Below are 121,896 nucleotides of genomic sequence, written 5' to 3'. Positions count from 1 at the left end.
TGGCTGTCTCCGGATCGAATAACCACCAACCAGATCGATCATGTTGTGATAGACGGAAGACACGTCTCCAGTGTTTTAGATGTGCGTGCGCTCCGAGGTCCTAACATCGACTCGGACCACTATATTGTTGCAGCCAAAATTCGCACCCGCCTCTGTGCAGAAAAAAAACGAACGCCAACAAACACAAGGAAGGTGCGACGTCGAGAAGCTGCAATCACAACAGACAGCCGAAAGATTTTCCACTCGGCTTGCACTCCTGCTCTCTGAGAGCACTCGCCAACAACTCGGTATAAGGGAACTGTGGGACGGCATTTCAAACTCCTTACGTACAGCTGCAACCGAAACCATTGGTTTTCGGAAAGTGCAAAACAGCTGGTACGACGAGAAGTGCTGTGTCGCAGCGGAGAGAAAACAGGCTGCCTACCTCGCAACGTTACGATCGACCACAACACGTGCGGGACGGGATAGATACCGAGAGTTGAAGAGGGAAGCGAGACGCATTTGCAGACAGAAGAAGAAAGAGGCCGAAATGCGTGAGTACGAACAGCTTGATAAGCTGGCCGGCAGAGGTAATGCTCGAAAATTCTACGAAAAAATGCGGCGGCTTACAGAAGGTTTCAAGACCGGAGCATACTCCTGTAGAACCCCCAAAGGTGATCTTGCCACCGATGCCCAGAGCATACTTAGATTATGGAGGGAACACTTCTCCAGCCTGCTGAATGACAGTGAACACATAACATCAGGAAAAGGCGAATCCGATTCCCCAATCGATGACGATGGAGCAGACGTTCCATTACCTGGCCATGAAGAAGTTCGAATAGCAGTTTCCCGCCTGAAGAACAACAAAGCGGCAGGGGCCGACGGATTGCCGGCCGAGCTATTCAAACACGGCGGCGAAGAACTGATAAGGTGCATGCATCAGCTTCTTTGCAAAATATGGTTAGATGAAAGCATGCCCAACGATTGGAATTTAAGTGTACTCTGCCCAATCCATAAAAAAGGAGACTCCACAATCTGCGCCTACTACCGTGGGATAAGCCTCCTCAACATCGCGTACAAGGTTCTATCGAGCGTATTGTGTGAAAGATTAAATCCCACCGTCAACAAACTGATTGGACCTTATCAGTGTGGCTTCAGACCTGGTAAATCAACAACCGACCAGATATTCACCATGCGCCAAATCTTGGAAAAGACCCGTGAAAGGAGAATCGACACTCACCACCTATTCGTCGATTTCAAAGCTGCTTTCGACAGCACGAAAAGGAGCTGCCTTTATGCCGCGATGTCTGAATTTGGTATCCCCGCAAAACTAATACGGCTGTGTAAACTGACGTTGAGCAACACGAAAAGCTCCATCAGGATCGGGAAGGACCTCTCCGAGCCGTTCGATACCAAACGAGGTTTCAGAAAAGGCGACTCCCTATCGTGCAACTTTTTCAATCTGCTGCTGGAGAAAATTATTAGAGCTGCAGAACTGAATCGAGCAGGTACAATCTTTTATAAGAGCGTACAGCTGCTGGCGTATGCCGATGATATTGATATCATCGGTCTCAACACCCGCGCCGTTAGTTTTGCTTTCTCCAGACTGAACAAGGAAGCAACGCAAATGGGTCTGGCAGTGAACGAGGGCAAGACGAAATATCTCCTGTCATCCAACAAACAGTCGTCGCACTCGCGACTTGGCTCTCACGTCACTGTTGACAGTCATAACTTTGAAGTTGTAGATAATTTCGTTTATCTTGGAACCAGCGTAAACACCACCAACAATGTCAGCCAGGAAATCCAACGCAGGATTACTCTTGCCAATAGGTGCTACTTCGGACTGAGTAGGCAATTGAAAAGTAAAGTCCTCTCTCGACGAACAAAAACCAAACTCTATAATTCGCTCATAATTCCCGTCCTGCTATATGGTGCAGAGGCTTGGACGATGACAACAACCGATGAGTCGACGTTGCGAGTTTTCGAGAGAAAAGTTCTGCGAAAGATTTATGGTCCTTTGCGCGTTGGCCACGGCGAATATCGCATTCGATGGAACGATGAGCTGTACGAGATATACGATGACATTGACATAGTTCAGCGAATTAAAAGACAGCGGCTACGCTGGCTAGGTCATGTTGTCCGGATGGATGAAAACACTCCAGCTCTGAAAGTATTCGACGCAGTACCCGCCGCGGGAAGCAGAGGAAGAGGAAGACCTCCACTCCGGTGGAAGGATCAAGAAGAGAAGGACCTGGCCTCGCTTGGAATATCCAATTGGCGCCACGTAGCGAAGAGAAGAAACGCGCTGTTGTTGACTCGGCTATAATCGCGTAAGCGGTGTCTACGCCAGTAAAGAAGAAGAAGAACATGGCATTGGGATTTTGCTTTCGTAATCTGTGGAATATATCGTCCGTCACATCTTTTTTGTATTTATCCCACAATTGTTGAGGATTTGAAAGACCAGATGTCGCTACTAACACAGCAAATAGCTCTCTCATCTTGCCTGTTGGTCTACATTGAGCAGCTTCTTTCTGTGTCACATCCCAATGGTTGTCATTCTCCAGTAATCTTCTTGCCTCACATGCCTTTCGAAATATAGAATAATCTTGTATGTTGTATTCTTTTAGATCATTGAAAAAGGTAGGTCCGCGCAAATGGTGTAAAATCATGCGTAGACAAAAACATTCCATGTTACTAACATGAACTGTATAAACTCGTCCTAAAGCATCTCCAGATTTGACTTCAGGCCAATCCTGAACAGAGGTATCTTGAATGCGGCGTTTCCAAGTTTTCCTACTTGCATCCCAAGTATAATACCTCGGCACCTCGACATAAAGAAGCGTTTTTGCAAACCCATCTCTGATACAAAGATCAAAAAAAGCGGTAAGAGTGGTTTTTGGCGGAGTAGTTATTCGTTCGTGGGAATTGTGTTCATTAAAATAAACGCGTTCACCATTTTCTAAATGCACGCTGAGATGTGTCACGCTGGGATGCTATCTATTATCTATTTGATCGGGTCGTAACTTACCTTTTAACCACAATAATATATGGACATGTGGCAGTCCACGTTTCTGCCATTCGACAGAGTACATAAATCAGCGCGTTTCTCCGAACTCTCGGCCTTTATTAATCACATCCATTAACTTTTAGTCTAAAAACTCTTGCGACTACATCATGTCTATCTATTGCGATTTGCCCCGGCATCAACTCAGTAAACGTGACGAATAAGTTAGGGTGACCATGTGTACGCACATAAACAAACGCGTCCTGAGTATATTCGTGTAAGTACCGCAGGCTATTTACAAATGAAGACCGTAAAATGACCATGCGACCTAAGTTATTTGGATTTAAATTAGCGTCATTTGCCACAGCGTCTCGAAGATGGATGTAATTCTCTGCTCTTAGTTTAGTTTGATTTAATGATATATACCGTAACCTCTCGCTTTCAACTTTAACGTACATGCCAACGTAAAACTAATTGGCCAGTTGCTTGCATCTTTGTAAAATGTTAAAGTTGTTTTCTCGTATCATCATGTTGTAGGCGTAAAAATTCATGAATGAAACCTTTTTGTTATGCAAAGGAAGACCTGTTACATAATCAATTTGAGGAACTTGAAAGTGGTACCCCTCTTGTCCCTTACTAAATATGATCGTATATTGCAACGCATCATAAAGTTTATGAGTATCAGGCACCCTGGTTAATGTGTCCTCTTCGGCCTGTAAAACTATATCACGGGAAGCAAACTGTTCGCCCGTAACCATGACTTCATTTATTAACAGTAACAGTAAAACAGTATCTCTTACGATTCCAGCTTCGTTTTCTTCATCGCACATGAAATAAAGTTGCAAAAACTTTGGTTGTTCATTATTTGCGGGAAGTAAGGAACCAATCCTGTTATACACCTGTCCTTGGATAGTAAAAGTAGATGAAAATTTAGGCATTACGACCTCCTTATCTACACCAAATTACGTCATCTGAAAGAATTATACTTTGTAATCCTGCTTAAAAACCGGCACCATTCGTTACTGTCGTATAAAAGTACAGATTTAAGAGGTTTCTCTGGCTCGCCAAGTAATGGAATTTTAACCTTTCCACCAGAATAGCACATACCTGGAGTTTCTTCTTTCCATTTCAGTGCTTCACAATATCTGCATTTTTTATCCATTCTCTCAATTATACCGAATCGGTAATTAACATAGTCGATCAAAGCGGCGCCATTAAATGCCTCCCACGTACTCATTGAAAACGTACGTCTTCTTTCTGCCTGCCGTTCAGCACTTAAAAGACGTCGTCTTTGTGATTCTTCGTCAGTCTCTGCCGCAATCAATTGCGCGTGACGTTCGGCATCTAAAACTCGACGTGTCTGAGTCTGTTCCACTGTCTCAGAAGCTCTTTGAGATGCGTGGCGTTCAGCATCCAGGGTCTGACGGGCCTGAGTCTGCGTAAACGTCTCAGGAGCCCTTTGAGATGCGTGGCGCTCAGCATCTAAGGTCCTATAGGTTTGAGTCTGCGTATAGGTCTCAGAGGCCGTTTGAGATGCGTGGCGTTCAGCATTCAGGGTCTGACGGGCCTGAGTCTGTGTAAAACTCTCGAAAGCCCTTAGAGATGCGTGGCGTGCAGCATCCAAGGCCCGACGGGCCCGGCTCTGCTCTGAGGTCTCAGAAGCTCTTTGAGTCGCATGACGCTGAAAATCTAACATCTGACGCGTTTGAGTCTGCTCTTTAGATTCTTGGCTTCTAGCAACTTTTCCAGTTTGAGCTCTGCTAGAACTACGACTTAGATTGGATTTACGTTTGCGTGGCATATCGAAAACAATAATTAAAGGTTTTTTAAATCGGTAGTTTTAAAAACTACAACGTAAAACAATGTTTTATAAAAACTTCGATAAAGCAAGCCTTTTTACTTAAAACCTAAATATCTAAATCAATCAATAACGTATTGAACCTAAACAACTATGCACCTGACACACCTTTTATACCTAAAACCACATCCTGATGTGAGCTAAATAACACTTAACCCACACATGAATTGAGAATTAACAAATGAAAGCGACTGCAAAAATAAAGAATAATACATATCTGAGTAAACCTAGAGATATAAATGATTGGTTAAGAAAATACCTACATCTAACAGCTACCTTAACTACCTAATTATAAAAATCTATCTCCTAACTAAATTTCATCAAAATTCGTTCAGCCGTTTCGGCATGATAGAGCAAAACTCCCACCAAAAATTATAAAAAAAATCACTAACCTAGGCCTACTTCCTACCCCGTAAGAACGATGACGTGATTATTTATAGCCTATGACCATTTCTAGGTTATCATCTATATCACCACACCAAACTTCATCAAAATCCGTTCAGCCGTTTAGGCGTGAAAGAGTAACAGACAGACAGAGTTACTTTCGCATTTATTATATTAATATGGAGTATTTTTTTATTTTTATTTATTTATTTACAAGAATTATAATTATAAATAATTATTCCACTTAATAACTAAAGCACTGGCTGCCAAGGCCTTCGGCTTGTAATATGGAGTAATTTTGACAGCTGGTTACGCATTGTCAATGATCCACATTAGAAGAGTAAGAGAGAGAGAATAAACAAAGAAAATAAACTTTGTGTGTAATATGTATGTATGCACATATGTATGTGTATGGTAACATAAATATTTTCATTGAGATTTAAGGAATGTTGTTGATGATTGGTATGTTTTATACAACATTTCAAAATGGAATATACTTCATAATACTGATTTCAACTATATTAGGATGAATTTCACGATTACTTCGAATTTCCTTCAAGAAACAATTGTTGATTTGATGTTTCTTCGCAAAACCAGGTTTGCCATATTCACATTTTATTGAAAATGTATTAATAATTAGTACTAGATTTCTTCAGAGCTGCATACTAGCACAAGTAAATTTATCGCAGGAAAGTTTCTTGACCGTTTCTTAAGCATTTTTTTATATGAAGTTTTTACGTTTCTTGAGAGCTGGATACTAAGCTTTAACAAAGAAAGGAATTACGTGAAAGTACAAACAAAGAAAACGTTGTCGTTGAAAAATCCTTCATATTTGGTTTTTAGGATGTGACCGCGCTCGTTTTCCTCATAATTGTAAACAATTCAACAACTTGTTTAACTATGAATGTGCAAGTGATTTTTAAATTAATAAATTTAGCTAAAAGAAAACAAAATAAAATGTGAAATTTGAAATTTGAATTTATATTAATGTTTAAAGTGGATAATTCGGCACAATTCCGATTTCTTTGGCGCCGCGATTTGAAGGTACCGTTAGAAAGAGGAAGTCCTCCTGATTAAAAAACATGTTATAGGGTCCGCTAACGCTTAGTTTACGAGATATTGGACCTTAAAATTCAAAAATCCGCAAAATTCGAACATTTCAAGAAGCTATTTCAACACGATAAACACACTTTATTCACATTTCCTTCTTTAAATTAATTAAATTACACTATAATCTTTTAAATAAATCCACATTTTACACTTTTAGCAGGTTTTTTACCTAAAAAATCTTTATTTTAAAAATTACATTGTTTACGAGTGTAAACTCGTTTGAACCTCATTTGTTTACTAAAAATGACGATGAAATGAAGGGCTGCCATGTAATGATAAGGCATTTCGCTGAAATTCCTCTTTTTCGTAAAAATTCTTCTATTCATGCATATGGATATTTTCTTTTTTAAATTTATTAAGCAAATAAGTAATATTATATACATGTATTAATATATAGTTGTTAGTATTATTGTATAATAATATTATATATACATATGTATAAGTAATATTATATAATAATATTACGTAATAAAGTGTAAAGTGTACAGTACAGTACGAAAACTCAATTTTTGTTTCAATATGAGTGCATGATAGCCGAAAAACGTAACCACTTTGTAACCAAAACTCATATTTTAAATATAATAATATATTATCGTCGCCTAAAATAAAAAACAATGTATCATCAAAAATAAATGGAAATCGCTGAATGATATAATAACCAAAATGCATCCATTTTATAACGAAAACTTAAATTTTGTTTCAATGTTGGATATAAAGTAGTTATATTTTTTGGTTATCAAGCACTCACATTGAAACAAAATTTCAGTTTTGGATATAAAATAGTTATATTTTTTGGGTATTATGCCCTCAAATTCATATTTTAAAAACAATAATATATATATCGTCACCTAAAATACAAACCAACGTACACTGAAAATAATGGACAGACTAGAATTTAGGAAAGTGCGCCCTTGTTTTAAAAAGCTCAAAATATACTTAAATATAGTAAAATTTACTCAAAGTATGTAAAGTTCCTTTAATATGAGTAAGTCGTACCCTTCAATTTTAGGACGATCGTACTTAAAATAAGAAAATCGATGTCTTATTTTAAGTTCATGGCATTTTTCTATATTTTAGTAAAATTGTACAGAAAACAAGTCATTTTTAGACTTTATAAGTGAAAGAAGTTCAATTTTACTTGGTTTAAGGAAAATATTTACTTAAACTTTCAACAAGTAAAAATTTATTCAATTTAAGGATGACTCAACCTTATGCGAACCGACTATTTACTTAACTCAAACTTTGATATAAGGTCATGCTTCCTTATTTTAAGTTCAACCATACATACATACATGGATTGTTTCTCTTTACTCTAATGCAAGCAGACATGAATTCTCTCAAAATAAAGCAGCGATAATCATATTTGGGTCGGCTTTAGTATACCATCCCAGGATTTCTGGAATAAAATGGGTATGGTCGGATAGAGGAGATTCTCCAGATCACGAATATATAGCCGCAGGAAGCTTATAGTTTTCGAGTTATTCGCGTTTTAAGTTGAAAATTTGCAATATTTTAATTACATATTTTCGATATATAAAAAAATATATAAATAATATAGTACAAAAATAGCTTTTAATAAACATTTAAATTATTGTTAAATTAGATTATTTAAGAATAACAAATGAATTACAAACTGTTATATAATCAGTGTTACCTTATCGACATCATTTGTAAAAATAAATGTGTCAAATAATCAGTGTTACTATAGTAAAATATTTTACAAACTAAAATAAAAAAAAATTTATAAAAAAATATTATACCCTAAATACAGGAAACATAATCGTTGATAAACATTAAAAAATATATAAAAAATTTAAGTGGCTGCCAATGTAAAAATGAGTTCTACGGGAGAAAAAAAATGTACATATATACCCGGTGTTGGACCGACCACGGTTAGTTCTACGCGAAAAAAAATGGTACACCCCGGTGTTGGACCGACCAGGGTTATTTTTTTGAAGCGCGGCCGAAGGTCGCCCACGCAAAAAGGAGTACTACGCGAAAAAAATTTGATACACCCCGGTGTTGGACCGACCAGGGTTATTTTTTTGAAGCACGGCCTAAGGCCGCCCACGCAAAAAGGAGTTCTACGCGAAAAAAATTTGATACACCCCGGTGTTGGACCGACCAGGGTTACTGTTTTTTATAGGTTGTTGATTTTCGTATTTGGGGTATAATCTGTTCCCTTTATTTCATTTAGTTATTTTAAAAATGATGTTGATAAGGTAACACTGATTATATGACAGTTTGTAATTCATTTGTTATTCTTAAATAATCAAATACAACAATAATTTAAATGTGTATTAAAAGCTACTTTTTCACTATATTATATAAAATAAATGTGTGCAAATGAATAAGTGATGTGTTAGTGTATATAAAAGTGAAAAATATAAGTGCAAAATTAATTTTATATATCGAAAATATGTAATTAAAATATTGCAAATTTTCAACTTAAAACGCGAATAACTCGAAAACTATAAGCTTCCTGCGGCTATAGCCATATATATTCGTGATCTGGAGAATCTCCTCTATCCGACCATACTCATTTTATTCCCGAAATCCTGGGATGGTGTACTAAATTCTTCCTCATATTTTATTGAACAGTGACAAGCAGAGATAAAGAGATCCACAACTCTCCTGTCACTGGAAATGTGAGAGCCGCTCACCTACCGATCTTTGACAGTTGACTAGATTGGGTAGGTGTTGACGTTTTGCAATTGGAATGACTGGAACGGCCAGATTGAAATTATACCAAAAATATGTGTGAACGGAGGAATTTGTTGCCGCCGTTCAAGATCGCTAATAAAAATTTAAAACAATGAAAATCAAAGAAAATGCGAAATTTATTTCATGAAATGTTTTGTAATTTGATGCATAATAGAATTAATTTTCTTTTACAATTGGTTAAAAACATTTATTAATTGAGAACTAACAGGCTTAATTCACCTTATTAAGTATTGAAAGAGCGAAAGTCAGTTGTTTTAATATACCATAAAATCATAAAAAAGGAATTAAGTAGTTTCGCCATATATTAAAAGTCCAATATGTAATAATTAGCAATCGTAATAAATGTTGGGTATTTTAATTTAAAATGCCCAAAAATTCTTATTTTGTTCGATCTGGCCATAATAGAAAATGTTATAAAAAACGCTTATTTTGAGGCGCTCTCACACTGGTATAAGTTGGGTTGGGAATGAGCGAAGTCTTGAATTTAATAAACTTATACAAGCATAAATCAGCAGCCCTATTCTCATGCCCTCACAAAAGTCACCAACCTCACCACAGTGATGTTTCTCACTATAGTGAGGGTTACCTTATTCTGGCGAAAATTCAAAAGCTCAAATGCTCACTATTATCACAAATATCTGTGACGTGTGAAAGCAGCCATCATAATACAAAACATCTGTGTTTGTTTTGTTTTGTTTTAAAAAAAAAATTGAGAATTGAGTGTTATAATTAGCATGGAGGAGCTATTCTTTGTATATGCGGCAATTGTTGAGGAGGAGGAATCGGGGGGTAGGAGGAAAATGTTGAAGGATTTGCGAGAAAAAGCGATCCTTTTGCTATGCAGGAAACAACATTTATTAATACATTTCGATTCCCAAAATCGCTATGTAAATTACTTATAAGTGAATTGGTGCCGCATGATGTGCAGAAGTCAAATATACCTTTTGATCTGCGTTTCCTGGCGTGTTTATATTTTTACGGGCATGGCTCTTACCAAAAATGCGTTGGTAATAGTTATATGCTCTCTATGAGCCAGCCCCCTGTGTCTAGAGCTCTGCACTTTATTTCGAAATTAATTGTGGATGTTAAGGGCAGTGAAATTTGTTTCCCTTCAAGCGCGCAGGATGTTTCGGATACAAAGAAGGGGTAAGATAAATAAATAAAAATAAATATAAATAAATAAATAAATTTTTTCGTAAAGATTTTACACGAAATTTGGGATCAAGGGCACAATCGGCGCAATCGATTATACCCATATTGGGATTGTTTCACCCTCAAGCACAGACGCTACTACTCCTCTCTCGCTTTTCATGAACCGGAAAGGATTTTACAGCCTTAATGTAGAAGCAGTACGTAATGTTCTATATTATACAAACTATTTACCAATCTTTCTATTAACACATATATATTAGGGTGTGTCATTCTGAGGCAACCTTTTTTTGTCAACTGAAAAAAAGGCTCAAAACTTTCGAAAATGCGTAAAAAAAAGTCACTCAAAAGATGAGCTCTTAATATTAATATTAAGAGGTGCCTATTTCAAATTTTCTGTTTTCCATATAAATTACATGGAAAAAAAATCATTTTTTTTTGTGGTGGTTATTGTGCGGAGGTTTTATATGTGCCCCCAATAGCTGCCAGTAGGGATGGTAAACTCGACTCCGATTCTACTCGAAAATCGAGTTTTCTCGTAAAATAGTCGATTTTTAAAAATCGATTTTCAGTAGTCGAAGTGGATTAAGAATCGGTTCTTGACATTCGAAAAATCGATTATTTTACGAGAAAACTCGATTCTCGAGTAGAATCGGGATCGAGTTTACCATCCCTACTGGCAGCCATCGGGGCACATATAAGACCTCCGCACAATAACCACCACAAAAAAAATGATTTTTTTTCCATGTAATTTATATGGAAAACAGAAAATTTGAAATAGGCACCTCTTAATATTAATATTAAGAGCTCATCTTTTGAGTGACTTTTTTTTACACATTTTCGAAAGTTTTGAGCCTGTTTTTCAGTTGAAAAAAAAGGTTGCCTCAGAATGGCACACTCTAATATATATATATTTGCATTTTTGGCAGGTTTGTGATCATCGACTTCTGTTCACCGCTGTCAACGCGAGATATCCCGGGTCTTGCCATGATTCTGGTATTTGGACCACGTCACCAGCACGTATGCACCTCACAAATACCTATAACACGCAAAGTGATTCGTGGTTGTTAGGTGACCAAGGATATCCATTGGAGCCATGGCTGTTAACGCCAGTCGCTGAACCTTCAAATTCAAGGGAAGTGCGTTACAATTAGTTGCACGCCAAAGCACGTAATACCTTTGGTGTTTTGAAGTCACGATTTCGGTGCCTCTCAAAACACAGCATTCTTCATTACAGCCCTGAAAAAGCGTCTTTGATTATTTACGCGTGTACAATTCTTCACAACATTTTACTGAAGCATGGTGTGGCTGCAGACCTTGGCTTCGAAGAAGTTTTAGAAGAATCACAAGACACCGAAATTGTTTTCGAAAACCCCAATTTTACGGAAGGTGCTAGAGTAAGAGAACGTTACATCATGTCTTTATAATATACATACATATGTATGTATATATTTCCAGTGGCGTTATGTACTATAAATATATATAAATACTAGCTGACCCGGCGAACTTCGCCCCCCTCAATTTTAATTTTTTTTGGAAGTCATAAACTCGTATAACTTTACCACAAATAATATAAACTTCAAACAACGCATTTTCATTTAATGTTTTTAATGTTTGTAGCGCCATCTACTGTAACATACCGCACTTACTCAATACCGCTGTTAGCGCCACCAATTGGTGGATAGCTCTTTGCTAATAATAAACAAATAATTTGCAATAAATAAATAATGCGACTATAAGGAGAGTTATAAACTATCCTATCTTTCAAGTTGGACCAAACTGCACACAGTGTTAAAAATTTCATTAAAATCGGTTTAGTAGTTTAGGAGTCCATCGCAAACAAACAAGGTGACACGTGATTTTTATATATTAAGATATATGTACATTAGAGTGGGTAAATTTGTATGGAGCAAAAAAAATGCACCAAGCGGTTATCAAAATCGTAAACTACGATGAATTCTAAGAAAATTTGCCCAAGAAACCATGGCTCTAAAATCAAAACGGAGCCTCCGGTTTTTAACGAGAAACTTTTCATTTGTTTTTTTTTTTTCAATAAATGAAATGGAAAATAGTAACAACTACTGGGGCCGAAAACATCAAGCAGTGACCGTAGAGCTGCTGCTACACCTTCTCATCAGCGTTCTTTTTGTGATGCATATCAAATTGATCTTAAGATCTCCATATACTTGCAATTTTGAGAAAGTGCTCTACACAAATTTAAAACATTCAAAAATGTTATTGAATCTTTTAAGAAAACTAACAAAAGTGGTTATGTCTGGATTTGATCGAAAGGAAATTCCAAGAGCTTTAGAAGCTGTATAGATAATGGTCTAATTTTGATGTTTAGGTTAACGTTAAAAAAGTTTTTTATGAAATTGGCATCAATACACAAGATATGTAAAAGCTCATAGGTTTTATAATTTTAAGAAATAAAACGTTGTGACCCTTAAAGATAAAGTATATGTTTCCTCTCAATTAAATGTAACAAGCAAACAAACCAGTGCAATGGTCTGTCTAACAGCACTTCAAACCGTCGTCATATGCCGTTTTCCGTGCCAGTATTGCTGACTTCACCGTCGCAGCAAATACCAACCAGATCGAAAAGAGCTAAGTTCTTTTTAACAAAGAAGTCATATAGCAGCTTTTTTTTGTTTTTGGAATGATTTGATTTTTTTTTTTACTAAATGAAACAGTATACGTAACAACTACTAGAGTCGAAAACATAAAGCAGTGACCGTACAGAAAAATACTGTTATATGGGAGGTGGCCGTAGTTTTTGCCCAATTTTAATCATTTTCATAATCTCACCTAACTAGGTACAATCTAAAATGTGTACCAAATTTAGTCGAAATCGATAAAGAAGTTCCAGAGATTTACATATCGCTCATTTGCTGCAAGACCGGCATAAGTCAAAAAAATCGATTCGCCAGAAAACGCGTTTAAAGTTTTCAACTTACTACAACCTTACACGGTGACTCCAACCTTACACCTCTTCTCAAGCGGAGCATATAAGAGGTATTCATATGAATTTTTCACTCAACATGAAGTATGATATAACGAACAATTCTGCAGCATTAACTCCAAAATCACGTTTTTTGAATTATGCCGGTCTTGCAGCAAATGAGCGATATGCACTCAAAAGTGGGCGGTGACATGCCAAAATTTTCATATTGTCGAATTTCTGGCTGCAATACAACACCGAATACCAAACTCAAGATGTTTCCCTTCAACAGTTATTAAAATTTCGATCTTTAGTGTTTTCAAAAATTACCGTTATATGGTAGGTGGGTGTGGTTATTATCCGATTTCGATCATTTTCCAGATATCTCTTAAGTAGGCATTGTGTAATATGTATACCAAATTTGAACGTAATCGGTGGGGTGGTTCCAGAGATATGCATATGAACTCATAAGTGGGCAGTGCCACGCCCCCTATAAAAAATTTCTGTACTGTCGAATTTTCTGCTTAAATACAACATCACATACCAAATTTGAGCAAATTAGCTTCGATAGCTACAAAACAAGCAAACAATCGACAGTGGAATAGGAATTGGATTTTTTTTTACAAAATACAATATACGAAATTTTCTCGCTAAAAACCGGAGGCTCGATTTTCATTTTAGACCCATGGTTTCTTGGGCAAATTTTCTTAGAATTCATCGTAGTTTACGATTTTGATAACCGCTTTGTCAAGAAAAAAATTGACCCACTCTAATGTACATATATGTATGTAAGCTACTTACTGTCTCTGTACATTTTACTTCCTCTAAGAATGAATAAAAAGACATCTACATATGTTTAAATAATTCATTTTATTTTATTTTATTTATTAAATAATTCATTTTATTTCATTTAATTTTTTTTTATTTTTTTACATTTTTATTGTTACTTATCTAATTTCTCTGACAATTTAGCCATAATCTCTGACAGCGAGGTTAGTGCTTTTGTCATTTCGGTCAGCACCCCTGTCATCTGCACATTTTGCGCTACAGTTGTCCTTTGTCGAGCAATGGCCTCCTCCTCTCGCTTTTCCCGAGCCTCCATTTTCTTTAGCACTGTCCCAAGCATCTTCGCTGCAGTCAATTTTTCAGGAGGGATGTAAGAAGGAGATGGCATAGGAGAAGATAAGATGGGAGGAGGTAAGGAAGAAGATGGAGGTGATGGTGACGAAGAAAAATGAGGTGATGGCGAGGAAGAAAAATTTAAAGTTAGAGCAGGAAAAGCTGGAACAGGCGATGTGACTGCTGGCGAGGATGCTGGAGCAGGCGATGCGACTGTTGTGTTGGCGCTGGAGCAGGCGATGTGACTGTTGGTGTATTTAAATACAACGGCAAAACCTGTAAGTATAAAACGGACCAATTATTGCCTCATATATAGTCCGACAAATATTAAATTAAAATATTACCTGGTGACCCAAAGTCACAACAGCCGGCAATCCATCCACCGCTGCTGCTCCAAAAGTTGAAACTGCTTGCTCTTCGAATTCGCTCATTCCATTTATCGGAGGGCCTCCACCAGTCGCTTGCGCATGTGCCTTCAGTTTGCGCGCTCGCGATCGCAACTGATGTTTCCAATGCATCAATGACTATAGAAACATACATATTTTATTAATGTGAAACATACACAAGCATTTAAGAACTTACCTCCCTCCACTTGGCTGCCGACCGAGTAGGACCTCTTAAGGCATTTAAATTATCTGCTAACTCCGACCAAAGTATTTGCAGCCCTTGAGGGTTGGTCGGAGTTAGCTTCCCCCGTTGCAACTCAGGATGCGGCTTGCAAAACATTATGTAATGTTGCAGCTGCTCCTGAGTTGTGCTTTCCGTTTTTGTACGCCTAGAAATATATGAAATTATTGTATATATGCTGATTATCCATTGTTGTGTACTTTTTTGTTTGCTTTTTTTTTTTTAAACAGCTGTTTGACAGCTAAAAGCTTTTTATCTCACGTGGTGACTTTTTTAAGCTATTTTCTTATGAGGTTTGCGCAAGAATAGCCTCACAAGAAATCTCTCAAATATTTCCTCTCAACTCAGTTGAGAGGTTTCTTCAGAATAGGGCTGCAAAATATTATTGCACATTACATTTGTAAAAAAAAGGATCTTTATCCTTGGTATTATTTTCTTTTTCCCAGAAATACATTTGTAAACAAAAGGATCTTAATCCTTTTTTTATTTTCCACATAAAAGATTTCAAACGTGCGCTACCATCAGCTACCTACCCGACGGCATTTCGCAAATGATAAAATAAATTTTTCAAGAGCTCAAAGCATGCGCTACATCAGCTCGAACCTACCTACCCTACGCCTTTGCGCTAATGATTCTATCATGATAGCAAATGCCCACATACAGATTTGGCAATGGTAATAGCAATTCGTTTGACAGCTAGTATTCTATAAATTCTATCGTGTCGAGATGCCCCGTTATGTGCTATAAAATATGTTAAATACAAATGTGGAAATTGTTTTCGAAGTGGACAAAGTGTACAAAATATTGGAATTATTTGATTTAATAGATTTGTACGATTTACTGAAAGGTAAGTGTGAAAATAATATTGTGAAATAGATACAAGTGCAAACATGTGCCTTTTGAAAATGCATATGTAAGTATGTACATACATTAAATTTTTGTGCAGCATTACCAAAGTTAACTGTTAACTATACATATGCATGCAAGAAAAAAGGCGTCGCGAACGTTTTTGCTTTGTATTAATTTTTGTTGTTTTAAGAACACAACATTACGGAGGAAAGTTTAAAGTTTATGCAGAGCAGCCACATTAATGATTTATTGCCCAAAGAACTTTTGGGACGCAAAATTATTTTTGAACAGAGATTGAAGGAGTGCCAAATAGAACAAGGAGTGGTAATTATGAAATGAAAATCTAAATAATGAAATAACTAATCAAAACAAATTGCAGCGCGTTGAAATTTTATCTTTTTCATCAGGAAGCACAACGCCCGGATCAGGATCAACAGAATCCATTTCTTCTAGTTTTCTTTGTGCGGTTAATGATTTAAATGAAGTAAGTTATATTTTGCGTTTCTGAGTAACTTACAAAAAAATTTAGTAGATTTCGTTATTAGGAATTTTAAAATCTAACGTGAATGGAATTGCTGTTTTAAATTACTTTGAAAATAATCAAAGTTTATCAACCAAGCCTCCGAAACTTTTATGTTCCTCGATCACGGAATACTTAATTTATAACAAAATTAAGCCAACAAGATTTAATTATTCGAATTTAGCGAACAAAATTAATAAACACCTTTTCCCAAAGGAATCTAAGGTAATGCAATAGATTTAAAAAAAAATGGATTTGATTTTAGGTTTGCTTATTAATTTACTGTTTACAGGATACTTACTACTTATACAAAAAGTGTAAAAAGCCAAGTGGCAATTTATACGCGCACTATCACAACAGCATTTACAAACTACGAAAAGCCTAAGTTTCTGTTAATCCTGAACCAGCGAAACTGCATTCGTCTGTTTCGTTATTCTTCTTCTTCTTTACTGGCGTAGACACCGCTTACGCGATTATAGCCGAGTCAACAACAGCGCGCCAGTCGTTTTTTCTCTTCGTTACGTGGCGCCAATTGGATATTCCAAGCGAGGCCAGGTCCTTCTCCACTTGGTCCTTCCACCGGAGTGGAGGTCTTCCTCTTCCTCTGCTTCCCGCGGCGAGTACTGCGTCGAATACTTTCAGAGCTGGAGTGTTTTCATCCATCCTGACAACATGACCTAGCCAGCGTAGCCGCTGTCTTTTAATTCGCTGAACTATGTCAATGTCGTCGTATATCTCGTACAGCTCATCGTTCCATCGAATGCGATATTCGCCGTGGCCAACGCGCAAAGGACCTTAAATCTTTCGCAGAACTTTTCTCTCGAAAACTCGTAACGTCGACTCATCGGTTGTTGTCATCGTCCAAGCCTCTGCACCATATAGCAGGGCGGGGATTATGAGCGACTTATAGAGTTTGGTTTTTGTTCGTCGAGAGAGGACTTTACTTTTCAATTGCCTACTCAGTCCGAAGCAGCACCTGTTGGCAAGAGTTATCCTGCGTTGGATTTCTAGGCTGACATTATTGGTGGTGTTTACGCTGGTTCCAAGATAGACGAAATTATCTACAACTTCAAAGTTATGACTGTCAACAGTGACGTGAGTGCCAAGTCGCGAGTGCGACGACTGTTTGTTTGATGACAGGAGATATTTCGTCTTGCCCTCGTTCACTGCCAGACCCATTTGCGTTGCTTCCTTGTTCAGTCTGGAGAAAGCAGAACTAACGGCGCGGGTGTTGAGACCGATGATATCAATATCATCGGCATACGCCAGCAGCTGTACACTCTTATAAAAGATTGTACCTGCTCGATTCAGTTCTGCAGCTGTAATAATTTTCTCCAGCAGCAGATTGAAAAAGTTGCACGATAGGGAGTCGCCTTGTCTGAAACCTCGTTTGGTATCGAATGGCTCGGAGAGGTCCTTCCCGATCCTGACGGAGCTTTTCGTGTCGCTCAACGTTAGTTTACACAGCCGTATTAGTTTTGCGGGGATACCAAATTCAGACATCGCGGCATAAAGGCAGCTCCTTTTCGTGCTGTCGAAAGCAGCTTTGAAATCGACGAATAGGTGGTGAGTGTCGATTCTCTTTTCACGGGTCTTTTCCAAGATTTGGCGCATGGTGAATATCTGGTCGGTTGTTGATTTACCAGGTCTGAAGCCACACTGATATGGTCCAATCAGTTTGTTGACGGTGGGCGCAGATTGTGGGGTCTCCTTTTTTATGGATTGGGCATAGCACACTTAAATTCCAATCTTTGGGCATGCTTTCATCCAACCATATTTTGCAAAGAAGCTGATGCATGCTCCTTATCAGTTCTTCGCCGCCGTGTTTGAATAGCTCGGCCGGCAGTCCGTCGGCACCTGCCGCTTTGTTGTTCTTCAGGCGGGCAACTGCTATTCGAACTTCTTCATGGCCAGGTAATGGAACGTCTGCTCCATCGTCATCGATTGGGGAATCGGGTTCGTCTTCTCCTGGTGTTATGTGTTCACTGCCATTCAGTGTTCGCTCCATAATCTAAGTATGCTCTGGGCATCGGTGGCTAGATCACCTTGGGGGATTCTACAAGAGTATGCTCCGGTCTTGAAACCTTCTGTAAGCTGCCGCATTTTTTCGTAGAATTATCGAGCATTACCCCTGTCGGCCAGCTTATCAAGCTGTTCGTACTCACGCGTTTCGGCCTCTTTCTTCTTCTGTCTGCAAATGCGTCTCGCTTCCCTCTTCAACTCTCGGTATCTATCCCATCCCGCACGTGTTGTGGTCGATCGAAACGTTGCGAGGTAGGCAGCCTGTTTTCTCTTCGCTGCGACACGGCACTCCTCGTCGTACCAGCTGTTCTTTTGCACTTTCCGAAAACCAATGGTTTCGGTTGCAGCTGTACGTAAGGAGTTTGAAATGCCGTCCCACAGCTCCCTTATACCGAGTTGTTGACGAGTGCTCTCAGAGAGCAGGAGTGCAAGCCGAGTAGAAAATCTTTCGGCTGTCTGTTGTGATTGCAGCTTCTCGACGTCGAACCTTCTTTGTGTTTGTTGGCGTGCGTTTTTTTTCTGCACAGAGGCGAGTGCGAATTTTGGCTGCAACAATATGGTGGTCCGAGTCGATGTTAGGACCTCGGAGCGCACGCACATCTAAAACACTGGAGACGTGTCTTCCGTCTATCACAACATGATCGATCTGGTTGGTGGTTATTCGATCCGGAGACAGCCAGGTAGCTTGATGTATCTTCTTATGCTGGAATCTAGTAGGTCCCCAAACCCAGCGCACAACCCTAAGTAGGGGATATTTCGCCTTCTCACTTTAGCTCGCCTTCAAACGGATGTTCTTAGGCTACCCAGAGGATACTTGGTCAAAGACCGGAAGTCGTGAGCTGCTTGAGTCATGTGTAAAAGAATCGTTTCTGGCCACTCCCAAGTGAATGGCGATCAGAGAACTTTCCTCACTTGCGTGAACTTCTGCACATGACTCCATCCTCCGTTGAATTTAGATAAAAAGCTTAATGCAGATTTATATTCAAACGAAAACGAAGCGAAATATTGGCTTAAAAACAACATTGAAACATACGATAAAGTGGTAAAATACTGGAATATTACATACGAGACAAGACAAATGTTTTTTAATTCAACAATTACAACAAACGATATTTTAACAGAGTGGCCAATTCTAAAGCAACAGTTTGGATATTTTTTGGTAAAACGTTGTTTCGTCTGTGTGATTATTTAATTACAAGAGATTTGTTTGTTTCATGGATCGAATTGGACTTTGAAAAAAATATCCTCTAAAATCAAACTGCTTGTTGGAAGAATTGGAAAATCTCAAAACCAAATTTATACCGCGTTTTAACAATTACGTCAAAGACAAATATGGTCTTCAATTATTGGAAAAATTAACAACTAATATTGATAAAGGTTAGCTTCAATTGCTTTACATTATGAAATGTATCAAGGAGTAATAATAATACTCTTATATTTGCTTTGTAGACACACGTATGTTAAAACCGACTCATCGCAAAAAAAAAAAAAACAAGAAAACAACTTTATTTGAGTCCAAAGGAGCATTTCTTATACATGCTGCTACCAGGCAAGAGCTTCAACATAAGATACTTGAAGGTATCAATAAGTGAAAAGCTGGAGAAACAGTTCAACCACAGTTGTGCGGAATCGGTGAAGATGATATAAATTTGACGGAAGTTTATGTATGTATTCTTCGCTAACAGCTATTACAAAGTAGGAAATTTTGTGTAAAGCATAGATGTTTGCTTAAAATTATTCGCAACGTTAGATTTAGAATACCCAGCAGAGTGCAAACAAGTGTGGGAGTTCTTGGCGAAATATTTCTTTAATTTGACACACGAAAAGTTGAGCTGTGTTTCATCGCTTATTAACGATCTCTCTTAATTTAAGAAATGGTAATCTGTTTTGTCTGTGGTGAAATATTTTTTCAATGTGAAAAGTTATTCACACATCTGCAGTATGTTCATCATAAAGGTGCTGTAGATTATTTCCAATGCTGTTTTCTAGAGTGTAAACATAAATTTGATAATTTTAAGTCATTTCGTCGCCATATGAGCAATGAGGAAAAAAGCATGGACATACAGATAGTGAAACTGCATTTAATATTTCTATTGATTCTGAAATCAATTCAAGTTCAAAAAAAAAGAAAATAAAAACAGTACTGAAAAACTAACATCAAATGTAAACTTAAATTTGTTAAAAGAAAACTGTTTAAAATTTACATTAGAAAAATATTCCAACACCTACTTGCACCGAATAGAAGTAACGTGACAAAAAAAAAATATAACAAGTCTTATAACTTGTCCAATTAGTGAGGAATTGGAAAAAATTGTAAAAAAATTAGAGCCAGATCATAGCGAAGTTCGTGAGAATTTAAATGAGCTAATATCGTTTTGTAAGGCACCATTCGCCAGTTTTTCTTCAGAGTATTCATTTGTTAAAACGTTATTAGATTCAGATACATACGTACGAAAAACCTTCTGTAATCCAAATTGATAATTCACTTTCTAACTTGGTTTCATGTAATTTCAAAGCAATAGACGAATCAATAGCAGCAGGTATTTTGTGTCCAATAAAATTCCAACTTAAAAAATATTTTGAATTACCGGAAGTGTATGAAAAATTTCAAAATAATAAAGCTATTTTATCAAGAAGTGTCTCACTTAAAAATTTTATATATTGATCGCTTTGGAAGCGAAAATGCCAAAATTCTGAACGTATTATGTTTCCTATTTTCTTGTATTTCGACGATATAGAATTAAACAATCCCTTAAGTTCTCACATAGAGCCTATTTTAGCAGCTTATTATTCTTTGCCTTCAGCACCTACTTGTTTAAATCATAAATTAAAATTAATTTTTCCAGCAGCTTTATTTAAATCAAAACACGTAAAAAAAATTCGGTAATGATCGATGTTTATACAAATTAATTGAAATATTTAACGATTTAGAACAAAATGGATTGCAAATAAAAGTAAATAACCAAGTTAAAACTATTTATTTTGCACTAAGTCTTGTTTTTGGTGACAACTTGGCTATGAATTATACATTAGGGTTTTCACGATCTTTTTCTTCTAACTATTTTTGTAGATTCTGTAAAACAAGCTAAACAGAATGCCAAAATGATTGTGACGAATTCAAATTAGTAACGTACAACTAACAGGTGTCAGAGAAAATTCGATTTTCAATAAATTGCATAGTTTTCATTTTATTGAAAATTTCGCCGTCGACCTTCTGCATGATCTTTTTGAAGGCGTTCTCAATTATGATTTATGTCACATAATAATGTATTTTATTGAAAATAAGTTTTTTGATCTAGTCTTTTTAAACTGTCAAAAAGCTAATTTCGATTATGATTTAACTGAAAAAGGTAATAAGTCACCGCCACTCAAAACAGAACACCTAAAGAACTTTAAACTTAAAATGACCGGGAGAGAAATGATGTGCTTTGTATACATTTTCCCATTACTCGTTGGTGAAAAAATACCTAAAAATAATAAAGTATGGTTATTTTTATTAAATTTGAGCGAACTGGTTGATTTAGTGCTTTTTTCAGAATTTTTTGAAATAGACATTCAAAGCCTCCAAGAGCACATCATACTTCATAATGAACAATATGTTCATTTATTTAAAGATACGTTGAAATCTAAACACCATTTTTTAATTCACTATTGTAAAATAATAAGAGAATCTGGACCATTGATAAATCTTTGGACGATTTTGTTTGAGGGCAAACATAGACAATTAAAAACGTACGCAAAAAACATCGAGAAAAAACATATTATTATCTTTGGCAAGGAAACTTACATTTTGTTTTTCTGAATTTATATAAAATTTTGAAATTTTAGAATATAACTGCAGCAACCGACAATACACCGCGAAAACTTCAACATATAACAATGAATTTAAAAAGCACTTCACAACTGATATTACGGATGAAATAATTTGTTATTCATTTGTAAAGCGATATGGCACAATATTTAAAAAAGATTTTATAATATTTTTTTATAAACCCCAATTTACAGCGTACAAAATTTGTGAAGTCTTTAAACTAGAAAATAATATAAATTTGCTATGCAATGAAATCAAAATTAATAAATTTGAGAGCCATTTTCAGTCCTATTTAACAGGAGGAGAATTGCAAAACTTTTATATATTTAATTTAAAAGATATTATTTTCCCTATTATTAAGTATTATAATGTAAATAATAATAAGTATTTAAAACCTAAGTTTATTTTTTAAGAACAATGAACTGAAATCAATGAAAAAAATAAGTTTTAAAAACATAAGTTTAATTTTAAGAACAATGAAATGAAATAAATGAAAAAAAATAAGTTTTTGCATTTTTATTTAAGGCAATTCCATTAGTATTAAATGAGACAGGGATACTTAATTCTAGAGTCAAAGACCTTTTAATCTAAGGAAGTGGTTTCTATTTGATGGTCTTATATTAAGAACGTCTTTACTTTAAATTAAAGACAACAATGTTCTTCGTTTAAGAGAATTTCCTTTAATTTAAGGCAATATTTTCCTCTTTTTAAGGAAACCATATCGCTCATTTGCTGCAAGACCGACATAATTCAAAAAACGTGATTTTTGAGTTAATGCTGCAGAATTGTTCGTTATATCATACTTCATGTTGAGTGAAAAATTCATATGAATACCTCTTATATGCTCCGCTTGAGAAGAGGTGTAAGGTTGGAGTCACCGTGTAAGGTTGTAGTAAGTTGAAAACTTTAAACGCGTTTTCTGGCGAATCGATTTTTTTGACTTATGCTTAAATCGTCTGGCACAGCAAATGACGCAAATAGCTGCAAATACATCACAGTTAGAGTCTCGCCTTACACAACAAATGACTGAAAATAATACGCAGTTAGAAAAGCGTTTGGTACAACAGATTACAGAAAATAATACACAAGTGCAAGAGAAATTTTCAAAATTTGAAGACGAATTAAGCACGTTAAAAAATGACGAAGAAAATTTGAAATCAGAAGTTCTTCAATTGAGTAATCGTATACGAGAACTGCAACTGCATGGCCCTGCACCATCAACAAATAATCCAAGATTGAAGGCACCCACATTCTATGGAATTATTCCATTTCAAATTTTCAAACTTCAGTTTGAAAAGACAGCAATGACCAATAACTGGAATGCAGCGGACAAAGTAGTGTCCTTGTTTGGCAGAAATCCTTCAGACTATTCCAGATTGTGAACGAGACAACTATGAGGCATTGATGAGTGCGATAGAAAGACGATATGGTAGTGAGCACCGGAAACAAATATACCAGATCGAACTGCAAAATAGGGGTCAGAAGATGAACGAGTCATTGCAAGAGTTCGCAACTGAAATAGAACGACTGGCTCATTTGGCAAATGCAGATGCACCTTTGGATTACATTGAGAGGGTAAAAATTCAAAGTTTCCTAAATGGAATTCGTGATGTGGACACCAAACGCGCCACATATGCATTGCCAAAAAGAACGTTTGCTGAAACGATTTCGCACGCCCTCACACAGGAAACAGTTTCTCTACTAAGTAAACCAGCACACAAAGTACAAAGTGTTGAAATGGAACAACCGGCGTTGATGGAAGAAATATTGAAGACAATTGCTGCACCGCGAGTAAATACAACAGGCAAAAGTGCTCATTATGGAAGAAGCAGGTCACATATCTCGTACATAAAGTGTCAACTGAGGGGTTTCACACCGAGGAGGGAAAAATAAAAGCAGTTAAAGATTGGCCTCGACCCACCAACATACATGAACTCCGCAGCTTTCTCGGCTTATGCACGTATTACCGCCGTTTTGTACCTGGATTTGCGAACGTGGCTAGAAGTTTACATGATTTAACAAAGAAGAATCGCCCGTTTGTATGGCAGTGGGAACAAGAAAAAGCGTTTGAGCAGCTTAAAGAACTACTTTGTACGGCGCCGATGTTAGCTTATCCAATACCTGGAAAGAAATTCATCCTGGATACAGATGCAAGCGCTTATGGAATTGGAGGTGTCCTGTCTCAGCTCATCGACGGGCAAGAAAGAGTAATTGGGTATTACAGCAGAGTGCTCGGGAAACCAGAGAAAAACTACTGTGTGACGCGAAAAGAACTACTAGCCGTGGTGGAATGTGTAAAACATTTCCACAAGTATTTGTATGGGCAACGATTCTTGCTGAGGACTGATCATGCAGCATTAAAATGGTTATTACAGTTTAAGAATCCGGAAGGCCAAATTGCACGATGCATTGAAAGATTACAGAATTACGACTTCGAAACAGAACACCGAAAGGGGATTCACCACAAAAATGCGGATGCATTATCACGTCGCCCTTGTCCACTGGAATGTAAACATTGCTCTAAATCAGAAGGAAAAGAAGGTATAATCGACGTGCGATTACTGAATATAGAACCTGAAGATGATTGGACTCCTCACCACATCAGAATCAATCAGCTGGAGGACCCTGATCTTGCAAAGCTGATAATAGCCAAAGAAAATGGGGTGCGACCACCAAAGGAAAAAATAAGTAGCGAGAGTCCAACTGCAAAAGCATATTGGGACCAATGGAACAGCATAAACCTCGTTAATGGATACCTTCATCGTACCTGGGAAAGCAAAGAGGGCAAACAGTCTCGTCTGCTGATCCATGATCCCGAAAGTATTGAAAGAATATCACAATGGACTTAGTGGGGGACACCTTGGAATTACAAAAACTATAGAGAAGATTAAATAACGGTTCTACTGGATCGGTTGTCGAGATTCCATAGCAGAATGGATAAGTAATGGTGTAAAGTGCATGGCAGCTAAAGGTCCTAAAGTCAAAAGTCGCGGTAGGCTGCAAGAGTACAACGTGGGATCACCATTTGAACGAGTCGCAATGGATGTTGCAGGTCCGTTCCCAACCAGTACAGCCGGAAACAAATATCTACGGGTTGTCATGGACTATTTCAGTAAATGGACAGAAGTGTATCCCTTACCAAACCAAGAAGCGAAGACAGTAGCCGAAGCGTTTATAGAAAATTGGATAACGAGTTTCGAAGTGCCTGTCGAATTACACTCAGATCAAGGCAGGAATTTCGAATCTTCCATTTTCCAAGAAGTCTGTACATTGTTGGGCATCCAAAAGACACGGACGACAGCGTTACATCCACAATCAGATGGGATGGTAGAGAGATTCAACCGAACGCTCGAAGAACATCTGCGGAAAATCGTTGATAAAGATCAACGGAATTGGGACAAGTGCATCCAGATGTTCCTGCTGGCGTATCGTTCAGCGAAGTACGAGACAACTGGTTACACGCCAGCAAAGATTATTTTCGGATCTGATCTGCGACTCCCTGCTGATCTTAAGTTTGGAAGGAGTCCTGCAGCTGTAAGAAATGATGGAGATTATTACTCTGCCTTAAAGGAAAAAATGAATGTATTGTATCTAATGGTAAGGCAGCACACGCATCTGATGATCAATAAGATGAAGGACCGGTTCGATCAAGCGGCAAATTCAAAAGGTTTTGAAGAAGGTGATCTGGTCCTGTTGTACAATCCACTTCGAAAGAAAGGCTTGTCCCCGAAATTGGAGACGCATACAAGGAAATGGAAAAGCACGATGTAAAATGAAAGTAGTACATTTGGAGAGACCCGCCCTATTTGGTTCAAGAGGATTTGTGCCTAATCGGGACGATTAGGCTTTAGTGGAGGGCAGTGTTACAAAAGTAGTTTAAGTTTGGTATTTGTATTGCTGTATGCATCCCTTATTATAAACATTGGGCGCCTCGTTTGTCTACTTAAACAATAGCTGCATTTGGCGCCGTATAGCATTATGTTCTTATAATTGCCAGACGCAATATTCTAGAAGGACACTTCGGCATCAGCGAGAAGTGCGTGGCTATATAGGCCATGGCAGCGCCAACGTAACCATCCAGTGCTAAGAGTATACTGTTATAGTGAAGACAAATTGCGAAATAAAGAGTTGTTGAATTGACTTAAACAGTTTTTGGTTTTATTTGTCAATCCAGAGATACGAACCTAGCAAAGTAAACTAGCAAGCAGTAAATTCGCAACAATATGTATATGGAAATGTGTTCACATATTCAATTTTAGCTAGAAAAATCTTCTTTATAGTTTTTTTATAGTTAATAAAGAAAAAAAGAATCACTCGAAAGTACAAACAAAGAAAACGCTGTGAACCCTGAAAAATCCTTCACTTTTTGTTTTTAAGATGTGGCAATGCTGGTTACTAAATTTAGTTGAAAAATTACAAAATAAATGTGAAATGTGAGCGTATTTCAATGCTTAGAGTGTATATTTGAATATGCATAGTAAAAAACGTGAAAAAATAAGTGAAACATGGAGAAATAACATGTGTTCCTGGTGCAAATTTTTGAATTTTTAAACGTGAATATTTTAAAAAATATTAGTTATTTTTATTTTATTTTTGAATATTCCTCCTCTGGAGAAGCTTTCCTATCCGTACATACCCCATTTATACGGAAATTCGTTTTTTTACCCCTGCGCCAAAGTAATCGGAATCGTGCCGATAATTCAATATACAAAGTGAAAAATGTGGAAAAATTGAATTGAAAGTCCTGGGTTGTATATGTTTGAAGAATTTGTCGATTGTCATGAGAAATATATTTTTGTCTGTAACAAAAATATCTATATGAGTAATTAGTCCGGCAGATTTAGTATAGGAGTTTTCTGAATAATGAACTTATTTGGATAACGGTCATATACATATGCTGACTTCATAGATTTTATGAGGTAATTCGTTTAATTTAATCGTTCTTGTGTGTCCTAAAATGTGTTTTATTATCTCATTTTCATGATCACTTTCCTGAGGAAAATCGACTGCTTCTTTTCTAGTGTAACGAACTCTGGAACAGTTAAAATATACGAAATATGTATATTTTATAAATTTCCCTAGAATTTCGTCATTTATCGTAATGCACTGAAATATTTTTTCCACATTAAATTCTTTTATAACTGTATGTTTATGAGATTATTATTGTTATGATTATTATTTATTAGACATATTACATAATATTATTTGTAACATCGTACGGCGTACTAGCTGCAGGGGCCTTTGACCCCTAACTTATGAGTAAATTTAATTGAATTCGCTGTTTTATCTGCAAGTTTTTTCCACTAATTCCTATAGATTCAAGTTTACAGATTTGATTTGTGGTAGACACGGCGGAAAACACGGTTTTCTTCTTATTATTGCTGCACAGCGACGAATAGTAGTTGAAACTTTATAAGTGCGCTTCGATCTGATTGCATTTGTGAAACATTTATATAAACGTAAGTAAGTATGTTCACGGTGGTGTGGAGTTTTGGAATTAAATTTACAGTTGTTTCAAACAATATCCTCTATCCTCTATTTATGGTAATTCTGCTTCTGCGAAAATACATCTTGTCGGTGAATTGGGAAACGCGTTTAAGTTAGCATTGGCACTCCATTCCTAAATGGGGAGATCGTGTTCCAACTTCAAGAGGATTAAAGCTCTGGTTGTATTAATTAGAGTATTTACATATATGGATTTCTAAGAATTTTGAACTCAGATATTTAACGAGATTTTAAGTTAGTCCTTAAGGTAATATAATGTTGATTAAAGTGAAATTTATTGTCAAATATTACTCCAAGAAATCTTAAACTATCTACGAGTTTTATGTTAATGTTATTTATTAGTGTGCTATTAACCGTGCAATGGTGCTTACGGCAGATATGTAATACTATGCATTTATTAATATGTAGATAATAAAACCCGAGTTTTCCCAGTTTTGTATGTCCTGAAGGACGTTGAGAAAGATATTCTTTATGTAAGTATCTTTTATTTTGGAATACATTATTGCATCGTCTGCATACATAGATACATACATATATGCAAGTTTTTATGATACAGTACAATTAAGTTAAGTTTGTCAAATGCGATAATAAATAGGATCACTGATAGATAGGAACCTTGTGGGATAACGTTAGAAAGTGAATATGGTTTTGACAGACTGTTGTTGGTTGATACTCTGCACAATCGGTAAGGTTCAACCCGTCCAGAGATGAAAGAGCATCCGTCACGAAGCTAAGTATGTATTTGTAAATTGATTGCTCATGCATAAAATGCGTGGGTGAGCTTATGTGTTTATTTCTCGTGTTGCATTATAAATTCAATGAGCTTGTGTTTGGTGTCGGTCCTCAGATTATTATCATAGGGTAGGAGATTCGATCGGAACATGGGACTTGACCCTTTGTTTGAATGATTGCGGCTTCAAATTTTGAGGAAGTAATATCGACTTCAAGATGTTTGGCCGAATGTGCAATATTCTCTGGATGATAACTTAGTGATAATATGTTAGTTTTATTAGAAATGTATTTCGAGGAAAAAATTAGTAAGTAATTTGAGAAATTATACTATTCCTTAGAAAATCCTTCGATATATCTTTAGATGATGTGATAAGTGTTTGGTGGACTTTTAAAAATTTAAATGGAGTTTGGGTGTGACTTTAGAGTGCGCTACTCTACCAGGCTACGTTTCTTTCATGGAGTATGCCTTTTGTTTGTGATATTGATGTTTTTTGCTGATTTGGGGATTGCTTTGGTTAATATGACAACGCTTTGGAGCAGTGTCGACCAAACTACCACACGCACAAAATACTACAAATGTTAGTTAAGAAGAACAAGAAGCGAAGCAAGCAGCGAAACAAAAAGTAAACAAAGCAGCTACACCGAAAATAAAGAGCAACTATAAACGACGCCTTTTTCTTTTGTTTACCCTTTTCTTCAGTATCAACTGCTTTGTAAATGTTCATTTTTTTTAAATTCGCTAGTTTGTTTTCTCTTTCGGAAATTTCAAGATTAGAAATATCTTTATGAGAATTTAAAAAATGCTTTTCTAAATTGAAAAGACGCTTACTCTTAAAAGTACTCTTGCACAACATACATTGCGCAAGATTATTTTCATTTTCATACATTGTTGAGCTACCAAGCTTTTTTGATAGCTTCGAATCGCGATGTAAAACAACGACGATATATATTTACAAAATATTTATTAATATAAATATATATAATACAACGAGTAGAAAGTTACGTGGCTGGTGGTTTATTAGGTGAAATGCCCCTGCATCTGCCGGTAGCGAATATAAGAACCGAACAAGAAAATAATGCGTGTGCAGGTATTGAATGTAAAAAGCGAACTATAACTAAGATGCTAGGCTTAGGCAAAGCTAAGCTTAATTGTTCTAACATGTATGTATGTATGTATAAACTTATTAAAGGATAAAGGGAAATGAGGAGTTAGAATAACGAGTATTGCTGTGGTGGATTTGCAATATTAGAGTGACCAGATAACAATTAATATAAAATATTTAATATTTACAATGGTTTCTCACCACAGTTGGTGGAATATTTGTGTGCGTATTAATTTAGTTAACTTAAGTATAAATAATAACTTAAGATTAATGCTACTCATTATTGGTAGTTCCATAGTGAAAGGAGCTGCTCCGAACATACATAAAAAATTGATCCATTTTTTTGCTCAGTGCAAGAACAAATTTTGCCGTAGCGAGTGTCTAATTTGCTGCGAAGCTTCGGGCATGTTGGTGTGAAAAAACGATCGCTCAACTGTAGGTGTGAAAAAACGAAGACTAAAAATAGTAGAAGCTGGTCGAGGCTGCTTTGGAGGATATTGGAATAATTGTAATTAATCGAATTGCTCAGTAGTTCGTGTTTAAATTTCAGTTAGCAGTATTTTTTTATATTTCGGTGTAAGTGTTAGTTTTTTGGTTTTTTGTGTAGTAAAGTAAACGACAATTGGATAGTGATTACTGCCATGTAGAAATGTATCAATTAATTAAAGGTAAATTAAAGATGAGACCATGGCTAGGTCAACATTTGTAGACGTCTTATGAGTTGAAAAGTGAGCAGCCGAACCATTGTTAAGAAGAGTGCGGTTGGCTTTCCCTAAAAGGGTTTCAATGCTTTTACCCCAAGAGTTGGTTGAGGAAGATCCCCATTATATTTATTATTATTTAATCGCATACTTAAAAGTTTTGACAGAGAGGAATGTATTTATTTATTATTGTTATTTTTATGCGTAAGTCTAGTGAAATACAATGCTCGATTTTTGCGGAATATGTTTGTGTGGAATTTGCGCTTTACTAAGAATTCAATTTCTTATTTGTATGTTGAATTATAATTTAGATTTTTAAAATAACCTATATATGGTTTTGTAAAGATAATGTTGTTAGTGTTAAATATTATGTGGGTTTCCTCAATACTGATACTATCTGGCTTTTTTCTTTAAATAGTTAAATAAGATTTTGATAATTGTTAATGAATCCCTTCAGGAGTTGCACGACGGGAAGATCAGGTAATTCAATTGGAGTTTTTTGATATTGTCTCTTCTTCTTGATTTGATTACCTGATTTTTAAAAACTTTACTGGAGCATCGACAAATTGTATTGAATTTTGTGATGAACTTTCGGCATTATGTTGGCACAGAAAGTACAAATTTTCAAAGCATCAGCAACCTTATTAGTGGTACCTGGTTTGAATTTTAATTCATAGTTATACTTTTCTAACATTGCCTTCCACTTTTTCAGCTTGCTTTTTATGTTTTTGTATTTTCGGAACGGTATAAAAACTATCCTTATGTTTCAAGAGCCCATAACACATTTCGTTCCCACAATTCCACAAGCATTTCGTTCTTATTTGATGCGTAATGCTTTTCGCTCTTACTAAGCGTTCGGGGAAAAATATGATGGGTTTATCATCTTATGACAGGATTGCACTTATGATATGATTTGACGCGTCTGTTGTCAGTTGAAATTCTTCGGATAAATCAGGATTGGTTAGCAGAACATCTTGTAACGTCACAAAACGTTTCAGTTTATTAAAAGCTTTGATTGTTTAAATATCCAGATGAATATAGTTTTTAGTGAACATACTTTTGGACATGCATCCCTCTTACCCTCTGAGAAGCGGTGTTTAGCATAATCTTTTATGAAGCGCCTATAAAGGCCACTCATGCCAAGAAACGGCCGATGATTCTTAAGGTTTATGGGGTAGGAAACTGATTTATTGCACACGAGGTTATATTATTAAGATTGTGTACCCAATGGGTTTTATTAAACAAGAAAAGGTGGCAATTTACAATTTTATGAACGCTGATGTCGTGTCGTAATATAGTCGCGAAGACGCGCACCTATCACTGCTGAAGTTGAAAGATGAGTGTCCGGGATCTCCTCCTGGGTTCTCTTTTTCGCCCTTGTGTGGAGTCAGATGGAGTGATTGTGGTTAGTGTACTTATGTGTGGGTGTCGTTGTGTGCTGCTCTCATGAGTAGTGTAGAATATGAATTTTAAGCGATGATATGGTGAGATTGGTAAAAGTTGCGTACCAGTGTTGTAAGTCTAAGCCGATGTCGTGTGCTATGTTTCTTGATGTCGGGAGAGGATGCTCATTTATACATCCCAACCTCTCGAGGCGAGTATTTAGCCTAGTAGCCTCTGAAGCCATTTTAGAGTTGCTGCCACGTTGTAAAGGCCTTTTGGACGGCGGGATTGCGTCCTAGATTCGATGTGGGATTGTGATGTCACCAGAAACGGGAGTCCTCCGTAGGGAACGCCGGTCGTCGTCATGATGACATTACGGCTGCGAGGGACATGTTGGCGACCGGCGTCGAGTTCGGCGGTGCGGTGTAGCAGCGTATGGAGGTGACGCATGTATATTTGCACTGATAGCCTGTTGTGCACTCCTGCGTAAGATGGATAGGAGCAAGGTAATTTAGGCAATGACCATGTGCCTGGGCGAGCTGTTGTCGTTGCTGAGGTGCCATCTGCTTGAAGATGCCACAGTGTGGCAGTCGATTTCGGCGGCGACATAAAGCGCATTGGAGTTGTATAGGTTCAGGAGCCAGTGATTACGTGTCACTAGGCGAAGCCGTTGAAACTGCTCGGGAAGCTGTGGTAGCGATGGTTGTTCGCGGCGTCGCTACTGGTTTAGAGCTCGGAACATTAAAGGTCGAACATACGGTGGGCGTAGGTGCAGTTGGCATATCGGCATCCATATTTATCTGTTAAAAATTTTTATTTTAATTGTCATATATATATTCATATGGGCGTTGGTTGCACGTAATGTGGCACGAGTGAATCGTCATAAGGATCGACGCCATTCGGTACGAAAGAGACAATCGTCATTGATTAGGACACATCGGACACATTTTCCATCGGTATCTTCTCTGGAGATCCTTTAAATAATCTTATTTCCAGCTAGCTTTTTGAAATAAAATTTAAAGTTTTTACAGCTGATTTCCATAAACCACTCATACGAGGAGCGCTTGGAGGTATAAAATGCCAATTGATACTTTGGGGAGCGCATTTTTGGACAATGTCAGGTGAGACTTGTTTTATGAAATTCACAAACTGTCGCTCAGTAGCTCTTTGAGCTTCTATAAATGTTTTGCCATTATCGCTCATGATTTTTGATGGAAAGCCTCGTCGTCCGACGAAGCGAGTAAATGCCGCGAAAAGAGCCTTCGTAGTCAGATTTGTACATAGCTCATGGTGTACTGCTTCTGTCGTGAAACAAACAAAAACAGCTACATAGTCTTTCATGAGGGCAAGAGACCTTATCTTGGACACCTTTACCAGAAAAGGCCCAGCAAAATCGATACCTGTATGGTAAAAGGCAGAGCAAAATTGGAGCGTTCAGGTGGAAGTGCTGCTATAATCTGCGTTTGCATTTTCTGCTTATGCACAGTGCAGATCTTGCACATAAAAATTCGCTTATTTATTTGCGGCTTAAGTCGGGGTATGTATAACTCTTTGCCGACCATATGTTGAATGAGGCGATTTTCGGCGTGGAGCATTAGTATGTCGGGAGAGCAATAAAAATCGTTCAAGGATGGCAGTGTCTTCTAGTGTAGTATGATAAGTGTCGATTTTTCGGCTTACTTATATTGCGCATGGGCGATTATGGCCAAGAATCGGGAGTTTCTGTTAACCGTAGTGGGACATTGCACCAGATTTTGGTTGTGGCGAGATACAGGTGTTTCATACATCTTGAACCTAGATCAGCAGGATTATCAGCACTGGCTTCGTATCACCAAGTGTCTGATCTTACTAGGACAAGTATTTGAGACGGTCGTTTAGACCATCGTGGAATTTGTATCTGCGAAATGTCGGTCAAATTTTTAGCGAACTAAGACCATTTTTCTAAGTGAAGAGTTTTTACTTGTTCGTCCTAGTCGGTTCCGTCTTACCATAATTTTTTAATCAGGATTTTCACTTGTATCATAATTGGCGAAAGCCATCCTGCGTGGTCGAAAAGTTTTGCCACTCTCTGGCGGATATAGACTCAGTTGTTTTCGTTGTACTTCCCTTTTGAAATATAAAAAAATTAGTATCCAACAAATTTTCTTTTGGTATTTTAAGATATTTATATACATATTTATATTATATTATATATTTATATAAGACTTTGGACTTTCAATATATACATATGTACAGGTAAGTGCTGTATGTGTTTTCACAAAGTTTGGTATGTACATATGTGAAATATTTAATTTTTACTATAAATGTGGTTTTTATTTCCGAACCGTCTATTTATTATCTTAATTTGTATTATTTAATTGTATTATATGTCTATAGGTATACCAGCATTTGGAAATATGCGTGAAAAGGGATATTGAAAGTATGCAATATTGATGGGTATTCTGTTTTGAGGATATGTTTATATAGTACGCATGTTTGTATAAGTTCTTTTTTATTCTTTGTTCTTGTTTCTGCCTTTTGCTTATTTTTTTTTTGTCTTTGTGAATTGTGTGTATTTGTATACACGAAGGTAAGCTTAAAAGGCAAAGATTAAAAATTTATTAGTTAAATGTATAAGTATATATACGTATTTTGGGGATTTGTTTATTTCGTTACTTGAATTTACCGCCGATATAGAGCCTTTGCAATCCGTTTACAAACCTTCAAAACTAGTGAAAAAAGCGGTTCGCTAACTTTTCTGTTTGCACGTACGTATACGTGTGATCTTTATCGCTCTCATTTAGTAGTGTCATATAAAAAAAGTATATTTGAGCTGCACTAATAGCCCCAATCCACAGCTGATGCAGGGTTGCATTTTCTGATTCCTAATTTAAAACATTTTTAGAATTCTAAGCAAACATTTAAATTTAATTTTTTTTTATTTCTTCTTTATTAATATACAATTTTTACTGAATTAATTTTTATTGTACTATTACTACTAATTCTTATTAACAAATTCACAGTTTTATATAAATATTTAATATATGTACTATATATACAAATATATTTAATAAAAAATTATTAATAAAAATTAAATAGAATCCGTAATATCTAAAAGAAAAAGAAAAATTAATTCTATAAAAATTATAATAGTATCTGAAAGAAATGTTAATATAATCTTGTTATTTAAAATAAAAAACAAACATTGGTTTTCACATGTTATATTGGATTGGGCAGGCCCCCTTAAATGCATAAAACTGCGCAGGCCAATTTTAAACGACATACACATATTTTCACATACTTACTTTACAATTTAGATTTGCTGCTGCTGCTATTTCCAATTCTGTTCTGATTTCTAATGCTATAAAAACAAATGAAATAATCATTTGCAAAATATTGTTAAAAAATCAGACAAAATTCATCCACTTACTTTTTTTTATATTAAGTCGTTTTATATTTATTGAGTTTCGGGCTCATTATATTTTGTTAGTAAAGTTAGAATTGATTTGTTGTTTTATACATGTTTGTATTAATTTTTCACTGCATGTATGTCTTTATCTCACATGAATAGTGTAGAATGTGGATTGTAAGCGGTGATATGGTGAGTGTGGTGAAGGTTGCGTGTCTAAGTCGGTATTGTGTGCTAGTATGGTATGTTTCTTGATGTCGGGGGAGGATTGCTCATTTATACACAGATAAAGCAGTTTTTTCGAGATTAGATTCCTTGAATGGTATTTGGTGGAATTCACTTTTTAGGCCTATTACCGAAAAATGTTTCCCTACAAGACGGAGGTAACCAATTCTTTACTATAAATGCAAAGTTTCAAATCTTACACCACTACATATTCAACACTTCCTTTTTGTTTTTAGATGAAAAATTCTGTTTTATAGTACATAACGTTGCATGAATGCATAGAAAGAGACTCTCATACAAAATAAAATATTTCGTGTTTTTAGAATATAAAGTGTTTATAAAAAACATAAGTCCTCGATTATATGTTGTTTTTAAATATTGATGTGTTTCTAACTGTAGATAGAAATTCTGATATGCTGGTTGTACAAATACAATGTTTTACTTTTAATTGTTCAAAAACAAAGGAATTTACAGACTTTGGTGTTTAGTTTATTTGGTAAGTTTTACTTTTACCGTTACCAATGTAACTTTTGATTGCAGCTTCATTGACTTGTGTATTACAAAGCTTTTTTTTTGTTTTTCTTTTTCATCTTTTTAGATTCGACAAAAGTGAATTGCATTAACTTGGTTTACCTCACAAAAAGTTCCCAGATACTATCAACTAATACTGGTTAAATGACCACCTGACCCCCCCTCTTAATATAATATAACTACACCCCACACATACACACCATACTCACCACATCATCTTTTCATCCCACACTACACACAACAACTCAACGCATCATCATCTACACCACACCTTTCGCACCACACACGAGAACACCAAACACAACCGGTCCGTGCGCATACACGCTAGCAGTCAACCACTTCAACAACTTTTTATTTCAATTTCGTGAGTGTCGGAAGGTTTGTTTTCTTAAATAATTATTTATGGTCCTTCTAGCCGTTCTGGACGGCACAAGTGTAGATAAGAACACAAAAAAACAAACATTAATCACGGTGACGCGGTGACGCGATAAAAATAAAATGTATTATAATAATAATAATAACCGGTAACGCGGAGACGGATTATCAATAATAATAAGTAAAATCAAAAAAAGTGAAAAAGTGTGGAAAACGGTTGGTGACCAACAAAAAGTCCCGGTAGAACAAAACCGGTAGTGTAAAACAAAAAAAAAAAAACAAAAAAAGAACAAAACTATACATGGTTAAAAGTGTGGAAAAGTGTGGTAGTAAAACCTGACCGTTGGTAACCAAAAAACAAAGAAAAAAAAGGAAACAGTCCCGGTAGAACAAAACTGGTAGTGTAAAACTAACTAAAAAAAAAAAACTCAAAAGTGGAAAACTGTGAAAAATTAGGTGAAACCACGTGAAAAAAAAAGAAAAAAAGGAGGAAAGCTGTGGTGATGTATGGTAGAATCTAAAATTTAAACTTACGGTTCAGACCAAAATTCAGGTCGAAGAATAAGTGAAAACCGTTACCAAACTGTTTTCGGAGTTCGGTTTATTTTCCTGTAAAACCCGAAAACCGCTAACAAAGCAGTTTGGTACTGTATATGACAGATTAGTGATTGACGGTAAATGCTTACCGTTGTGTTATAACACAAAAGTACCCCGAGAAAAGACATATAAAAATTCAAGTATTTACTTGCGAAATTTCCATCAAGACCCCTTATACTTAACCAAGTATAAGCAGGATTGCTTAAAGTAAGCTACGGTAATCAAAAAGAAAAAAAAAGAACAAACAAAAGCGTATTTGCGAATTAAATTTTATACCATACATACATATGTACATATATTTCACGTATATTTCTAAAAACAAATAAAGAGCGTAACTGGCTCATTTACTACTATAATCATATGCATGTTTCAAAATATATACATTTACATACATATGTATATTCTAAAGTCAGAATATCATTCTATTCTTTTTCGCGGCCTCTTCTCTCTGCGTACATATATACATACTTATGTATATGCGGCGCAGTTATACAATTATATACTTACTAACAAGCGAATTTGCGAAAATTACCTACGGTCGCTTAATTCTTTTTTCGTGGTTTATTCGTACCGCGAACATATATACATACATATATACGCATATACATACGGGCGCATATAAATATATTCAATATATACTGGAAGAAATACCCAATCGACATTGGGTATAAATTATATAACAATAAATACATATAACAAAAAAGGATTTTTTGTAACATATAAAATTTTTACAAAAGTGTATTGTCATGTATGTATGTAGATACGTTAATTACTTCAAAGTCCACGTTGGCATATGTTCCGCGATACCCCTTGGATTTTGGCTAACAAAACCAAACCAAAACAAGCAGGATTGCGTAGAAAATATATTCAAAGTCCACATTGGCATATTCCCGCAATTTAACTGCGCCGCAATACCCCTTGATTTTTGAGCAACAAAAATAAGCTGGATTGTGTAAAAAACCAAAGCGTAATGCATATGTACAAAGTGCAGTGATCATTAGCACATAACAAATAAAATATCCACCTATGGGTATACCCTATAGGACATTTGGACATAAAGCATATATAAAAGAAATATGTATACACAGAAAAATAAAATACTTAAAATAATTTTCGGTCATTAAAAAGAATTAAATCTAATTTAAGCGATTAATTATTTACTTCACTTTAAAACTCTTATTAACTTAAGAGTTCGCGATTGCGCATATTATTAAATAGGTAAAGCGTTATCTTTATTTAAATTTCGTTCAAAACTCTTATTTGCCTAAAAGAGTTCTCGTCTAATTATATACATAAATACATACATATACTATATATACGACAATATTTTGAAATCTCAGCTTATTAAAAAGCCATTGCTTTTATTGATTTTTTTGAAACTCTTACATACAAAAGAGTCTTCTATTCAACATTTAACATACGAAATATTTTCAAAGCATCTACAAGTCTAGTTTTCACTAAGACGTTTTGATTTATTATATATTGGGTTGTCAAAAAAGTCTTGCGGTATTTTTATTGAATCAATTCGTGTGGCACCCATACATCGAGCTTCTTAGTGACTCCAAGCTTCTTCAAATGGTTTATAACGGTTTGATGACTACTATGCCGGTCTCTTTCGACCAATTCAGCGATTTTATCGCAATTTTCGACGACAGGCCTTACGGAGCGTGGCACATCTTCGACCACCTCTACACCAGAACGAAAACGTTGAAACCATCGTGGTGCGGTGGAAATAGAAATTGTATCGGGTCCATAAACTGCACAAATTTTATTGGCGGCTTGAGATGCATTTTTGCTTTTATCGTAGTAGTACTGTAAAATATGCCGTATTTTCTTTTTATTTTGCTCCATGTTTGCGACGCTATAACTCACGATCGACTTAACGAAAATAAATCAAACACGTGTTAGCGCGTGAAATGATCGTTCCAAAAAGGTATAGCATGACCATTATGCGACGAACTATGCGAAACTAAAAGTACGCGCTTTCAGCGCCAATTACCGAAAATACCGCAAGACTTTTTTGACAACCAATATAAATGATCTGAAGGGAATATAATTATACTTTCAAATTCGTGAATCGGGGGTGATTGTTCACTCAAACTTGTTCTCACTAAAAACATTATCTTTTCAAAATCAGATGAGTTGAGTGGCTCATAGTTTTTTCATGAATACATGCAAAAATTGTTATACATATCTTGGAGTAGATTTAATGTTTTAGTATTTTTAGTTTTTAAAAAAATGGAAAGTGTGTAATTTAATTTTTGTTTAAAATTCACTTAATTTATTGAACCAACGAGATTTTTTTTTATACTTATGCAACTTGTTGGTGCAGAGTATAATAGTTTTGTTCACCTAACGGTTGTACGAATAACCTAAAACTAAGCGAGATAGATATAGGGTTATGTACATAAGTAATCAAGATTATGAAAAAGGTTGAAATCTGGTTGACTGTCTGTTCACTCGTCCATCCGTGCAAGTGATACCTTGAGTAAAAATTGAGACAAAACAAGTTACGTAGATGGCCGTAATCGGAACCCAAGACGTTTTGGGGGAAGCTCTGTTACCGGCTTATACTATGTTCGGACCGACATTGAAAACATGTTTTCGTGGGAAAAACTGGTGTAAAATCTGTCAAACGAAAACACAGTTTTTGCTGAAAACTACTTGAAAACTTACATTCTACTCATTATAATCGGTGCCTGCTCTAGTTTAATCGATTTTTTTAGGAGACATATTTTGCCGACCCTAAATTGTCACTTGATATTTGTTTACTTTCCATATACAAATACAGCTGTCACTTGATATTGTCATATTAGGGGGATTCTCTAGCTCTTGCAAAACCCTTGCACGGTGCACCAATTGCAGAATTTTCTTCTTGGTGCAACGGCACAACAAACACGCAAAAATTTATTTGCAATGGCTGTAAAATATGTCAGACCAAAACCCATGTTTATTTTCGTGCCGTCATAGATTCTGCAATGGGTGCTCTCTTGGCCTCGCATATTTCGGTATAGGATTTTTGCATTTTGTGTCATCTTGCAAGAGCAGCAGAATCCCCGTATTGATAGTTGTCAGTGAAAACACACTTTGTCGGTTCGAACGACTAACATTCCACAACATACAAATGTGTTTTCAAAATGTTTTCAATGTCGGTCCGAACATAATATTGTTACAAAAGTAGTATTAAGTTGTATTTGTATTGCTATATGCATCCCTTATTATGAACAATAGCTGTAGGTATATGGAATAGCATTTGTCTTGTTGTAGACATCTGGCGCCGCGGCTGTCTGCTTGTCGAAACAATAGACATCTGGCGCCGCAGCCGTCTGCTTGTCTACCTAAACAATTGCTGAGTCTGGCGCCACGGCTGTCTGCATTTGGAGCCGTATATCATTATGTTCTTGTAATTTCCAGACGCAATATTCTAGAAGGACACGTCGGCATCAGCGAGAAGTGCGTGGCTATATAAGCCGTGGCAGCGCCAACGTAATCAATCAGTGCTAACAGTTTAGTTATAGTGTAGACGAGTTGTAAAATAAAGAGTTGTTGAATTGAATTAAACAGTTTTTGGTTTTATTCGTCAATCCAGAGATACGAACCTAGCAAAGTAAACTAGCAAGCAGTAAAATCGTAACAATTGGTGTCAGAAGTGGGATTGTCAAATAATCCAAATTCAAGATGGTTAAATTCGGAGAATTGAGAATTCAGGAATTAAAAAAGGAACTGGAGGAGCGTAATTTGCCAATAAGCGGGCAAACGGCGGATCTGCAGGCACGATTACGTGAAGCAATGGAAGCGGATGGAATTAATGTGGACGAGTTCGAATTTGATGGGCCAGAAACTTCTACAAAGGTGGAAGAAAAAGTAGAAGAACAACGAACATCATCAAGCGTAGACATGAACATGCTATTAGTGGCTATACAGCAAATAGCTGAAAATACAGAAAATGCAGTGCAAACAGGAAATCGTCTGGCACAGTAAATGACGCAAATGGCTGAAAATACATCACAGTTAGAGTCTCGCCTTACACAACAAATGACTGTAAATAATACACAGTTAGAAAAGCGTTTGGTACAACAGATTACAGAAAATACTACACAAGTATAAAAACAAGTGCAAGAGAAATTTTCAAAATTTGAAGAGGAATTAAGCACGTTAAAAAATGAAGAAGAAAATTTAAAATCAGAATTTCTTCAACTGAGTAATCGTATGCGAGAACTGCAACTGCATGGCCCTGCACCATCAACAAATAATCCAAGATTGAAGGCACCCACATTCGATGGAAGTATTCCATTTCAAACTTCAGTTTGAAAAGACAACTATGGCCAATAACTGGAATGCAGCGGACACAGTGGCGTCCTTGTTTGTATCATTGAAAGGACCTGCGACAGAAATCCTTCAGACTATTCCAGACTGTGAACGGGACAACTATGAGGCATTGATGAGTGCGATAGAAAGACGATATGGTAGTGAGCACCGGAAACAAATATACCAGATCGAACTGCAAAATAGGGGTCAGAAAATGAACGAGTCATTGCAAGAGTTCGCAACTGAAATAGAACGACTGGCTCATTTGGCAAATGCAGATGCACCTGTGGATTACATTGAGAGGGTAAAAATTCAATGTTTCATAAATGGAATTCGTGATGTGGACACCAAACGCGCCACATATGCATTGCCAAAAAGAACGTTTGCTGAAACGGTTTCGCACGCCCTCACACAGGAAACAGCTTCCCTACTAAGTAAACCAGCACACAAAGGACAAAGGGTTGAAATGGAACAACCGGCGCTGATGGAAGAAATATTGAAGACTCTGAAGACAATTGCTGCACCGCGAGTAAATACAACAGGAAGATGTTTCAACTGTGGAAAAACGGGTCACTTTGCCGAAATTGCAATATAAAAGTAAACCCATCAAAACGGAAACAACCAACAGATAACGATGACGGAGCATCCACATCTCACAAGTCGTTAAACTAAAACGGAACAGTTCAAAGGGCGTGAGCTGGTTCCCACAACTATTTGCCCCGCCATCTCGATATCACAAATAGGTCGCCATGACAACAATCTTACTATCAACGGCATCGTAAATGGACGACTGTCAACGCTTACTTTGGATACTGGTGCCGCACATTCAATTATCCGACCGGATGTGGTAAGAGGAACGGTTGAACCATTAGTCGGTTGCAAGCTTCGAACGGCCACCGGGGAGGAAGCAGCTGTCGCGGGAAAAGTGTTTTGCGAAGTGATGATTGGTACCCTGGAAGTTAATCACACCTTCATCGTAGCAGAAATCACGGATGAAATTATAATGGGAGTAGATTTCATGATTGGGGTTACTTTGGATTTAAACAAGCAAATGCTGTTTTGCCAGAACATGGAGATGCCTATAAACACCGGATATGTGACCAACGTTGAAAGTAAGAGGGTGATTGTTGATGATAATCAGAGTATTCCACCAAAATCTGAGGCGATTGTATGGGCTAAAGTGAATGGAGGAGGTGGGACTGAAGAGTTGTGGATTGTGGAACCAACAAAAATAGATACACCCATATTGGTAGGAAGAACGCTTGTGAAAACTAGAGAAGACGCCACCATTCCAGTCAGAGTAGTGAATGAATTCAACACGCCTATAAGTCCGAAGAAAGGAGCAGTAATTGGACAGTGCCAGCCGGTCACAACAGAAGCCTACTATTGAGCCACAGCAGATAAGTCCTACACTCCTAAATAATTTGCTGAACGAACTGCATGGAAATGAAAAATTAAAAGCAGAAAAATTTGCAAACGAAACACAGGAAGAACCGGCATTATCAAACATCGCATAAATACCGGAGACGCTAAACCAATCCGACAAGCTCCGCGTAGGGTTCCACTAGCAAAACGTGAGGATGCTAACAAAATTATTGAGGACATGCACAAAAACGGTGTAATCGAACCTTCAATAAGTCCATGGAGCTCACCTATCGTCTTAGTTAAAAAGAAAGATGGTAGCACCCGTTTCTGCGTAGATTATAGGAAGTTGAATGATGTCACAAAGAAAGACAGTTATCCTCTACCAAAAATCGACGATACATTAGACACCTTGCCTGGAGCGAAATGGTTTTCTACATTAGATCTACAAAGTGGATATTGGCAAGTCGAGATTGATGAATGTGACCGTGAAAAGACCGCTTTCAGTATGGGCGACGGGTTATGGGAATTCTCTGTGATGCCATTTGGGTTATGATGGAACATGTGTTAAAAGGACTCAACTGGAAGACATGTTTGGTGTATCTTGATGACATTATCATCATGGGAAAAAGTTTTGATGATCATCTGAAAAATCTAGAGGATCAGCCGGATTACGCTTGAATCCCAAAAAATGTTCATTATAGAAGAAGCAGGTCACATATCTCGGACATAAAGTGTCAACTGAGGGGATTCACACCGAGAAGGGAAAAATAAAAGCAGTTAAAGATTGGCCTCAACCCACCAACATACATGAACTCCGCAGCTTCCTCGGCTTATGCACGTATTACCGCCGTTTTGTACCTAGATTTGCGAACGTGGCTAGAAGTTTACATGATTTAACAAAGAAGAATCGCCCGTTTGTATGGCAGTTGGAACAAGAAAAAGCGTTTGAGCAGCTTAACCCTTTCAGCCCCGAAGTTGCTTATAAGCAACTTCTATATATATTTGACATCGTTTAAAAAGTTAAATACACAAAAACTTCTTTAAAATACACATCCTATAGATCAACTAAATGATCATGATTAACCCTTTTAGCCCCAAGGTTGCTTATAAGCAACTTCTATATATGTTTGACATCGTTTAAAAAGTCCTTTGGGGCTGAAAGGGTTAAAGAACTACTTTGTACGGCGCCGATGTTAGCTTATCCAATACCTGGAAAGAAATTCATCCTGGATACAGATGCGAGCGCTTATGGAATTGGAGGTGTCCTGTCTCAGCTCATCGACGGACAAGAAAGAGTAATTGGGTATTACAGCAGAGTGCTCGGGAAACCAGAGAAAAACTACTGTGTGACGCTAAAAGAACTACTAGCCGTGGTGGAATGTGTAAAACATTTCCACAAGTATTTGTATGGGCAACGATTCTTGCTGAGGACTGATCATGCAGCATTAAAATGGTTATTACAGTTTAAGAATCCGGAAGGCCAAATTGCACGATGCATTGAAAGATTACAGAATTACGACTTCGAAACAGAACACCGAAAGGGGATTCACCACAAAAATGCGGATGCCTTATCACGTCGCCCTTGTCCACTGGAATGTAAACATTGCTCCAAATCAGAAGGAAAAGAAGGTATAATCGACGTGCGATTACTGAATATAGAACCTGAAGAAGTACAACGTGGGATACCATTTGAACGAGTCACGATGGATGTTGCAGGTCCGTTCCCAACCAGTACGGCCGGAAACAAATATCTACGGGTTGTCATGGACTATTTCAGTAAATGGCCAAAAGTATACGCCTTACCAAACCAAGAAGCGAAGACAGTAGCCGAAGCGTTTGTAGAAAAGTGGATAACAAGGTTCGGAGTGCCCGTCGAATTACACTCAGATCAAGGCAGGAATTTCGAATCTTCCATTTTCCAAGAAGTCTGTACATTATTGGGCATCCACAAGACACGGACAACAGCGATACACCGCCGTATAGCATTATGTTCTTGTAATTTCCAGACGCAATATTCTAGAAGGACACGTCTGCATCAGCGAGAAGTGCGCCAACGTAATCAATCAGTGCTAAAAGTAAACTGTTATAGTGTAGACGAGTTGTTGAATTGAATTAAACAGTTTTTGGTTTTATTCGTCAATCCAGAGATGCGAACATAGCAAAGTTAACTAGCAAGCAGTAAAATCGTAACAATATTATATTTCAATATTTCTTCATGGAAAAATTACCTTACAAGATGCGTTCCAAAGTAAACATAAACAGAACAAATGGTTTTTTCGGCAAAATCAATTTATTTTATTCAAAATAGTCTCCTTCTGCTTCAATATACAAGTTAACATAAGCTGCCCTTTGTCAACAATAAGGTCCGCGCAACGAAACGTTGAAACCATCGTTGTGCGGTGGAACTGGAAACTGTATCGGGTCCATAAACTTCAAAAATTTTATTTGCCTTTATCGTAGTAGTACTGTAAAATATGCCGTATTTTCTTTTTATTTTGCTCCATGCTTGCGACGCTATAACTCACGAACGACTTAAAAGAAACGACAATCAATGACCTTTCCAAAAAGGTATAGCATGACCCGATGCGACGAATAAAACTAGAACTACGCACTTTCAGCGGCAACTAGCGAAAATACCGCAAGACTTTTTTGACAAACCAATACATCTTTTAAATGAGCTCAGACTCAAAGGAAAGGACGAAAAAAGTCCGTGTACACCGGCAGAAGCTACACGCTCAAAGCAAGGTGCTACAAAACTAAAGAGGGGTAAAGATATTTCTTATACCAAAATTCATTGCCGAGAGTGACAGTTTGATAAGATACTGCACTCGATTTTCATCTTCACCGATTCAAGACAATTCGGAATCGGTCTTAGAAATCAAGAAAGACAATTTAGACAATTTTTGGACGCGTCTCCAATCGGCATATGACGCAATCGTAGAAACTGACGACTCAGATCTACCAGAAAATTTTAAATCCTTGGCTTACTCCAAGTATGAACACTGCCTAGACCAGTTCGAAGACACAAAAGCAATGATTTCTGATCAACTAAAGCTATTAAGAGCAATTGCAGCTACTCCACAATCGAGAGTAGAGCTGCCACAAAGACAAGCCCAAGAGGCAAGTTCAGGCATTCACCTTAAAGTGCCAGTATGCGACACAGATATATTTCATGGTGGTTATGAACAGTGGCCGTCCTTCCGGGACATGTTTACAGCTGTGTACATAAACCATCCTAAATTGTCACAAGCGCAGAAATTGTATCACCTCAGATACAAAACCAAAGGTAAGGCAGGCGTAATAGTGAAACAGTTCGCTCTCAATGACGAAAATTTTAATTTTGCTTGGGAAGCTCTAAAAGCACGTTATGAAAACGAGAGAATATTGGTCGACAAACAGGTGACGTTATTAATGAATTTACCAAAAATTCAGAACAAATGAAGAGTTCATAAAGCTTCAATCCACTGTTTCAAATTGTTTGTCGACTTTATCGACACAGAATATTCCCACAGATAATTGAGAGCCCATTCTGGTCAATATAGCTGCATTACCAGAAAAATCGTTACTTTTGTGGGAGCAATCGCTCTCATCGCGAATAAAGTGCCCAACGTGGCAGCAAATGAAAGAATTTCTTACTACCCAATATGAAATTGCAGAAAGGGTAGATAAAAAACTAGTCAGAACGAAAAACGTTCAAAACGACCTCAATAGAAGCTTCAATAGACCCCAAGCAAGTAGCCACATTAATTTAAATAGAAGCTTTTTTAAAAATCAATCGTTCACATCCGTACAATGTAAGCAAAATCATACGAACTTTGTAGAGGAAGTCACAAACTAAAATCATGTGAAAAATTCAAAAAAATGAATGTTAGCGATAGAAACAATTTCGTAAGAACGAAAAAGTTATGTACCAACTGTTTGTCACATGCGCATACGCTTAAAGATTTCGAAAGCAAATTTAATTGCGTTTACTGCCACAAAAGACATCATTCTATGTTACATATAACAAATTATTCCAGCTCACCGCCAAACAATGCAAACGTAAAACGAGCAACAGGATTAGTTGTCACAACAAATTCTGAAAACTGCCAAGAAGCACCATGCTGCTCAAAGGCGTTGAAAACCCAAACGCTACATAGTGAAAATCACAGTAGGGTACTATTACCCACAGCAGTTGTCTCCATCGAACACCGAGGAGAACTGTTTAAACTCAGAGCCTTAATAGACCAAGGATCACAACGATCATTTATAGCATCTAGGGCACAAAACAGGCTACAGTTGTCAACAAAACTGGCCAATTTTGAAATCACGGGAATGGGCGGAAGAGTTGTTCAAAACTCAAATAAAATCTGCCCCATTACCCTCGGGTAGCTGGAAATTATAAATTCAATTACGAAGAGTTCACGACGTTATTAAATCGAATTGAAGCCGTTCTCAATTCAAAGCCACTCACAATACTATCGCAAGACCACTCAGATTTCACCGACTTAACTCCAGGTCATTTTTTAAAAGAAGCAACCCATCCTGGCCATTTCTGAGCCAGGCGTGGAGTCGCTATCCCTATTAAATCGACGGGAACGAATTAAAATTCTCCATCATGATTTCAGCCGCCGATGGAAGGACGAGTACATAAAGGATCTCCACAAAAGATACAGTTGGAATACTCCTGAACAAGCGCCTAAGCTTGGAGACTGTGTACTCATTCACGATGATTGTCTACCCCCTACCGAGTGGAGGCTTGGCCGCATAGAAAAGCTACATTATGGCACCGACGGTCACATCCGAGTCGTGGACCTCCGTACGCAAAACGGAACACTAACCAGACCGCTCGTGAAGCTGTGCTTTTTACCAACTACCGACGACCGCGAATCCGAAAACCGAAAAAACCAAACCGATAGTATCGCGATATAACAAAATTACAAAATTTAACAATAATACGAGAAATACGCCAATATCGACAGTCAAAAATAACAAACCGTCAAAAACAACAAAGAAAACTAACGAAAAATGGTCGATCAATACGACGACACATTCATGCCACTTATCGTGGCACGATTGCCCATATCAATTTGTTCATAAAGATATGAGCATGAAAGTTTTGTAACCTTAAGATAGAATTATATATACAAAATTATATTTTTGACACAACTACATTAATACATAAAAATATACATGTAAACAATAAATTAAATAAAAAGTATATACAGTCCACTAAATGTCAAGTGCAATGGTAAGCAACAAAATTGTAATATGAGACTTGCTCAGAAAAATGTGAAAATCATTGCACATAAAAGAAAACTCATAAATTAGAGTATACATAATACTAATATTAAAATACAAAATATACATACTCGAAATATTAATGCACACAAGCAACAGATAGGAAAGTATCAAGCGTGTGTACGTATGTGTATAAGTGCGTTAGATGCACTAATCTAAAAAACTATAAAATATCAATGCGTTGGTATCTGAAAAATGCAATAAAAATATAATACATATTTACACATGTGTATGAACACTAAGCATACACACATATACATATGTACATAGTTAAGAAATTAGAATTAAGAAATGTATTGAGGGAAGAAATTTTAATAAAGAAAATCAGAGTCAAAAGTGAACTCTCACAGTACAGACTTAAGCAAAGACTGTTTTTTCTGTACATTTGGTCCTTCGATCCTCTTTTTGAAAAAGAATCGAGCAAGTGCAAGTACTAGAAGCCTTTTAAAAGAAAAAGAGCATTACTTAGCCAAGTAAAAATAAATGTAAGCCGGAATAGCAAAGACTACCCGCATTTATAAAAATTACTTTTAGTAAAAGTTAAAAAAAAAATTTTAAAGCGTCCTTGTGGCTATAACAACAAGAACAGTGCAAAAAAAAAATATATACATATACAAAACCATCTATAAAGAAGCAAATATGAAGAATTTGCTAACACGACAGAAGGAGTTGGGAGATCTAGCTGAATTTAAGAATTCAAAGTACTGCCGAAGGTGTTTCAGCAGTGACCAGCATGTGGCAAATAGAATCTACGCCACAAACTATTCAGGTCGCACCACCTGAAGCCGCGTCTGGCGTTGAAAGAAAATATCAACGTCGAGCAAAATTGCTCAAAAGCACGATGGATGAAATACGAAGAAATGCATTGGATTCTCTCGAGCAAATGAGAGAATTCAAAACCAAGCTTCAAATACAATTTGAAAATGTTGAAGAATCATATTTTGAAACTCAAAATATCAAATTAGTTGAAACAACTGAAGAATCTATTGAGGAACAAATAGATGTATTTCGTCAAGAATTCAAAATCATCATCGAAAGGATAACGGAGAAATTAAATAATTATAATTCACCACAAACAATGTATTCCAATATAAAACTGCAGGAAATTAAAAGTCTGATGTTTTACGGTGAAATGAAAAAATGGTCGTCATTCCACGATCTTTTTAAAAGTTTGGTGCATGATTCGAAGCACTTTACAGAAGTGGAAAAGATGTTTCTATTGAAGACATCATTAGGTGGAGAAGCTGGTAGATTAATTCAACATCTACCAGTAACAGCAACAAATTATGAAGCTGCTTGGCAAATTCTCAAGGAAAGGTATGAGAATAGAAGGCTACAATTTACAGCACAAGTAGACAGACTACTTGATCAACCGACAGCAAATGGAGAAAGTGTCATGCTTTGTGCACTGTTAGATACCACCAAAGAATGCATTTATGCTTTAAAAGGGCAAAATCTAAATTTAAATGACGAACAAACCATCATAGCTCGGATAGTGGTTCGAAAACTAGACAAAGAAAGTCTACGTTTAAACGAGCAAAACGTAAAAAAAAGTAGGGATATACAAAGCCTAGATGACGTCTTCAGTTTTCTGGAACAGCAATATCAAGCTCTAGAAGCAATACGCGACAGAAAACCAACTAAATGGAACAATCAAAAGCAGCCACAGCGAACACCTACATTTTATACAGCGGCACAAAATAATTGTGTATACTGCAAGGTTCCTGGGCATCAAATTGGTGAATGCAGAAAGTTTCAGACATTGACTACGATGAATCGAAGAAGATTCATAACAAACAACAAGTTATGCTACATTTGCCTTGATCACGTATATGAAGGAAAATGTAATAATAAATAGAAGTGCAATAAGTGTGAAAGAAATCATCATAATTTATTGCACTTCAATGAATTCCAAAAAGGAAAAGGAGGAAGTGAAGAAAATGTCACAAAAACATCTTCAACAATGATGACGAAACATTCGGAAATGACGATACTCCTAGCAACAGCACAGATAAGGGTGAAGGCAGCAAATGGAGAGTATGTGACATTGCGAGCTCTAATCGATCAAGGATCCCAAAAAACTACTATTTCCGAAGAAGCATCTCAAATACTTTATTTACCAAGAAGAAGAGAAGTAACTGAACTACAAGGTTTAGGAAATACCACAGTGGGAGTGTCCAAATTTAAAATCAACATTAAATACAAGCCGAGAATCCTAAGCAACGAGGCGTACAATGTCGAAGCACTAATTTTGCCGAAATTAGCGAGTGCTCAACCAGACAAAACGTTTAAATGGGATGTAACTACATTAAAATCTTATTAGAAAGTTAGAATAGGTCAATAGTCAGATTCATCAGATTCATCGGTCACAAAACACTCATTGCAAATATTTCTTTCGCAGATTTTGCATTGGGTTTTTGTCTGCCTTCTTTTTTTTGCTGGACATATTTTGCAGCTTCCTCTACTGGCTTCGGATGTAATTACCTCACTATTGGGCTCACCATCTATTTTCAAATTTCTTGGTAAGTTTTTATCAGCTCTTCTTTTCATATGTTCTTTCGTCATTTCTATTCCCAATTCGCGTATAAATGTACGTCTTTTTTTGATAACTACATCATGTTCTCCCAAAATTACCATTGAGTTTACTCCAGCAATATTTAGCAAGCGAAAAAAGAGTGTCAATGGCCACCTATTGCACTTCCTTGATACGGAATACAGTTTTACCTTTTTATCTAATTCATCAACTCCACCTTTTGTTTTGTTGTAAAAAGTTATAATAGCTGGTTTTCGTTTCTCGTTAGTGCTGGTGTCAATTTTAGCTGTACGATGAAGTGATGAAATCAGAACAACAGATCGGTTCTTTTTAGGTACATACGATACCAGGGTAGAAATATTTGAAAACGCAAATTGACTAGAATACTCTGGCTTTCCCTTCGCAATGAAACACGGGGGAATTTATTTTTTATTTTTACGCAAAGTGCCAACAACAGACATTTTATCATTTGTCATCATCAGAATAAGGAGAAAGGCAGTTTTCTGTGAACATATTTAGCACCTCTCGTATGAGCGCAGCTTTATCTTGGGCTCGGCGAAAACTTCTTGTGGATGCATCATCAAACCGGAGAGAGTTTAGAAGAAATTTCATCCTTTTCAAAGGCATAGTATTTGGAAAATGGCAATACCAGTAGCATCACTATACACATCCTCGAAGTTTCCATGAGACATTCGTAAGGTTCCAGCAATATATAATAATCCGAACAGGGCCCGAATCTCAACAGAATCGGTAGTTTTACAATCTTGAACTCTGGAGTATGCGCTTTCTTTTTTCTGTATAAATTCGTTAGTATATTTTACTACTGTCGTTATAATCTTACTTTCTTCGTTTGAATGTTCCATTTCTTCATCAGATTCCACATCTGGTGTACATTCAGATACCTATTTCAGATTCCTCATTACATTCCACATAAAATAAGTGGTCAGAGACTTCTGATCCTTCATCACTTAAAGTTTCATCACTTTCATCATCTTCCTCTAGGAGAAATTTCATTATTTCACTTTCACTTATTCTTGTTTTAGCCATTTTTACCAATAACTGCAACACTTTATTATATCAGGAAATGTGCACAGAGAGTCGCGCGTAAACTAAAAGACGTCAGGCGCGCGTAGTCTTTTCGACGACGAGAGGCATCTGAAGTAAATGCTCGCTATAAACAGTCGACAAGCGTTAAAAAGAGACGAAAATAGTGCATTCGATTGGAAATGAACTAACCTCAAGCTACTAGAGCTACCAAATATCTGGGATTATATAGACAAAAATTATAATACTTTATTCACCATGGGCGGTCGAAAAGACTACGCGCGACTTCTTGAAGGTTAAATTCATTAGTTATGATGCAACTAAAATTTATAAATTGTTTAAATTATACACATTTTCTTTAGATTACACGCTATGTTTCAGTTAAAAAGAACTTATTGGTTTTTTTTCATAACAATTTTATTTAAAACGATATTTTAGTCACGAAATATTTGACAAAGTCATTAAACTAAATATCGGCGAGACTCCAATGACGAAGATGGTTTGTGGGGGTTTGCAATCGCGTTGAACGGGATCGTATATGGGGCTTAACTCATTTAAAATTAAATAAAAATAAATATTTTTCTAGACATACATATAAAGAATATGCTAATATTATTAAATTTATGTGCATGTGTACAGGGGCGCGTGTTACCTATTATTTTAACATACATACATATGTTGTGTAACCTTGGGTTTGTTTTCATATGCGTACATTTACAAACATTGTTTTGTATGACAATGCATTTCATGTTCAATATACAAGTTAAGTATTCTCTCGTTGAAAAAGCTAAAAAAAATCAAAATTGTTTTCGCGTTTGCGTTTAACAACGGTGCTGCATGGATGGCAGCGCGACCGCGTTACATAGATATTATATATATTTAAACATAAATATTAGTGGACATGCAGTCCACAGTTTTTATATACAATTTCTTATCTTTAAAATTATATTTAAATTTTAATTAATTTTATATATATACGTACATATTGCAATTTATTTAAATTTTTTTTATGTACATAAATAGGATATGACGAACCCCCTAAGCATTTGTGGACGGCTCCATTGCCGATTCGAAGATGCTGCATTTCTAATTGCGTTAACAAGCAGAAAACGCTGTACAAATTTCCGAAAGAGAAAGATGTTCGAGAAAGTTGGGCAAAGGCTTGCAACTTAGTTGTGTCACCTTCCGATAGTCTTTTTATTTGTCGAAGCCATTTCGATTCGCAGTACGTTACCAAATTCAAACTATTGCCTGGGGCTTTTCCCTGTTTCAGATTAGGTTCAGCACTAAGTCGTAGCTCATCTAGTGCTGACTCTAGTTGGGTGTGCCCGCCCGTGTCTAATACTTATGGTCGTCATGAGGTAGCTGTAGGAAGTAAAGAAGAGAAGGACGACATAACTTTGAGGGAATTCGAAGAATATTCAATTTTAGAAGAAAGGAGATTAGAATTAGAACCCCAAAATAACGACGTAGGCTATGCATTAGATAGTCGTGAACGATTTGCTCGATCGGCACGTTACTATCAAAGTAATGCGCTTAAATTGAATAATAAGATCAAAGAGTTAGAGGGTATAATTAAAGACTTGGAAAAAAGGTATCAAGACCTTAGTAAATGTGCAATAGTTGCGGATGTAAATTCAAGCAAAGATGCTGTAACATTCGCTAGGATGATCGTCACGAAGCGCACTACTTTCAGTGACGAAGAAAGGGCATTGGCACAAAATATTAATTACATGTCCAATAAATCCTATAATTTTATGCGTGACGATTTAGGTTTCGCTTTGCCTTCTTTTTTTTGCTGGACATATTTTGCAGCTTCCTCTACTGGCTTCGGATGTAATTACCTCACTATTGGGCTCACCATCTATTTTCAAATTTCTTGGTAAGTTTTTATCAGCTCTTCTTTTCATATGTTCTTTCGTCATTTCTATTCCCAATTCGCGTATAAATGTACGTCTTTTTTTGATAACTACATCATGTTCTCCCAAAATTACCATTGAGTTTACTCCAGCAATATTTAGCAAGCGAAAAAAGAGTGTCAATGGCCACCTATTGCACTTCCTTGATACGGAATACAGTTTTACCTTTTTATCTAATTCATCAACTCCACCTTTTGTTTTGTTGTAAAAAGTTATAATAGCTGGTTTTCGTTTCTCGTTAGTGCTGGTGTCAATTTTAGCTGTACGATGAAGTGATGAAATCAGAACAACAGATCGGTTCTTTTTAGGTACATACGATACCAGGGTAGAAATATTTGAAAACGCAAATTGACTAGAATACTCTGGCTTTCCCTTCGCAATGAAACACGGGGGAATTTATTTTTTATTTTTACGCAAAGTGCCAACAACAGACATTTTATCATTTGTCATCATCAGAATAAGGAGAAAGGCAGTTTTCTGTGAACATATTTAGCACCTCTCGTATGAGCGCAGCTTTATCTTGGGCTCGGCGAAAACTTCTTGTGGATGCATCATCAAACCGGAGAGAGTTTAGAAGAAATTTCATCCTTTTCAAAGGCATAGTATTTGGAAAATGGCAATACCAGTAGCATCACTATACACATCCTCGAAGTTTCCATGAGACATTCGTAAGGTTCCAGCAATATATAATAATCCGAACAGGGCCCGAATCTCAACAGAATCGGTAGTTTTACAATCTTGAACTCTGGAGTATGCGCTTTCTTTTTTCTGTATAAATTCGTTAGTATATTTTACTACTGTCGTTATAATCTTACTTTCTTCGTTTGAATGTTCCATTTCTTCATCAGATTCCACATCTGGTGTACATTCAGATACCTATTTCAGATTCCTCATTACATTCCACATAAAATAAGTGGTCAGAGACTTCTGATCCTTCATCACTTAAAGTTTCATCACTTTCATCATCTTCCTCTAGGAGAAATTTCATTATTTCACTTTCACTTATTCTTGTTTTAGCCATTTTTACCAATAACTGCAACACTTTATTATATCAGGAAATGTGCACAGAGAGTCGCGCGTAAACTAAAAGACGTCAGGCGCGCGTAGTCTTTTCGACGACGAGAGGCATCTGAAGTAAATGCTCGCTATAAACAGTCGACAAGCGTTAAAAAGAGACGAAAATAGTGCATTCGATTGGAAATGAACTAACCTCAAGCTACTAGAGCTACCAAATATCTGGGATTATATAGACAAAAATTATAATACTTTATTCACCATGGGCGGTCGAAAAGACTACGCGCGACTTCTTGAAGGTTAAATTCATTAGTTATGATGCAACTAAAATTTATAAATTGTTTAAATTATACACATTTTCTTTAGATTACACGCTATGTTTCAGTTAAAAAGAACTTATTGGTTTTTTTTCATAACAATTTTATTTAAAACGATATTTTAGTCACGAAATATTTGACAAAGTCATTAAACTAAATATCGGCGAGACTCCAATGACGAAGATGGTTTGTGGGGGTTTGCAATCGCGTTGAACGGGATCGTATATGGGGCTTAACTCATTTAAAATTAAATAAAAATAAATATTTTTCTAGACATACATATAAAGAATATGCTAATATTATTAAATTTATGTGCATGTGTACAGGGGCGCGTGTTACCTATTATTTTAACATACATACATATGTTGTGTAACCTTGGGTTTGTTTTCATATGCGTACATTTACAAACATTGTTTTGTATGACAATGCATTTCATGTTCAATATACAAGTTAAGTATTCTCTCGTTGAAAAAGCTAAAAAAAATCAAAATTGTTTTCGCGTTTGCGTTTAACAACGGTGCTGCATGGATGGCAGCGCGACCGCGTTACATAGATATTATATATATTTAAACATAAATATTAGTGGACATGCAGTCCACAGTTTTTATATACAATTTCTTATCTTTAAAATTATATTTAAATTTTAATTAATTTTATATATATACGTACATATTGCAATTTATTTAAATTTTTTTTATGTACATAAATAGGATATGACGAACCCCCTAAGCATTTGTGGACGGCTCCATTGCCGATTCGAAGATGCTGCATTTCTAATTGCGTTAACAAGCAGAAAACGCTGTACAAATTTCCGAAAGAGAAAGATGTTCGAGAAAGTTGGGCAAAGGCTTGCAACTTAGTTGTGTCACCTTCCGATAGTCTTTTTATTTGTCGAAGCCATTTCGATTCGCAGTACGTTACCAAATTCAAACTATTGCCTGGGGCTTTTCCCTGTTTCAGATTAGGTTCAGCACTAAGTCGTAGCTCATCTAGTGCTGACTCTAGTTGGGTGTGCCCGCCCGTGTCTAATACTTATGGTCGTCATGAGGTAGCTGTAGGAAGTAAAGAAGAGAAGGACGACATAACTTTGAGGGAATTCGAAGAATATTCAATTTTAGAAGAAAGGAGATTAGAATTAGAACCCCAAAATAACGACGTAGGCTATGCATTAGATAGTCGTGAACGATTTGCTCGATCGGCACGTTACTATCAAAGTAATGCGCTTAAATTGAATAATAAGATCAAAGAGTTAGAGGGTATAATTAAAGACTTGGAAAAAAGGTATCAAGACCTTAGTAAATGTGCAATAGTTGCGGATGTAAATTCAAGCAAAGATGCTGTAACATTCGCTAGGATGATCGTCACGAAGCGCACTACTTTCAGTGACGAAGAAAGGGCATTGGCACAAAATATTAATTACATGTCCAATAAATCCTATAATTTTATGCGTGACGATTTAGGTTTCGCTTTACCAAGCAAGAGCTCTCTTTTGCGATGGCGCCCCATAAAGTATGTTGTCCCTGGGTTCGATGCCAATGTCTTAGGAAATTTAGAAAAAATTACAAAAAAAATGTCCGTTTTAGAACGAAATTGCGTTCTATTATTTGATGAAATATCAATTAAGACCGACCTAACATACAATAGAGTTAGGGATGTTATTGACGGGTTTGTGGATTATGGGGAAGGCCATCGTGAAATGAAATTAGGTAGTAAGTGTTGTTTTTTCATGATAAAAAGGGTTGAGTTCCAGTTGGAAATATGTGTTTTCTTATTATATTTCCAAAAATGGACTTTCTACATACAAATTAGAAGAAATTTTAAATAAGAACATCACAGCACTAAAGTCAATTGGTCTAAACGTAAAAGCTTTAGTCTGTGATCAAGGGCCCGCTAATATTTCAGTTATGAATTATTTAAATATTTCTGAAGAAAAGCCCTTTTATTTGCACGAAGGTTCCAAGATATATTGTTTATATGACTATTGCCATCTTTTTAAGTCCATCCGAAACACATTTATGAAACATGATCTCTCAACTCCAGATGGAATAGCCAGCTTTAAAGTTATAAAAAAACTTTACTCCATAGATCAGGACAATACATGTTTTAAGATATGTCCAAAACTCACAGAGGCCCGCGTATATCCTAGCGTTTTTGAAAAAATGTCCGTAAAACGTGCAACCCAAGTTCTGAGCAATTCGGTTGCATAGAAATGGCCGATAGACAAAATTTATTCGGCTCCGACGAATATATATTAAAATGTGCAAAGCCTACGCAGTTATTTGTTAAAAAAATGAATGATCTGTTCGATGATCTAGACTGCAAAAATTTTGTTTCAAAAAATCCCCTAAAATGTCCGCTATTGAAAAACGACTCCGGGAAGGTCCAACGCCTGCTTGATTACCTTCAGTATTTGAAATCAATAAAACTTCCGAACATGGCTCACAGTAGGTGTATAGGTGGGTTCTGTATCACAATTGTTGGAATGATTCAGTTGAGCCAAGAATTATTCAGGGAACAAAAGGAATTAAGTTATTTATTCCTTGGGAAACTAAATCAAGACGCGTTGGAAAATTTTTTTTATAGGGTCCGGGCTAGCCAGGGTATCAATACCCATCCGTCTGCCAATGAGATACAGTATATAGTAGCTCGATTAATTTCGATGAAAATTTTGAGGCAAAATTTTCAAAATAAGGGGGCTAACTGTGAGGATGATGACGATATAAATTTAGATTGGAACTTAGGCCCCGAAGATCGTCATCTAGAAGTACAGTTTTGGGTGAGTAATGAATTCATTGAAAATACATATTTACTTTTTTTAATATTTAGCAATTTATTCTATTTACAGGTTTTTTTATTTTCAGCTTTTTCTTCTATTTTCAAGATACACCTGTTGTATTTTCAGGTACTTTTTTCTTCTTATTTTTCTCCTTTTTTAGCTTTGCAACTGAGCTTAGCTTTTTTAAACACAAATGTTGTTTCCATCTTGTTTAAGTGCAACATTTGTTTTTAAAAAAGCAAGTGAAATTCAATGACTTTTTTTATATATTAAGTCGTGTGAGAAATTTCCATTTCAAATGGATAATTTCGTAATTCTGCATTATAATTTTTTTAACATTTTAAACTTGCTTATACATTTTATAAAAAATCTTTAAACTGTTAATTTTAAATAACAATAAATCAATAAAATTTGCATATAAGTATATTCTGAAAACAATAACCTTGACTTTGATTTGTTTAAACTTATATAGATACATGCAGACATCGCATATGGGCAAGTGCGAAATCAACCCTTATTCATATAAGTTAACAAAATAAATATTTTGTTATATAGTGTACTGTACCATGCAAGCCTAAGAATGCTCAGGAATGCAGGTACACAATTTGGCAAACGCATCACGCCACTTTACCGCTACTCACTAAAAGAGCGCCAAACTAATATTACGGATATTAATGACGCTACTAGCACGCCACTAACAATATGCGTCGCTGCCGACGTCTCGCTCTGCCGGCGCTTAGAATGTTAAGTTGGTGATAGCATAAGCTTAGATTTAAACTTTACTTTTAATTCGGCTGTCCTTTAAGTTGGTTGGACATCGCTCCAGCAACTTAGAAATTAAAGTTTAAACAAGTATTTTTGTACGGTTGTAACAAAATGTTTAAATAAAAAAATAAAATAAAACTTAAAAGTTTTTAACTGGCGCCCAACGTGGGGCCCCTAAAAGGGGCAATAACTGGCCCCTAAGAGGGGTATTTAAAAGTTAACTGGCTCTTAGAGGTGTACTTAAAAGTATTTAACTGGAGGCCTTTCACCAGGAGCCCAGCACCAGGAGCCCCCACATCAGGGGAAATAACTCCTTCAACCAGGAGCCCCCACCATAAGGGGAAATAACTGGCCCCACCATCAGGGATATGGCCCTTAAGAGGTGTACGTAAAAGTATTTAACTGGAGGCCTTTCACCAGGAGCCCAGCACCAGGAGCCCCTTTCACCAGGAATCCCTGATAAAAGAAGTCTGCAGCGGAATTTTTTTTGTTCAATCAACTTAGCCGAATTAATCGTCCATCTGATCTCTTACCCACTCATGAGGAAGAGAAGCGTGCGAGAAAGTGGCCATCGGGGGAACCTTAGTAATGACGAAAAGGATTAAACGGGATACTTCTTCCAGTCATGCACGTTTGTAAGATGTTAGTTTTAAGAATTATAATTATGATTTCTAATTATTTATATCAATTAACTAAACAAGTGAAAAGTGTAAAAAAGAATATTATATTTTATCAATAACGAAAAATTTAAAAAAAAGGTGTTCATTTCAAAAAAAAGTGTATTTAAAGGTGTATCCCTAGTCAAACACAAAAAATTAATATTATAAAAATTAAAAAATGAGTAAAACTCAGTTATCACTAAAAATTCAAAAAATAAAAAGGAGGAAAAAGTTCCTATTCCTATATACGGTTTTCTAAATAAAAAAGAATATTACATATTATCAATAACAAAAATTTTAAAAAGTTGTTCATATCACAAAAAGTGTATTTAAAGGTGTATCCCTAGTCAAACACAAAAATTTAATATTATAAAAATTAAAAAATGAGTAAAACTCAGTTATCACTAAAAATTCAAAAAATAAAAAGGAGGAAAAAGTTCCTATTCCTATATACGGTTTTCTAAATAAAAAAGAATATTATATTTTATCAATAACGAAAAATTTAAAAAAAAGGTGTTCATTTCAAAAAAAAAGTGTATTTAAAGGTGTATCCCTAGTCAAACACAAAAAATTAATATTATAAAAATTAAAAATGAGTAAAACTCAGTTATCACTAAAAATTCAAAAAATAAAAAGGAGGAAAAAGTTCCTATTCCTATATACGGTTTTCTAAATAAAAAAGAATATTATATTTTATCAATAACGAAAAATTAAAAAAAAAGGTGTTCATTTCAAAAAAAAAAGTGTATTTAAAGGTGTATCCCTAGTCAAACACAAAAAATTAATATTATAAAAATTAAAAATGAGGAAAAACTCAATTATCGCTAAAAAAAGTCGAACACAAAAAATTAATAAAATAAAAATTAAAATGAGGAGAAACTTAATTATGACTTAAAATAGTCGAACACAAAAAATTAATAAAATAAAAATTAAAAATGAGGAAAAACTCAATTATCGCTAAAAAAAAGTCGAACACCAAAAATTAATAAAATAAAAATTAAAATGAAGAAAAACTTAAGTATGACTTAAAATAGTCGAACACAAAAAATTAATAAAATAAAAATTAAAAATGAGGAAAAACTCAATTATCGCTAAAAAAAAGTCGAACACAAAAAATTAATAAAATAAAAATCAAAAATCAGAAAAAACTCAAATATCGCTAAAAATAGTCGAACACAAAAAATTAATATAATGATCACTACACTATTCAATAAAAACAAAAAAAAAGAGGAAAAAAGATCCTATTCCTATATACCGTTTCCCAAACAAAAAATGAAGGTAAATAAATAATAATGTAAAAAATTTTAAAATTTATAAATTAAAAAATTTTAAATTTTCGTACATTAGAAATAAAATGTTTATCAAAAAAAATAATGTATTCGAAATTAAAATATGTAATATATTGAATATTAAAATAAAAATTTAAAACATTGTAAAAAATTTAAAATTTAAAAAATATTGAAAATTTAAATACAAAATTTAAAAAATTAAAAGATAAAAATCAAACAGAAAATGAAGGTAAATAAATAATATTGTAAAAAATTTAAAATTTATAAATTAAAAAAATTTTAAATTTTCGTACATTAGAAATAAAATGTTTATCAAAAAAATAATGTATTCGAAATTAAAATATGTAATATATTGAAAATTAAAATAAAAATTTAAAACATTGTAAAAAATTTAAAATTTAAAAAGCATTGAAAATTTAAATACAAAATTTAAAAAATTAAAAGATAAAAATCAAACAGAAAATGAAGGTAAATAAGCAATAATGTAAAAAATTTTAAAATTTATAAATTAAAAAATTTTAAATTTTCGTACATTAGAAATAAAATGTTTATCAAAAAGTAAAAATTAAAATATTTAAAAATGAGATTGTAAAAAGAAAAAATTACTGCAAACACTTACATATGTTATTAGCTGAGCCAAGGCCAATATTATAATTTAAGAATCACTTGTAAGAACGAAAGTAAATTGTAGAGTTTTTTCCAATATTTAAATATGAATGTGAAATTGTAAAAATTAAAAGGAATTGTAAACCTTTTTTCTAACATTTAAAGCAACAAATCATGTAAAATATGTACATAGTTAAGAAATACATCACTTAGTTGCGCAAAGGCGAATAATCATCATCAGTCTAAGGAATCAAGCCAATCGTTAATGAATATGATACCAGCGCCAAAGATGCCACTACGTATGTCGCTCAATGAAACATTTTAATAAATAAATGATTACGGTACGAAAGAGGACCCCAGAGCTCAGCCATAATACTCATTACATTGAAGTCTCCCAGTTCTCCAAATAAGAATTTACAATAACTTGGCTGTCGAACGCGGACGTTCGAAATTAAGAAGGGAGGAGTTAACAAAATAAATATTTTGTTATATAGTGTACTGTACCATGCAAGCCTAAGAATGTTCAGGAATGCAGGTACACAATTTGGCAAACGCATCACGCCACTTTACCGCTACTCACTAAAAGAGCGCCAAACTAATATTACGGATATTAATGACGCTACTAGCACGCCACTAACAATATGCGTCGCTGCCGACGTCTCGCTCTGCCGGCGCTTAGAATGTTAAGTTGGTGATAGCATAAGCTTAGATTTAAACTTTACTTTTAATTCGGCTGTCCTTTAAGTTGGTTGGACATCGCTCCAGCAACTTAGAAATTAAAGTTTAAACAAGTATTTTTGTACGGTTGTAACAAAATGTTTAAATAAAAAAATAAAATAAAACTTAACAGTTTTTAACTTATACAACGTGGCATGCGTAAATGGAAAAAAGCCAACAGATCACATACTTATGAAAGTGCACATGCGTGTACAAAAACATATTGGAATATGCACACATATATATACAGCGAGCAGACGCTCATATACTCATTTATATACATATAATAATGTGTGCAAGTAAAAAATTTGTCTGTATGTTTACCAAAGCAAATACGAGCTACATATGTAAATATATGTATACAAACATTCATAAGGGAATAACAAGTGCCGCACGCATCTTTCCGCATCTCCGTTGTCACGAAAATCAATGGCCGAAGCTCACGTTTTGTCCAAGAGTCAATGTGTCGAACGACTGACGCGACGACTAGGCGTCACAACATTGTGTCGCTTCCCTTGCCACTACAACAGCTTTGCGAACAAACTTACGTAAATATGTATGAAGATGTATGAGCGTGCATACATATCGACGCAGATTTTTGCGAGCCACGGAAAAATATTTTAGATTTGGCAAATATTTTAAATCTAGGAGAACTTTTTTGCCACTTTTTGTCACTCCTTTCTGTGTTTTGCGAGTTTGCGGGGTTGTCAGTTTTCCAGCAGTACAAATATCAGAAATTGTTCAAATTATGATTTTTAGCTCTTGCCTTCGTCGCGAAATGACGCTTGCCGGCAAAGCCATGATCGGGGAGACGCAATGGTGTTTGCTTTTATGAATGAAGCAAGTGTGCCTGTTGAAAGTACGCTTGCGTTCATGAATGAAAATGTTGCGTGTTGTACTATAAATTTAGGTATTGGCTATTTGGCTGCTATATTGAATTGTGACGCTGCTGATGCTTTTCGAGACGATTGTTGTCTTTTGTTGGTGACATATTTACATGTGTATGCCCATGTATGTATGTAGATTTGTGTATACATTATTTGCTCGGCAATATGTACATGTACATATATGTATGTATATATTTACATATGGACTAGTGCGTACTAAAGGGTTGCAAGAATTAATTCACGCTATGAATGCAACAGAGAATTTATGAATTCATCTCATAACTCGAGTTAAGCGCCGACGCTGAGTTGGAATTATGTGAATGCAGATACAGAGAAGACATTGTGAGTTGCTGTTTATCGCTAGCAGGTAGACTCAGCTCATTCATCTTATGAACAAACCTAACTCACACTCATATCATCAACCAGCAGTGAATGCAAAGCGTTAGCGTTCGCTTACTCGCTTATTACACGCAGCAACTTTTGTCTCGGCAACTCTTGGTTTATAGGCGAGGGGGCGACGAGGAGAGGAGAATCGCGCCGAGTTTCCAGTGTTCAGCAACTCGCTTTGTGTTCTTATTCGTAGCAGTTCGCTGCGACGTTTTTCGGCATTCGTGTTCTTTCTTTCGTAGTACATAGTTGCATTTGAGTATATTTTTTGAAATTAATATTTTGAATATATTTAAAAAATTTAATTTCATCTTTTGGCAAGTAATTTGCAAATATGTATACAAATATACTTTATATAATTTAAATATTTTAGAAAATGGAGTATGACGAAAAAATCGAATTATTTAAAGATATTGTGAAATGTATGGAGAAAGCCATACAAATTGATTCAGACGATAGTGAAAAGGGTGACATATGTATATGAAATTCTGTCATATAATCTTTGTTTTCATTTTGAATTATAAATAAAATGTATTTCTTAATTGTCAGAACTGATTAATATATGTGATAGAGTGGCCCAAATACCCATAAGGAAAAAGAAACGACAATGGGTTAAAGTAAAGAGTAGACAATGGGTTAAAGTAAAGTGAAAGAGAATGAGAAAAAAACTCGAACAGAGTTGCGCAACACAAGTTGCTCGTGTGAAGGTAATGGGCGACAGCAAAAGAGAATCGCCCGAGAATTAGCAACTTTTGTCGCCTCGTGTAATAATAGGCTTAGTAGTGGAATAGTGTGTGATCGTCACTTATTGTTATGTGAATTCATTGTTTCTCTCATTCTTTTAACAGAACACTGTGCACCCATAGTGTTCAGCTAAGCAAGCAAATAGAGAAGATAAACGGAAGGGTTTTCCCCAGAACATGTTTGCCTGCATTGTACTGGCCGTAGACGCTTAACCGAGACAGTTTATTAAATATTTAAATTCGTCATTTGTTTTGTGTATACTGTGACTGGAAATGAACGCGAATGTAACTAATAAAAATGTGATACTTTGGAACTAAATGTTGTATGTATTTTGTGACTTAAAAAGAGTTTTTTTTCAATTGTTCCAAAGGACAGGTTTTAGTTCTAAAATATTTTTATTTTTTATAATATTTTGTTGAATCTATTAATCCCTAAATAAACTTCATGAAAAATTGCAATAAAATTGAATATTGGAAACATTTTTTTATCCACATTCATATGCAATTATCTATGCGTATTTACATACATACTTCTTTCTAGTCGTGCAACTAGAATAACTCGAATTAACAGTTGTTAATTCACACGAACATCATTCACTCATCCAACATCCTTCTTGCACAGAATTAATTCACACCAACAGAATGAAATGCTTTGGTAGACCCATTCTACAAAGAGTGGGTCGTTACTTGTGCGAGTGCTATGAGTTGAGCGAACTCGTTGTTGTTCTCACTAATGAGACTCGGTCCTTATTTTACCCAAACATGAGAATTCATTTTTACGTTGTGTGAGTGAGTGCAAGTTGAAATTTTTGGACAGTGACTCAAAGTTTGTTTTTTGCGTATTCATGCAGCCCTTTAGTGCGTACACATTTTATAACTGTTAAGTGATATAATGATTTAAATTTTAATTTTACTTACATATGTACATGCATATGTATGTAGGTATATATGGTATATGTTGTAACAAATACAATTTTTATTAGCAACAAATATATGTAATACAACAAAATTATTATAGTATTTTACACAGATACGTATATGTATGTACATATTATACACATATCAAATGTACATATGTACATATCAAGCATAGGATATAATTAAAAAGTAATCAATTTGTAAAAAAATAATTTTCAAATCAATTCATATATGTATGTATATACTTAATTGCACATAAACGCATAAAAATATAATATAAGCCAAAAGGCCGGCATGCCGCTGTAAAATCGAAGTAAGTCTCTGAGCATAATTTTCATTGAATGCTCAGCTCTGTTCAGGCGCCACTGTTAAAGTTTCTCCTGCCGAGCCAAAAGTGGTGAAATGCACCCATCGCATTTTGTTAGCTTTTGACAGTTCACACGCTTGTCCGTTGTTGGACCTTCTCTGTAAATATACGTTCTCTGATTTAACAACCGAAGCGTTCCTAGCTGCTTTGAAAAGATTTTTTGCTAGAAGAGGTAAAAGTCAACATATATATTCGGACAATGGAACAAATTTTGTCGGAGCTTGTAGAAGATTAGACCGAGATTTTAAAATGGCAATCAAAAAAAATTCAGCCGTAGCTCCCATATTAGAAGCAGATAAAATTCAATGGCATTTCGGGCCCCCGGCAGCTCCTCACTTCGGAGGAATTTGGGAGGCAGGAGTGAAGTCGGTGAAATATCATTTAAAAAGAGTGATAGGCGAAACTAAATTGACATTTGAAGAAATGATTACTTTGCTATCACAGATTGAAGCAGTACTGAATTCACGACCTTTATGTGCGATAGATAGTGAAAGCGATATAGACGTTTTAACGCCTGGCCATTTTTTAATAGGATGTCCAATAATAGATTGTCCTGAAGCAATTAATGATAACCAAATAGGTTCATTAGATATATGGAAATTAATACGAAAACTTAAAAAAGACTTTTGGAAACGATGGGAAAGCGAATATGTTGTAATGTTGAAACAACGCATGAAGTGGAAAACCAAACAAGCTAATCTCGTACAAGGACAAATAGTTATTATTAAAGATGAAGAAACTCATCCAGCCAAATGGTCATTAGGGAAAAATATTGAAACTCATCCGGGAAAGGATGGAAATATAAGAGTTGTAACTCTAAAATTACAAAATGGCATACTTAAACGGCCCGTTCACAAATTATGCCCACTGGAGGTAACAAACAGCAGTAGAGCAGAGGAAGCAAATCATGTGACAAGTTTGCTGACTTCGAGAATAACAAAAAATACTGCAACCTCAGAACGACCGAGTAAATCAAGCAAATTGATGATGTGGTTCTTAACGATACTCATGCTAGCAACACAAACTAAGGCATTATACATTAATGATACATCTAAATCAGGAGCTTCAGTGACTAAACTAAAAAATAATACAGCAATATATTTGGAACCGATTAGTAAAATGGACATAATAAATTCAAAAATGGAATTTAATAGTCTATTACGAATTAGGTACTTATTATGATCGGATGCATAAAATACAAGAATTCCACTTTCCACTAACTCAGAGAATCATTACCAATGTCCTGGAAATTTAGCTTGGAAATCAGCGACGGATAGTTCATGTGAAGTAGCAGCTTTAAAACAATTAGAAAATGAAGCATGTGATTTCAAACCTTCTACAAATGAAAACGTTTGGATAAAATTATCTTCTCAAAATCGGTGGCTTTACAAATTATTTAGCAAAGCAATGATATATCTAGAATGTGATAATAATCAACAAATGCATATGGAAATCCCTAGTCAAGGCATTATGACAATAAGAGAAGGATGCACAGTCCGGCATGAAGGAGTAACTGTAACAGCATCTCATCACGTACAATCTGAAATTAAAAAAAGAATTGCTATCCTCTTCTTGGGTTAAAGATATTGAAGATATTCCAGAACTACAAATAAAACCTTTTGATTCAACATTAATAAACAATACCAAAGATATCGTACATCTTAAACAACAAATAGAATTCCTCAAAACAGAAAATATAAAATTAAAAAGTATAAATTTTCATCACGTAAGTGGTCACGTTTCGCTAACATTAGTTTCGATAATAGCATTAATCATTACTATTTTATATATAAGATCCAAATGTGTAACAAGAACTGTGACTGCTCCATTTGAACTTCCAGTTAGACATAATTAAAAAATATTAATAATAAAACATAATATACAAGTAAAGTTAAGATAAAACTTTGGCCCCTGGCAGAATGTTCATAAATATATGAACATGAAAGTTTTGTAACCTTAAGATAGAATTATATATACAAAGTTATATTTTTGACACAACTACATTAGTATAAAAAAATATACATGTAAACAATAAATTAAATAAAAAGTATGTATATACAGTCCACTAAATGTCAAGTACAATGGTAAGCAACAAAATTGTAATATGAGACTTGCTCATAAAAATGTGAAAATCATTGCACATAAAAGAAAACTCATAAATTAGAGTATACATAATACTAATATTAAAATACAAAATATACATACCCGAAATATTAATGCACACAAGCAACAGATAAGAAAGTAACAAGCGTGTGTACGTATGTGTATAAGTGCGTTAGATGCACTAATCTAAAAAACTATAAAATATCAATGCGTTGGTATCTGAAAAATGCAATAAAAATATAATACATATTTACACATGTGTATGCACACTAAGCATACACACATATACATATATACATAGTTAAGAAATTAGAATTAAGAAAAGTATTGAGGGAAGAAATTTTAATAAAGAAAATCAGAGTCAAAAGTGAACTCTCACAGTACAGACTTAAGCAAAGACTGTTTTTTCTGTACACAATTTATATGACAGATATGTATAATTAATTATCTCCTTTATCACAGATTACCATGAATGTAGATACACCAGTCGCGAATACGCCAACCGCTCGGGCGCAACCAATGTGCCACGCAACGGGCCTGCACCAGCGCCCAGAACGGTAGTTGCAACAGCATCGGCTGCTGCTCCGGCAACAACGCCTGCAGCGGTACCTGCACCCGCACCTCGGGGTGGCACCCGACCACATCGAGGACTTCGGAGACTCTTGTCGGCACCACATCTTTGAAGTAACTTGCGGAGATGTTTTTAAAGCATTATTTGGTTCAACATCTGGCCCCGTCGTAAAAATATTTACTTCATTTCGGGAATTTTGGCCAAACATTAATCGAAGCGAATACGAGAAATGTTCTGATAGTCGAATAAGTAATGAATTACTCTCATTTAAAATAGAAGCAATAGCTTTTGCAAGCGATATTTTAAAGAAAAATTCAGGACAATTGTTAAGAGAAGATTACCGTGAATTATTAGAACTAACGTTGATATTCTTGGGAGAAACTCCTCCACGCGGTATCAGTTTTCGTACTCCTGGCGCATTTCTTCACGGGCATTGGATGTCAAAATTGCTCTATGTTCTCAAAATTTGCCTTCTTCGAAGTCAATTCTATCTTGATGAAGCCCAGCAAAAGGCTTGTGTTGAGTTCGGTATATTTATTACATTAATATACGTAAAAGCTTGGATACAAAGTCCAAATGCCTGTGACGCACCTTATAATGACTTAAATCTAATAAAATATTTTTCTGAGTATAGCACCATATCAAAAATAATATCAGAGACCGCAACAGCTGCATTAAGTCGACACTTATGGTATTTAAGCGAAGAACTAGCTCCAATTGCCCTTTTCTCAGATTTGGTACCTAAAACAATGAAAAGTTTGATGGTGGCTCGAATAAATGAGTTCAAAATGCAAAAGCCTGATAAAAGATTTGTTAAATATATTGGTACAGAAGACCTGAGTGATAAAACAATAGCCTTTTTCATTTGGTCCTGCTTCTCATACTTTATTTGAAATATTGAAATTTGATGTCACTTTTCTAAATGAAGACATAGACTCGTGGAATCAAAGCAAATCTTTTAATGAAGCAAAAAAATATATAATGGCTTTGAAAGTGGTTTATGATAGTGCTGAAAAAGCAATTGCTCTAGCAACAAATTTTAATCGCTCCTTAACGACAAACGAGAGCGAAAAACAATTTCTATTACAAGTTGTGAAGAGTAAAAACTTCCCTAATTGTAATAAAAGCACTTTGTTTCAAAATATTTGAATGTGAAAATATGTAACAAAAAATGAAATAATATGAATTATATAATTAAAAATGTATTTACCAATGATTTTCCAGTAAAATAAGACATATGTATGTATAAATTATATTAAATTTTTTTTTTGATTCAGCATATGTATATTAGTGAATTTTGAATTCGTTGAGGCAGTTCTAAATCTTATCCGAATGAGCTCAAGTTTTTTTTCAGTTATTTTCTCACCAAAAAGATCCAAAAAATCAAAGAGCACTTCAACATTTCAAAGTTTTAAAATTTTGAACCGCCCTAATACACACACATAACAACTTAATACTCCCACAATTTTTGTTTTTGCCTTATGTTTATAAGAAACACATATACGTCATAATATCTATCCTAAACCTCCATGTGGCTACAATGGATATTTTTTTAATAACCTTCAGTGCCAATACAGCAAGCAAGGTGTGGCAATTTTAGTCAAAAAAGACATACCACATAAAATGGCCTTCACGGATAATACCTTACTCACTATCGCTATTGAGATACTAATCAACCCGAAACTAACAATAATTAATACTTACATCCCACCTAAACAAAACTTCTCTTCTTCAGACATCTTACACATTTTGAATACGCCACAAAGTCATATACTTTGAATGGGTGATTTTAATTCATGGAGCCCGATTTGGGGTTTTCTTCTATCTAACGATAGAGGTTCAAAAATCGAAGATGCCTTATTATGCAGTAATCTCATAGTTTTAAACGATGGCAGCCCTACACACTTCTCCACCCATCAATCTTTCACTCATGTAGACGTTACTACATGTTCCTCCAATATTTTTCCTTTATGTTCCTGGAAGGTCCTTAGTGACCTTCATGGTAGTGATCATTTCCCTTTGATAAGGCAAAGAAAAATAGTCTGGAAGAATTTACTGAAAATATCAATCCAAAAACCTCTCCTCAACAGGTTTGGCGAGATATAAGACGCTTGTCTGGCGGAAAATTAATTATTTGAACACCCAATCTGGATTAACAAACGACCGAAATATCATAGCGAACGCGCTCGCCTCGTACTGGAGCTCCTACTCATGTGACTCTACTTTTACTGAACAGTTTCAGTTTAGAATCAAATATTTCCACTGCCGAATTTGACGACGCAATTTCTACCTCCAAGGGTAAAACTCCTGGCTTAGACAGGATTTCCTATGACATGCTAAGAAACATCCCACAAGATGTTAAAAATAGAATAGTTAATCTTTACAATAAAATACTTTCAGACGGTATATATTCTCAAAGTTGGAAAATAGCTGAAATCATTCCAATACCTAAACCTGGGAAATCTTCAACAGAAATTACGAGCTATAGACCTATTTCGCTGCTATCTTGTTTAGGAAAGGTCTTGGAGAAAATAATCTCCAAACGATTGATGTGGTACGCAGAGAAAAATAGACTAATCACTCACAACCAAGTCGCTTTCCGAAAAAACCAAGGTACAATAGACGCCCTTTTACACTTTGAGCATCATTGCTCTAAAGTTATTTCCAACAAGGGGCACGTTACTTGCTTAAGCTTAAACTTTGAAAAAGCGTACGATCATATCGGCCTTCACAAAGTTCTAAAATAAATAGAAAATTGGAAATTAGGATCGAAAATATACAATCTCCTCAAAAATTGTCTTACTAATCGTAAATTTCGGGTTAAAGTTAACAATAGTTTTTCTCACTGTTTTCCGCTAGATAATGGAGTTCCTCAAGGTTCTCTTTTATCTGTAGTCATATTTATAATTGTATTTAATGAAATCAGCCAGATATTATCAAATTACCAAGTCGACCATTGTATGTATGCAGATGATATTCCGATATTTTCAAAACATCTTGATTTGAATAACGTCAAACTAACTTTTATGGAAATACTTAATAATATATCTAATTGGTCTCTCATATCTTGCGCTAAGTTATCATTAGATAAATGTAACATCTTACACATCTGTCGCAAAAGAAACTGTAATAGCATTGATATCACATTTAGGAACATAAGTATACCTACTGTTAATGATATTAAAATTTTAGAACTTATTTTCGACTCTAAGTTTAAGTTCTAAAAACATTGTTTATATATAAGAAAAAAACTATTTGATAGGTTAAATATAGTTAAGTTTTTATCATCACGGCATTCATTCATTCATCCTACAATACTAATCAACGTAGTGAGATCTCTAATTTTATCGGTTATTGACTACGGACTACCAATCTACGGGCATCATGCAGGCAGCGATTTAAAAAAACTCTATGCACCTTATCACATGGCAATAAGACGAGGCCTTAGGGCCTTTCCAACCTCCAGCACCATAAGTATACTTGCTGAATCCGGAATGCCACATATAAACGAAAGACTGAAGTTTAACACAATGCAGCTAATACCAAAGGTATATCTAGGCGCAAAAGCTAATTTGCTCAATGATGTACGGTCGGCCACACGACGCAAACGAACAATCAAGTTCCCTTCAACTATACACCTTGTCCTAAATTATGTCCATGAAATTAATATAACCTTTACACCTAAGCCTTCCCACCATGGACTCTTCCCTCTTCTGTTATGGAAGGCAAATTAATGAGATGGAACAAAGCTTCCACGAATGGTGAGGTATATAAACAACTCTTTGTACATCGCAAAAGAGTGCTCACTTCAGAAGAATGGAAATTCATTTACACAGATGGCTCCAAAAACTCCCACAACACCGCTTATGCAGTAGTTTCGGAGAACTCGAAAATTATTAAAAAGGGATTACTTTTATCGCCGTGCTCGGTCTTCACCGCTGAAGCATACGCCATAAAAGAAGCTATCCAATGGACATCGATTTGCAAAGGCAAATTTGTAATATGTACTAACAGTCAACAATCACAGCCGCACAAAATACATCCAACAGTAGTCCTCTAATCAGAGAAATTCGGGACAAATTAATTGATGGCCATAGAAAAGTTAAACTAATTTGGATTCCAGGCCACTGTGGCATTCCAGGTAACGAACTCGCTGATGAAGAAGCAAAAAACGTCACTCGTAGTCCATGCACTTACGTGCAAACTTATGAAAGCAATGACATTTTGCGATTTGTAAGAAACTACTTAAAGCTTAAAGCGAGAGCGGCTTGGGATTCTTTTGACAACCGCTATCGACTCATAAACCCCGATCATAGAAAAGCAGTATACCCTTTCGCATGCAGCATCCCGGAGATCAAAATTTTCACACGACTTCGCTTAGGACACTGTATCTTAACTCACCAACATATTCTGGATCGGAACATAATGCCTGGCTGCCGGCTATGCAACAGTTCACCAAACTCCGTAGAACACATATTAAACCTCTGTCCTACGCTTTGTAACATACGACGAGATTTCATCGACACCTCTCCTTCGAAACTTCTCCAAGAACCAACAACTGACAACATAAAAAATATCTACAATTTCATCTCCAGAGCCCAATTAAAGCACCTTATCTAAAATCAACCTAATATCATTATCACAGCTTTGTACATAGTTCATACACTGCAACTTAAAATCAAGTAAATTTCTGCACATAACTACTTCTAATCACACGCATTCACATTGTAAATATTAGCTTAAGCATTTGCACATATAATTTTATATATATATATATATATATATATTGTATATATATATGTATGTATATATAAGTATGTAAATATATCTGTAATACACGTACATATGTATGTACCTATAATACTTCAACATCAAAACCCTAACTCATAACTTATATTTGATAATTAAATGTACAAATTAATTTAATCCCTCAGCCGAAGGCCCTGTCGCTAGTGCTGTTATATTTTATAGGTAGTATTTATAACTATTCATAATTGTATTTCCTTTAAATAAATAAATAAATAAAAAAACTTTTAATTTCGATTTCGTCACAAGGTGAGTGTCGGAAGGTTTGCTTTCTGAAATAATTATTTAAATACTATTTGTAAAAAGTTGGGCCTTTTACAACACTTAACTAATAACAAATTCCAACCCATACAAATTAGTTTTCTTTATTATCAAATGAGTTACTTGATGTGAAATATGGTGCAGAAATATTCCACAGATGTCATCATTTATCGTCTTTTTCACAAATATCTTTAGGAGCTTCAAGCAGTCTTCTTATCATTTTAGTGTTTTGTGATCAACTTCTTTCAAAGCAAATGTAGCTTACATAGTTACATTCCCCATTTACCTTTTAAATGAAATATTTTCTATTTCATCACCACTCTTTTCATCAATGGGGCATACAGTAGCGGTGTTAGGGTAGGGCGCGGTTGGGCGACCGCCCAGGGCGCCGGTCAAAAGGGGCGCCGTAGTCGCCCCTCAGCTAATGCTCATAGTTCGAGGTCTGCTTAGTCGTATATTCCCTATATTAAGCGGATTTTTTTATGTTAGCAACACTTGAATGCAACGCACTATTCAATCTGTGCAATCGGAGTTCATTTTACGGGGAATTCCCAATCATAGAAAAACACATTGTCTATTTACTTTTAACTTTTTGGTTAAAAAGAGCTTGCGTTATTTTAGCGAAGCGTAACAAACTCAGCTCATTCGCATTCATAAATCGGTGCACATACAAACAATTATTTTAAAACAAACAGATGCGAAGTAGTAACCAGACGGTCCATGTTCCATTGCGATGCTATGTTCGTCACGTTAGAAACGGATATCTACTATCGAGTAACATTAGTTTTATCTAAAAAGTTGTATGGTGTAAAAGAATATACTTATTTGTTTTTTGTCGGATTATTTAATTAGGTAAGTTCTTTTATCTATCTATAATTATTATAATAAAGAGGTAACATTTGTTTGTTTAAATGTTTGGCGTGGGGTGGCGGAGAAATAAGTGGCTTCTAAAAAATGTAATATTGGTTATACATATTATTATAATTGCAATACCTATAATTTTTGTAGAAAATACATTATTTTATTTTACATTTTCAAGCTGAAATATCTCAGAAAGTATATCATTTACGACATCTTGTCAGAAAATATTTGTTGTTTATAATTATGTATATTATTTGTCGATTGGCGTACGTTTTACGTACACCTATGTGTACACCAAAATACGACATTTTAGGTACTTAAAGTTTTAGCCTATGCCAAGCTCCATACAAAAAAGTTCGAAGTCTTTTGAAAAAAAACGAATAATAACTCAATTATACGATTTAAATCTGTTTAAAGTTGTTTGATTTGTAAATTTTATTGTATTTATCTATTTTTAGAAATTATTGGACCTAAAGGTTTAATTTGTAGCAGATTTTATTGATTTACAAAAATTGATTAGTACACAATGTCTGAAAACGTTGAGAAAAAAAACCATCTGGGTCAGAATATAGAAAACGGAAAGCAGAAAAAGAGAAGGATTTTCAGAGAACAAAAAATTTCATGAATATAGATAAATATATCACAACAAAAATGAAGACCTGAATATGCCATCTACATCTGGAATACAAATTAATGTATCAGTAGCGGAGCCTCTATCTGACAAGTCAGATCAGATAACTGCAGATTGTGTTGAAGAGATCGTGGACAAAGTTTCCCAAAGTGAAATGATAAGCTGTGGTACAATTACAAATGCCGTTAGTACTGTTGTCGCCAATATATCGGATCCTGCCACTTGGCCAGTCACTCGAAATGGCAAAATCATTGATCATATAATTATTAGTGGCCCAGTGCAAACTCATATTGATAATTATCCGAAGAATGATACAGGCCGACATTTCTCTAATTCCCATTTCACAAAAAATCTTGCAAACAATGAAACAATTCAGCGCCGTTGGTTAATTTACTCCGTTTTTAAGGATCGAGTTTATTGTTTTTGTTGTAGACTAGACTGTAGTAGCTCAACGTCGAACTTAGTATCTGAAGGGTATAACAACTGGAAACACTTGTCTGAAATGCTAAAAATTCATGAAAATAGCACTTTTCATAAGAAGTTTTACCTTTCATGGATTGAGGCTGAACTACGATTGAAAATAGGAAAAACAATGGACTGCCAAGAGTAACACTTGATTAGAAAGGAAACTACAAGATGGAATAATGTTTTGTCTAGATTGATGCATATCACACTTTATTTAGCCGAAAACAATATGGCGTTCAGAGGTACTTCCGACAAACTATATACGCCAAATAACGGAAAGTTCTTAGGCTTAGTACAACTACTAGCCAAATTTGATCTAGTCATGCAGGAGCACTTGCGATTAGCTATGAAGGGTGATATTTCAGACCACTACTGTGGAAAAGACATTCAAAATGAATTAATAGAGCTGATGAATCAAAATATTATTCTATTATAGCTGACTGTACTCCTGACATTAGTCATGTAGAACAACTTTCGCTGACATTACGATTTGTTGATTTATCAGACGATAATGAAAAAATATCAGTAAAAGAGCATTTCTTGGAATTTATAGCTGTCAATGAGTCAACTGGTAAAAGACTGACTGAAGTTATTATTAATGTTTTAAATAAATACGGACTAGAATTGAACGATTGCAGGGGTCAGGGTTATGACAACGGGGCGAATATGAAAGGAAAAAATATTGGGGTTCAAAGGAGAATTCTCGACATAAACCCCTTAGCTGTTTATGTGCCGTGTGGCTGTCATAGCTACAATCTAGTACTATGCGATGCCGCTAAGTCATCCGTAGGATCAGTCACTTTGTTTGGGGTACTTCAGAGGTTGTTCACATTGTTTTCAGCTTCTGTTCATCGATGGAAAATTCTAACCGCTCACTTGGGACTATATACTATAAAAAAGCTCAGTGACACACGTTGGGAAGCAAGAATAAGTAGTGTTAAAGCAGTCCGTTATCAAATTAGTACTATCCATGATGCTTTGCTTACTTTGGCTCCTGAAACTCAGAAAACTGATGTTCAAGTGTCTCATGAGGCTACTACTCTGGCCGAACAGCTAAAAGATTTCAGCTTCATAGTTTCATTGGTTGTTTGGTATGACATACTTTATCAAATAAATATTGTAAGTAAATCTCTACAGTCAACAGATATGGATCTTGGTAAATGTATAGAAATGTTGAAAAAATGCTGCAATTCCTTGGAAGACTACAGAAATACAGGCTTTCGGAAGGAGTTGGCCGAAGAACTAGAAATTGAACCTGTATTTCGAGCTACAACAAGAATTCGACATGTTAAGCGTCAAGCTAGTGAAATTGCACGCGATGACCGTATGACTTCTCCAGAAAAAAAATTTGAGGTTGAATTTTTCAACTGTCTTTTGGACACTACATTAATTTCAGTCAATGAAAGGTTCGAACAGTTAAGTGAGTACTCGGAATATGGTCTTTTTTGTACAATATTAAACCGATTCCAGAAAAACCCGACCTTGTCAAGCTCTGTAGTGATCTCCAATTAAAATTAACTGTAGACTCTAAATCAGACATAGATGGTTGTATGTTGTGTGATGAACTTGTAAGTCTGATATCCTTTTTGCCTGATCAAAATGTGGTTACTCCCATTTTTGTTTCAAATTTCATCAAAGATTACAACTTACAAGAACTGTATCCAAATGTATGGATAACATTGCGAATATTATTAACTATACCTGTAATGGTTGCTAGTGGGGAGCGGAGCTTTTCAAAGCTGAAGCTGATAAAAACCTATCTTCGATCAACAATTTCTCAATCTAGATTGACAAACTTAGCAACTTTGTCAATTGAAAACGAAATTGCTGAAAACATCGACTTTGACAACCTTATAAAAGAGTTTGCTGATAAAAAGGCCAGAAAAGTAAAATTTTATTAGTGTTGTTTTAATAAATGGTTAGTTTTTATAATAAATAATTATTTCTTTTAATAAACGGTTATTTCATTAAATGTTCTCCCTTTTTTCGAGGGCGCCGTAGAAATCTCGCCCAGGGCGCTGGTAGTGTTAAAACCGGCACTGGGGGCATCCCTATGGAAACCTCCCAATGTCTCATATTTGCAAGGGCCCAATTTTCCCCAAAAGAATCTTTACAACCTATTTACTTTTTAAATTAACTCAATCATCACTAGTTTAGCCAAATTTGCGATTAACAATATTTTATTTTTTAAACGTGACTTTCAGGGCGGTGCCGCCTGATTTGCCGTGGGGGTGCTGAAGGTCACCAATTGCGTTAAGGACGATGGTTGCCAAAACTAAACCCTCCAAATAAATAAGTAAGTCGGCAGAGGATAAATTATACGACAGGTTCGGGAAGATGGCGTGGGGTGTGGGTAGCGTGTACTAAGAAGGTCACAAGAAGCACCACCTGAGGAATAATAATGAAAACAGTCTGCGTGAGCGAGAGATTTAGGACATAAGAGATATTCTAGATGCGGCACTAATGGTCCAAGACGTAGGTAAGGGAGAGTAGGAGATTCAGCCTGACCCCGAAAAGAAACCAGAACTTAACAGTGAACGTTCTTCAAAAAAAAACACATAAAAGTAAGGCTGCAGAACTCCTCCTCGATTCAGAGAGGACCGGCTACGAAGCGGTTTTAATTCTGGAACCATAGGTGAGAACAGCCATACTGGTACCGAAAAATGTGCATTTATATATTGACCTAATTTTTCTTGAGATTACTTGACTGTAGTAGCCAAAAAGGAGACCATATGCCTTGCAAACTGCTACATTCCACACAACGGTTAAGCGCTACCCGTAGAGCTCCGGATTTTGCTCGATGCGGCTGAAAAAGGCTAAAAGACCCCTGGTCATAGGCGCAGACGCCAATGCGCACCAACCCTATGACATACTTTATGTAGCAATGTATAATAGCAAATTAAATGCTATTTGAATCGAGAAATCGCAAGATTACCTGGGTCGAACAAGGAGCTCGGATCGTATGAAATAGTTAACGTAACTAATGGGAGGATGGAGTCATGTGTAGAAGTTCACGCAAGTGAGGAAAGTTCTCTGATCGCTATTCACTTGGGAGTGGCCAGAAACGATTCTTTTACATATGACTCAAGCAGCTCACGACTTCTGGTCTTTGACCAAGTATCCTCTGGGTAGCCTAAGAACATCCGTTTGAAAGCGAGCTAAAAAAACACCCCCAATGAAAATCAACTATAAGCCTCGGATGAGAGACCCCCCTTTTGATGACGACCATGGCAAACGAAATAAGGACTATGATTTGAGGGCATGGACCTGGAATGTCCGGTCCCTTAATTGGGAAGGTGCCGCTGCCCAGCTGGTTGATGTCCTCGTGAAAATAAAGGCTGACATCACCGCCGTCCAAGAAATGCGATGGACGGGACAAGGACAGAGACGAGTAGGTCCTTGTGACATCTACTACAATGGCCATATAAAGGAGCGCAAGTTTGGTGTTGGATTCGTGGTGGGAGAGAGACTCCGTCGCCGAGTACTATCATTCACTCCGGAGAATGAACGTCTAGCCACAATCCGCATCAAAGCGAGGTTCTTCAACATATCGCTGATTTGCGCCCACGCCCCAACGGAAGAGAAGGACGATGTGACCAAAGATGCCTTTTATGAGTGCTTGGAGCGCACTTATGAGAGATGCCCCCGCCACGATGTCAAAATCGTGCTTGGCGACTTCAACGCCAGGGTGGGCAAAGAAGGTATCTTTGGCACTACGGTCGGTAAATTCAACCTCTACGAGGAAACATCCCAAAATATGTTGAGGCTAATCGTCTTCGCCGCGGCCCGAAATATGGTTATCAGTAGTACTATATTCCAGCATAAAAAATACATCAAGCTACCTGGCTGTCTCCGGATCGAAAAACCTCCAACCAGATCGATCATGTTGTGATAGACGGAAGACACGTCTCCAGTGTTTTAGATGTGCGTGCGCTCCGAGGTCCTAACATCGACTCGGACCACTATCTTGTTGCAGCCAAAATTCGCACCCGCCTCTGTGCAGCGAAAAACGCACGCCAACAAACACAAGGAAGGTTCGACGTCGAGAAGCTGCAATCACAACAGACAGCCGAACGATTTTCTACTCGGCTTGCACTCCTGCTCTCTGAGAGCACTCGTCAACAACTCGGTATAAGAGAACTGTGGAACGGCATTTCAAACTCCTTACGTACAGCTGCAACCGAAACCATTGGTTTTCGGAAAGTGCAAAAGAACAGCTGGTACGACGAGGAGTGCCGTGTCGCAGCGGAGAGAAAACAGGCTGCCTACCTCGCAACGTTACGATCGACCACAACACGTGCGGGATGGGATAGATACCGAGAGTTGAAGAGGGAAGCGAGACGCATTTGCAGACAGAAGAAGAAAGAGGCCGAAATGCGTGAGTACGAACAGCTCGATAAGCTGGCCGACAGGGGTAATGCTCGAAAATTCTACGAAAAGATGCGGCGACTTACAGAAGGTTTCAAGACCGGAGCATACTCTTGTAGAACCCCCCAATGTGATCTAGCCACCGATGCCCAGAGCATACTTAAATTATGGAGGGAACACTTCTCCAGCCTGCTGAATGGCAGTGTACGCACAACACCAGGAGAAGACGAACCCGATATCCCAATCGATGACGATGGAGCAGGCGTTCCATTGCCCGACCATGAAGAAGTTCGAATAGCAATTGCCCGACTGAAAAACAACAAAGCGGCAGGGGCCGATGGATTGCCGGCCGAGCTATTCAAATACGGCGGCGAAGAGCTGATAAGGTGCATGCATCAGCTTCTTTGCAAAATATGTTTGGACGAAAGTATGCCCACCGATTGGAATTTAAGTGTGCTATGTCCAATCCATAAAAAAGGAGACCCCACAATCTGCGCCAACTACCGTGGGATTAGCCTCCTTAACATCGCATACAAGGTTCTGTCGAGTGTATTGTGTGAAAGATTAAAGCCCACCGTCAACAAGGTGATTGGACCTTATCAGTGTGGCTTCAGACCTGGTAAATCACCAACCGACCAGATATTCACCATGCGCCAAATCTTGGAAAAGACCCGTGAAAGGAGAATCGACACTCACCACCTATTCGTCGATTTCAAAGCTGCTTTCGACAGCACGAAAAGGAGCTGCCTTTATGCCGCGATGTCTGAATTTGGTATCCCCGCAAAATTAATACGGCTGTGTAAACTGACGTTGAGCAACACGAAAAGCTCCGTCAGGATCGGGAAGGACCTCTCCGAGCTGTTCGATACCAAACGAGGTTTCAGACAAGACGACTCCCTATCGTGCGACTTCTTCAATCTGCTGCTGGAGAAAATTATTCGAGCTGCAGAACTTAATCGAGCAGGTACAATCTTTTATAAGAGTGTACAGCTGCTGGCGTATGCCGATGATATTGATATCATCGGTCTCAACACCCGCGCCGTTAGTTCTGCTTTCTCCAGACTGAACAAGGAAGCAACGCAAATGGGTCTGGCAGTGAATGAGAGCAAGACGAAATATCTCCTGTCAGCAAACAAACAGTCGTCGCACTCGCTACTTGGCTCCCACGTCACTGTTGACAGTCATAACTTTGAAGTTGTAGATAATTTCGTCTATTTAAGAACCAGTATTAACACCACCAAATATGCCAGAACTCTATAAGTCACACATAATTCCCATTCTGTTATATAGCGCAGAGGCTTGGACGATGACAACAACCGATGAGTCGACGTTGCGAGTTTTCAAGAGAAAAGTTCTGCGAAACATTTATGGTCCTTTGCGCGTTGGCCACGGCGCATATCGCATTCGATGGAACGATGAGCTGTATGAGTTATGCGACGTCATTGACATAGTTCAGCGAATTAAGAGACAGCGGTTACGCTCCGAATGGACAAAAGCACTCCAGTTCTGAAAGTATTGGACGCAGTACCCGCCGGGGGAAGCAGAGGAAGAGGAAGATCTCCACTCCGGTGGAAGGACCAAGTGGAGAAGGACCTGGCCTCGCTTGGAATATCCAATTGGCGCCACGTAACGAAGAGAAGAAACGACTGGCGCGACTCGGCTATAATCGCATAAGCGTTGTCTACGCCAGTAAAGAAGAAGAAGATATATCTTCAATATCTGTACATATATAATATATAAGAAAATTAAAAACACACATAAGAAACAAATAAAACAACAAATCTAATTCTAGTATCCACTTGCAAGATTTTCCGCAATACCCTTTCTGTACAGAAACAAGTAAGGAAGGGATAAGTTCGGGTGTAACCGAACATTTTATACTCTCGCATGATAAAGTGATAATCGAGAGTTCATCATTCGTCATTTACCTATCATCATTGCTTCCTAATGTATATATTATACAGAGAAGGCATCAGATGGAATTCAAAATAGCGTTATATTGGAATAAGGCGTGGTTGTGAACCGATTTCACCCACATTTCGTACATGTCATCAGGGTGTTAAGAAACTATTATATACCGAATTTCATTGAAATCGGTCGAGTAGTTCCTGAGATATGGTTTTTGGTCCATAAGTGGGCGACGCCACGCCCATTTTCAATTTTTAATAAAAGTCTGGGTGCAACTTCCTTCTGCCATTTCTTTCGTAAAATTTAGTGTTTCTGGCGTTTTCTGTTAATCGGTTAACGCACTTTTAGTGATTTTCAACATAACCTTTGTATGGGAGGTGGGCGTGGATTTTATCCGATTTCTTCCATTTTTGAACTGTATATGGAAATACATGAAGGAAACGACTGTATAGAGTTTGGTTGTAATAGCTGTAGTAGTTTCCGAGATATATACAAAAAACTTAGTAGGGGGCGGGGCCACGCCCACTTTTTCAAAAAAATTACGTCCAAATATGCTCCTCCCTAATGCGATCCTTTGTGCTAAATTTCACTTTAATATCTTTATTTATGGCTTAGTTATGACATTTTATAAGTTTTCGGTTTCCGCCATTTTGTGGGCGTGGCAGTGGGCCGATTTTGCCCATCTTCGAACTTAACCTTCTTATGGAGTCAAGAAATGCGTGTACCAAGTTTCATCATGATATCTCAATTTTTACTCAAGTTACAGCTTGCACGGACGGACGGACGGACGGACAGACGGACGGACGGACAGACAGACATCCGGATTTCAACTCTACTCGTCACCCTGATCACTTTGGTATATATAACCCTATATCTGGCTCTTTTAGTTTCAGGACTTACAAACAACCGTTATGTGAACAAAACTATAATACTCTCTTTAGCAACTTTGTTGCGAGAGTATAAAAACACCGTACTGTGAGAGTTCACGTTTGACTCTCTGTTTGATTTGTAAGATCAAACTTTAAGCTTAAATATGATTCTTTAAATCCTTATCACTGGTGGGGGGATAATAAAGGCTTATTTAAGCTGAGAACTATTTCATTCTGATTTTATTGTTAAAATTGTGAACCTTATATACTATTTTAGAGTTCTTACTTATCTAATTAAACATATGTACATATGTATGTTTACGGCACACCACATGGGGTTGTTTTCAACTGGACAATACAATACATGTGTGTGTGTGTGTGTTGTCATATAATTTATGTTGTATGGCTTGGGCTGCTTTCAAGTGCACAAGTGCATTTGTAATCAATTGCCCAAACCTATGTAAATATGTTTATATTACATTTCTTGAGTGCATGCGTATTGCATATAAATGCACACGTGCCTCATATATGTATGTGTGTTTATGTGTTTGTTTATGTATTTGCTTTGTACTGCCTCAGCATTGGCGAAGATAAGCTAGTTAAATATAACGGGTGATTTTTTTGAGGTTAGGATTTTCATGCATTAGTATTTGACAGATCACGTGGGATTTCAGACATGGTGTCAAAGAGAAAGATGCTCAGTATGCTTTGACATTTCATCATGAATAGACTTACTAACGAGCAACGCTTGCAAATCATTGAATTTTATTACCAAAATCAGTGTTCGGTTCGAAATGTGTTTCGCGACAAATTTTGTTCAGCGATGAGGCTCATTTCTGGTTGAATGGCTACGTAAATAAGCAAAATTGCCGCATTTGGGGTGAAGAGCAACCAGAAGCCGTTCAAGAACTGCCCATGCATCCCGAAAAATGCACTGTTTGGTGTGGTTTGTACGCTGGTGGAATCATTGGACCGTATTTTTTCAAAGATGCTGTTGGACGCAACGTTACGGTGAATGGCGATCGCTATCGTTCGATGCTAACAAACTTTTTGTTGCCAAAAATGGAAGAACTGAACTTGGTTGACATGTGGTTTCAACAAGATGGCGCTACATGCCACACAGCTCGCGATTCTATGGCCATTTTGAGGGAAAACTTCGGACAACAATTCATCTCAAGAAATGGACCCGTAAGTTGGCCACCAAGATCATGCGATTTAACGCCTTTAGACTATTTTTTGTGGGGCTACGTCAAGTCTAAAGTCTACAGAAATAAGCCAGCAACTATTCCAGCTTTGGAAGACAACATTTCCGAAGAAATTCGGGCTATTCCGGCCGAAATGCTCGAAAAAGTTGCCCAAAATTGGACTTTCCGAATGGACCACCTAAGACGCAGCCGCGGTCAACATTTAAATGAAATTATCTTCAAAAAGTAAATGTCATGAACCAATCTAACGTTTCAAATAAAGAACCGATGAGATTTTGCAAATTTTATGCGTTTTTTTTTTTTTAAAAAGTTATCAAGCTCTTAAAAAATCACCCTTTACAATATTTGAACACTTTAGGGGTATTCTCTTACTCTTGCAAAATGCTTGCACGGTGCAAGAATTGCATATATTTCCTCTTGGTGCACCGGCACAACAACAAACACACGCAGAAAATTATTCGCAATGGCAGTAAAATATGTCACCATGTTTATTCTCGTGCAATGTTACGCAAAAATATAATGGCAACCCTGTTTTAGCTGTCATTTTACATAAAGACATATTACGTCGTTAAATTGTTGAGGACGGTAAGTTTTAAATAGATTTTATAATTTTTATTTAAATTATAAATATGTGTTACAGTTTTTTTGTTAAAAATGTATGCAGAAGGTGCGCCATGCATAATAGTCATTCACAATAAATTGACCGAATCAGCCGTTCATATAAGTTAACACATTAGTTTGCTTGTCTGCCCACTGTAGCGTTCTTAAGAGCTACTCCACACCAGCCAGTAAGCGTGGGAATAGTCCGTGTCAGCATTTTCACATCAACTGGCAAATTCTTCGCTACTCCAATATCAACAACAGCACAGCAGAATTGCCGAAATTATGCCAAAGCTTAGGGAATCAGACAGTGCTCATATTTTTAAGTTCTAGTCTTAAGCCAGACTTTAAGAAGAGCACATAGTGCTTAATAAAATTATTAAATTGTAAAAGTTAAAGTTTAAAGTTTATTTCCTGGACAACAGCCCGTAGGACTGATGAAATAATTTGCTCAATAAAAATTACTAAATTGTAAAAGTGGAAGTTTAAAGTTTATTTCCTGGACAACAGTCATAGGACTGGAGGAATAATTGGCGCCCAACGCAGTTAGAACCAGAATAAAGAATACTGAGGACTACAACTACTACTCCAAGGAATCAGAACGATCTTTAATATTTTCATGTAAGTACTCAGTGATCGATTTAAAAGAAAAAAGAAAACAGAAAAGAAATAAATAAGTTATAAATAAAATTGATTGATGTTAATCTTATTGAAGTTAATAGAAAATAGCACATAGCGCTAAACTAGTGAAATTTCCCATTAAGAAATTATCGATATAATAAAAAGGGAAAGAATTAATAAAGTTATATTATATTCAATACCGTTCTGAATTTTAAGGCGATCATCGCGCGGTTAGACTTTACTTATGCTGACAAGCGACCAGTCTATTTGATTGAGCAGGAAATGTCAACTCTCAGGCAAGGGAAACTTTCAATTGCTGAATTTTACGATGAGGTCGAAAAGAAATTGACCTTGATAATAAATAAAACTATTATGTTAAATGAGGGCAAAAAAGAACTGATAGAGTCACTTTGCCAAAAATATAGGCAGGATGCCTTGAGGGTTTTTGTTTCTGGCTTACGCAAGCCAATGAGCGACATCATGTTTTCGTCGCAACCTAAAGACATGCCTAGTGCATTGGCATTAGCACAAGAATTGGAAGCAAATCATGCTCGATATTCGTTTGGATGGTAGGAACAGAGCCTGTATGCTGGTAAGGAATGAAGTAACGGTATTTCTTTTACCTAATATCAGCAGCGCTGACATAGTGACAGCGAAATTGGAGTGCGACACCGGAGATTTCTGGCTTATCTCCGCATACATGCCACACGATGATGTGGTGGAGCCACCTCCCTTACTGCTGAGGAGGTCCTTAGCCGAAGCATCTAAAACTGGCACTGACGTCATCATCGGGCATCAAATATGGGGAATATGGTATCGAACTGGAGGGTCCTCGACTATCACTCCTTTTCGGATCACAGGTACATCGAGTTAAGTCTAGCCGGAGAAGGTCCACCTAGGAAACCTTTTAGGAACCCTAGGAACACAGACTGGGAGGGTTATCGCAGGAGGCTTCGACAAACTCTCCCACGCGCACCGGGGGTGGACTCGTTGGCCACTACCGATGCGGTGGAGGAGTGGGTTGAAGTTTTCAGCTCGGCGTGCAAGGCTGCGCTGGAGAGGTCTTGTCCACTGAGATCGCCGAAGGGCAAAGAGAAACCTCTATGGTGGACTACGGAGCTCTCAGATATCAGGGCGTCTTGTAGACGGCTTTTCAACAAGGCCCGCAGAAGTGGGTTGTCCGAGGACTGGGCTTTATATAAAGCAGGTCTTTCAATATATAAGTCCGAGTTAAGGAAGGCCAAGAGGACCTCGTGGAAGTACTTCTGTGAAAAAGTGGAAGGCTGTCACGAGTCCTCGAGATTCAGGCGTATTCTCGCAAAAACCCCAGTGTCCCTGGGGTATCTCAAGGACGCAAATGGGAAGTGGGCCCTCAGTAGCGAAGAAACACTTCAAATGCTTCTCGACGCTCACTTCCCGAGCAACATGTCCTCTGTGAGGGGATCTCTCGGGGTGCCGCTTGACGATTGCGCGGCCTTTGGCGGCATCCTGGATGAGCGGCACTTGACGTGGGCGATTAACTCGTTCAAACCATTCAAGTCCCCGGGGCCAGACGGCATCATACCAGCGCAGCTGCATCAGGCTGTTAAGGTGTCATGCAGCTGGTTGGCACCTATCTATGCGAACTGCATCAGATTAGGTTACATCCCGGGGGCCTGGAGACGAGTCAGGGTTACGTTTATCCCGAAGGCTGGCAGGGGCTCCCATGTCACGGCCAAGGATTTCAGGCCAATCAGCCTCTCCTCCTTCTTGATAAAGACTCTGGAGAGACTGATGGACTGGCATATAAGGAATAGCATTCCGAGAGACTATTTGTCAAAAGCACAACATGCCTATCGCAAAGGCAGGTCAGTGGACACTGCCTTGCATACTATTGTGTTATGGCTCGAAGAAGCCATTGAAGCCAAGGACTTCGCTGTTGGGATCTTCCTTGATATCGAGGGAGCTTTCAACAATGTCCTGCCTCAGGCAGTAGTAACTGCTCTTGACGGTCTTGGGGTTGAATCGAACCTCAAGTGCCTCATTCTCAGTCTTCTGTGTGACAGAGTGATCGAAACAGATTGGGGCAGCGCGCGCGTGAGGCGCAGTGTGAGTAGGGGAACACCACAAGGTGGGGTTCTCTCTCCTCTTCTATGGATCCTAGTCGTTGACGAATTGCTCAAAAAACTAGAGGATCACGGCTGTCGGGTGATTGCCTACGCAGACGATGTAGCACTTATGGTCAAAGGAAAGTTCCTTAGTACCGTGTACGAGTTGACGCAGGGATATCTCAGCGTTGTAACAAAGTGGGCGGTCGGAAGTGGACTCGCCATTAATCCAAACAAAACAGAAATGGTTTTATTCAGCAGAAAATATAAAATTCCGGCGGCACCGTTGCCGCAGATGGGAGGTATTCGCCTGCAACCGGCGAATACAGTGAAATATTTAGGGCTCATCCTGGATAAAAAGCTTTCATGAAGCCGAATATCGAGGAGAGAGCCTTATACTGCTGCAGAGGAGCTATTGGCAAAAGATGGGGTCTCTCACCGAAAGTGGTCCTCTGGCTCTATGACACCATAGTAAAGCCCATCTTGTTCTATGGTGTCTTCACGTGGTGGAGGGCTTTAGGGAAGACCACACTGGCCAAGAAACTCGAAAGCGTTCAACGGGCTGCGCTAATTAGCATATGTAGTGCGTTAAGATCCACCCCATGGTTGGGGTGCAATTTTGAATATAACGCCGGTGGACATTGCCGGTAGATGCATAGCCGCGAAGGTGGCTATCAGACTCAGAGAATCTGGTTTCTTAAAGCAACGTGCATCTGGTCATTCGGATATCCTTACAAACTTTGACTTTACCATATCATCTGGATCATGGAGTCGCCAAACCGAACTCTGGCGGCTTCTTCTCTGCCCACATACCGACGAGGGAGATGTGGGTGGGAAGAAGCCGTTGGAGGAGGGGGGCAGCAAGCTTCTTCACAGATGGGTCAAAGCTTGGGGGGAAGGTTGGTGGGGGGGTCTACTGTCGGGAGCTCTCCATCAACTCCTGTTTCAGACTTCCCGACTACTGTAGTGTATTCCAGGCTGAGGTCGCAGCCATCAAGGTAGCAGCTAATTTGCTGCTACGGAGTGCATCCACCTTCAGAGAAGTGACTATTCACTCAGACAGTAGAGCGGCTATATTGGCCTTGAACTCATTCACAGTGCGTTCAGGGTTGGTCGAAGAATGTCTAACGTCGTTATCTCTAGCAGCTAGAGTTTTTGTGATTAGACTGGTGTGGGTACCGGGCCATAGCGGAATTGTAGGTAATTGCAAAGCTGATGAGTTAGCAAGGAAAGGTACCCTAGAATCATTATCGGTAGAATGGGAACGGATCGGCGCTCCTGTTTCTTCTTGTGGTCTATTACTAGGTAGCTGGGCCACGCGGATGCTCGTCCAACGCTGGGCCAGCACCGGCACTTGTGCGGTTGCAAAAGCCCTTTGGCCCAGGATAGATCGTCGGAGATCCAATGATCTCTTAGCCCTCAGTAAGGCTAACCTCTCATTGTTAGTGGGTCTTTTAACAGGCCACTGTCCTATTGGCCTACATGCGGTAAGAATGGGAATCCTACCAGATGCCGACTGCAGAAGCTGTTTGGAAGAAGATGCGGTAGAAACAAGCCAGCACTTCCTGCTTGACAGTTCCGCTTTTGGGAGGTCAAGACTCAGACACTTGGGGACGCATACCTTTGGACACCCCACCGAACTGGCGGGTGTTGAAGTTAAGCGTCTGTGTAACTATGTATTGGCCACAAAGCGTTTCGCCAATATGTAAGTCCGAACACGGGAGTTCCTTTTTAATGGCATCACAAAGGACTAATTATTAGTCTACGTGGGATCTTTGATCAGCCATCTTACCTAACCTAACCTGGCCTATTTTCCATTTTCTAAGTTGTCGAATAATAATATGGGCTCCAATTTTGTCGAAAGCTCTGTGGAAGTCCAGAGATAGTACGGACACGTGGTTTTTGCTGGACAAAGTGTTAGTAATGAAGTAGTCAAGTTGGATTAAAGCGTCTAACGTGCCTAGACCTTTTTTGTAGGCGACTTGATTCGGTGATATGAACTTGTTTCGCTGAGCAAACTACATCAAGCGGTTTGCCACGATCTTTTCCAAAATTTTGCCCATACATGGAAGGAGGGAAATCGGCCTATAGTTAGCAAGTTCATCGGAGGATTTGTGTGGTTTAAGTATTGGTATAACACAGGACGTTTTCCAAAATTGGGGGTAGACACCAGTATTGAAAATTTTGTTATAAAGCTTTACCAATCGGAGCTTGAGACTTTTCGGCATATATCTGATAATTGGATCAGAAATTTTATCTTGCCCCGGCGACTTACCCTTAACGGTAGATGCAACGAACTCGAATTCAGACAGTGAAATGCTGGTTTCTATTTGTCTAGCAGAAAAAGAAAGAGGGGAGACAGAGTAGGAAGTGTCGGACAGTGTGGTGGTTTTGGAGGTTTGAAACTGTGTGCTGAATGAAATATCTGAGCTTGTTTCAGAATAGTGGTTTGCAAATAACTCGGAAATTTCGAATGGATTGGTTACCAAACCTGTTGGCCCCTTTACGCATTAAATGGTTAGATTTCTAGGCACTCCAGAAAGTTTTTTTAAAGCGTTCCATATTAACTTAGGACTAGAAGAAGGATTTATTTTGCTTGTGAAATCCTGAAAACATTTACGCTTGGCCTGTTTCGCGGAACGACGGAAAAGAGCATTGGCTTTCCTGAAAGATATTAAGTTGACTAGTGTTCGAGCCCGTTTGTACTCATACCAAGCTGTCTGTTTTTTTGCCCGCAATTCAGCGATTTCTATATTCCACCAAGGAACACTCCTTGAACTTGCTGTTGGCTTTGTATGAGGAATGCTAACATTCGCTGCTGAACGAATAATTTTTGTTAAACTCGCACTTTCTTGGTTAGGGTTGTCAGATAGTGGGGTATTATTGCTATTTATCTCGCAATGTGTCTGGAACTTCTCCCAATCAGCGTAATCAGTTTTGAATACCTTATTTATTTTGTGGTTTTTAGTTGTTGAACCTAGGTGCAACTTTAGTACAATGGGGAAGTGATCGCTTCCATGCAGGTGATCGAGTATACTCCATTCGCACTCTGTGACAAGTGTGTCGGTGCACATTGTAAGATCTACATGGGAAAAAGTGGAGTGAGTGGAAAAGTGCGTCGCGGATCCGTTATTCAAACATATTAAGTTAGAGGAAAGTAAACCATCTTCAATGCATTTGCCCCTCTTGTTGGCTATTGGAGATCCCCATAGTGGACTCCATGCATTAAAATCACCAGCGAAAATTAAAGGAGTAGAAGCTTGGTTGATTAATTGCAGGATGTCTGTACAGGTAAATTGTTCGTCTGGTGCAATATAGGTGCAGATAATGGTGATTTTTTTAACTAAGATAATTTCGATCGACATAGCCAGCAAGTTGGATTGAATGGCATTAATTTTGTGTGGAGTCCAGTGTAATTATTACATTTTGCTATATTAGGATCTAGAATAATTTTACCATGCTTATGAGCTAAAGGGTATACATTAAATAATCTACATTTAGTTTCGAGTATTGGGTATTTGTAAATTGTAATAATAGCCTGTTCTAAATTACAAATATGGATATCAGAATATTCCAATATATTAATTAATGGAAGATCCAACTCCTCATGGTTTATTACTTCATGCACATCATTCAAATTAAGTGTGCCAGAGTAAAAATTTTTATTTTTTGCGAAGTTAATAGTATTAGTTATAGTTTGTATTTCGATATAAATTTCTCCTATTATTAAATTCTCATTTATTGCTTTAGGAACGAGTGTTTCAAGAATTCGTTCAAACTGTGAATTAATGCTCTTTTGTTTGTTATTATTTTCTATTAGCATATTAATTTAAAGCAATTTAATGGTTGTTTTTCACGTATGATTTTTTGTATAGGGGAGATTTATGGTGAATGTGGGAATTATCAGTATTAGATGTGTTGTTAATTTTTTGGCGGGAAAGCGCATCGGCAACAACGTTCTGATGTCCAGGTTTGTAAGTGACTTTAGCACGTATTCTTCGATGAAATTTTTCTAACTTTTTAATTTTGTGTTGGGGTTATTTCTGATATGACAAAAATTAAAGATTAATGATCGGTGTATATAGTGAAATCTGCTAAGCCATATACGTAATTTCGGACTTTCTGTAAGGACCATACAATTGCGAGTAACTCTTTTTCATTTCTAGAGTAACTCTTGGCTAAGTGTTCGTGAAAAAAATTATATTAGTTTTTTATTTTGTGATAATACAGCTACTATTGCAAAGTTACTAGCGTCTGTGGTTAATTCAAAGAGTTTGCTGAAATTTGGTTGGAAAAGTTCAACCTGAGCTGGAAGCTCTTCTTTTATCCTACTTAATGCTGCCATTGCAGGTTCATCAAATGTGATTTTAATTTTTGCGCTTTGATTTTTTGATATGCCACCGTTGTCTCCTCTTAGAAACGTGATAAGTGGTTTGACAATGGCTGCAAAATGTTTTATGAATTTTCGATAATAGTTTGCGAGACCTAGATTTTTGTATTGTGTATTGTATTTTACGGGATCGACGGTGATTTTATTGTATTTAATTATGTGCCCCAAGTATTCTATATAAACATACGCAAATTTGCCAATATATGGTCTCAGGATATCATCGATACACATTTGAAAAATTGACGGAGCGTTTTTCAGTCAAAAATGGCATGCGAAGAAATTCATATTTGGCTCCATCTACACTAAATGTTGTTTTCTCTCTGTCAGATTCTTTAATAAGAATCTGGTGAAAAATAGATTCCAAATCTAAAGTTGCAAATATTTTTGCATTACCAAGATTTTGTATTGTCATAGCTACATCAGGTATGGGGTATCTCGTATCTGTAATGGTTTGAGCGTTTAGCTTTTGAAAGTCTACAACCATCTGCTTTTATGTTTCCTAGTTCGTCGGTACCTTTCTTAGCAACTGTCCAAATGGATGAATTGTACGGACTTTTACTCGGTTGGATTATTTCACACACAGCTTTGTTAGCACCAAATCAATTCATGTCGACTTTACCTTGAAAAAGCCGGCATATTGTCAAAGTTATATAAATAACTTTCCTATCCCACATCATAACAGTGCTAAGTACTTAGGTATCACCTTAGATGCTAAGCTACGCTGGAAAGAGCATTAAAAAAAAGGATCGGGCTTGATGTGAAATTTGGCAAACGTAACCACGTAGTTGGCAGGAAATTAACGGAGCTCAACTATGGGGTTGCTATAGTCAAAGCTGTATTGCCAGCTTTCAGCGCTTTCAAAGTAAGGTACTAAGAACTTTAGTTGATGCTCCTTGGCACATTCGATCTGTTGACTTACACCGTGATCTAGGCGTGAATTCAGTGGTAAATGAAATCTCCAAAATAGCAAAGTCTCACAAACTGAGGCTTAGACAGAACGTTAATGTCGAAGCCTCCAGACTCATCGAAATTGCTGGGCGAGAAATTCGGTTGAAACGCAAGAAGCCTTCTGACCTAGTAAGACAACAGTAGCAGCAAATGTATTTCTTATCATTTAGCTTTTAAGTATCTCTCCTAATTAATTAGACTAAAATTGTGGTTAGTATTTTATTTTTATATACTAGGTACAATGTAAAATAATAATAAAAAAGATTTACTTTCTAAAAGTTTATTTATTTCCTTGTTTATAAAATCATCATATTATCAGATAGGGTATAGATATTGTTTTGTCCAGATAGGATCTTCGGATTTGGTCCTAGTTGTGGTTTGTACAGTGGTTGTAAATGGTTATGTTGAGTTAGTACATTCATTTTGTTGAATTATTTTTTCAATTTCAGATCTACATTTTTCATTGTTTACTGTATAATTAATTTAATTTTTTGCAAAATTTCCCTTTCTTTCTTGGCCCTATATTTCTAACTGAGCTTATACTCGAAAAGGGTAATCTCTGCTTTGGTTGTTCTGAGTCCCTGCTCGCCCAGAAGCATATCAAATTCTTCGAATGAATTAGTTTCAAAAAATGTAAGGAGATTATCTAATATTGATACTATTCGTTTGGATTTTGCTACTGGGAAACCATGAAGAGTTTTCACTTTAATAAGAATAATTGGAATAGACTCATCGATATTGCATTTAGAGCGTATATAGTTATTTGTTGATCCAGTGTCGATGAGGGTATTAACTGCTTTGCGAGGTGAAGGATTTTGGTGCCTCTTCTGGGGATCTCCTCTAATTGGGTCCTTGCATTTGACGTTATAGCTGTTTTGTAAAGGTGCAGCGTTGAAGTTGGTGGGCCTTCTGCATTGCCATGAGGAATCTACGTCCATTGGTTGGCACTGTAGGGTGGGTGCACTCTGTGTATATTGCACTTGCACGTTTGGTCTATATCTTCGCTGGTCATCGCGGTATCTAAGTCCTTTTGATTGTAGGTGCAAAAGGTGCCGCTTGTGTACTTTTAAACAGAAGTAGTAGTAGCCATGAATAAACGTTCTGACAGCTTCTTGATTCGCATACTTTTGCATTTCTGATGGGCCACCACTGCGTCTTTGCGTTTTGCGTAATCCTTTTTATTTCGTCTAATAAGACGTAAAAAGGCCTCTGGTCTGCATACGAGGCGATTTATGATCGAGTAGAAGTTGAACTTCGTGCTGTGGTTGATTAAAATATCGGCTGCTTTTCCTTGAATTTTCGAATGCAATAACGAAAGTGCGGTATAATATGTTGGGGTTGTACTCGTAGCATATTCCTTTATGTTTTGTATGTGCATCCACGCATGTTTTATAGAGGATCTGTATTAATTTATATTGCCCGTGAAGTCTGGCAATGCTTTAAAAATATCTAGGTTAATCTGCATTTCGTTGATTATATTTGGTTTGCAGTCCTCGTGCTGATCCGTAATTGTCACATCTGTTAGCAGACTGTTTTCCCCTGTAACCACTCTTTGTTGGTTCTCAGTTAGAGATGTAGTTAAAGCAGCAATTTGAGCCACGAGGTTTGCAATCTCCTGTGCATCTCGAAGTTAGTGTTCAATAAGGGACAACGCAAATTAAACAGCTTTCGTCTCTTTTTAAGATATTCCAGCGCGATTCCGCTGTTTATCGGTGCTGCTTCCAATTTTTGAGGGACTTTATTTTTTCCTTTTTCAGGAACAAGATATTTTAGTTTTATCCCTTTATGTCAGGATATGGCAGGTTCAGTTCAAACGAAAATTACGGTTGAGCCCCTGTTAACAAACTGTTTGTCGCGAGTAAAGAAATTATTTATATTATTTATTATTAATCATTTCTTACTGACTATATTTTATAATCTTATAGGCTAGCCAGTCAAAAATGCAGAATCGTGGCCCGAGTCAGCTGGCACGACCTATCTTATGGGCGCGCAATGTAACTGAACAGTGAAAAACGCTACGCCCTTCTCTCCTTGACGTGGGATGACGTGAGAATTCGCGACATTTGGATTTTGCCGCAGCAAACGTCGCAGCTGATTGCTCTCTCACAACGCAGGGTTGCCAATATCGATATACTGCAGTAATTATCAACTTTTATAATTCAATCTGTTCAAAATGTTTGAAATTTTCTTAAAATAACTCAAAATCAGAATGCTATTATTTATAAATATGTAAACTATTTTTAATAGTTTGTTTTCAGTTTTGATATTTTATATTGTAAAAAATTGTAATTGAAAACAAAGATGTGCTCAAAACTATATATGCGTATTGGGCAATGGCAACATTGTTCAAATGAAAACAAAGCAAAGATGGCTGACTTCTGCGTTTTTACCACGTTTTTCACTGTGCACACATTTTGCCGATAAGGAAGGAAAAGGAAGGAAGGGAGTAGCGTTTTTGACTGGCTAGCCTTTTAGTGCTATTTATACTTATGCGAATGTTTGCTTACTTCCTAGAACAAAGATATTTTTTATTATGCTTATCGGTTTTTCGTTATGGAATTCTGTTTGTAGTGTTTATAATGCGGGAATTTTATTGTTTGTTTAGGTTAAGTGTGAAATTTACTTAGGCTATCTTCAGCGTCGCTAACTCGTTCGTCACAATTGGTTTTGCAACTTCTTTTAATTTTTGTATGAAGCCATTTTTGCCCCTGTAGTGGATTGTATGGCGTTCTCAATTTGAAAAAAAATGGGGTCGAATCGTTACATGAACGTATCACTCGTCACATAAAAATCAGGGTTCGAATCGTTACATCCGTGCACGGATCGGCAAACTTACGAAAGAAAATTACGTGATACGTGAATCGTATGCGGTGATTGGCATTATGACATACGATAGCAAACGGATTGTAATGTATTTTCAATTCACAATAGTTTTTAAATTCCTCATTGCTTTGGATCGTATTTTTAGGTCACAATAGATGTGAAACTCTCAAAAATGTTGCGAAATTTTCATTAAATTAGCAACTCCAATTAAATATCAAAATGTATCGAACTTTTTTTTTATTTGAGCTCTACAGAAAGTGATGGGATAAAAAAATAGTGCGAAGATCGCTAAGAAATCGTAGCAATAGCGTAGGTATAAAAAAAAACAAATTATGAGTTCTCATTAACGAAATTTTCTTTGTAGATGTATCGTTTTAGAATATGGTAAGATAGGAACTTATCACCCCACAAAAGTGTAAGATTCGCTAACGTTTGTGAGTCATTACATAACATCTGCATAAAATTTACAATAACTTACGAACCTCAAAATTGCGATTCTTATCAGACACAAGAAATAGACACCGGGGTAGCGAACCGCCTCAATTTTATGCAGATGTTCCGTGCGATTCTGTAACTTGAGACAGTCTCAAGTCTCTAAATTTGAGATTTTAAGTTAGAGACAATTTTTGAGACTTGAGATGATATTGCTATTCTGTAAGTGACAGTCACAAAATCTATTACATTCCATTATTCAGAGATGTTTTTACACTTGAATGAAAATAAAAATATGTCGATAACAAATATTAAATTTCCTATAACATAGTGAAAAAACATAATTATCAATAAAAATAAAAATATATGTTGACTTTGTTTCATAACATTTACGAAATTTATGTAAAACTGATTTATTTTTAACCTTTTCGTGTTTGAGTTGCTTACAAAATATAAAAGAAACGACAATCGATTAATATCTATGATGATCTCTATTCAGTATATTCAAAATGGCAGACAAGAGCTCTTTTTAGTTTTGTGACCTGCTAACTACCAGGTCTCAATATTTTGAGACTAACGCTAGAGACTGTTTACTGAATAGTAACTAGTCTCAAATTGAGACTTGGCCTCAAAATGTCTCAAATAGAGACTAGAGACTGGTTACAGAATCCCGCTAGTTATGTAATGACTCACAAACGTTAGCGAATCTTCCACTTTTGTGGGAGGATACCTTCCTCTCTAGCCATATCTTAAAATTCTCCACCGTCTTTTTAAGATTCCAATGCTTTGTTCAACGATACATCTGCAATGAAAATTTTGTTAACGAGGTTTCATAACTTGTTTTTTTTGTTATACCTACGCTACTGCTACGATCTCTTAGCTATCTCCGCATTTTGACATTTAATTAAATTGTGTTAGTTCTTGAAAATTTTGCAACTGTTTTGACAGTTCCACATCTATTGTGACTTAAAAATGCGATCCAAAGTAATGTGGTATTTAAAAATTATTGTCAATTGAAAACACATTACGATCCGTTTGCTATCGTCCTATATGTCATAATGCCAATCACCGCATAAGATTCACGTATCACATAATTTTCTTTCGTATGTTTGCCGATCCGTGCACGGATGTAACTATTCGACCCCTGGTTTCGTTAATACGCTTACGTTTACTGGGTCATAAATAGATATATTTTTAATTATACTCTCGCAACAAAGTTGCTAAGGAGAGTATTATAGTTTTGTTCACATAACGGTTGTTTGTAAGTCCTAAAACTAAAAGAGTCATATATAGGGTTATATATACCAAAATGATCAGGGTGACGAGTAGAGTTGAAATCCGGATGTCTGTCTGTCCGTCCGTCCGTCCGTGCAAACTGTAACTTGAGTAAAAATTGAGATATCATGATGAAACTTGGTACATGTATTTCTTGGCTCCATAAGAAGGTTAAGTTCGAAGATGGTCATAACTAAGCCATAAATAAATATATTAAAGTAAAATTTGGCTCAAAGGATCGCATTAAGGAAGGGCAAATTTGCACGTAATTTTTTTGGAAAAGTGGGCGTGGCCCCGCTCCTACTAAGTATTATGTACATATCTCGGAAACTAATATAGCTATGTCAACCAAACTGTATAGAGTCGTTTCCTTCAGGCATTTCAATAGACAGTTAAAAAATGGAAGAAATCGGATAATAACCACGTCCACCCATCCCATACAAAGGTTATGTTGAATTTTACGGAAAAAATAGCAGAAGGAAGCTGCACCCAGACTTTTTTTAAAAAATTGGAAATGGGCGTGCCGTCGCCCACTTATGGACCAAAAACCATATCTAATCCTAATCTAATTAATTTTACAGCAAAATAAAAAAATATGTAAATGGCGGATAATGAAATCTCGATTATCACTTTATCATGCGAGAGTATAAAACGTTCGATGACACTCGAACTTAGCCCTTCCTTTCTTGTTTTTAAATGAATTCAATGGTTTTTTAGGATTATTTACGTTAGTTTTCAGTTTGTTTTCTAATAATCTTAAGTCTGATCTGACAATACTGTTTTATCTAAGCTTTCTATTTCTCATCTCTCTGTGGCTGATACATATGTAGATAATACTACTACTACCATCTATATGATTTCTATTAGTTGGATTATAACTATTAGTTAATGAGATATACTTAGCATTTTTGCGAAGCAACTTGTGTTAGTTTACAAAAAAATTGATCATAAAGCATTTCGTGTGTTAATAAAGCATTTGGCTTTTTAGGAAAAATACTGTTTTTAGGATGGCACGTCTTTACGCTTTTATTTCTCAAACTGTACTGTGCTTCGCTTTGTCACCGAAGAACGGTTACACATACTTATTCTAACATACATACAATTTTCTCTGCTTACACGCTATGTATTTACTTATATGTATATCTTTTAAAATGGACACACTGAACTTGTGCAACATGAATATATGTATGTCAACACAATGACAACCAAGCATGTGTTTACACGAATACAAATGAACTTCTACAATAACTGAAAACGAATCTTAAGTTAACGGGATATATCTACATTAACCCTTCAACGGTTTACCCTTTTATGTATATTTAAATTAACCCGTCAATGGTTTACTTCTTTATATATAACATAAGTATAATTAGAATAACTTAAAGTTAGGATGTATTATCATACACATAGTACTTATTACTACAATTCGGCCGTCCTGACCATGAGATCTCCTGATCTCAAGCGCATTTATGTCTTAGTGTATAAGCCAAACCAAGGTCGTATGTTTCCAACAGCCCAAACTCCCTTATAAGGAATTCTAGACTGCTGAAAACCTTCAACATCCTCCAATACATATCTGTCGTTACATAAAATTTTTGAAATTTTATACGGCCCCTTAAATTTTGGCAATAACTTTCTAGACACTCCCGCCGTTGAGTCAAAATTTTTTATCATAACGTAATCACCTGGATTGTACTCGTGCGCTGTCCGTCGTTTTTTATTTACATAATCCTCGTTATAGGACTGTAATCGCTTTTCGTTTTATATAATATTTGCTTAAAATTTCATTAAATTTTTCGATATCGTTATAGTTTATATTCGAGCCAATTTTGACATTTAATTCTTCATTAACAACGTTAGCCATCAATAAAAGTGGTTTCTCAAAATTTTCTTCTTTGCAATTTTTAGTCACTTGACTTAAATCTTTAATTATCATTTTACAGTTTTCTTTCACATTGTCTTTGTCGTTTACATATATATTCTTTAAATATATATCTTCGTTACCGTGACTATCTTTTTTACATTTATACTTTAGTTCGGTTTTAACGTCGTGCCGACTTTTTGTCATATCTACATCACAACAATTTTTCTTTTCAGCTCTGAATAACTTAAAATTACAAATTCTTAAAAAATCTCTTCCCAACACAGCCTCATAATACATAGTGCAATCATCTTCCACCTGCGCAGCGGCAACGTCGTCCGTACCTGGTACAGTCTGTTGATCTTCAAATATTGGGAGCAAAATTTCTTCAACTTCTGCACCACTTGGACACTCGCCACGTTCACTTGCAGGAACCTCTTGCAACCGCAACACTAAAGAACTTTTATTACCACTCGATGGTAATTCAAGACGTCGGAGCCAAGCACGCAATTGTGCAACTATATGGTCTGCCACATTATCCATCTTAAAACTGTTAACTTTTTTGTTTAAATCTTTAAATTGTACACACACTTTACATAAATTGTCTTATAAAATTGTTCGCTTCTTTTTGTTTGTTCACATTTACATAAATTGTCTCATAAAATTGTTCGCTTCTTTTTGTTTTTTCACAATTTTTGTTTAAATCTTTAAATTGTACACGCACTTTACATAAATTGTCTCATAAAATTGTTCGCTTCTTTTTGTTTTTTCACATTTACATAAATTGTCTCATAAAATTGTTCGCTTTTTACATAAATTTTCTCATAAAATTGTTCGCTTCTTTTTGTTTTTTCACATTTACATAAATTGTCTCATAAAATTGTTCGCTTCTTTTTGTTTTTTCACATTTACATAAATTGTCTCATAAAATTGTTCGCTTCTTTTTGTTTTTTCATATTTACATAAATTGTCTCATAAAATTGTTCGCTTCTTTTTGTTTAAATCTTTAAATTGTACACACACTTTACATAAATTGTCTCATAAAATTGTTCGCTTCTTTTTGTTTGTTCATAATTTTTTGTTTAAATCTTTAAATTGTACACGCACTTTACATAAATTGTCTCATAAAATTGTTCGCTTCTTTTTGTTTTTTCATAATTTTTGTTTAAATCTTTAAATTGTACACGCACTTTACATAAATTGTCTCATAAAATTGTTCGCTTCTTTTTGTTTTTTTCACACTAGTACATAAATTGTTTAAAAAAATTTTAGTTGGGCAAATCCCGCTTCTGAGATTTTAGGATGGCACGTCTTTACGCTTTTATTTCTCAAACTGTACTGTGCTTCGCTTTGTCACCGAAGAACGGTTACACATACTTATTCTAACATACATACAATTTTCTCTGCTTACACGCTATGTATTTACTTATATGTATATCTTTTAAAATGGACACATGAACTTGTGCAACATGAATATATGTATGTCAACACAATGACAACCAAGCATGTGTTTACATGAATACAAATGAACTTCTACAATAACTGAAAACGAATCTTAAGTTACCGGGATATATCTACATTAACCCTTGAACGGTTTACTCTTTTATGTATATTTAAATTAACCCGTCAATGGTTTACTTCTTTATATATAACATAAGTATAATTAGAATAACTTAAAGTTAGGATGTATTATCATACACATAGTACTTATTACTACATGTTGAATGTGGGCTCAGGGAAATCCACCATTAAAAAGATATTTGCTAACCTGAAAACAGGCGAAATGAGCAAATTAGGTGCCTCGGAAGTTCATAATCTAACAAAAAGAACTCACAACTTATTCTGAGAAGTGTTTAAGTGCTCTCTAATCGGAATAAAGCAGAAATTTTTCGTCAGTGATAGAAACATAGCTCCATCATTTCCCACTGGAGCCCAATTGACAGTCATTGTAGTGGACTACACATGATGAACCGGTTCTCAGGCGTGGAAAAATGAAAAAGGCGGCTGGAATGGTTATAACATCAGTCTTTTGGAATGCACGTGGTATACTACATACTCAACGACTGATTACTGAGCCAGTTATAATCTATTTCACTGCGTATTTGGTTGCAGTTCTTTTCTTCTATTCCAAATATTTAGCAATTGTATTATTTTTGAGAAGACTTGTATTAAACTTTGACATAAAGAGATAAAGGGTATCCTATGTCCTTACCCTGGTTCTAAGCCACGTCTCCACCAATTTTCAGCCAAATCGGTTTAGCCGTTCTTGAGTTCACAATGGTGTAACTAATAACAACCTTCTTTTATATATATAGACTAGCTGACCAGCTAATCGTTCTGCCCAAAATAGATTTTTTTTTTCATTTCAAAAATTAAAACGGTATTGGTTTTAATAGAATATGAACGATTTTTCCTAATTTCATTGTGTATACTTTAAATACCGCTTTTTTTGTCCTTGACAAATTCACAATATTGAAAAATAGTGAAGAAAATATTATTGCTGATTTTTTTGAACAGTTTTTGATAAAAAATTTAAATAAAAAAACATGATATACAGGCAGGTTCTGCAATTTACTTCCGAGTGAAATTTTGTGGAAAATACTTTCTGCACCTAATTTGACAAAATTTTTACAAATTTTACTCGGAAGTGAATTGCCAGAACCTGCCTGATAAACATTTTTTTCGAGGGTACATTAATGCTTTTTGAATTGCTTGAAAAATGCTACTCTTTTCAATAGCGCTGACATATCGCGTCCAGGATTTGTTGACAATTTAATAAAATTAAGTTTGTACTATTCTCATTCAATTTTATTAGTTTTAATCGAGTCTCGAAAATATATAATTTTAGTACATATTTAGTTTAGAGCTGCACGGTACACGATATTTTTGGTTTTCTGTTCCGCGGCGTGTGACAGTGAGGAAGGTTTTTAAACACGGGAACACGCCACATAGAGCTGGCCATGTGAAAAGCAAGACATTTCTAAATTTATGCCGCATACTTCCCGCGACTGCCCTTGTGACTTGTTTATTGTCATCGCAAATGCAAGTTTCACTGAGAACTGCAAACGTCTGAATTGGAATGGCAAATCTGTTAAAGTTAATGGAATTCGGGGAAGTAAGCATTCCTCTCCCTTGTACGGGCCTTTCAAAATGCTTGCCACTATAAAATTGTCCATTAGATTTGTCACAATCAGTCGAGTACCATTGCATAGTTTGGGAGCATGAAAATTCCGTAGCATAATAACTACAGACGCAAATTATGAGGCGGCATTCCAGGCGGCATCAAAGAGTTTAAGAACTCCACTGGGTAATTTACTACCTCGTCTTCATTTTCAACGCGATCGATTGATTTATATGACCGCAGATCTCCCGGAATTTGATTTTGAATCGTCCAATTCAAGTCGTTGACATCCATATTTTTTGCTGCTAAAATTGCACGCGTGCATAACCAATCGTAGTTACCATAATTTTGAGCAATATTTGGATATACACTACTGATTAGTTCATATTTATTAGATGTGAATTGGCAAATCGTAGTTGGAATCGATATTAATCCACTGCAAGGATCTATCGGAACTTGTCCATTTCCGATTCGCAGCAGCTCTTTTGAAAAAACCACCGCAGTTCTATCGTTTTGCAGCAAAACTCGCATATTCATGGTCAATGAAATGGTTTTAACAAACCTCCACAAATGCGATGACTTCAGACATGTGTTTAGCTCATCCGCCGCTGTTGATGTTGGAATCACGGGAAGTGTTTGTCTAAAGTCGCCAGACAGCAATATCATCACTCCTCCAAAGCAACGATTATTGTTGCGCAAATCTCTCAGTGTTCAGTCGAGTGCTTCTAATGATCGTTTGTGGGCCATTGTGCATTCATCCCATATGATTAACTTACATTTTTTTTAAAACTTGTGCCATTGCTGATTGCTTTGAAATACTGCAAACAGGACTTTCGTGTATTTGCAAGTTTAATGGAAGTTTTAATGCTGAATGGGCCGTTCTTCCACCTTCTAACAGTGTTGCAGCAATCCCGGTAGATGAATGAGCTAATGCAATACCACCTTGACCACGTATTGCTGCTAGTATTAAAGACAATAGGAACGTTTTGCCAGTCCCGCCGGGCGCATCGAGGAAAAATATGCCACCGTTTCCACTATCTACAGCATTTATTAGCTCATTGTACGCACTGCTTTGCAGTTCATTCAAGGGTGGAACATTTGTTTGTACTTGTTGTTGCAAGTGGGTTATATCGTAAGCACGCTCGCGTTCCAATTCGCGACTCACTAAATCCCTTGTCTTGTCGTCAAGACTTGGTGCCGGCATATGAACTTCAATCAATAGTTTTCCACTCATAAGTAAACATAAATCTTCAATAAGGACTAATGCTTCATTGTAGATGTCAGCGTTCATTTGTAAGTCGACATTTCTCGTCGCTAATCGCAGGCGATGCAAAATATCTTCTGCCATGTCATCTTTGTACGTATCCCATAATAGACGCGGATTTGAAGGCCGACATGTCGAAATTATAATAGCGAAAAGTGTACGAACTGCAATGGCTGGTGAAGAAGCTATTGCATCCGCTAGAGTTTGATTCCAGTGACTGTCGTGTTCAAGCAATTGCAATTGTTGACATGCTTCTCGAAATGTTGCACAAATGGTACCATCTACAGTCCTCAATGATTCAAATGAAGTTGAACCGCGTACATTAATCAAAAGCAAACGTAGGTAAAAGCAATCATCGTTCTTTGGATGGATTGTGTAAATTCTTTCCAATGCATCAGTTGAAAAAACACCTGGATAACCATCTACCGGATGGCCGTTCTTCCTGCGCAACCATTTCTTCGACGATGCATTCCATGTATAATACCGAGGCATCTCCGAGTAAAGCAATGTTCTCGCGAACGGATAACTGGCGCAAGTTGCAAAGAAACTTGTTAAAGTGGTTGCTGGTGGTATTTCCGTTCGCTGTACTATGTTCTCTGCGTTGAAATAAACTCGCTGGCCATTCTCCAAATGAGCTGCCAGATGCACAACAGTAGGATGGCGTTCATGAATTGCAAATGAAAACATTCTCCAGATTGCTTCATTGCAGTTCACACATCTGCCCATTTGAAATTTGCTAATTTCATCTCGTTCAACGCCAATAACCGTCATATCGCTTCCTTTGGTGACATATTTGAAAACATACTTAATTGATTTTATTGAACTGCAATACTCAACATTTATATGTGTTTTAAGTGCCTTAGACAAAATTGGCGAATATGGAACGATCCATGTGTTATCAACCACGAAATTCTTTCCTTTCAATTGAGTGATGAATGTTCTGCCATTGTCAGCGGGTGAGCGACGCCGATAGAGAGGTTATCCGCCGTTTCCAGTTTGAGTTTCCGAAATAAAGGAACGGGGATAGCGTTTTTTGCATTTACTGTCCGACATACAAACCGAAGATGGATCGTGTTCTCCGCATGGCCCATGAACCATATTGGCCATCACCACTTCGTGCAACTCTGGATCTATTTCAACATCAGGAATTTCGGCGGAAATGATGTCATCAATTTGGTCAGGTGTAATTCCCTCCACCATCCAAAGAAGAATGTGTGCGTGGGGCAAACCTCTCTTCTGCCACTCCACTGAGTACATCCAGCATCGAACAGTGCCATATACACGTTGTTTCGTAATAAAGTCCATCAAACAACTGAGTTTTTGTTTAAACACGCGTGCTGTAACGTCGTGGCGATCGCTAGGTGATTGAAAAATTTCTTTTACTAACCATTCACCGGATTTATCATCTTATATCCTAAGTGATATCCGTCTTCTCCACGGCAGAACATGAGCGGATATTGCATTGAGTCGTAAGACCGATGTGTCTCACTTATCCGTTTTAGTGCGTTATGATTTCTACGTTTGATAACAATATCACGCGACTGCAAATTTTCTCCAACAACAACAACTGATATTTCGCTAACTGTAGGTGCATTATATTGTTTTTCAAGTGTCCCTTTTGGTCTTTTGTCCGCTTGTATGATTATACTATGATGATCTGTTGGCATACGTTCCAACGAAATCGTGAACAGTCTAATGAGGCCATTGTGTTCGTGTAACATTTGCTGCAATTGTTCGATTATTTCTCTTTTCGTTGTATTGAAGATAGCACAACGCCGATTTACTTCATCATGTGAATCTCCCAGAAAGTAAATTTGGAGATATTTGCGTTCTTGATCTGGATGCGGCAAAAATTTGCCGTGAACCTGTATAATTGGAGGAAAGCTCTGTAGTTTCTGTCGAATATTGTTTGGCAAAAATACCTTAAACGTTGGATTGTAGTTTTGTTCGTTTGCAATTTCACCGCCAAACGACGTCATTTGAAATCAATCGTTGTACATTTTAGTGTGCTTTAAGAAATGGCTCGAGTGAGGAGATTCACCGTAAAGCAGCTGGAACAATGGCTGTGGTGGGGGAAGCAATTCTGGCAACTTAACCTTTCCCCGGGCGCAACATAACCCTGGCGGTTCATTTTTAAATTTGACTGCATTGCAATATTGACAAACTACTTACATCTCACCGATTTGAACAGATGCGCTATATTGAATGTTTGGATCATATCGAAAACCTGCCTGTTCAATGTTCACAAAAGAAAGATGTTGCCGCTGTTGTCGTCGAATAATCGCATGTTGTGATCTTACTTCATCACTTTGGCGAGCACGAACTTCCCTTCTTCTCGATCGTTGTTGCCTATTGTGAACTTCCCTTCTTCTCAATCGTTCTTGCTGATTGTATGTTTGGTTGACATCTTCTAACTGGTGCGTGCTATTCTCCAGCAGTCTATTTCGTGGTGATACCCTCTCAATAACATTTTCCCTTTGACGTGCTCTGCTAAGTATTTCGTGTTCTCCTTGCGGCCTGGGAACTCCGAGAAGTGTTACCATACGTACTGATTCTTGGCATCGTAACAAATATCTAATTGGAAATGATCATTCATTTGCATAAAGTTCATATAAGGTTTTACGGACCAATAACTTACCTTTGAAAACTCCAAAAATGAATGAATTAAACTAAGGAAGCAGATCAATTGAATGATAAATTCCAATGTACATAAATCGGTATTCGCCAACACGCTAAATCACTTTCACTAAATAACTCACTTTTTAAAACAAAATACATATATTAATAAATCAATAAAGCAAGGCGCATTTTTATTGCCCTTTAAATTTTGCGTGTTCGATTGCAAAGCAAAATTGACATTTAATTTAATTTGTGTTTGTTTCATAAAACTGCCATTTCCATAAACCAAAAATAGCACGATATAACCGCTACTGTCACCGATAAATAAACAAAAATAACTAGAAACAACCAAAATGTCGTGCTAGGTGGAAAATGAGATAAATATATGGTGCATTAACAACCAAAATAATTAAAGATTGTATGGGAGGTACCACGCCCCCTTTTTCGATAACGCCAAGTTTTATGGGTGAGAATGGTGTTGTTACCTATAGCTCTATACCAATTTTCATGTTCCTACCTTAAACACTTTTGAAGATATTCACTTTGAAAAATTCAGTTTGTATGGGAGGTGCCACGCCCCCTTAATATTTTGTTCTGATTTTAAGACATGACCTGCGCGTGGTAATAACAAACCAATCCCCCAAAGGAAGTATTTCATTTGGTTCACCCGTTTTCGAGTTTTAGCGTTACAACTATACACCATTTCATTTTTATATATATAGATTGGAGAGCTGAGCGGGAGTCTCAGAGAACCCGAATGGCATCCCAAAACTTTAATTAAAGGCCGACAGCATATAATAATAACCTACACTCTCAAGAAAGGGAAACAATGAAAAGACCTCGCGAAAGCGATAGGCAAAATATTTCGAAAATACAAAGTAGAAAGAAATATCAAATTCGCGGCAACTTACCTTTGATTTGGCGATGACTTTGCGGTCGGTTGAAGAAGAAAACTTGGTTGTTTGACGGAGAACCGTATATGCGCGCGGATCGTATCAAAAGGAGACTTGGCCTCGTCCGCCAGTTCCTTTTGTTGATTGTGCGTGGTGTCCTCATGTGTGGTGCGAAAGGTGTGGTGTAAAAGATGATGTGTTGAGTGTGGTACGTAGTGTGGGATGACCGGAAATGATCCGCATGATGCCAATGTGTTGAGTATAGGATGTGCAGTGTGGGGTGAAGATGTGTTGATTATGGTGTGTATGTGTGGGGTGTAGTTATATTATATTTAGAGGGGGGTCAGGTGCTCATTTAGCCATCCCGGCCCCCCTAAACGACTGTTTAGCCTAAAAGGCGCTGCAGCTGTTGCAGCGTTGCCACAACGCTGCTCAGACCCGTAGATCGACGCGATAGTGGCCCAGGCTGTCGACGCCGCAATGATGTTGCACTCCGCTGAGGTGCGGAACGAGCTGCGGGTTGGACTCGGGGTATGCGGCCGCGATGGTTGATTGGCCGGCTCACTTCGCGTGACGAGCTGCGGTGTAGCAGCGTGTGATGCGGCCGGTGGCACATTTGGCACAGCCCACGTGACTCACACTCTGTAGTCGCATGAGTGTGCGACAGGCAGTTGAGGCAATGCCCGTGGGCCTGAGCCACTTGCTGCCGTTGCAAAGGCCGCATACCCCTAAATATTCCACAATGGTGGAGACGATGAGGGCGTCGACAGATGGGACACCTTATCCGACGGGTCTCTGAAGTCCTCGCTGCAGTCGATGGTGGTCGGGTGCCACCACGAGGTGCGGGGGTAAGCACCGCTGCGGGCGTTGTTGCCGGTGCAGTTGCCGGCGTTGTTGCCGGTGTAGTTGCCGGCGCTGGTGTAGGCCCGGTGCGTGGCGTATTGATAGCCCGAGCGGTCGACGAGGTTGCGACTGATGTGTCTACATCCATGGTGATCTATGTATAAAGGAGATTGTTAATTAGAAAGCTGTCATACAATTGGATATTGGCAATCGTGCCACGATATGTGGCATGAATGGGCCGTCGTATGGATCGACCATTTTTTGTTAGTTTTCTTTACGGTTTGTTATTTTTATTTACGGTTCGTTATTTTTATGCACGGTTTGTTATGTTCGGACGGTTGTTATTTTTGTAACGGTTGGTATTGGCGTATTTCTCGTTTTCATTTGATTAGCTGATTGGGACACGATAATATCGGTTTGTTTTTGCGGTTTTCGGATTCGCGGTTGTCGGTGGTTGGTAAAAAACACAGCTTCACGAGCGGTCTGGTTAGTGTTCCGTTTTGGGTACGGAGATCAACGACTCGTATGTGACCGTCGGAGCCGTAATGTAGCTTTTCTATGCGGCCAAGCCGCCACTCAGTAGGGGGTAGACAATCATCATGAATGAGGACGCAGTCTCCAAGTTTAGGCGGCTGTTCAGGAGTCTTCCAGCGGTATCTTTTGTGGAGATCCTTTATATATTCGTCCTTCCATCGGCGGCTGAAATCATGATGGAGAATTTTAATTCGTTCCCATCGATTTAATAGAGATAGCGACTCCACGCCTGGCTCAGGAATGGCCAGGATGGGTGCTCCTTGTAGAAAATGCCCTGGAGTTAAGGCAGTGAAATCTGAGGGGTCTTGCGATAGTACTGTGAGTGGCCGTGAATTGAGAACGGCTTCAATTCGATTTAATAGCGTCGTGAACTCTTCGTAATTGAATTTATAATTTCCAGCTACCCGTTTGAAATGGGATTTGAAGCTTTTCACAGCTGATTCCCATAAACCGCCCATATGAGGAGCGCTTGGGGTTATAAATTGCCAGTTGATACCTTGAGGGGCGTACTTTTGTACGATGTCGGGTGACACTTGTTTTAGGAAATCCACAAATTGCTTTTCGGTGGCTCGTTGAGCTCCAATGAACGTTTTGCCATTGTCGCTCATGATCTTTGATGGGTAGCCACGTCGAGCGACGAAGCGAGCAAATGCCGCGAGAAAAGCATCCGTCGTCAGATTACTACATAGCTTAAGATGTACTGCCTTTGTCGTGACACATACAAAGACAGCCACATAGCCTTTCATGAGAGTGGGAGACCTTAACATGGACGCCTTTACTTGGAAAGGCCCAGCAAAATCAACACCTGTGTGGTGAAAGGCAGAGCGAAATTGCAGCGTTCCGGTGGAAGTGCTGCCATAATCTGCGTTCGCATCTTCTGTTTGTGCATAGTGCAAATCTTGCATGTGAAGATGCACTTCTTGATTTGCGGCTTAAGACGGGGGATATAATACTCCTGGCGTACCATCTGTTGCATGAGACGATGTTCGGCGTGTAGCATTAAGGTGTGGATGTAGTGGAGGAATAATGTGGCAAATGGTGACCTCTCTGGAATTATTATGGGGTGGCGTTCATTGTATGTTAGGCTCGAATTAGCGAGCCGACCATTGGCACGAAGCAGACCTTTCGTGTCCAGAAATGGGTTTAGAACTAGGAGCTTCCTCGGCTTCGATTCTCTTAGTAGTGATATATCGCGGCTGAAGTAGCGCGCTTGTGTATATGCGATTAGTGCGACCTTTGCCTTTTGTAACTCTAGATGCGTTACTGTGTTGCATGGGAAATTATGTGATCCCTTAACTTTGCCTTTGAGTTGTTCTATAAATTTGAACATGTAAGCAACTACTCTGAGAGCTCTTGGAAACGATGAAAATCGTTCAAGGATGTCGGTATCATCCAATAGTGTGTGAAAGGTGGCGATTTTTCGACCTTCTGGGGCGATAATGTTGCGCATGGGGGATTGTGGCCAAGAATCAGGAGATTCTATCAACCATCGGGGGCCATTCCACCAGAGGGTGGTAGTGGCAAGGTGCAGTGGCTTGCACCCTCTTGTACCTAGATCGGCAGGATTGTCAGCACTGGCTACGTGACGCCAAGTGGCTGATCCCACTAGGTCAAGAATTTGAGACGTTCGGTTAGAAATATACGTCTTCCATGCATGTGGTGGTTTTTCCAACCAGGCTAGTACAATTTCGGAATCGGACCACATATATAGTTTGCATTTTGTCATATTTAAATGCTTTTGCACCATGGCTACTAATTTTGAAAGTAGTAGTGCGCCACATAACTCAAGTCGTGGTAGACTTATAGTTTTTAAAGGTGCCACCTTTGCTTTTGCTACTAATAAGTGGCTTGTGGTCGTGGTGTCACTTTGCGTGCGCACATAGATAGTAGCGCAATATGCCTTCTCTGAGGCGTCACAAAAGCCATGTAATTCAACTTTGTGATCGGGAGAGTAATTTACCCATCGTGGGATTTGAATCTGAGAAATGTCATTCAGATTGTTTGCGAACTGGGACCATTTTTCTAAGCGAAGAGGTTTCACTTGTTCGTCCCAGTCGGTTCCATCTAGCCATAGTTCTTGTATTAAGATTTTCGCTTGGATCATAATTGGCGAAAGCCATCCTGCGGGGTCGAAAAGTTTTGCCACCGAGGATAAAATCTGTCTTTTCGTTATGGCTGATAATGCGGATATGGACTCTGTCGTGTATGAGAACTGGTCCGATATCGCATTCCATTGGATGCCTAATGTTTTTGTTGTACTTTCCTTTTCGAAAATAAGGAAATTAGTGTCCAACAAATTTTCGTTTGGAATATTTTTGAGTATATTCGGGTGATTTGCCGTAATCTTTTTTAAAGGAAACCCTGCGGATTTGAGGACTTTTATTACCTGTGATAAGGCCTCGTATGCTTGTGGAAGGGTGTGACTTCCAGACAGAATATCGTCCACATACGTTTGAGTTTTCAACACTTCAGTTGCCAGAGGAAATTCTGACTTTGTGTTGTCTGCCAATTCGTGGAGAGTTCGAATGGCTAAATATGGTGCACAGTTAACGCCAAATGTAACTGTTTTTAATTTGAAGTCGCGTAAAGGACTGGTGGGGGATCTTCGGAACATAATACGTTGAAAATCTTGGTCGTCTTTATGTACGCCTATTTGCCGATACATTTTTTCAACGTCCCCATTGAATACGTATTTGAATATACGCCAGTTTAATATCAGAAGCATTAAATCTGGTTGGAGTGTGGGTCCCGTAAATAGGATATCATTTAAGGAATTCCCTGAACTAGTGGTTCTCGAAGCATTAAAAACAACTCTTACTTTTGTTGTTTTTTTGTCTGGCTTCACTACTGCGTGATGTGGCAGATAAAAGGAGTAGTATTTGCCGTTGACGACTTTCTCCCCTGGGTTTACTTCCTCCATGTGATCTAAATGGAGGTATTCTTCTAACACACCATCATATTCGGATTTGAGTTCGCCTTTTTTAAGTAGGTTTCTTTCCATACTTAAAAACTGCTGAATTTCAGAGGTGCGAGAGTGACCTAAGGCGAGTGTGTTAGGAAATTGTTGCTTAAGTGGTAGTCGTACGACGTACCGACCATTTTCTGATCTAGCAGTTGTGGCTTTGTAAAAATCCTCACAATACTGATCTTCAGGGGTTGTGACTGATATGGGGGGGAGTTCTTCTAGTTCCCAAAATTTTCTCAATTGTGAATTGAGGTACTCATTTGAGACTTCCTCAACTTGAGTTGTTAATGTTGTAACTGGTTCCGCAACTAGTCCGCTTAGGACCCATCCGAAAATGGTATTTTGCGCCAGAAGTGTTTCGGTAATTTTTTCAATACCTTCAAGAATAATTTGTGGTATTAGATCGCTGCCTAATAGTAGATCTATTTGAGCGGGGGTGTTGCAGTTGGGGTCTGCTAGCTTTAGGTGTGAAACCTTTTGCCAATGTTTGCTATTTATGTGATAGCTGGGTAACATATTGGTTAATTGCGGTAAGACAATAGCTTCTGCTTGTATGCGCTTATCCGCTTTGGGGGAAAAGAGGGTAATGGGGCAGATTTTATTTGAGTTTTGAACAACTCTTCCGCCCATTCCCGTGATTTCAAAGTTGGCCAGTTTTGTTGGTAACTGTAGCCTGTTTTGTGCCCTAGACGCTATAAAGGATCGTTGTGATCCTTGGTCTATTAAGGCTCTGAGTTTAAACAGTTCTCCTCGGTGCTCGATGGAGACAACTGCTGTGGGTAAAAGTACCCTACTGTGATTTTCGCTATGTAGCGATTGGGTTTTTAATGCCTTTGAGCAGCATGGTGCTTCTTGGCAGATTTCAGAATTTGCTGTGGCAACTAATCCTGTTGCTCGTTTAACGTTTGCATTGTTTGGGGGTGAGCTGGAAAAATTTGTTATATGTAACATTGAATGATGTCTTTTATGGCAGTAAACGCAATTAAATTTGCTTTCGCAATCTTTAAGCGTATGCGCATGTGACATACAGTTGGTACATAATTTTTTCGATCTTACGAAATTGTTTCGATCGCTAACATTCATTTTTTTGAATTTTTCGCATAATTTTAATCTGTGACCTCCTCTGCACAGTTCGCATGACGTTTGTTTATATTGTTCGGAAGAGAACGATTGATTTTTAAAAAGGTTTCTATTTGAATTATTGTGGCTATTGGCTTGGGGCTTGTGGAAGCTTCTATTGAAGTCTTGCTGAATACCTTTTGGTTTACTTGTATTTATTTTTTTGTCTACCCTTTCTGCGATTTCGTACTGGGTAGTGAGAAAATCTCTCATTTGTTGCCACGTTGGGCACTTTTTACGTGATGAGAGCGATTGCTCCCACAATAGTAAAGACTTTTCTGGTAATGCTGCTGTTCACCAGTATAGGGTCCCAGTTGTCTGTGGGAATGTTTTGGGTCGATAAAATCGACAAACAATTGGAAACAGTGGATTGAAGTTTGATAAATTCTTCACTGGTTTCCTTTTGAATTTTTGGCAAGTTCATCAGAATTGTTATCTGCTTATCGACCAATATTCGTTCATTCTCGTATCTTGATTTTAAAGCTTCCCAAGCCATATTAAAATTGTCGTCATTTAATGCGAACTGTTTTACTATGACGCCAGCTTGACCTTTCGTTTTGTATCGGAGGTGATACAATTTTTGCGCATTAGATAATTTTGGGTGGTTTATGTAAACGGCTGTGAACATGTCCCGGAAGGACGGCCATTGTTCATAACCCCCATGGAAAATTTCTGTGTCACATGCGGGCACCTTGAGGTGGATGCCCGAACTTGCCTCGTGACTTTGTACTTGTGTCATCTCTACTCGCGGAAGTGGAGTAGGTGCAATTGCATTAATTAATTTTAGCTGATCTGAAATCATAGCTTTCGTCTCTTCGTACTGGTCTAAGCAGTTTTCATATTTGGAGTATGCTGAAGATTTGAAATTTTCAGGTAGATCTGATTCGTCAGATTCTACGATTGCGTCATATGCCGCTTGGAGACGCGTCCAAAAATTGTCTAAATTATCTTTTTTGATTTCTAATACCGATTCAGAATTGTCTTGAATCGGTGAGGATGAAAATCGAGTGCAGTATCGTATCAAACTGTCACTCTCAGCAATGAATTTTGCATACGAAATATCTTTACCCCTCTTTATTTTTGTAGCACCTTGCTTTGAGCGTGTAGCCTCAGCAGGTGTACATGGGCTCTTTTCATCTAAAACCATTTTTGGAACTTTTAGTGACTGTGTTGTTTTAGATTCCTTTGAGTCTGAACTCATTTAAAGATTTATAGAATGAATTAAAACGTCTTAGTGAAAACTAAACTTGTAGATATTTAGAAAACGTGTATAAAGTATACTAGTAACTATATAGTATATAAAATGTTGAAAAGAAGACTCTTTTGTATGTAAGAGTTTCAAAAATCAATAAAACCAATGGCTTTTTGATAAATCGAGATTTCGAAAAATATTTTCGTTTCTATATGTATTTATATATGTATATGTGTAGACGTGAACTCTTAAATAAATAAGAGTTTTGAACGAACTTAATATGATAAGACGCTTTACGTATTTTATAGGGTTTGTAACCGCGAACTCTTTTAAGTTAATAAGAGTTTTGACCGAATTGTTTAGATGTGAACTCTTTTATATAAATAAGAGTTTTCCAAATCACGTAAAGAATATCGCTTAAATTTGATTTTTTTATTTATTATAGACCGGAAAATTTTTTTTATATGTTTATTCTTCTATGTATATTGTTTTATATATTTTATGTCCAAATTTCCTATAAGGTATATCTATAGGTGGATCTTTTATTTATTATGTGCTAATGAGCGCTCGTTTTAGAGATCACTGCACTTTGTACATATGCATGTATGTACATATGTATTACGCTTTTGGTTTTTGCACAATCCTGCTTGTTTTTGTTGATCAGAAATCAAGGGGTATTGCGGGAAATATGCCAATGTGGACTTTGAATATCTTTTATAAGCAATCCTGCTTGGTTTTGTTAGACGAAAACCAAGGGGTATCGCACAATATATGCCAATTTGGACTTTGAAGCAGTGAGCGCATCTACATATGCGACGATACTTATGTACAAATTTGTATTTTATAAAAGTCCTTTTTTGTTATAGTTATTGTTATATAATTGTACCCAATGTCGATTGGGTGTTTGTATATATTGTCTATATTGATATGCGTCCGTATGTGCATATATATATACGCCACGGTTTTTTTTTTTTTTTTTTTTTAACGACTTGATGATTTTTCACAAGTGCCGTCCGGTACGGCTCGAAGGACCATAGAAAGAAATATCAAATTCGCGGCAACTTACCTTTGATTTGGCGATGACTTTGCGGTCGGTTGAAGAAGAAAACTTGGTTGTTTGACGGAGAACCGTATATGCGCGCGGATCGTATCAAAATGAGACTTGGCCTCGTCCGCCAGTTCCTTTTGTTGATTGTGCGTGGTGTCCTCATGTGTGGTGCGAAAGGTGTGGTGTAAAAGATGATGTGTTGAGTGTGGTACGTAGTGTGGGATGACCGGAAATGATCCGCATGATGCCAATGTGTTGAGTATAGGATGTGCAGTGTGGGGTGAAGATGTGTTGATTATGGTGTGTATGTGTGGGGTGTAGTTATATTATATTTAGAGGGGGGTCTGGTGCTCATTTAGCCACAAAGGGTTAATCACTTAACCCAAGATTCAGTTGAAGATTTTAATGAAAACGAGTCACAATGTGAATTTTTGGAAGAAATAAATTTTTTAGACGTAGGTCGCTCCTGCCTAATGTAGATACGATACTGGCAGGGCGAAGAATGAAATTGTAGATCGATACCAGAGCGTGAAAAAATTTTGTTAAACCCAATGAAAATTTAAAAGGGGTAAAGAATGTAGAAAACTCATTTAAAGTCAGGTCCATCCACGGTACTGCCGTGATTAAGGAAAGGTGCTTAATTAATGTGCTCGGAAAGACGGCTCCATTTTACCTTCTTTCCGAACTTAAAACATTTGACGGGATTATTGGGTTTGACTTCTTGAAAGAGGTTGGCGCAAAAATAGACTTACAAAAGGGAACCATTCACTATAAAGGTGGCGAGAAAAAATTATCGTATTATGATTGTAAAAGTGTCAACAAAATAGTTGGAAATGAGAATTCCCTTAAGGAACCAGGGGCTACGGAAAAGATTTCTTTTATATTGGAAAAACATGCAAAAGTCTTCGCAAATCCAGATGAAGCTTTGCCATTTAATACTAATGTGGTAGCCACCATTAGGACAATCGATAACGAACCGATTTATTCAAAGTCATACCCTTACCCGATAGCCGCTTCTGAATTTATAAACCAAGAAATTAAAGATTTACTACGAAATGGAATAATTCGTTCTTCTCGATCTCCATATAATAATCCTATATGGGTTGTCGATAAAAAAGGGACAGATGAGATCGGAAGGAAGAAGATGGGAATGGTAGTTGATTTTAGGAAACTCAACGTGAAAACAGTTTCGGACAGGTATCCCATTCCAGACACTTCAGTCATTTTAACAAATATGGGAAAATCAGCATTTTTTACGACACTTGACTTAAAGTCAGGGTTCCACCAAATTAAGTTGGCGGAGAAGGACAGGGAAGAGACTGCCTTCTCTGTAAATAATGGAAAATATGAATTTTGTAGACTTCCTTTCGGGCTGAAAAATGCGCCCGCAATTTTCCAAAGGGCAATTTTCAGAGATGAAATAGGGAAAAGCTGTCATGTTTACACCGATGATGTAATCATCTTCTCAAGCAATGAAGAGGATCATTACAGAGACATCGAAAGAATTTTAACGAAACTTTACCAAGCCAACATGCGAGTTTCAATGGAAAAATCAAAATTTCTTAGGCAACAAGTGGAATTCCTTGGATTTATCGCTTCAAGGGAAGGGATAAAAACATGCCCTGATAAAGTCAATGACATTCTGAATTATAAAACGCCTAACACTCTTCGTGGTTTACGAGCATTTTTGGGGCTATCTGGTTACTATAGGAAGTTTATTAAAGACTATGCCTCCATAGTAAAGCCTCTGACAAGATACTTAAGGGGAGAAAATGGGCATGAGGGAACGAATCAATCAAAAAATGTTAAAATTGAGTTGGATAATGACGCGTTGATGGCTTTCGAAAAAGTTAAGAGAATTTTATCTTCTGAGGACGTACTTCTGCTATATCCTGATCACAATAAACCATTTGACTTGAAAACTGACGCTTCAGCACACGCTATTGGGGCGATACTATCTCAAGGCAATAGGCCTATAACCATGATTTCTAGAACGTTATCGACAGCAGAAGAGAATAATGCTACCAATGAAAGAGAGCTTTTAGCGATAGTGTGGGCACTTCAGAAGCTGCGAAACTATTTGTACGGAGTAAAACAGCTGAATATTTTTACCGATCATCAGCCCTTGACCTTCGCTGTCTCGGATAAGAATCCAAACACTAAAATAAAACGCTGGCGAGCATTTGTGGAGAAATTTTCACCTCAATTTCACTATAAACCCGGTAAGGATAATCATGTTGCCGATGCATTGTCACGACAACACATTAATGCAATAGAGCAGGAATCCTCATCTGTTACTGTGCATAGTGAAGAATCTCTAACAGAAGTTATTCCTAAAGAGGAAAACCCTGTTAATTCATTTCGAAATCAGTTAATTCTAGAAGAAGGAAATGTCACAAACAAGAAGACAAGAATTATTTTCAAGTCAAGGATAAGGCATCAAATTACATATAAAAATATTCAGTATCTACTAGAATTGATTGGTGAATGCGTTAATCCTGATGTAGTTAACGCTATTCATTGCAGTCTGCCTATTTTGGGCAAAATTCAGGACGAGATTGTAAGGAAATTCCCGTCAATAAAATTTCGTTACGCAATGAGGCTACTTAATGATATTTTTAATGAAGATGATCAAAATGAAATACTGACAATGGAACATAGTAGAGCACATCGCTCTGTCCGAGAGAGCATTAAACAGGTATTGAACGACTACTATTTTCCAAATATGCGGAAAAAATTAAAGGAAATTACTGTCAACTGCAAAGTTTGTAAAGAAGCCAAGTACGAACGGCATCCGACTAACCCAGAGTTAGGAAAGACTCCGATACCATGCCGTCCTGGGGAAATGTTACATATACTTAGATATTTATTCTACTGATAAACATAATTTTTTAACCTGCATAGATAAGTTTTCAAAATTCGCTACAGTTATTCCAATTGCATCAAGGGCAATTGTTGATGTAAAACAAGCTTTATTACAAATCCTTAATTCTTTTGAAAATACGAGGAATGTGACGGTTGATAACGAAAAGTCACTGAACTCACAAACTATAAGCTGAAATCGCTAGATGCACTAAGCTAGAACAAGCTATAAATGATACCAATGAACTAATACTTCTTGCTACTGCAAAATACAATAGATCCATTCATTAGTAACTGGATGGAAACCTATCGAGCTGAATTTTTTCATGCCTTTGGACCTTAAAACCGAAATAAAAGGCAAATTAATTAAAGCCCAGGAAAATGAGTTGGCAACGAACAATAGCGGTAAACTTACGAGGTTTTTCAAGCCAGGGGATACAGATTACGTTAGGACCAATAAACGAGTTGGCAATAAATTTACAAAAGTTTTTACGGAAAAAACAATTCAAAAGGATCTAGGATCCACAGTTTTAATAGATAATAGGAAGGTTCATAAGAGTAACATTAGGTAATAATTTTCTTTTTTCACCTTTACAGAGTTATTTTACAACTTTTGCGTACTCAGAGATCCGACAGAAAAATTATTAATTTTACAAAATCCAACTACATACCAGTTATTGATGGAAATGTAGCAGTTTGGGATAAATATGACTACTTAACGCATCGAACGAATTTGACGAATTACCTCACCGTCCTGCGGGAAACAGAAAACATATTTCACGTTTTTCCCCAATCACATATGACTAAAGTTCTTCAGGCGGATATTAACCAAATTTATCGATTGATTGACACGGTGAAAATTCACCATAGGCAAGCGCCAAGCATAAACATGATTGGCACTGCGCTAAAATACATAGCCGGAACTCCAGACTTCGACGATTTTAACGAACTAAAAGCAGCACAGCAGAACGAATTTGACGAATTACCTCACCGTCCTGCGGGAAACAGAAAACATATTTCACGTTTTTCCCCAATCACATATGACTAAAGTTCTTCAGGCGGATATTAACCAAATTAATCGATTGATTGACACGGTGAAAATTCACCATAGGCAAGCGCCAAGCATAAACATGATTGGCACTGCGCTAAAATACATAGCCGGAACTCCAGACTTCGACGATTTTAACGAACTAAAAGTTAAAGCACAAGAACTTATAGAATCCAATGACCGTAAATTTTTCATAAACACTCAGATACAACAACAGATCGACAAATTGACTGAAACTGTTAACAAAATTATTTCCAATATAAAAAAAGCCGACATCGACACTGATCATCTTTTCGAATTACTAATGGTCAGAAATAGGGCAGTTATAACAGATTTGGACAATATAATTTATTCCATAGTTTTAGGTAAATTAAATGTTGTAAATCCTATAATTTTGGATACAGACGAAATTTCGAAAATATTGATCACTGAGTACACTTTAAATGTAAGCATAAGCGATATTGTAAGTAATTCTAAGTTAAAAATTTTTCAAAATGATGATATAATATACTTTATTGTTAAGTTTCCTAGAATACAAAAAGTATGCAGCTAAGTTAGGGTTTTTCCGGTGGCATACGACGACAAAATAATTTTTTTGGAGACCGACACTGTTGCGGATTGCGGCAATTCAACAATTCCAGTTAAAAACTGCACGACGCTATCTGCAAGTTTCTGTAAAATAAAAACGGATTCTACATGTGTGAGGCAACTATTTAATAATAACAAGGCGACATGCAAAACTACCTACAATAACCTTGATCCGATCATCGAGGTTGACAGTGGCTTAATCATCATAAATGACCAAACAGTCGAAGTTCGGGAAGAAGAAACATCGTCGGTTACGATATCCGGCACTTATTTAGTGACATTCGAAGGAAAAGTTTGCATAAATGGTACAACTTTTTTCAATGAAAAAGTGAAGGCAACACCCCGACCTGGGATTCCCTCAACACAGTTTGTTAACTTGACCGACCATTTGGAAATTTTAGGCCTACCTTATTTGCGCAAAATTAATTTGATGAACCTTGGACACATTGAAAAGCTACATGAAATGGTCCATAACCACACTACCTTCTGCATGTTAGTGATACTGGCCGTTGCTATCATTATAGGTACAACATTATTATTTTGGATACGCAGGACGAGTAAACGCATAAAGGACACAAATGACAAGAAGGAAGCCGTAGCCAAGATCATGCAAGCGGCCGTGGACGGCCTCGATTTAGAAGGGGGGCAGTTAACACATTAGTTTGCTAGTCTGCCCACTGTAGCGAGTTAATACATTAGTTTGCTTGTCTGCCCACTGTAGCGTTCTTAAGAGCTACTCCACACCAGCCAGTAAGCGTGGGAATAGTCCGTGTCAGCATTTTCACATCAACCGGCAAATTCTTCGCTACTCCAATATCAACAACAGCACAGCAGAACTGCCGAAATTATGCCAAAGCTTAGGGAATCAGACAGTGCTCATATTTTTAAGTTCTAGTCTTAAGCCAGACTTTAAGAAGAGCACATAGTGCTTAATAAAATTATTAAATTGTAAAAGTTAAAGTTTAAAGTTTATTTCCTGGACAACAGCCCGTAGGACTGATGAAATAATTTGCTCAATAAAAATTACTAAATTGTAAAAGTGGAAGTTTAAAGTTTATTTCCTGGACAACAGTCGTAGGACTGGAGGAATAATTTATATCACTAGATTCTGCAATGGGTGCTCTCGTGCCCTTATATAATTCGGTAAAGTATTTTTGCAATCTGCAATCTTGCAAGAGCAAGAGAATACCCCTTTTCTGTTTCTCAAAACAGTAAGCAGTATGCTTTAAATAAACAAGCAAAAGGCATAATAAAAATACAAGAAGAGAAATAAAAAAAAGAATGAATTCAAACATACATACCAAATCCGTATTATATTATACGAACCTACCTATTTGCATATATTGGGTTGTCAAAAAAAGTCTTGCGGTATTTTCGCTAGTTGGCGCTGAAAGCGCGTAGTTCTAGTTTTATTCATCGCATCGGGTCATGATATACCTTTTTGGAAAGCTCATTGATTGTCGTTTCTTTTAAGTCGTTCGTGAGTTATAGCGTCGCAAGCATGGAGCAAAATAAAAAGAAAATACGGCATATTTTACAGTACTACTACGATAAAGGCAAAAATGCATCTCAACCCCCCATAAAATTTGTGCAGTTTATGGACCCGATACAGTTTCCATTTCCACCGCACAACGAAGGCCTGTCGTCGCTCCAGAAGGCCTGTCGTCGAAAATTGCCATAAAATCGCTGAATTGGTCGAAAGAGACCGGCATAGTAGTCATCAAACCGTTATAAACCATTTGAAGAAGCTTGAAGTCACTATGAAGCTCGATGTATGGGTCCCACACGAATTGATTCAATAAAAATACCGCAAGACTTTTTTGACAAGCCAATATAAAGAGGTTAGCACTTGTACATTGTGAACTCTCTTTTAAGGTTTTATTCGTATTGCGACAACAAAAGAACGCGAAAACAATACGAATATTATATATGTATATGTACTTGGTATACTCACATACGTAGGGGACAATTAAATTATTAAAAACATTAATACAATTTTTAAATTTGCAAGAATAATATAGCATTTACTCCTATTTGCATTGGCAAACTTTTCCAAGCAATATTCCTTGGGTTGTGTAAACCAAAAACAAGCCGGTTTGCATTCTATACATACTTATGGCTTAGCACGTGCGTACAGACATGCAAATATACAAAGGCTATTAACTTAGGAGCAGCGTTTGAAAAGCTTTTGCAAGATTGCACGATGACACAAAATGCAAAAATCCGAAATATTCAAGGCCAAGAGAGCACCCATTGCAGAATCTAGTGATATATGAACTGCTGATTCGGTCAACTTCGGTTTACTTACTACTGTGCATGACTATTGTGAATCGGCGCAAATTCTGCATTCATTCTTAACAAAAAACTATTAACAAATCTTTATAATTTAAGTAGAAATTATAAAATCTATTTAAAACTTACCTTCCTCAACAATTTATCGTTGTAATATGTCTTTTTGTGAAATCACAGCTAAAACAAGGTTGCAATTAAATTTTTACGTATCATTGCACAAAAATAAACGTGGGGTTTGGTCTGACATATTTTATAGCCATTGCAAATAATAGTCTGCGTGTGTTTGTTGTTGTGCCGTTGTACCAGTAGGAAAATTTTACAATTCGTGCACCGTTCAAGGGTTTTGCAAGAGCAAGAGGATACCCCTATTATAAATATTAGACTTGCGGGTGTCATACTTTATTGCGATGTTATGGGTTTTTCAATAAAAGCGCTACAAAAGCCTTTTTTAATAAAAAAAAAAACGGTTTGGGATATCAATGAAAGTACATTCGATGCCATTTTGTATGGAGCTTTTTCTAAACACAATCGTTCAAATCCGGACAAAGCAAACATACGTCATGCGAACTATGTAACTATGTACAGAAGGGCAGACACTCAAATCTTGCGAGAGGTTTAAAAAATTAAATATAAACGAAAGAAATAATTTTATCACACTGAAAAGACTATGTACCACTGCCTATCACATGCGCACAATCTTAATAATTGCGAAACCAAATTTAATTGCGTATATTGCCACAAAAGCATCATTCAATGTTACACTTCAATAACTTTCCGAAACACCCCAAAGTAGTGCTTTTTCAAAAAGAAAAACGCGTTTAGTTGCAACCGCAACTCCCGCAACACAAAATCTCAAAATTTTCCAAGAGACACCATGCTGCTGAAAGACAATTAAAAAATCAAACGCTTCACAGCCACAATCAAAGTAGGGTACTATTACCCATAGAAGTCATCTCCATTGACCAAGGATCACAACGATCTTTCATAGCGTATAGGGAACAAAATAGGCTAAAACTGTCAACAAAACAAGCCAATTATTAAATTACGGGAATGGGCGGAATAGTAGTACAAAACTTAAATAAAATCTGCCTCAAATTATACTTCTAGCTCAGAATATTATATTCGGTCGGAATGTCAGACGAGTAGCACTTAAACAACAATTCCTTAACACACTCGGCTTAGGTCACTCTGGCACCTCTGCAATACAGAAGTTTCTAACTATGGAAAGAAACCTATTTAAAAAAGGTGAACTCAATATGAATATGATATTGTGTTAGAAGAAGGAAGCCCAAGGGAAAAAGCAAATACTACTCCTTTTACTTGCCACATCACGAAGTAGCAAAGCCAGACAAAACCACAACAAAAGTTAGGGTTATCTTTAATGGCTCAAGATCCACCATCCTGTAAATTGATGTATATAAGGGTGATTTTTTAAGAGCTTGATAACTTTTTTTTAAAAAAAAACGCATAAAATTTGCAAAATCTCATCGGTTCTTTATTTGAAACGTTAGATTGGTTCATGACATTTACTTTTTGAAGATAATTTCATTTAAATGTTGACCGCGGCTGCGTCTTAGGTGGTCCATTCGGAAAGTCCAATTTTGGGCAACTTTTTCGGACTTTAGACTTGACGTAGCCCCACAAAAAATAGTCTAAAGGCGTTAAATCGCATGATCTTGGTGGCCAACTTACGGGTCCATTTCTTGAGATGAATTGTTGTCCGAAGTTTTCCCTCAAAATGGCCATAGAATCGCGAGCTGTGTGGCATGTAGCGCCATCTTGTTGAAACCACATGTCAACCAAGTTCAGTTCTTCCATTTTTGGCAACAAAAAGTTTGTTAGCATCGAACGATAGCGATCGCCATTCACCGTAACGTTGCGTCCAACAGCAT

The 121,896-nt window shown here is 37.0% G+C and overlaps 2 protein-coding genes across 2 annotated transcripts; both read right to left on the bottom strand.

The window, feature by feature from the left end:
- Nucleotides 1-13,493: 13,493 nt before the first annotated feature.
- On the bottom strand, nt 13,494-105,839 carry LOC125775608 (uncharacterized). The gene is made up of 4 exons (XM_049446260.1): nt 105,532-105,839; nt 14,851-15,043; nt 14,613-14,792; nt 13,494-14,544 (listed from the first exon to the last, which is right to left on the bottom strand). The coding sequence occupies exons 2-4, from the start codon at nt 14,992-14,994 to the stop codon at nt 14,416-14,418; spliced, it is 453 nt and encodes a 150-aa protein (XP_049302217.1). The 5' UTR covers nt 14,995-15,043; nt 105,532-105,839; the 3' UTR covers nt 13,494-14,415.
- LOC125775566 (uncharacterized) lies at nt 102,577-105,498 on the bottom strand. The gene is made up of 2 exons (XM_049446217.1): nt 103,924-105,498; nt 102,577-103,866 (listed from the first exon to the last, which is right to left on the bottom strand). Exons 1-2 carry the CDS (start codon nt 103,978-103,980, stop codon nt 103,384-103,386), a joined length of 540 nt encoding a protein of 179 aa, XP_049302174.1. The 5' UTR covers nt 103,981-105,498; the 3' UTR covers nt 102,577-103,383.
- Nucleotides 105,840-121,896: the final 16,057 nt, after the last annotated feature.

The sequence above is a fragment of the Bactrocera dorsalis genome, chromosome 1 (genome assembly GCF_023373825.1).
Source record: "Bactrocera dorsalis isolate Fly_Bdor chromosome 1, ASM2337382v1, whole genome shotgun sequence".
NCBI lineage: Eukaryota > Metazoa > Arthropoda > Insecta > Diptera > Tephritidae > Bactrocera > Bactrocera dorsalis.
The sequence above is the reverse complement of the archived record's forward strand: the minus strand, read 5'-3'. Positions and strand labels throughout refer to the sequence as shown.

What these genes read in the sequence shown, in the direction of transcription:
- LOC125775566 (XM_049446217.1), bottom strand. Translation starts at nt 103,980, where the DNA reads ATGACGTCGTTTGGCGGTGAAATTGCAAACGAACAAAACTACAATCCA. An exon ending in ACTACAATCCAACGTTTAAG is followed by an intron (nt 103,867 to 103,923) that starts GTATTTTTGCCA and finishes CCAATTATACAG; the next exon opens with GTTCACGGCAAATTTTTGCC.
- LOC125775608 (XM_049446260.1), bottom strand. Translation starts at nt 14,994, where the DNA reads ATGTTTTGCAAGCCGCATCCTGAGTTGCAACGGGGGAAGCTAACTCCG. An exon ending in CGGCAGCCAAGTGGAGGGAG is followed by an intron (nt 14,793 to 14,850) that starts GTAAGTTCTTAA and finishes ATGTTTCTATAG; the next exon opens with TCATTGATGCATTGGAAACA. An exon ending in TTGTGACTTTGGGTCACCAG is followed by an intron (nt 14,545 to 14,612) that starts GTAATATTTTAA and finishes TTATACTTACAG; the next exon opens with GTTTTGCCGTTGTATTTAAA.